A 107,373-nucleotide genomic window follows, 5' to 3' on the forward strand; every position below is an offset into this window, starting at 1 on the left:
GAAATCCAGAAGCAATTGGTCTTCTGCAGTCATTCACAGCACACACTGGAAATTCTGAGAAGGAATACACGGTAACAAAAAGAACACCAACAAGCTCAAATGCAAGTTTATATATGCTGAGTATTTTTAAAAGGGCTTCAAAAGCATGCTCAATTAGCATACATCATCTCACTTATGTAACAGATGCATTTCTTATCTGCTGTGTATAGCAAAGGGTTAGAACCTAAATCAACTTCTGACTTCAGAAATGTGCTATTTCAGAAATGTTTTCTATGGAATTTACTTCGCTGTTCCTACCACTGATTCTTCAAATAAGCAAAGTACAGAGGGTTTTAATCCCTTGAAACTGCCTTTAAACAATAGTTAATTTAAATTGAAAGATAGGTAGAAACCTAGCAATTCCTGGTACAGTGCCTGGACTTAGTTTTACTTTATAGAAGAACTGAACATATAACAGAAAATTTATTTTTTATCCTTGGAGGAGAGGGAAGGAGACAAAGGAGAGATGGGGATATGGCTGCAGTATTTAAGAGCTGAATGGAAGAATATTATCAACCTTTCATAATGCTGACAATCCCATAATGAAGAACCATACATTGCTTCAATTTTATAATTCATGCTGGATCAAGTAGGTAGTTTCCCCTCTATGTGTATCAATGAATTCAAACCTCATACTCTCTGAAATACAAAGATGAACTCTTAGCTGCAATAGGTATTTCTTAAGTAAAAGACCAAGCACCAAAGGGAAACCAAACCCTCTTTCCAACATCTTTTGATATGGTAAGATTTCACTGAAGTGGTAATTTAACAAATATGAAACCTCTTGGCCAAGTAACTAGAGCTGTTATTGGTATTGCCCTACACAGTCACTGTATGTTATTACATATTAAATTAAATAAACCCAGCATTAAATATCCTTGCACAATGAGGCTGTGAATGGTAGCAGTGATGATGCTAGTGAAAATGTACTATCTTTAGTACAGTGAGAGTAAGGGGAAAAAAATATGAAAACAAGTAGGAAACAGACAAAGAATTGGGCATTTTCTGACCAGGAAAGTTAATTTTAAACATAGAATACAAAAAAAAAAAAGAAAAAAGAAAAGTATTCTATTATTTCCTGCATGTGGAAATAACGTGAAACATTTATGTATCAGACAAGAACAGAGCTAGGTAATCCAACTCTACTGCAGCATTATAAAAATCATCCCTTCCCCACAAGGTGAGATTTAACTGCATCTGCACAAGGGTATGTGTTATTGCAACTAGTTAAGACTGATGCTGCCCTGCCAAGTACTTCCAGTCCCTACCCAGGTGCTACAGCAATACTGATGGTCCCAATACTTATTGAAATAAATCATTTAAAAAAAAATAAAGCATTAAAAAAAACAAATCAAAATGCCTCAGTAACCATATATCCAACTCTAACTATTTAAATGTTGTATTTGCTTCCCACTAACAAACCTTTATTTCACTCAAAAGGAACAATAAACCTTCATACTCAAGTATCTTCCTTGCCCAAATAATTCAAAGGAAGAAACCAAAATGATTAGTAAAGAAAAATGCAGGGATTAACAAACCCTTTTAATTTGTTTTATGTATTTTTAAGGTTTAGAAATTATTTAAAGTTCATAATTCCTAGTAGGAAAACGTTATCTGAATCAATACCCTAATGGCAAACTACTGTAAAATGTTTCAGCTGCATTTGGGGCAAAGGGTAAGGATTATCTTCAAAGCACCCCAGCTTTCTTCATGAGAAGGTCAGAGGTACACTGGTTTTGTATTATTGCGACATCCATTAGGCAATCTAGGTTGCTTTTCCTTCAGCAAAGGCTTTATTTGTCAGAAGGACATTATGCTTGACCTCCAAATTTGGCTGACAATTTACTGATGAGATTCATAACCTTTGGGTTGCTCTGATATTTTGACATATTTGCTGGGTTCTGGGCCACATCCTGGAAGGCCACCATAACTTCTGGATCCTGCAAAGAAAGATGGGTTTTTTTAATATTTAAAAAAGTGTCTATGGGCCACTAAGTTTATAATCCTAAATCCTATCTCTGTCTAGACCTATGATTTTGTCATGGCCAAATTAACTGGGGTATGAATAAGTCTTTAAGTATAAATATTATTAATGTGCACTTCAAAGTCAAAACTCAATTATGAGACTTTATAATGAGAAAAAGCATATATAATATTGATGCAAAGGACAATGAGATAATTACCAACAATTACAGAGTATTTCCTATAAACTACTTTTTAAAAACTTAAGCTACTCTTGAAAAAAAAAAGTGAATGTCACAACTTTATAATTACTATTGGGTAATTCAGATCAATAAAACATTGCTAACAAAGTAACCTTGGTCTCCACATAAGATTATGAAAGAAATGCCTTGTTAATACAAAGTTCAACTTTGTTCTTTCAAGCCTTACCTGCATGGCTGCAAGAACCTCTGGATCACTAAGAATTTCATTGAGTCCAGGCATTCCTGCCATTCCAGGCATGCCCCCTCCGGTTCCAGGAATTCCTCCAGGAAAATTACCAGGCATTCCCCCAGGAAAGCCACCTGTAAGAATCAATGAAAGAACTGTTAGACACTAACTATATTACTATGTAGTCTGATATATACTACTTCCTTCTGATTTAAAACAACACACACACAACTGCATGCACAAAGAATAAGGGTGCCACTAAACACACATTAATCTAAACATTCCTAATTGGCTGTAACAAGACAATGATTACCTTAAAATTTTCTCTTAAAATATATGGCTGTAAATCAGACTTTGCTTCCTTCTGGTTTCATTTTTTTCCTAATAATAAAACCGTTAAGAAAGAAAACTGGCCTTATCTTAAAGCAAAGAGAAAGTTACTAGTCCCTTGAAATTAATCACAAAATTGAATTTATTACAAAAATAAGGTCAAATAGGTTAAACTTGGTCTTCTTTTATCTTCTGTCTTTAAAGTTAATTCATAAGAGTTTAGTCGTTTTTTTAAGCTGTATTTTTCAGCAGTTATTCATTCAAGAACTACATTGAGTGCCTCTTATAAAAAAAGTGGTAGATTTTTATCTGTACCCCAGAATCACAATTTTTGACAGTGAAACTGAAAATCTGCATTTTTCACAAGCACTCTTGGTGTTTCTTCATTACACTGCAAGCAATGCTGTAGCAAAAAGGATTTAAGTCTCCCAGGTCTATTTTTAGATTATAAACCCAAATCATTTCCTATTCTGTCTTTCACTACAGTAAACCTTTATGTCCATTACAGAGATTCTGAAATCAGAATTATGCCAGTATAGAGAAATCCTAAAGCAAGATACAGACTAACATCTGTAACAGTCTATAGATCAAGGGTCACTACACCATCATTAGGGAGAAACATGGGTAACAAAGTCACTTCCACCTGGCTCAACAATTTAACTTGACTGTAAACAACTAACAATCACAGATAAGGAGTCCTAAGAAGGCCTGAAAACAACTCCTTTGAAAAACTAGATTCTACCTGCAAAAAAATTATTAGTCCAAGGCAACAAAAGCTAACCAGTTTGCTTGTTAAATCTTAGACAATAAAATCCACATACGAAAAAATTATCTGTAAGTACTAGTCCACATTAGAAGCCATTTTCTAAAACAAAGTTACCTAACGTAAGATTATTTATATTTTAGACAGGAAGGAAGCTATAAGCATAATTTATTTTCTTCAAAACAGCACATCATTTCATATATATGAAATATATATATATATATATGTAGGTTACCTGGCATATGACTCTTAAGAACAGAAGCTGTTATTTTCTAGCTCTGACCATGCAACAAGTTCTAGCCAGTTAGCACACTAAGTGTAAGTGGTGTGTAAATTGACTCTATAAGCCTTAAGAGAAAGCTGGCTACTATTAAGCAGTTGGAGGCCCTGTTAGAATTATTCCCCAATTAGAATTCTGAAGTTAATCTCTTCTTGATCTTTATGTAAATTTCACACTGCCTTATTTAGGAAGGATTCAAAAATTAGAAATTCTGAGTGCCTTTTTAATGGTTCTTCTGCTTGTATCACATAGGCCTCTGTTATCATTTAAGGCTTTGTCTCACTGGTCTTTTATAATCACTTGACAGATACAATAAAGGGAGGAGTGTGTATTATTTTCTCACTGGACTCAAAAACACTGCCAGTGCTGTTACCTAGTGTCTCATTTTAGAAACTTAGAAATTAGAAATTACTTTAGAAATGTTAAGACTACATCATTATCAATTCTTACAGTCTTTAAATAAAGTACAATGCTCAGGCCTCAATAAATGTTAGCTATTTTTAAAAAGTATACTGCTCAAAGTGTGAGGAAAACCATATACTGTATTTCCTCTAACATAAAACTTTTAAAGAGAATGAAAGTTTCCAGAGGCTAACATTCTAAAGAAACTTCAGTATTCCAGAGACTAATAGTACTAAATAAAATAGACATTTTCTGAGTCCCCAAATCAGATTATTCTCCAATTATTTACAATACTAATTGTTAAAATTTTTCTTTAAAAATACCTGGAAAAGAGCCATACTGAGCTCCCGATTGTCGTCTGGCTTCTTCCTCCTTTAATTAAAAAAAAAAAAAAAAAAAAAAAAGTAAATAGTAAGTAATGAATTGTATGATGGGATGGGGGAGGAATCCTTTTCTGTCTACCCATGCAAATGATGAAAAAGCTGTAAAATAAGCTTGTTAGAGGAGTTACAGGAAGTTTCAAGTGGCAGTTCTGAGGGAAGGATACACTCCCCACCCCCCAAACAAGTTCCAACTGGATTCTCAATGAGCACTACTTTTGGTAATGATTCCAAGTAGTGTTTTACTTTTACTTGGGGGATGAAAAAATTAAAACCCCGGAAAGCAATTTATATTATTGATTCATCTGTCCATGCTTATGAAAACTAAATTCTTAATGTCTTAAAAATTCCAGAATGAAAGCACACGGTTAGATTATTAAGACTGCTGTGATATTTGTTTCCCAGGTTCATTTTAGAAACTTATTCTCTGTACATAACTCAACCAGATTCAATTGGAGATTTAGTGATTTGTTTTTGCAGTTTTCTTAAAGAAAAAAAATGAAAGGAAATACACATAAACGTCCCTCATAATCAATTATGAAGTCATCAAAGCGATACATAAAAGTAAAAATCACTTTTGAAGATTAGAAACTATAATCCTATAAAATCAAGCATGATGCTTAAAAACATTAAATGACAAAAAGTTAGGATGTAATGTAATTACAATATAGCTTTACGTATCAATGTTGGGAATTAGATGAAATTGACAGCATCAATAAAAATGCTAACAGAAAAAACTAGGAAGAAACCTTAACAGTAGTTAACAACATTGTCAATGAATTATAGATAACCTTTCTAAGTTTTATATAATATGACTTTGTAGCTACAAATAAAAAAATTGCTGGTCAATTTTAAATAGCTATGAATCTACTGTTGGAACAGGAGGAGTCATAAAACAAATCAGGGCAAACATCTTCAGGAAAACAATACTGCAAAGTGTTACCTGAAAGGGGAAAAATTCCTGATTTCACGACAGAAACAAGAATATGAACTGGTGAAATATAAGGTCACTTAGGAATTTAAAGACTAAAAATATCCTCACAAATCGGAGACCATGAGAGAAGAAAAGCTACCTTTAAATAGTATCATCATCCTACAGGATGGCAAACAGCATTTACTAAGAGCCAGAAATTAGAATGATATCCTAAAAACTCCAATGTACTGCATGTCCCTTTCTTGATTTAGCCACAGAAACAACTTACCCTCTGGGCTCTCTCATGTTCTTCCCGAGCCTTCTTAACCCTTTCTATTCTCTCTTTGATCTCCCGCTCTTCTCGTTTTCGCTCATACTTTCTCCGATGTTCTGCAATTTTCTGAGCCTAGGAAAAAAAGAGCCACAAAAAAATGTTTTCTCTAAAAGCAGAGTAGAGTCAACATAAATCAAGTTTTGTTAAATAACTACCTTTTTTGGGAAGAGGTGTTTAATTCAACACATAGTTCAATGATGACAGATTTGCCTCATAGAGAAAATCCTGACAAAACTCAAGCTTTAACAAATCCTCTGTGCAATACAGCAAAGGGGCTGGAATTTGAAGTTAGAAGTATTACAAATCTCAAACAATTAACTAGTCAAGGGCGAACATTAGGTTTCAAATTGTGACAATTCTTGCTTGATAACCATGGAAAGACAGATTAGGAACACACATACCAGTTATTTGCCACATACTTAACCATACTTAAGTTTCCTCATGGATAAAATGAGGGAGCAGGAGGGGAGAAATTGAAGTTTTACAGAACTCCTATAAGGATTAAGAGAGAAAATACATGCACCAGGCAAGTAGTGCACAGACTGTGTCAAAATTTGGAACTTATTTATTTGGAGAAGTAAGTAGATGTAAGAGACTCATATTCAATTGTTACTTTAACTTGTTTATAATTATTTTTTAAGAAACTCATGTTCTAGAATATCTCAACAATAACCTTGCTGAGTTAGCACTGTAATGAGGAAAAAAAAGAAGAAATAAACTAGTCTGAGTGAGAGTAAGTAAGTTAAATTCATAAAATTCCCACTATCTTAAAACACTGTGGAATAAATTCTTGGCAGTATAACTCTTCCCATATACCTGAATTTACCATGTAAATACATCAAAATTATTCTAACAAGTTTAGATAGAAATTATCTTAAAAGAGAATAGTCTAGCTTTTAGATCCAGTGTTATCATTTTAAAAAGGCTGAAAGGGGCCCACATGTTTTATACACAGCGGGTGCATACACCTACAACAGATACAGAAAGCCCAGACTCAAATCTTAAGTCACAATTTATAAATTCTACTTTCTTTGCTGTAAACTTGATGGCTCCTCTTCTCTTTCTAACTTTCTGGTTAAATTCTACTGGAGGTTTGCAGACAAAGCAATAGAGCTTGCTATTATAGAGAATGAGAAATGGAAACAGAGCTCCTGAGTCAAGCACAAACTTCAGTGATTACAGATTATACCTTCCAAATCGTTTTCTTTGCAACTGTTTTGCAGGTTAAGTTACTGCCAGGGACTAAGTACTAGAGCCACAGAGTATCACAGTAATGACTTTCCCATACCCTCGGCTGAACTTCTTTCAGCATTGCACTAGCATCTTCATCATAATCCAGTTTACAGGCAAGGGCAAGATCATGGGCTGCTTCTTCCCAATGGCCCAAAAGTCTGAAACAGATTTAAACTCATTTTAGGAGCCTTTTATACACATTCACTTATGTGGCATGATGTCTTTCTTATTTAAAAAAAAAAAGGATTGTTATAGAAGAGGTTTAAGTTAAATAATAGAACTACAGATTTTCATGAACCAATTCAATTACTATGATCCCCTCTAAAAATTTGCAGCTTAAATTCCACTGCAGTAGTTCAATGATTAGGTTTCAATTAGTAGGTTTCTTCTACTGAAAAAAAAGTTAAAATCTTTAAAATTGCTGTCTTCAAAAATATCACAAAAAAATTTTTAATTATGTAGTCACAAAACTTTCAACTCATCAGAACCATAATTAAAATGATATGTTTTTAGCAGTCTACCTTCTATGTAAGAAAACAGTACATATGTGCACATTTTATTGGAAAAGGGAGAGAGAAGTATACACAAACAAGTTTGGTGGAGTAGGTAACAATGGAGAAGAGAGAGCAACGGAAATAACACTTCTCTGGGGGTACCCCTTAACTCAGTTTTGACTCTTTAAACATGGAGATGTTTTACATATGCAAAAGAAGAAAATTAAATCAGAAAGGACAGAAATTAAATAAACCCTAAAGCTGGACACAAACAGAAATAAAAAGAGGCTAATTGTTCATTACACTGAACATCGATCACATGAAAAAAATGAATTCAAGAAATTTAAAACAGTACGTTGACTGTAAATCTTAAGTGGGATATAGTTTAAGGAAAATAAAATCTGCAAAAAAACAATCTTTACACTTTACTTACAGGGCATATTATTTTTAAGGTATGATTCTGAAATAACTTCATATATGTTGTATGATAACACAAATAAGTAAAAATATCAGCTACAAAGATTTCTGACTTCCGGAGAAAAGTGTCAAAAGTAATAAAAGGGAAAATATTTAATGTTCAATTTTAATTGAAAATATCAGTATAAACTTCAAGTTTCATTAAGTTTTTTCCTTTAAAGTAACTGTTTTAAACATGTTCTTTCTAATTCTGTTGAAATGACAGAAGTAATGATATTCTGGAAGCAGTGAACACATCGAGTGGCAAAACTTTAGTTTAAATATAACTTCCATTAAAATGAACAATGGCCTCATGGAGAAATTATTCACTCCAAGTCCAGGACAAACAAACTACAAGGTAAGCTCATGCTGTCTCACAAAGAAGGTGAAGACATGCTCAAACACTACTGGACTGGAGTCTCACGAGGATCGACACAATGTGTGAGCTTCCTGACACCTACAGAGTAGTAATGCATTATCATTCTAACCTTTTACACCTTTATCTTTGACATGGGTCTTCATAAAAGAAATCCCTAGAGCTACTTTTCTACATCCCCCAATACAGCTGTCCCGAGCATTTCCATCTTCACCTCCACCCACTGTTGAAGGCGAGCACCTTTTCTATACACTAAGATGGAAATGTCATCGGACATTTCATCCCCGAGCTACCAAATTCATATAACACTGAGTATTGCTTCCAAGAAATGATTGCTAATTTGGGTTAAAGTCATCCATTTTCCCTTTTTTCTGATTTTCAGGCACCTAACAGTGAACTGAAGTAGTCTGAAACTGGTAAATTCCTTCTTCTGCAACAATGGTTGTTTAAAGTTAAATTACAAAGAGAAAATCTGAAGAGGAAATTTCTAAGGACATTGACATAAGGCCACTCTTTTTTCTTGGATTTTTGAGAAAAATCTTTTACCTTAAATTTTGCCCATATGTGGTCAAAAACTGTTAACAGTGGTTTTCTTTGTGTGGAAAGACTGAAATTTTCCTTTCTCATCTGCTCATGATATTCTCTAAATCCTTCACATTGAGCATGTATTACTTTGGCATTAAAATCCTTTAGCATTTCTAATTTTTTTTAGAAAGCATATTAAAGATTTAATCTTAAAGAGTTCTGAAAACAATTAATTCCATTATTTACCTGTGTGCTTTCCCTCTCCACTTGTAAGGCTGAGCTGAATCAGGATTTATTTCAATAGCTCTGTCACAGTCTCGGATGGCAGCATTTGGCTTCTGTAATTTGATGAAGACACTAAAAAATAAGTGTGATATTAGTAAGTTTTCTTTTCAAACAATAACACCTTTGAAATGACCACAGAAACAATTCTATCCAGATAAACAAACAGAAATTATTCACTAGGAGATATCTGAGCTCTCACCTGGCTCTCTTGGCATACAGAATGGCCAAGCGAGGGTTCAGCTTGATGGCATCTGTGAACAAGTCAATGGCTTTCTGTAGTTCACCTAAAGTGAAACAAGTAATCAAGAAATACAGGATAAGAAAACAGTAATAAAAATTATTGATCTCTTACCCAATTAGTCTTCCATATTCTTTTATTCAGTTAAAAAAAAACACACCCTATTTTTAAATTAATACAAACTGAGATTTCTGGCACCTACAGAGCATTAAAACTTAAGCAAACCTTTAAAGCAAACTCTACCACACCTTCACTGTAAATCACTCAAGACACAACAATTTTGGGATACATAACCCTCTAACAAATAGAATACCACATTCTTAGGACTCACTGATTTTTTTAAATTAAGAAAAAAATTAAAGGAAAAAAAATCAGTTTTACTCCATTAATTAAATTTTCTTTTAATAAGTTAAAAGGATAGGAAAAAATACCCATACTAAGTCCACAGAGCTGATGAAAAATATTTTACCACTGGCATTTACAGGAGCAGTATAAAATTTCAACAAAACTAAAACTCATGAAAAATCATAACCCACATTTTAAGTTAACTTATTATATCCTTATCTTATAGCTAGCTCCTTTGTTTATTAGTCCCTTTAATAAAGTCACTCAACAAGTAACACATACTGTAGAACTGGAATAGTTCTTTGCACAAAGTCTGATTTTTGGATACAGGAAACATGGGGGAAGAAAAACACAGAATTTTGAAATAAAAGACATAACTGAATTTGGAAAATGTATTTACTCAGAGTAAATGTGTAAAGGACTTTAACAAAACTCATGAAACAATATACAAAAATATTCAGCCTTATTGGCTACTATAGGGTATGTCTAATACAAGTCATTACACGTGGATGTCTAATAAGCAACTCACACCTACCATGTTCGAAGCTGAACTCTTTATTTCCTAGCCCACCCCCAAATCTATTCCCTATCATTGTATTCCCAACTAAGTAAATTGCTCCTCCATTCATTCAGTCTAGTTTAGAGGTTGGCAAGCTTTTCTGGAAAGGGTGATATATTATTTTAGGCTCTGCAGACCATAACAATCTTAACTATTCAACTCTGCTATCCTAGAGTTAAAGCAGCCACAGACAATACATTAATGAATGGGTATGGCTTTGTTCTATTAAATTTTTACAAAAACAGAAAGGTGTAGTCTGGCAACTCCTATTGTACCTTAAGCCCCAAACCTTGGAATCATTATTGACTCCCTAATCTAAAAACTAACTTCTCTTTCTCTATTTCCAAAACATACCCAGAATCACTGCTCCTCATCTTAATCACCCTAATCTTCCAAGGTCCACACTGTGCACCAAGGGGCCACAGGATAGTTTATTAGCACTGCACGAATTACTGGCTCAACAGTTTATGGTTTCAGCACTGGATCACTATATTGCTTTTGATGATGTCTTTGAAAACTTTTAGTAGTTGCTCTGATAAAAAGCAAAAACTGCAGGAACACAGATGTGGAACAGGAAATGAAGGGGGCAGTGTCCAATCTAATCCCAAGAGTTGAGAAGCTACTTAGTGCCCAACATACACACACAGCTTATTAGAACATACACATGATTACTTTAGAGTGAAATTAAATATATTTTCTTTGAATTCATGTGTATTATTTTTCAAACACTCGTTCAAAAACTAGTTCAAACCACTAACTTGTAAGGACATAGATACTTACTAAATTATTTGGACCTAACTACACTGCAAATGAAACCCATGCATTTCTTTTGGTCTTAGGAGTGCTGTGAAAAAGAGACAGTGTGGGAACTGTCAGCAGAGATAGTTTGGGAACTTTTGCCCTAATCAAACCACCATCATTAGCTACTGGACTACAAAATGAGTCTTGATTTCTTGCTTTCCCTCTGTGGGTCGCCCCCAAAATGCACCTGAGATCTGTCGCAGAGAGCTTAACTGACTGAGAGCCCCATCTTCTGTGCCCAAGGCTACACCTCACAATCTGCTCCCAGCTAATGACTGAATACAGCAAGGACACAGGGCAGGCCCATTCTTGGGAGATGGGCCACTCCTCTAACAGGCAACTTTGGCTAGCCAAGACATTTTTTTAGAAACACACCCATAGTTTAGGATTTTTCCTACACAACCTTCCTTCCATCTTTCTAACACAGGGGTAAGACCTACATGATGTCATCACTGCCTTCTCAGACTCTTCTGGCTCTCCCCGCTCCCCCATTTTCCCTCAGAGATGTTTTCCTAATGTATCTCTGGCACATCAACTCATGTTTTCGATTCTACTCCTCCAATGAACTAACTAAAACTATTTGCCCCTACAATCTATCTGATCTATATAAGGCAGCGAGAATAATCCTTTTCAAAAGCAGATGAACTTCCTATGAAACTCTCCTAGTCGAATACCTTCAAGGGCTTCCCATCACCCTTAAGGACAAAATCGCAAGTCCTCAGCAGGATCTGCAGGGTTCTTCTGTGATCTATGTATCTGACCTCCTCACCCATCTCCTACTCCCAGCCACTTCCCTGACCTCAACTCTACCACTTTTACCCCTTCGTTCACTGCACTCCAGCTATACTGGCCTTTCTGCTATTCCTTGAATAAGTAATCATCCCATGTGCTCTTCCAGTTATTCTCTGTACTTGTTCTTCCCTCTGTCTCAAAACCCCTTCTTCACTTGGCTTGCTCCCTTCAATTCATCAGATGCTTTTCTGATCACCCTGTGTAAAATATAGCTTCCATCACTGACTATCCCTTTACTTAGCTCTATTTTTCTTCATAATGCCATAGCCAGCTACCATAATAAATTAATTTTTTGTTTGAAATAATCAAAATTTAAGATAGACTGTTAGATAGTAAGAAAGCTATTCTTGAACCTTTGGTAACCACAAATCTAAAGCCTGCAATGGCAATAAGTATGTATCAATAAATTTATTTTTGTTCCGCAGTAATATATTGAGTTCGAGGAAATAAAGAACTTGGTTTGTTTTGTTTCCTACTATATATATATATATATCCAACACCTAAAACACTTTCTGGTACATGGTTAAGAAGCCTTCAATAAACATTTGTTGAATAAACAAATTGAATACGCTGATATTCTAACTAAACTGAACAAGCATAATAAAAATACTAATAATAATGTGAGAGCCAGAAACAGTTATTAAGGCTTTACTTATTAAGAATACCTTACTAATATGAATTGTGCTTGGTACTACTCACATATTTACTCATATATTCTTAGTGACTCTATTAGGTAGGTACTATAATCCCTATTTTATAAAGAAAGAAACAGAGGCAGAGGCAAAGAGAGTAACTTCTCTAAGTTTACCGAGCTGGTAAGTGCCAGAGCTGAGATTCAAACCTAAGCAACTTCGGCTCCGTAAGTTCAGTGTTTTAACTGTATTCCTCTCTCTCTAACCCCAGGTGGGGCCAGAGCCTACAATTTCTGGCTTAGAATATGAGTGTTTCATTCCTGTGGGATATTCTATAAACCTGTCCCTATTATAAAATCAAAACTATGTTAAATTTACACATGATCATAGCTTAGAGAGATATATGGAAAACAGAATGTGACTTATTAGGTGGTAGCAGATTCATTTTCATTTTGTTAAAGTATCTATTTGCTGAGGCAACAAGAAAATTAAAAATATACAAGATAATATGCTAAAATAATTGACAAAAATAAGTAAGTTGATAGTTGGTACAGCTAAATCCCAGGGAAGTCAAAATCCCTCTGAGCCCTCAGAATGTTCATTAATCTGTAAAATGGGAGTAGTTTGAAGTTTTAATGAAATAATGCACATTAAAACATAATAAAACTGCTAGGCACATAGCAGGCCCCACATAAATGTGGGATAAATAGGAGTCATAGGAGGTAGGGAAATTAAGAAAACATCAGTGTGAAAAAAGAATGGTCAGGAAAAGAAGTGGCTGGGATAAACTGATGGGTAAGATTAAAAACTGAAACAGGTAAAGAACAGCTGTACAAAGCACAGAGCACAAGTAAAAAACATTCTAGGACAGTGAGATCCGGCTGGAATGGAAGGTTCACCAGGCTGGGAGGCATAATATGCGGTCTGACTCTTAATAGGTTTAATGCTATGACAAAGACCTTCAAAATGCATGCAAAAAATTAGTCATAGGTTACAAGCCAGGGAGTGTATAATAATAAAAAACTGTTCTAAATAAGAATCTAGGGACAGTGAACATAAAGCAAAAAAAAAAAAAAAAAAGGACACCTCAAGTAGGTGAACTATTAAGGCAAACTGCAATAGAATTAACATAAATAAATCTGCAACTCCAACTGCTTATACTGCAACTATACTGGTAAACAAAAAGCCTGTTCCCTAAAGACAAGAACAGCCAAGTAGAGAGGTGAAAAATATCTCCCATGAATTCATAATCACAAGCCAGGCCTTTCCAGTGGAATTCACCATTACTTGTGTAATTAAACAAACCATGATGAGAATTTAAAGTGGTCCTTTGGAGAACTACACCTCCGCAGACCTCAAAAACTTTCCACACGTGAAGTTTCAAAGAACTCATGGTCAAAATATCAATACACACACAATATCCACAAGGAAACAAGGTACCTCAATGAGCATAATAAGTAACATAATAATAGAATTAAACTAAGAAGGTTGGTGGGATTACAAACAGGGAAGTGAATGTACTTGCCTAACTGGAACAGCAATCAACTCTGAACTCATTCTAAAATAAAATTTTAGTCATCATCTAAGTCTGTGGATAAAGCCAAATGCATATCATCATCATACAGCCATCTATTCAATGGTGGCACTGTGACACCCCTACCATACAGCTATGAAGGGTCTGCATAGTACTCAAGTGAATGATTTTCATCTTATAAATTGTAACTGATTAAACATATTTGATACCGTCATCACTCTTCCACTATGAATTTTTAAAAAATGATCTAACATGCAGAGACTAGAACAGGAGTGCTATGCCTATGGACATCAATTATTAAGGGTGTTACTATGTAAAAAGCTGAGGGCCACTGTTCCAGTACTACTTTTTTGGAAAGCCTTTCATCTTTTTAAAGCCTCTTCTCAGTAGGATAGTCAGAAAAGCAGTCTTCGAGTCACACATCAGGATCTGCCCACACCCTGAGGATCTTAATGACTGATGATCCCCAAATGATTCAGTTTATCAATGAGGAAAGGGTGTGTGAAGAATAGGAGACTTTCTTCTCTAGTATAAAATACTCAATAAATTTAACCTCTCTTCCACTTTCTCAGTATTTAACAGTTACTGCAATACAGAATATTCAGCCTACCACAGAAATGTAGCAAAGACAAAAAAAAACTACTCACCATCATTTAGGGCATCAATGGCAGCCACTTTTTTATCATTTGCCTGATCCATCATCTCCTCGGTTATCTAGGAGTAAATTGAAGGTCATCTTAGAAGTAGTAGAGAAAGCAAAGATAAGAAGGTAGCAATCTGGACTTTCTTAAGGATGGGGTAGTCACAACCCCCGTTTTTATTCTTTTCTAGTCTCCAGGGAACAAAAAGGATAAAATTAAAATTGATGAGTAAGCAGTTATACAGGATGAGCTTTAATCTTTCATATGAAACAATAAATTCCACTCGCTACGCTGCCTGAGATGGAACCTGTTTTCCTCTATCCCAACCTAAGCAGGTTGTTCTGTGCCTTGTCTTACCAACTCCTTTCTAGTTATTCACAAATAAATACTAAAACTCAATCTCCACATAAAAAAGTAACTAAAGTTAGTTCCTTTCAGGCTTGACTCTGTAAGAGAAACTTCTCATTCTTTTGTTCTAACACACATCTATACAGCCAGCAGTACAACAGTTATTAGTAACAAAAACTACAGCAAACATCCTACCAAAAATAGAAAGCAATTTCTTTGACGAAAGAAAAAAAAAATCCATTCTATCACCACCAGTGTGTAAAATATTATTGTGGGTGCTAATTCATTCAGAAAACAATTTGACTGGCTTAAAAATTAGGAAGTATCAACCTATCTTCATTTATACTGACCTAGAAAACCCAATGGAACTGACAAGATATTAGATCTAATAGGACAATTTCTGTTAAGTTCTCAGAAACAAGAACAACTTGTAAAACAAACCCAGATTTCCTCCACATAAGCAAAAATCAATTATAAAATAGAAAAAGATACCATTCCGAGGTTACCGAAGGCTTTCATGGGGGGAACAGTAAAACTCTAGCAAAGGACACAAGACGTATATACCACGTTCATGGAAAGATTATTTTGAATACATCAACCTATCCCCAAGTTACTCAAATTCAAAGCAATTCCAACAAAAATTTTGAGCAGTTGTAGACAAGCTTTAAAAAACCTTTTAAAAGAACAAAGGAAGACACACTTTACCAGATATTAAGACATTCCAAAAAACCAGACAACTTAAAAAAAAAAAGACGATGAAAACTTCAGTTTATGGCAATATGGTAGGTACATATGAAACCCTGAACAAGTGTAAAAACCACTTTTTTACCATCTTCGACCTAAGAATGCAGAAATCCTCAGAACAAGATTAAATGAAGGCTTATAATCCAGAAAGGAAAACAAGTACTACATCTATTTTCACCCTTGTGGCAGGTATCAAACATGGTTACTTTGCAATGTTTTTGAAAGTAGTACAGGACACACGAAACAAAGCCTCGATTCAGATGAGATTATATGTTGTCTAATCATATACCCTCCTAAATAAATCTGCAACTCCAACTGCTTATACTGCAACTATACTGGTAAACAAAAAGCCTGTTCCCTAAAGACAAGAACAGCCAAGTAGAGAGGTGAAAAATATCTCCCGTGAATTCATAATCACAAGCCAGGCCTTTCCAGTGGAATTCACCATTACTTGTGTAATTAAACAAACCATGATGAGAATTTAAAGTGGTCCTTTGGAGAACTACACCTCCGCAGACCTCAAAAACTTTCCACACGTGAAGTTTCAAAGAACTCATGGTCAAAATATCAATACACACACAATATCCACAAGGAAACAAGGTACCTCAATGAGCAAGAGTCAAGAAAAACAACAAGAATAAAATCAGCAAAAGAGTTAAAACAAAAATTTAATGCATTTAAGAGAGCAACAGCAAGTTCTGAAAATGAAAGAGGAGCAAGAGACATAATCAAGTGAACTTTAAAAGAAATCAAAGTATCAAAATTTAAAACATAAGCATTCAAATTCAAACATCAATGAAACAGCTGATTAGACTGAGAACAATACACATAATTCATGGAAGTGATAACAAAAAAGTCTGTAACTAGGTCTCCAGAAGGAGTAGAGAGAATGAGGAAGATGCAGCATTTGAAAGACACTAGTTGAGAATGTTCCAGAGCTAAAGAAAGTTAACAATCCTAGAATCTAAGATGCCCAATAAATCCCAAGTAGGACAGTGTTATGAACCTAGACACAGCCAAGTGACACAGCACTGTCAACAAACAAAACATAATTTTTAAAAATTTGCTTTTACAAAGAGAACAAAAACAAAAAGTACTTGTATTTGTTCTTAAAGATACACAAGATCTTTATGGAGAAAATGTTATTAAGCCATTGAAAGACATTAAAAAAGGCCTAAAAATTAGACAGATACCACATTCACAGGTAGCTCATTTTAAATAGATGTGTCTCCAAACTTGATTTAGATTTAATGCAATTTCAGTGAAGGGGAAAAAAATTTTTTTTTTTTTGTGGTGGTGGTGTATTTCTGTATGTGTGTGTGTGTGTGGGGGGGGCTTGTCACAATCCTGATTCTATAATTTAGAGAACAATGGGCCAAGAACAGCCAAAATACTCCAGAAATTAGGCAGCGTCGGGCGTGGCATGAGGGTGGAAGCCTTGCTCTATCAGATAACAAGTCTTAGTATAAAGCTATGTAAAAAATATGTCATTAATAAAGAGAAAAGAACTATAGACAAGTAGAACAAGTGAGCACCAAAACACATCCACACATCTATAGAAACAGTTTATTTGTCATGTGAGGAAAAGGTTTCTTCAATAATTGTGCTGACACAGGGCTGGGAAACAGTTACCAAGGGTGATCCACACTAACCATAACCATCAAATTCATGTCGGAGTCCTCACATTACTATACAGCATGCCTTTTTTTTTAAATTAAGGTATCACTGATATACAACCTTATGAAGGTTTCACATGAGCAACATTGTGGTTTCAACATTCGCCCATATTAAGTTCCACCCCCCACCCCACTGCAATCACTATCAGGCAGTGAGATGCTGTTGAGTGATTACTTGTCTTCTCCGTGCTGTACTACCTTCCCGTGACCCACCTGTATTGTGAGTGCTGATTATAATGCTGCTTAATCCTCTTCTCTCCCCCCCCACCGCCCACCCTCCCTAACCCCCCTTCCCTTTGGTAACCACTACTCCCTTCTTAGAGTCTGTGAGTCTGCTATACAGCATGCCTTTCATAACTCAAGACCTGCATACCAGCCTATTATCACAGTAACTAATGAGAAGTTTTAAATTATGATTAATGAACTAACTTTCAGAAGAAAACATCTGAAGACATCTTCAGTATATCAGGGTCCAGGAAGAATACTTAGATATCACACCATAAACACAAGCCATAAAAGAAAAATGAGTAAATTGGACCTCATCAAAACTAAAACTATTGTGTAGAAACAAATAACATTAGGAGGATGAAAAGACAAGCTACAAACTGGAGAAAATACCTGTAAGCCTCTTATCTGAAAAAGGCTTTATATCTGTAACATATGAAGAACTCTCAAAACTCAACATGAAAAAGAAATAAACAATGTGTTGACAGGTATATGAAAGGTGCAAAGCAAACAAAAATTTTCATCAGTAAAAAAAATCCACTATAGCAATTATAATCTGAGGTAATAGAGCACAGTATGTAAAATTATCATCAATTTAACTAAAGATTTTGTTTACATAAAGAAAATGAAGCCAAGCCACAAAGTAGTAGAAAATATGTGGAACCCATAGAGATAACAAACTGTTAGTGCCCATAATAGAAAATAAACTATAGGCAGTGAGAAAAAGACAAACAACACAGAAGAAAAATAAGACCAGGACTTCACAAACACCAGTGACTGATCAATAAACATTAGAATATGCTCTACTTTACTAGAAATCAGGAAAATCACAAAATTAAGATTTGAGATTTTTTAAAAGTATGATAAAAAATTATGGCAATTTTCACAAACATTTTAAGTAGTGAAATAAAATGTTCTCCCAAACGCCTTGAAGTCAGAGAAATATTTAGTATGCATTTTCCCTGGAAGAACTGTCATAAAATAATTGCAATAGGTGGGACCTTCACATTCTAAACAAGCAGAAAATAAGCCATTGAACTTACCTCTACACTTTCATCTCCCATTTCTTGAGGGGCGTCGGTGTCTGGTTCAATCACACCTTCGTTGTCAATTTCTGCCAAAGTTAAGAATATGACAGTATGACACAATAGCCACATGGGGCTATTAAAAACTAATGAACTATGGCTAGTGCTACCGAAACTGAATATTTTATTTTAACTCATTTTAAATATTTTACTTTGTTAACTGTTACTTAAATTGATGATCTCCATTCAACACTTTGTTTAAAGATTGCACTTCATTTTAATTGCTGCATCATGTAAGATTACTTATCATGTCTTCTAGTGGGAATGTTGGCAAATGCAGTTTTTAGTATTTATTTAACGATAGACACACCATTGATTTATTCACTGTCAACAAACTGATCCAGTTCAAGTATTTTGTTCTATACACCAATGTAATGTTTTAAAAAAATACTTTACGAAGGTAGCACAAACTAAGTGATGCTTTGATAGAATTCATGAAATATTCTATTTTAATGTAATCATTTTTGTTAAAAAAAAAAAAAAACACAGTATAAATTTTAAATTTAAAATAAATGCATACCACTGATGCAAAAATGAACCCCAAAGCTAGCACTATAACCAAAACAGTAGAGAGAGACTAGTAAGAAGTATGCTGCAAATTTTGTAACACACAACTGTAATTTGCTACAAAGCAAAACAAATATGTATACATATTCAAATATATAAAAAATTTATATAAATTTTAGATACACAATCTATATATAATTATATACTGATATACAAAACACATTATATAAAACTTTAAAATACAGGCAGTATTAGGAAACTATTTTAGCAATAGAGTGACTTTACTAAGAAGTTTCCTTGTAACAGTTGAAACTAGCTACCTGAAATCAGAATTGACGTCTAACAAAAACAATTCTAACCAATTTTTAACACAAACCGCTCATATAATTTTGTCTCATCATAAAACAGCTTCATTCATCCACACAAAAAAATGCTTTTAGATGAAGAATTGGTAAAAGAATTATAGTCAGGTAAATTGTTAGAAAATTATGAGACTAAAAAGGTATTCTACAAAATGTGAATGATCTTCAGTTAAGCCCAACAACAAGCCTTTTCTAACAATCCCAAAGATCAATTAATAAAATATAAAAAATTGCAAGGACTTTTCTTTAGCTTTTAGACAGATTCTGTGAATTAAGAGACTGCCCAGTTAATAACTGGGGTATACATATTTATAGTCTCAACAGACTTCCAAATTTACAAAGAGTTTTGTCAGTTTGCAACCTAAAAAAAAACAAAAAAAACTCATGGCCCTGGTACCAATACTTCTAAAATCAAATCAGCTTTGTCAACATGGATGCAAGTATTAAAGGAAAATAACTTTTTAGTACCCCACTCAGTTACTGGAAAATTTTTACGTATGTGTAGAACAACTTGGGTATGTGACTCAACTTTCTCAACTACAACTTTCATGAAGTCTGAACATGTATTTCCACCAAAAATGTAACATGTGCATTGAGACATGCTGTAAGTGTAAAATGCACTCCAGATTTTGAAGACTCAGTATGAAAAAGGCAATTACCTCAATTTTTCCACACTGATTACATGTTTAAAAGTTAGTATTTCAGATTTATCAGTATAAATGTATTATTTGTTAATGTCACTGGATTATTTTTAAGAATGTCTATGAGAAAATTTTGCTTCATATGTGGCTCATATTTCTATTAGATAGCGATGATTTAGTTAATTCAGTGAAAATCAACACAAGATCTTATCAAGAGGTTATCAAATACAAACTACCATCTCCTCACCTAGATCACTTTCCTCACTTGATGGTTCATCTGTCTTAATGTTTTCCTCCACCTTCTTACTATCTGTTTTTTCTTCCTAGCAAAGGGAAGGCAAACAATGCTATCAGTATTTCATAACACACCCCACATGTATATAAATCTATACAGATTTATGTATAAACTGTTCACATACATTATATTTCAGTTGTTATGCTCCCTCTCTTGTTTTGGTAAGCTAGTTTTGAGTTTTGTTTTCATTTCTCTTTTTAAATGAAGTGTAAGTCCAGTCCCTCCTCCCAGACTTTTAGATAGTTAAGTTTTAGAAAACGTTTGAAATTTAGGAAGCTAATACAATGTATATGTCATATACCATGTAACACTCTCAACAGTCACTACCATCCACAACTCTCCATAACAAAACACATCACCGTTTCTACAAAATAAAGTCTGAGCATTCATGCTAAGTGGAACAAAGACTATAAATAGCTTCACGTCTGTTCAGATCATGTTTTATTGCCAAACTTACTAAATCTTTACATTTTCAAAGGTTTGAGTTTGGCATTACAAGAAAAGGATGATTATGGAACCATAATAAACAAGTGATAAAAATTCACTAAGAATTTAAAAGTACACATAATGAAAACCCAATTTCATTCCTATCCTATAAGTAATCAGTATGGTTTCTTGTACATCCCATTCTTTTCCTGTATATCATATAGCATCTATGTAAGACAACTGCGCTTTGATTTTTCCATTTAACAACTCTATGTGTATCTTAGAGAATATATCATCACCCCACCTAGATCTATTCATTCAACTGTTAACATTTGAATTGAACTGTTAACTGTTATATAACCAGTTGTTTAAGTGGCTACTCTTCTATTTTTTTAAAATTGGAATCAAAGCCCACTGTATCAGAAAAATTTATCAACCACCTACAATGTGCAAAGTGCTAGGTGCTTCAGCATATAGTGAGAATAAGACCACTCATAATTCTAAATCAGAATGTAGTCACTACAAAATTCTTTTAGTAGAGATACAAGTTAAAAATAATGTTCTTCAGGAGCAGTCTTCACATGTTTATCACATTTCAAAATATCCTATCTAGGGGTCAGAGACCACCAAACTTTGATAAATGGTATCTAAAAAAAAGAGTAACTACACTGAGACTTTTGCTTAACTTCTCTTATTTCACTTGTTCAAAGATACAATTTCTAATTTCATATCCAAATAGATAAACCTTGTTTAGGGTTCTAAATAATAAAACAGCAAATTTTCTTGTCACTTTAAGGTAGCTCATAGGAAAACTTGGGGAAGAAATCTTTTAGACATTGAAGGCAGAAAATAGGAGAAGTAAGAATTCTGACAGAAGCATTCTTAAGAGCCTCCCCATTCCTACTTACAAGTGCACATGTAACATACATATAGCATACATTCAATCCCAAATTGTTTTAAATTAGATCCCAGAGAATCTGGATGTCCAAATAGAAATTTCACAAATATCTTCTTTCGAAGTGATACTGGAGAAATCAGGAGTGGTGACCTGAGAGCAGCATTTAAAAACCACTGCAAGGAAACACTATAGTACTTTATCACTAAACATAAAAATGAAATTTGTAACTTACCTTGGTATTTTCTTCTGATTTAGTTTTATGAGTAGCAGGTGGTATTTTACCCCCCATGCTTGAGGAAGATGAGAAAAAAAATACTTGTTTAGAAAACTAAAATTCACTAAGCCAAGCAACACCTACTTTTCCTGGAAAAAAAAAACAGACTTATGCTGGAAAAAAGTTACCTTATCAAACCTTAAGAATAAACTCAATTAATTTAAATACTTCAAGATGATTTTTTTCATTGTAAAGGTTTATTCACTTATTTTTTTAGCATACTGGTTAATGAAAATCTAACCTTTTCTTGCTTCAATGAGCTTATTTAATAAACATAATTACAGTTTATCCCTTGAACAATGCAGAAGTTAGGTGCCTCCCAAGTTCTGGGCAGTCAAAAACATGAGTATAACTTTCGACTCCCCAAAAACCTAACTACTAACAGCCTAATACCACTAGAAGCCTTACTAAAAATTCACCAACACGTATTTTGTATGTTATATATATTATAGATACCGTATTCTTACAATAAGGTTTTTTCAAATTATTGTGATTTCCAGAAAAACTTTCCATGTACTGAAAAAAACCGCATGTAAATGGATTCCCAGTTTAAACTGTGCTCTTCAAGCATCAAGTGCATTAGCTTCTCTGTGCCCATTCCCCCAAGAGAAATAGAAATGACAAAATCATTTGTACAAGTGGTTAGTTTAGAATTCACTAGGTATATCTGAATCCAAACGTGGAGTTTGGCGTTTGCTAAGAACAGCACAATTAAACTCAAATAAGCAACTGGTGAAAAAACTATGGAGTCATAGTATAATAACTCAAAATGTTCGTTTCTTCTGACTGGGACAGACAAGGATTCTTCTTACTTATATTCATACTCCTTACATTAGATTCATTCTCTCTTTACTCCCTTTAAACTTCACCCAGTAGTACTTCCTCTTGCTCTTGTGAGCACAAATATTCCAATACAACACCATGAATTACATACAAATAACTTACAATTTAAAAAAAGAAAAGAAAAGACCGTATAGAATGAGCACTCTATGCTCCACTTGGGGCGGACTCTGAAGCATATGGGCCACATGCAATAGTCCAGTGACTAAGATGTTCAATGAATTAAGGGCATTCCACAATACTGACAGCTGGAGATCACAAAGACTCTACTAAAATTTGCCTTAAAAAAAAAAAAAAAAAGCCCATTAACTTTTAAGTGAAGCAAGGAAATACATTACCTTGGAAAACAGAAAGGAACCTACTCCAAAACACCTTTAAAGTGTCTATTATTTATAATTAGTTATAACCACATTTACATTCATTTCTGGACACAGGCATGTTACCTTGGATTTAAATGGATTGGTTTTCCAAAGTTGTTCAACCAATTTTCTCTATTAGCAGCATATAAGATTTCCAGTTGTTCCACACCTTGGCCATCATGTAGCTATCATCCATCTTTATATTTTTCGCCATTTTGATAGTCATGTAGTGGTATTAAATTATAGCTAATTCATTTTCACATATTTATTGGCCATTACAATACTTTTTGTATGAAGTTCAACTCTCATCCAGCTTTCTATTAGGTTGTCTATCACATTTATTTGTAGGTGTTCTTTGTATGTTCTGCATTCAAGTCCCCTGTCAGTTTTATGTGTTTCAAGTACCTTCCCCCACCCTGTGACTTGCCTTTTTACATTCATGTTCTTTCAGTGAAGCAAAACTATAAATGTAAAATAGGAAATGAAATAAAATTTGGAATTTCTTATCAAGCACTATTCAATGAAGAAAAATGTGCATTTTTTCCCATTCTGTTTAATGTGATAGTTACAAAAAAAAGAGAAATCTTCAGTTACTCAGTATCTCAGTACCCTTAAGGAAAAATGGCTCCCTCCCACATGTCAATAAATAACTAACCACATGACCTAAAACTTCTTAGTTTGCAATTCAGCAAGGTAAAATGATTTAACAATAAGGAACAGGCAGGTAAACACAACAAAATTCTTTGAAATTCTGTTCTACAGAAAAACTATTTCTCAAAAAAGCATGGTCATCAAACAGTAGTTTTTTTATTTCAATTTTAATGAAGACACAGGGGTTCTTAAACTTTTTACCTAAGTTTCAAAATACAGCATCCAAGAATATATTTAGGATAACATCAAAACATAGTCTTAAACAGAACAACCTACGTTAAAACTATGGGAAGTGGTGTAGTCCTACTAAGAAATGTATGAAGCTAAATCTAATCCTAAGGGAGAGTCAAACACAAAACTAGAGGAAATTCTGAAAAATAATTGGCCTGTAATGTTCAAAATCACCAAGGTCATGAAAGTCAGGGAAAGACTGAAGAACTGTTTCAGACTGAGGGAGATTAAAAGACATGACAGTGAAATGCAGTATTAATTCTGAGGATTAGATAGTAACAATTCATCAGTATTAGTTCCCCGAGTTTTATGGTTGTGTTGTAGAGACTGACCTTGTTTGCTGAAAAAAACACAATTTTGGAAACTGCACAGGAGAAAAATTTCTTGTACTGTACTTTCAATTTTTCTGCAAGCTAGGAATTGTTCCCCCCAAAATTAAGAAGTTCAAAGCTTGGATGGGGGGCTTTTTTATGAATAAACAAGTGGGTTTATTCATAAACTAGATTTAGGGCTTCTCACATTCCAAATTCTGGTCAACTACTAGAAAGTAACACCAATTTTTAGGTACAGAAATTTCACTTAATGCCTCCAAGATTTAAAACCAGTTAATCACTGCCAGAAACTCCAAACTGGACTTCACCAGTATACGCTTTTGTTACTAAGTAAGACCAGTGCAGAAATTTTGTTACTAAGTAGGGCCAGTGCTGATTCCTCATATGGAATCACACAAGACTTCGTAATTTTCTTATTTTGATTACCATTCAATGTGCCTTGTGCTATATTTACTTACGCACATGAACAAAAAACTGGGTGCTACATTCTGAATTTGGAAGGTAGATATCAATCTTGCTCATTTCATTTACAATATTTACTCAAAAGCCATTTGCCATACATTACACTGTAAATTAGAACACAAAAATAACTCCCTTTGATCTTAAATTCCCATAAAATGAAATATGAACACATACAAGATACGAAGATAAAGTTGTTAAGTGGAAGAAAATAGTGGAAGAAAATAGTGGAAGAAAAACAAAAATATCACAAAACATTACTTGGGCCCCAAATTTTTTTCTTCATATTAACCCGTCCAATTTAAAAGGTTTTTAAACTAATAAATTAGCTTCAAATAGAATGTTAAGCTATAAATAATTGTGGAATTATGCCAAATAAGCAAATGGACTGTTCAACATCTCAACCTGGTATCTAGGACTAATTAGGATGGATAGAACTCTAAAATGGTTTCAACGTGAGGAAACCTATTAGAAGGATTAGATCTGAACAATATGCCGGGACCCAGATGATTCCACATTCAGCCCAATCTCCTATAATATAGGACTGCTTTAAGAAAGTTGACATTAAGGCAAAAAAAGAGAGGACTCAATACACCTCAAGACCTCAGAGGCTACAAAAATAAAAGGTGTAAATTCAGACTGAAATAGATTGCAAAGCTTCTAAACTAGTATTTCAGTTTAAATTTAGAGTAAGGCCCACACCTCTTCATCCCATACTTAAATCAACAAATTTAGATGCTCACAAGTAAAGTATAAATGGAGTCCAAAAGAAAAAACCACAATTGCCTATAGGTTAATAAGATAAATAGTTACTTTTTGGAAATGCCTGACATTTCCCACAAATTAACTTGCAGTTCTTTAAACAGTCCTCATCACTCCAGTGCAAATTACATTGTTCTTAGATACTTTTCAACTTTTTTTCAGTGTCACCTACTCTCTAGGAGTAGAACAGAATATTGTATCCACTCAGTTAAGAATTTACTCACTCCTTCCTGTGGTATATGTCTATTTTACCTGGAATTTTAGGAACAGCGCACTTGTAGGCTGTTTGCTCTAATAAGTAGATAGACACGAGACAAGCATTCAAATATCTTAACTGCAACATGTGGAGTATCAAGGTATTCCATAGAGAAAATGCTTAAAACCTAGGCCTCAATTCTTAGTCCTGAAAATTATCTAACAACATCTTGTGGTTTCTGTTGAAAAGCAAGGAATTTGCAAAAACGGTATTCTTTTCAACTATTGTTAACAATAGTTAACTACAGTAACTAATTTTAGGTGGTCTCAAAATTTTACATTTACACCACCAGCAAAAATCTTCAGAGTATGTAGAAAACTGGTTGGGGGTGGTGCAGGGAATGACTGAGAAACTTCTTAAGAAGAAACAATTATTATACCATTTACAATGTTGTTAGTTTAACTACCTTCCTTAGAACAAATTTATTTGAAGGAATTATTCTTTCAAATATTTGGCAATCATGGGTTCACGTTTCCTATAAAAATATTACTAAAATAAATTAGTGTTTAGGGTAGTACCTGTTGGGGAGACACATTGCGCTGTCGCTACCTGTCACCACGAGGCGCAGTTTGTCGTAACGTCACCTCTTTTAAAATCCCCACCAGTGGTACTGATTTTTAAAATATCTAGGGAAGAGTTCCCTTTCTCCCTAATGCTCTTCCCGAGGGATTGCACATCCACTCCGATATGCAGAATACTAATCTCTACAGTACGGTAAATACCGACACGTATTCACCTGTATCCCTAAACAGACTGTACTTAGACTGTTTCCTAGCATCTGGCGCAATGCCTGTTTGTTCAATTAACTACGTGCATATAACTAAGTACTCTAGATTTCAGGATAACAAGAATAGATCATAGTAACATGCCAGTCCGCAAAAAAATGTTTTAAGTGTTTGGAGTTATGACAGAGACTCTACCGAGGTATATGTAGTAAATGATTCCCCCAAATTCTACGCAGTTAGAATCGTTAAAACTTTAAGGGTAACCAAGTAGTTACTTTTATACTAACTCTTTAAATAATAAGTTACTACGGCACTATTTAAAGACAGTGCGTAAAGGAGCTGCCATGTGTCACTACGACCTAAGCAGGACACCAGAGATTTCAAGAAAAACTCCAAGCAAAAGCGAAGCTTTCACCCCTCCCCCTCACGTCTACAGGGCGCAAGTCCCCGCAATCGCCTATTTTAGCATTTCGCCCGAGACACACCCCTGGAGAGTTCACGGAGCAGGAAACGGAGCTCGCCGCCCTCCCTGCCTCTTTACTATCCAAGCTTTCCGATACTCCATTAGCCCTTGGAAATCGCCTCCCTTTCCTGGACAAGGGGCGATGCTCAAAGGGGCAGCGACTGCGCGGGCCTCCCCGCAGTGCTTCCCCGCTCCTCCGCCCCGCGCCAGCTCGGGCCCAGCTTCCCCTCCAGCCGTCCCTCTAACCGCCCCCAAGGTCCTCAGGCCCGGGCTCACCTCTCCACCCACTCCCTCAGGAAGCGCATTTCCTCCGTGTGCAGAACGCTCGGGTCCTGCTTACACATTTTCACGAAGGCCCGAAGCTCGCTCACTTTGCGGGGGTCCATGGTCCGGAGGCGGCGCGGGGCGGGGGATGCGGCTGAGGCAGCGGCCCAATTCCAGGCCTGGGTGCTGGCTCAGCGTGATCGTGTGGAAGGGGCGGCTGCCGCGGGGCAGAACAGACTAGAACCTCCCCGCCCGCTGGCCACGCCCACCCAGCCGTCTCGTGACCCTGGGTCCTTCGCCCGTTAATTCCTACTCTCGCTACCCCTGCCTCTGCGCACTGACTAGAATCTTCTAGAAATATGGCTGTTTGTGCCGTTGCCTGCCCCTCCCCGCACGCACTCATACATTCTAAGCCAGTTCTCATGATGGCTCAACCCCCTAAATGGTGCTTTCAGGGAGGCCTGAGCTATCAGCCCCTGCAAGAGGTCGTTCAGAGTCGGCCATTCTGCAAATGTGGGCATTAAGCGGAGCACTACGTCATGACTCCAACAGGGCCCTCCGGCGGAGAGACGGTCACATCTCTGGGCGTGACGTCATCATCCCGCGACGTCGAGAGAAGGCCCCTAGAGAGAGGGGAGGGGCTCTTGGCTGGGGTTCCTGGAGACGCCGCACTGCTCGCTGCAGCTTCTGCTGTTTTCCTACTTTTTATCCGGACGGGTGAGCTGGGACGTAATGCGTTGGTTACTCTCAGCAACTAAGCTGGTTCCCGCCGTAGCGACCGCCCGCAGCTTCTCAGGTTAGACTCACCTCCCACGTTGTGGCCTCTGGGTCTTGCTTTCTGAGAAGACTGAGGCACCCCAGAGGAATCCACGTTTCAGGCGATCCCTGGCTCTGCGGACCCTTGGCTTCCACTCCCAACCCCTCTGTGCGCTCCTCGGATTTCTTCCTGATTTGCTGCTCTTGGAGAAGGGTGGGCCCTGTGTTCTCCCTGCTGTTGAGGTATTCTGGGAAGCCGAAAAGACTGCAGAGAGAAGTGTGTCTTCCCGCAGAGGGGCTGCCTACAAAGTTACTCGGACTCAGAAGTTGTGTCAGTATAACACTTGCTTAGGTGACAAAGTGTCTCACATCAAGTAACTCTTGTTAGGTTAACCTAAAATTCTATTTTCGTGTTTTCAAAGAGTTGACTTGAGAGCTGGCCCCTGAATATACAAGAAACATGTTTAGTAACACAAATCCCTTGAGCAGTTCCTCTCAGAAGAGGTAATGTTTGGAAATGTTCCCGAGGCCTTTTATATCTGGAAGCCCTGTTTGTAAAAGAAAGATGAAGGAGCCCAGATAAGGGGGATCATTTTTTTAGGGTGTACTCCATCGTGACCAAGTAATCTGATAAACGTATAAAGCATGATCATCTATCTTGCAGATGGAACTGCCTTGGATATTTCAGTTGGGGGTCTGATATGTGAACAATATGTAAATCAGAGCATGTGCTATTTGACATCAAAGCTATGTTTTGGCATGTGCTTCTTATGTTGATATACTCGAATTTATTGAAAACGGTATAGTAATTATATCAAGACTTACTCCTTACTCTAAAAAAATGAAAATGTCCAATGCACAAAACTTGCTCTTTGGTTCTAATAGTTGAATTGCAGAAAGCTGTCCCACCCCATGGGAGTAGATGAATAGTTGTGCAATGAGTCTTAATCACAGAGGCCGCAACCTATGAATTAGAACTGGAACCATCCTTTGCTTGTTACTTTTGGATTTGTTGAGGCTTTGTGTAAAACCAGATTTAATCAGGTACTGATTATTATAGATACTGGATTACTACATGCAAGATTTTTGAAAAATACATTCATTATACTTCATTAGTCTAAATGGAATAAATAAGCTTAACCATCTCTTACATTAACAGTGATTATGTCTATATATATATAGGCCCTTTTTGAATGAGTGATCTCAGATCTTCACAAATCCAAGAAGTTAGGGCAGATATCTTCGTTTTACTGATGAGGAACTGAAACTAACAATGGATTACTAGTAGTAAGTCAGGAATTTTAGTTACATGATTGCCCTCTAATTCTTTTGCTGTTATACTGTCACTAGATCTTACTCTGGTTTAGTAGAGTCCTTCTGGAACTTTTATTGAGCCAGAAATAATGTATCTTCATTTAATAACTTTTGAATTAGTAGCCATTGTGGATGAATCTCCACTTCCTTGGAGTTACTCTCAGTCTCTAGTCAGGGTGATAGACAAGAAACAGATAAATGACAGTATAGCAAAAGATGATACTAGGGTCTTGACTCAAGTGACATGGGAGCTCAAGAAAGGCAGTAATAGATTGTATTATGTTATTCTGGGAATTTATACAAACTTTTAGAATTAGAAAATTCCACTGACTTGAGGTACTTTGAATGTCTGTGGTGCTTTTGGTTTCCTTCCTTTATAAGGGCTCTGGGGTACACAGTCTTGAGTTCCTAGGAAACTTGTGTCGTCTGAAAGTTATGGGTTCCTAAATTGAAAATGTTTTGAGTAGCTAAAGGTTAACCTAATTAAGGAAGTGATTTCACTAGTTTGAATATACATTAACACCATCTGGTCATCTGGGAAAAGCAAAGTAAAACACTAACAATGCATAAGTTGGATTTTAAAAGACTAAATCATTTAAAATAAATACAAAGTCTGAGATAGGGAAGGAAAACATTGAAAATATTCAAGAACAGTAGAGAATTGTTTTTTAAAGCCTATTTGCAGTTAATTCATTCAACAAACATTAATTGAGCACCACATATGAGTGTTGAGCATAGAAGGTTTCTGCCACCATGGAAGACAGGCAAAAAAGTAATTGTAATATAACATACTGAATTTGGTAGTAGAGGTCTGGTGGTGAGGAGAAGGAAAAAATGGTAAATATTTTCTGGGAGCAGTGAGGAACAAAGAGGAAATGTGGACATACCTTTAAAGATTAGGAGACAATTGATTTGAGACTTGAAAGAAGACCTTCAGCAAGCATACTAGAGTAACGGAGTCATCATGGCAGAGGGAACTTACCCGAGTGTGGAACGCCAAAACAGAATGGCTGGTGTAAAGCTTTGCAATCATTAGCTAGCCTGGAGGAGCTTTTTTGAAATATGTTCCTGGGAATATTAATAGGTATTACACCAAAATGGTTATGTGTGTAGGGGGAATGCTATATTTCATAGAGCCCATAGAACACTAATTCTAAGTCTCTAAGAAATATATTTGGCAGTAATTTGCAAAGTGTATTTGAATCCTGGAGCTCTTTTCCTGTGGTGAGTCTTTAGCTGGTAACCCTAGAACACATTTTAGAAAAGGTTGTGCTTGAGCATAAGATGTGTAGGAAGAAGTGATAGAAAATCAAGGTGGCTGGTAGCAGGCTCATAGAGGGCCATGTGTATTATGTTAAGAGTGGTTTTTCCCTCTAAGCAGTGGAAAAACCATTGAATAAGCTATGAAGTAAGATTAAATCTGAATTTATAGTTACCTGGTAGTAGAAAAATACTAGACTAGAATAGAAGGCATGTCACTGCATTCTTAAATTTTCTGAGACACTGGTTTTTGTTTTGTTGGAAAATTGTGTTTTTTCTCGACTCATTAGTCCCACATAGATGATGACAGATAAGCTCTAGTATCACAATTTATATAAGTAGCATTTAAAATACCCTAAGCTTTAATGATCTTATTTTCTGAAAATAAGGTTTAAATGCTAATTTTGTCCCCAGTTCCTCTTATAGCATAAAAGACCTTTTCTTCCCACTTACAAACTAAAAATCAAACAAAATGAAACAAAACCTCACTTTTACTATAGCAGTTATTTAAAAATAGTAGGTGTTATAATTTTTCTAGTTCCAAAATTTGTTGCATTGCTAAATACCACTGAATGATACTTCACCAACAGTGATTGGGTTCTAGTGCCGTTAGATTATTTGTTCCCATCTTTTAATTTATGCACATTAAATTTTTTTATATAGTTAATGTACAATTACTTGAACAACATTATAGTTATTAGACTCCCCCTATTAAGTCCCCCTCACATACCCCATTACAGTCACGGTTCATCAGCATAGTAAGATTATGCACATTAAATTTTATAGTAATTACATTTCTAACAGATAAGAGATTAAAATAATATAATCAGTAGATCTTCTTGCAAAAAAAAAAATTCAATGACAAGAAACATGCAGGGTGCAAGTCCAATGCAGGAAATACTTTTCAGTTGCTTCATAAGTTTAGGCATCTCAAATGTAGCACATCCAAAACTTAACACCTGCAGTCCTGTCTCAGATAATGGCAGTTCCCTTTTTCCACGTACTAAGGCCAAAATCCTTGACTTTTGTCATACCTAACATCTAGTCTGTCAACAGACTATTTGGTCCTACCTTTTAGAGTATATCCAGAATTTGATCACTCTTCACTATCCCCACCTTCACCACCCTGGACCAAACTACTGCAACCTCTTGCCTGGATTGTGCCTACATATCTGATTTCCCTGCTTCTGCCCCTGCTTACTTTGAATCTGTTCTCACTGACAGCAGCCAGAGTGGGGCTGTTGAAATATCAGATTATGTCACATTTTGCTCAAAACCTCCAGTGGCTTCCTATCCCACAAATAACAAAGTCCATACTGTGATCAGCAGTCCCTGCATAAACTGCGCTTGTTTACTTTACTTTGTCTACTTGCTCTCTTAATCAGCCCCACTGATCTGCTCCATGTTACTCGAGCACACCTTACACAGCCTGACTTCGACATTTAATTTCTATTTTTTTCTGCTTGGAATTCTCTTTCACCAGATAACCACATGGCTAACTCCTTCACTTCCTTTAGATCTTTTCTCAGATGTAACCATTGCTTTTTCGTAGCTACCTTAGCTAAAATTTCAATCCTTACACTCCAAAACTTCTATTCTCTTTCCCTACTTTTTGTTTTAGCACCTATGACTAAGTTTGTATTTTAATATTTGCTTTTTGTCTCTCTCCAGTTTGTAAGTTCTGTGACAGCTAAGATTTTTGCTGTTTGTTCATTACTGTATTCCAAGTACCTACAACACTACTTGACAAACAGTAGGTACTCAGAAAACACTGCTAAGTCAGTGAAAGAAGGAATAAAAATAATAGGCTGACAAGCAGTATATTTTGAAAATAGAGGAAGCTAAGAAGTAATCATGTTGAAATTAAACTAAGTTCATTTAAAAAAAAATGCATGCAGATATTTAGCTCAAATCACTTGTTCAATATCTGATGTATTTTTAACTCATCTGTTTTCTTCCATCATATCCTTAAATTATAATGGCTCAGGGTGGTATTTTAGAGTACCGCATTTGTAGATCCTGTGTACATAGTCAATAAAGAAATAGAAAGTTTCATACCTGGAGTGATTCACTGATGACCTACCCGACATGATATAGCCACATTGCTCTGAGGAATCCAGGGTAAGACTGGCTTTTTTTAAATTGAGGTAAAATGCATATAACATAAAATTCACCGTGTTAATAATTTTTAAATACACAGGTGTGAAACAGAGCTTCTGAACTTTTTCATCTTGCAAATCTGAAATTATATCCATTAACAGCTTTCCCATTCTACCTCCCCAACCCCAGCTGCTGGTAACCATGATTCTACTTGTTTTTGTAAGTTTCACTTTAGATACCTCATGTAAGTAGAATCGTAAAGTATTTGTCTTTTTATGACTGACTTATTTAATTTATAATGTCTTAAGTTCGTCCATGTTGTACAGCATGTAACAGGATTTCCTTTTGAAGACTGAATAATATTCCACTGTATGTATATACCTGTACATATAAATACTTTGTTTATCCATTTGGCATTTAGTTGGTTCCACCTCTGGGCTACTGTGAATTAGTGCTGCTGTGAACATGGGTATGGAAATATGAGCCTGGCTCGTACTTTAACTTAAAATACTTTATACTTTAATTTTTAGTTTATAGTATCTTTGTGTCAAATGCTCTGCCTTTATTGAAAAATGTTATGAATAATTATATAGTCTGTACCTGTCTATCTTAATACATATTTAGCTCCTAATACTGCACATATTTCAGAAGTTTGTATAGTATAGTTTAATGAGATCAGAAGAAAGAGATCACTTTTCTAAAGAAAAACCCTATGACATGTAAATATTTAGCTGAAAAACAATTATTTAGCTGTTTTCCAAATTCTTAACATCACTGTCATCACCAACTCATCTTTTTCTGACATAGCTAATCCAACTAACCACTGACCAAATGTCCGTGATCCTGCTAAACATGTTAAAAACATAAAACATGTTTAAATTAGTATAGCTTTAAACAGATGTTATCTACAAAACTCTCATTAACGAAAACACAAAGAGCCGTGTTCAAATGTTGTATGAACATAATGTGTCTAAAGAGCCAATTTAACAATTCCTTTTGGTTGACTTCTTCTGCACCTCTTTATGCTTCTTCTTTTTCCTCTTACCACCTTCTTTGAATCCTGAGGAGACAATAGAGGGATCCCTGCTGCTGGTAACCCAAGGCATACCTTACTCAATATTGTCCACAAAAGTATACTGAGATACGTGTTTGGAGCTGTAGGACTTTGGTGAATGACTGTTGAGTGACTGTCTACTCCAGCTGCATTCTTCTGCAAAACCCTCTTCCTCTACCACATCATTTATAATGAAGGACTTCAACTTTCCATCATCTTCAGCTTCTTCTCTTTCTTTTTTTTTTTTTTTTGAGAGAACATCTCTCATATTTATTGATCAGATGGTTGTTAACAACAATAAAATTCTGTATAGGGGACTCAATGCACAGTCATTAATCAACCCCAAGCCTAATTCTCAACAGTCTCCAATCTTCTAACGCATAACAAACAAGTTCTTACATGGTGAACAAAGCTTCTTCTCTTTCTTGATCATTCTCAGTAAGTCTCTGTGTATTGAGATTTCTGCTGTTAACAGTCTTACCTGAAGTTGTAACAGGTATGTATTTGCCCATCCCGCTATCATCAAATGCCAGGAAAGAGAATGAATCAGGGCCCTCGTGGCCCAGTGAACCATATGGTATATATTCTGTATCATCTGAAGGGAATCTCTCAAAAACTAGATATTCACTGGAGATAGAAAGGATCTTGCACCTCTGTTTCTACTTCCACAAGAGCTTTTTGGACTATTTAAAAGGTCCTCAAGTGAGTCTTCAAAGAAATGAAATGAAAATGGGTCCCTTTGACCATAAATTTCTTTGAAGACATCATCTGGCTTATGAAATGTGAAGCCATATTCAAAAGAATCATCAAAATGACTTCCACCTCCACCATTTAATCCTTCTTTGCCATATTTATCATAAATGTCCCATTGTTCATCATTTGATAATACCTCATATGCCTTAGCTGCTGCTTTGAACTTTCTCTCAGCTGCTGTTTTACTTTCTGGATTTTTATCAGGGTGCCATTTAAGTGCCACTTTATGATAAGCCCTTTAATGTCCTTAGGTGAAGCATGTCTCTGCACTCCTAGAACTTCATAGTAATCCACCATGTTAGAACAGATTGTTGGGGAGGGGTGCGCTGGTAGTTAGTACTGATTTCTTCTTGGCTCGGGCTCTGCTGTTAGTGGTGGTAGAGGCAGTGACTGCAAATAGGCACATTTTTACACTAAAGACAGTGTTATTGTAGACTGCTTCTAGGAGATGCCAGGATACTGATTATGTGGCAAGCAGAGTTACAAGCTTATGTCAGAGTGGGCTGCATTGTGCTGTCATTCTGGGGTTGGGGTAGGGACCAGACCTTCCAAATGGAGCTAGTGTGGGGACCTAGCTGACCATCCTGAACCCCTGGTCTTCTATCCCTATGTTTCCTTAGAAGCCTCAAAGAATGCCTCATCAAGCAGTAGGATCTGTTGTTGATGGCCACAGCGTGCCCTTTGCATAGTATGACCTCTAAGTTACTGAGCTTTAATAACCTCTTTCCTAGTTCTTCCATGATTTGGAAAAATGAAGAATTCATTAACTATGTGAAAAAGTGTTCAAGCAGTTGACATATTTGTTTATTTCGGTCAGGAGACCTACAGTTCAGTAGCTCATAACAAATAAGTAACTCAATTACGATATAACAGGGGCTATGATGGGGGAAAAACTGGATGCTAAGCAATCATATGAGGGAAACCTAGCCCAGACGTGGGGTGTCAAAGGCTTCTTGGAGGAAGTAGCCTAATTTATAAGATTTCTGTATGCCATTGCTGAGTCATTTGAGATGATATCTTTGCCCACTTAAAGTTTACTACTACAAAGCATGTAGTTAAAGATTTTGATAATTGTGCATTTATGTATTCCTTATATAATTATTGAATGCATATTTTGTGCAAAGCACTATTTTAGCCACTGGTGATAACTAACAAAAAAATACCGATTTTCATGGTATTTACATTAAAATGGAGTATAAATAATGAAACAATAATTTGAGATAATGTGATATGTGTTCAAAAAGAAAAAAAAAATAGTAGTGTGATGGGGCAGAGAGTAACCTTTGATTGGTTTTAGAATCCTCTGAGGAAGTGACATTAGAGCTGAGACCTAGATGACAGACAGCCATGGGATGATCCCATAGAGTCGCTGCTAACCATGGTGATAGACATTTTGAGCTATTACAAATAAGGCTAGCATTCATTTTAACTACAGTGAGGAGCCATGGGTAGTATACATCTGATTTACCTTTTAATGGATCAGGGGCTGCTATGTGGAGATTCAGTTGTATGTGGGAAAGTGAAATTTAAAAACCCAGTTAGAAGCAAACTAGACCAAAGTTGATTTTCTTTTGAGTCAATATAAATTGTCAGTAGACTAGACCTGAATTCCTATAAATTCCAGGAAATTCCCCATAATGATCTCTGTTTTTCCTCCATTATATTGTTTTTTTTTTCATTACATTTATAAGCCCCTCAGTTAAATGATATTCCAATGAGACAAACAGTAGTGTTTGCTTCTAGATAGTCTTTCAAGACCATTTGCCTTCTCACTATCTTTTGCTTTGTGTTTGTTTTGACATACCAGTTGACTAGAGGTAATGCAAAACTCTTAAATTCAAAATAGTTTCAATTCTCTACAGTATATACATGCTTTACATGTATGTATGTATGGTATACACATGATTATACTTACCTGCCATTGAAAATAATAGCAATAATTATAATATTGAATAGTATCATTGGGTAAGACACTGTACCAAGTGACTTACTCTCATATTATCACAGCATTTCAGTAAACTAAATATTTTGTGCCTATAAGAAGCCTGAGGCTCTGAAAGGTAAAGTAACGTGTCTAAGGCTGCCTAACTTGTTAGTGAAAAATCTGGTATTTAAACTTGAGTCTAATTCCAAATTCTGCTCCTGCCACTCCAGTGCATTTCTTGAACCAGGACTTAAGAGTTTAGGTTCTAGATATTGTACAAAATTTATTAAGAACCTATGACATGCAAAGAGGAGTTAGAAAATAGAAAATTCTGTTCTTAAGGAACTGATGTAATTGGAAAAAACTGAAAAACTAATTTCAACAGCATGTGAAAGTGTAATACAAGGATTTACTTCTGTAATTCTCCCTGCCTCGATCCCTCACCCCTTTCAACTGTTGTGCCATTTTCTCTGATCTTTTCACAATAAAACAATTTTTGTCTCTACTTGATGTCTCTGCTTTCTTTCCTCCCATTTTTCCTTTGGCACACTCCAGTCTGGCTTTTATCCCCCGTTTTATTGAGATATAGTTGACATACAACATTGTCTATGTTTAAGATGTACAACAAAATGATTTACATATGTATATATTAGAAATGATTACCAAAATAAGTTTCACTATCTTCCATTACCTCACGTAGGCAATATTTTCTTCTTGTTATAAGAACTTTTAAGGTCTACTCTCAGCAACTTTCAAATGTACAATACATAATTGTTAACTACAGTTACCATGTTGTGTGTTACATCCACACTTACTTATAACTGGAAGTATGTACCTTTTGTCTACCTTCACACATTTTGGCTTCTATATTTAATACTGTACTAAAACTGTTCTTGTCGAGATCTCTGGTGACTTCCATGTTGCCAAATCCAGTGGTTTGTCCTTTTGGCACTTAACACAGTTGAGCACTCCCTCCTCCTAAAACACTTGTTTCTTTAACTTCCTAAATACTTCATTCTTCTAGTTTTCTTCCTCTTTCTTGTGCTTTCCTTCTCAGAACTAAAATATAGTACCTGGACTTTATCTACATGATCTCCCTAAGTAATATCCAGTCCCAGGGCTTTAGATTCCATCTATGTGCTTATGACACTTAAACTTATATATCTAGCCTGTTCCTTTTCCCCTTGAATGTAAGATTGCCTGTATGATCTGTCTGTTGGAATATCCAGTAGGTATCTCAGTCTTTCTCGCTTATTTAATGGTTCAACCATCTACCCAATTTTCAGGCCCAAAACCTGAGAATCATCCTCAGTTTCTCTTTTTTCTTTATTCTCTGCATTTTGATCAGAAGCCAGTGGCTTATCAAACTCTCTTGCGTTTGACTTTCATAATTCATCCCAAATCTACTCACTGGAGAAATAAAGTCAAATAAACCATCCCTGCCTTCCAAAAGTTTATAGTAGACTAGCAAACTAGCAGTTATGTGCACTGTAGTAGGTATTAGAATAGAGGTAAGCAGAGGAGCATTGAGGAGAGCATTTGCATCAGAAGCAGTATGGGTGGGGAGTTATTTTTTAAAAAAGGCTTCCTAGATTAAGTGATATTTGAATTGATTTTTAAGAAGTTGGGTAGTCATAGAAGCAGACCATTTTAGACAAGAGAACTGCACTTTCAAAGGCAAATGCTGTTAAATACAAACTGACTAGCTGGGGCTCTACAAGCAGTTTAGTGTGACTGTGATGTTTTTTGAGGATTAGGTCAGACAAGTGAGCAGGGGCCAGATGAAGGCTGCTAACCTAGAGTTTGAAGTGTTCTGAAAGACAAAATTCTAAGTTTATAGTGTTAGTATGGGAAACTGGAAAGTTAAGGACAGATCGTGGTGTGGTTGACTATCTTTGAAGAGGTTGAGGCAAAGGATTAGAGATCACTTTGGAAATAGTATAGCCTATAGAGAATGAATGGAAGACCACAAGACCCACAACAGACCAGTTAGGAGACTACAGGCATACCTCAGATACTGCAGGTTCAGTTCCACACCACTGCAGTAAAGCAAAGATGGCAATTAAGCAAGTGAATTTTTTGGTTTCCCAATACATAGAGCAGTTACATTTATACTACAGTCTGTTAAGTGTACAATAGCATTATGTCTAAAAAAATGTACATACTTAATTTAAAAATACTTTATTGCTGCAAAATGATAACCATCATCTGAACTTTTAGCAGGCCCTAATCTTTTGGCTGGTCTTGCCTTGATGTTGATGGCTGCTTACTGATCAGGGTGGTGGTTGTTGAAGGTTGGGTGGCTATGGCAGTTTCATACTATAAGACAACAGTGAAGGTTGCCACATTGGTTGACTCTGTCTTTCATTAATGATTTCTCTGTAGCATGTGATGCTGTGTAGTAGCATTTGACCCACAGTAGAACTTCTTTCAAAACTAGAGTCAGTCCTCTCAAACTCTAACATTGCTTTGTCAATTTAGTTTATGTAATATTCTAAATCCTTGTCATTTCAACAATCCTCATAGCATATTCACCAGGAGTAGATTCCATCTTAAGAAACCACTTTCTCTGCTAACTCATAAAAAGCAGTTCTTCATCTGTAAAAGTTTATCATGAAGTTGCTGCAATGCAGTTACATCTTCAGGTTATGTTTCTAGTTCTCTTGATGTTTCCACCACATCTGCAGTTACTTCCTGTACAAAAGTCTTGAGTTCCTCATCTGTGACGGTTGGTTGTCACCTTCTTCCAGACTTTTGTGAATGTTGATATTTTGAAGTCTTACCGTGAATCATAAATATTCTTAATGGCATCTAGAACAGTAAATATTTTCCAGATGGTTTTTGATTTACTTTGCCCATATCCATCATAAGAATCACATCTATGGCAGCTATAGCCTTATGAAATGTATTTATTAAATAGTTAGGGCTTAAAAATTGAAATTACTCCTTAATCCATGGACTGCAGTTGTGTTATCAGGCATAAAAACAACATTAATCTGGTTGTACATCTCCAGTGGAGTGCTTAGGTGAACAGGCACATTGTCAAGAAGCAGTAATATTTTGAAAAGAATCTTTCCTGAGCAGTAAGCCTCAACAGTGGGCTTCAAATATTCAGTAAATCATGTTGTAAATAGATGTGCTGTCATCCAGTCTTAGTTGTGCCATTTATAGAGCACAGGCAGAGTACAGTTAGCACAATTCTGAAGAGCCCTAGGATTTTTGGAATGGTAAATGAACATTGGCTTCAACTTAGTCACAAGCTGCCTTAGCCCTTAACAAGAGAGTTAGCCTGTCCTTTGAAGCTTTGAAGCCAAGCATTGACTAGATGGCAGTTTCTTCCAATAGAAGGCTGTTTCTTCTATATTGAGAATCTGTTTAGTATGACCACCTTCATTAATTATCTTAGCTAGTTTTTCTGGATAATGTGCAGCTTCTCCATCAGCACTTGCTGCTCTACCTTGTACTTTTGTGTTAGGGAGATGGATGCTTTGTTTAACCTTATGAGCCAATGTCTGCTAGCGTCAGATTCTTTGGCAGCTTCCTCACCTCTCTCAGCCTTCGTAGAATTAAAGAGAGTTAGGGCCTTGCTCCGATTATGCTTTGGCTTAAGGGAATGTTCTATCCAGACCACTAAAACTTTCTGCGTATCAGCAATAAGGCTGTTTTACTTTCTTACCACTGTGTGTTCACTGCAGGAGCACTTGTAATTTCCTTCAAGAATTATTCCCTTGCATTCACACCTTGGCTAACTCTTTGGCATTAGAGGCCTAGCTTTTGGCTTGTCTCAGCTTTCAACATGCCCTCCTCACTAAGGTTAATCATACCTAGCTTTTGATTTAAAGTGAGACGTGTAACTCTTCCTTTTAGTTGAATGCTTAGAAGACATTGTGGGTTATTAATTGGCCTAATTTCAGTATTGTGTATCAGGGAATAGGGAGGCCCGAGGAGAGGGAAAGAGACTGGGGAATGGCTGGTCACTAGAGCAGTCAGAACACACACATGTATTAAGTTTGTCATGTTCTATGGGTGTGGTTCATGGTGGCTCAAAACAATTACAATAGTAATATCAAAGATCACTGATCACAGATCACCGTAACAAATATAATAATAATGAAAAAGTTTGAAATATTGTGGGAATTACCAAAATATGACAGGGATGTGTAGTGAGCAAATGCTGTTGGAAAAAGGCATTGATGGACTTGCTAGACACAGGGTTGCCACAAACTTTCAATTTGTGAAAAACACAGTACCTGTGAAGTGCAGTAAAACAAGGTATACCTGTATTGCAGTAGTCCAGGTGTATTGAGGTGGGTCTAAACTAAGGAAATGGCCTCCATTTGAATTAAACTGGATGTTTTAGAAGTAGGACTTGACATACCAGCTTTGGTACTAACTATGTGACCTTGGGCAAAATATCCTGTTTACTTCAATGTAGGTGAAGAGCTATCAAGACTTTATTTGTGAATTTACTGAGAATAAGCATCTCAATTTATGCCTCCGTGCAGTATTGTTTATTTGCTTTGCCTTTGAGCTAAGCTTCCTCTGCTTGTAAGTAGTCCAAAACAGAAGGATTGGATAGTCTAGCATTATTTCACCTGAACATAAAAAATGAGAGAAGTGGTTAACTTTTTACTTTCAGTTGTTTTACTACTAAAATGGTAGTGTAGACCGTGTAGTCTAATGGTTATAGGCTCTGTAATAGATTATTATTCAAATCCTCATTCTGTCTAGTATGGGAAAGTTTCATCTTCATCTTGGGAAAGTTCCTTAACTTTACTGTATATCTTTTTTCTCATCTTTATTCACGGGTGGAGAAAAAGGTGAAGAGGAATTATATAATATGCCAAGATTACATAGTAGAACTAAACTAGAACTAGCACTTACTTCTATTATACCATGCTGCGTTTAACTCTTTGTCTTAGATTATCTTCCGGACTCTGTACTTATTTTCTTTAGTTTTCTCTATGATTACTACATCCTTTTTTTAATGGGAAATTTCAAACATATGCACAAGTAGATAATGAGCTCCCATGTACTCATCACCCAGTTTCAATAATTATCAACATATGCCAATATGATATCTTGGATTTCACCCAAATCCACTTTCATCTTCTCCCCAAACCACCCCACCTCCATATTATTTTGAGACAAATCCCAGATCATATCACTTCATCTGTAAATCAGTTTATATTTCTAAAAGATAAGGTTCACCCAATACCATTATCACACTGTAAAAAATAAGCATTATTTTCATAACACCATCAAATATGTAATCACTGTCCAAATTTCCAATGATCTCATAAATATAATGACTAGTGTAAGTGGATATTTGTTTTATAATTTGTTGCTTGAATCAGGATCTATATAAAGTCCCCATATTGTAATTGGTTGATAATGTCTTTTAAGGTTTTCTTGATCTGTAGATTTCCTGCTTCCATCTCTTACCACCCCTTCCTGCCATGGAATCTATGTGAAAGAAACTGAGTTGTTTGTCCTGTAGTGTTTCCCAGTCTGGACTTTGTTAACTGCATCCCCATGGTGTCATTTAGCAAGTTCCTCTGTCCTCTGTAAATTGCCTGCCTCATCTTTGTTAAGCTTTCAATGTGTATAGACTAGGCATATTCCCAAATATGTGTTCTGTGTATTTTCTAAAGACAGATTCCAGGAAAATACTAATGTCCTTTTTCTCAGTTTTCACTATTTTTAACTGTATTTTCACACTGCCTTGCAGTCTACCATATTCTGTCTTTTAAATCATCTGAGAAGTTAATAATTTTTCTGAGTAATCCTCTGTAAATTTAATTCAGAGTTAACATTTAAGACTTCTCCAAATATGTACATCATCATTCATACCTCATAGTCCCTTCAAAAACCTTTAACTCTTGATCCAGACTTAATTGCATTCTGCTATTATAGTGATTATAAATTCACAAGAAGATTGTCTAGTACTGTTGTGTTGTTGGGATTCAACAGGGAATGCTTGCAGAGCAGCAGGGTAGAGGGAGAAGAGCACAGATTTTGAAGTTAAATAAGTCTGGGTTTGAATTTGAATTCATGCTTCCCCTGTACTAACTGTGTAACATTACACAAATAATTCTGAGTCTGATTCGTTCCTTGTAAAAAAGTAATGATAGTGTCTACCTCATATGGCAGTTAAAAATCTAATTATTTTGGTATAAAAATCTTTCAGTGGTCTGGTACTTATTTTTCTGATCTTTTCATCTCCCTCCAGCAACATTGACTCTTCCCCCTCCACACCCACACGCACACGCACACATGTACACGTAAACTCAGTGTCTTCTGTGCTTTCCTGTTCTTAATCTCATTCATGATGTCTTCCCTACCCCTAGTCTCTCTTCACTTGTCTGATTCCTATCCACCTAATAATTCCTATTCACCTGCTTCTGCAGTTCCACACGGACACGGTCGGTGTGCTGCTTTGTGCTCCCCGGAGCTCTGTGGGCCTATCTTTGTCATTGCACCCATCCCACAGCATTATATTTCCTTGTGCTCTCAAAAACCTTGTGGATTAATGTGTTCACCTTGTAGTATTAGAAATGCTCTGTTTTGTGTCACCTTGTGTCTTACTCTTGTGTCTTTCACAGCATGTGTTCCAATCCCATGCTAATCTTGAGTGAATGCTAGTAACAGTGTTTATCGTGTGCTATGATTAAGCATTCTTCATATTTTATCTAGTTCTAACAGTTCAAGATTAAATTACATAGTATGTGCATATTTTTTCACACTTCACATATTCTCAGTAAAAATGTTAATTCTCTTTTTCTGAATTTTAGGACACAGCTTCACACTAACTCTGTGAAATACATTCTAACCCTTTCTCTGCTTTTGTTCATTGCCTTCCTTCTGTTTGCATAGCTCCTTTTTCATACCTTAGTCATATTATATGTATATATTCCTCTATTATACTGCAGACGACTAAAGTCACTAAGGGTAAAATGATCTCATTTCTCTATTCCTAGGGCCCAGTACAGGCTCTGGCTGGCACAGAGGAAGGGCCATATAAATATTAAAGGAGATAGTAGTTTGCATTTTTCAAAAGCATCCAACTGCTAGAGATCATTAGATGTCTATATACTGTGTGGACTTCCTGGATTCATTGTTCCTTTTCATCCTCTTTATTATTCCTTCAGGATGCATGTCATGTTCACAGCGAAGGTACTCCCTCCAGCCCATCCCAGAGAAGAGGATTCCAAATCGATACTTAGGCCAGCCCAGCCCCTTTACACACCCACACCTCCTCAGACCAGGTAAGGCCTTTTACCTGTAATAACTGTCTCTTTAGTTGTTTCATCTGGAACTGTGCCACCCAACAGAATTTTTGTAGTGATGTAAATGTTCTAGGTCTGTGCTGTCCGATACAGGAGCCAGTGGCCACAAGTGGCTGTTGTACACTTACAATGTTGCTAGTGTAACTGAGAAACAAAATTTTTTATTTTATTTTAATTAAATTTAAACAGCAATGTGTGACTGCTGGTACTGATAGCACCATGTAGAGCAATAAATATAATAAACCTTATAATTCCAAATTATCAGTGGAAAGTATGTATTTCAGGATGTTTTTAAAGAAAAGTTCTATTTCTAAGACATAGTTTTTAGAACTGTTCTGTTGATTCCTTCTGAACTACTATGTTAAAGACATTTTAGAAACATGTTTTTCTTGAAAGCATTAAATGCTCATTTCAAAGTTTAAACAAAAATATTTCTATATACATCATGCAAGATTTCCAGATGTGATTGTCACAGCTTTGAGAGGTGATAACAATGATAAAGGTGATACAAAAAATTGATCAGAGTTTACCAAGTTTTATAACCTGATAAAGGTTGCATCACTAATTTTATTTTCTACAATTAGATTCTAGTGTTACTGCTAAAAAGTGTCATCGCTATTGTTCAAATACATACCTAAAGTTCTTTGTTTTGTTTTTCTAAAAAGGCAGTTAAGGGATCAACTATGGGGAACAAATATCCAAAAGAGGTGGGCGTGTTAAACTAAATGTTCTGTAGAGAAAGTGGTCAGGCTTTCAAGGGAAAGTAATCGTTGCTTCTGCCCTGGGAAGTTAAATCTGTATTTACTATGTAAATATGTATATGTAAATAATCTAAATTGCCTTTAGAAATATGTTACTCTTTCACTATTTCTACTCAGTGGATGATACCAGTGTGTCTCTCAGTGGGGCTTCCTTGTGCTGATCCTTCATCAGACTGGAATTCCTGCTGGGAAGTCGGCTGAGTCAGGAAATGCAGCTCACCACTGAAACACACAAGAAATCAGTTTTTCAAAGCTATCAGGTAAGCTTAATAGCAATTCAGTTGATATTAATTTAAGTATTTCTCTACCCTGTCAACCTACCTGTAGCTTCATTCTTTTTAAAAAACTAGAATTGATATTAAGTTTTACCAGCTTTGAATATTATTGATTTCTCATGGTGAGATACTTTTACATGGTGAGCTGCATTTTCTAGGCTTTGAAACCAGCAGTCATACTGTCGAGACTATCTCTATCTAGACTGTTTGCTGTGTATGTTAACTATATAAAAAGTGAATGTACATAAACATTGTATATTTACTATAAATATAAAATAAACTATATAAAAGTGTCTGTAAATACACACAGACATGTTCACACATATGCATATGTTCGTATCAGCTCTCGGGGAAAACAGAGGCTTGTCTTCATTTTAGGACAAAGGCTTTTGGACACTAATGTCAGTAAGAAGAGATAGAAATAGATGGAATTTTAAAACAGAATTATTACTATTAAAGAAAGTATCAGGTATACAGTTTGTGGACACAAACACTATAAAAGTAACCAAAGTATTAATCATTTGTTTTTCTCTGTGTAAAGATGCAAAACTTATGGAAGTGTTAGAATGATTGTGTGGTGGAGGAACAGTAAATTATTCTTAAAAGTTATAACGCATGTAATAATTTTTAAAATTTCTTTTATAGAGCCAAAGTCTGTTGGTTTGGGGTAGAAAATTATGTTGACTGTTACTTGGTTTGGCATAGTTTCCCAATATGTGCCAGTACTTAAAACTTAAAACTTTCAGAAAATATTTCAATCCTTTTCCTAATTATTATACAAGTTCCATATATATTATAGAAAAATTAGAGAATACACATAAGCATTTTTTAAAATTACTGATAATCCCACCTCTCAGAGGAAAACACTGTTGAGATTTAGTGTCTTTCTAGACTTATTTCTTATATAGAAGTGTGTGCATGTATGTGTGAACACACTGTATATTGGTCCATCATTTCCTTAAAATAAATTCCTAGAAGTGAAATCACTTGGCCAGCTCCCTCTGGGTTTCTGGGAGCTGTTTCCCTTGGATTTCCCTTGGCCATTCCTACCTAAGTTTCCTGAAGCAGTAGTATCTTGGAAAATGTCCAAAAGAATAAGATGGGAGGTAAATGCTGTTCTGGCTATGCTACTACTGCTTTAGATGGAAATAGAGAGGTTGACTCCCAAAGTCCTCCTGGTGATTTTTAAAATTTAACATTTCCTTAAAGAATCTGAGCATTGTAGACATTCCCTTCTTTTTATGATATGCCTACATCCCTGTGATAAGGACTACTTTTATAGAGACAGAAAACGTCAGTTCATTCTCCTTGATCATTAATATACCCTTGACTTATCACCCAGGGGAAAAAAGTGACTCCATGTAGGTAGGCAAGTGGCATTCTGGGCTATTATGAATTGTGTGTCTGCTTTTTATATCTGCAGAAAAAAGGCACATAGTTCCCCGATACTGTCACAGGAATAATGCAGTCAGCGGAACAGCAAGGTGTTCAGCTTACATAAACACTGAGACTTTTCAGAAAATAGGAAGAATTAGGGCCTAATGAAACATTATTTCCAAAAAATTATACTTGGAACATTTTTGCATTCTTAAGAAAAATTAATTTTGGATTATGGGATATAGTTTGGAGTGCTTTAAGAAAGAGCTGTTAGGAAAGTTGGGCTTGTCAGAACGATTGTCTGATACATCCAGAACTGCTTCCTGGTTTTCTTACAACTACAACAGTGAGCAGATTCATTGGGAAGTGATCAGAACACAAATGTGCGGCCCACAGTTTAAGAGAATGCTTTTACCATTTACCTTTTGTCCCTTATTATCAAATATAATGGCTGAGAATGTACAGTTCTTGTCAACTATAATATTTTAAATGCTGAAAAGATTTGTTCTAGAGTAGGTTATAGATAGTTCCCAAATCTTCCCTTATGAGTTTCACAACCAATTAGGTATATCCATCTTTCAGTGATAGTTTAGTTGCAGTTCTGCCTTGAGCATGGGGGTGTTTTTTGTTTCTGTTTTTTTTTTAATTTTGTCAAACACGGTTGACTACAATCTAAAGATCTCTAAAAGATAAAGATTTATTTTGGTGGGATGAGATTTTTATACTGTTTAAAAGATGTAAGTATGTGTCCAGAAATTGAAAATAGTTTGAACCTACCTAGACGATTGCATGAACTTTTTCAAAATACTACATACATTCTGTGAGTCCCAGGACTTGTTGAATCTGAGTCTCAAGAGAAGGGCTTAGAATGTGTTTTGAACCTGTGGTGCTCCTGATGACACCATCTGCCTGATGGGTGCTCCTTCAGCTGAGTGAATGAGATGCCTAATGTCCATGCTGTCAAGCCAGATCTTTGGCTACAGGCCATGTTTTGAAGCGCAGTGTCCCTTCCCCATGCCTCTCTGATGTCCTCATCCCCAAACACTCAGTTCTTTAATTCATTTATGTCTTTATCATCACCACATCAAACATTTTCTGAACGACAAGTTTACATTCATCTATCCATTCAAAACACTTTCTATAGCTTATACCTGACAGGTAGAGTAGTAGTCTAAAAACGATTTATATTCTAGAATTTATAAATTTAAGTTCAAGGCCTACTTTTTCGATATTTCACCATAAAGTTTACCTGTTTTTTTTTTTTTTAGTTCCCTCATTTATGTATTTATTTATTTATTTTTTATTTTGGTGTCATTAATGTACGATTACATGAGCAACATTATGGTTACTAGACTCCCCCCATTATCAAGTCCCCACCATGTACTCCATTACAGTCACTGTCCATCAGCGTACTAAGATGCTATAGAATCACTATTTGTATTCTCTGTGTTGTACAGCCCTCCCTGTGCCCCTCTACATTATGTATGCTAGTCGTAATACCCCTTTTTCCCCTTTATCCCTCCCTTCCCACCCATCCTCCCCAGTCCCTTTCCCTTTGGTAACTATTTGTCCATTCTTGGGTTCTGTGAGTCTCCTGCTGTTTTGTTCCTTCAGTTTTTTCTTTATTCTTATACTCCACAGATGAGTGAAATCATTTGATACTAGTCTTTTTCCGCCTGGCTTATTTCACTGAGCATAATACCCTCTAGCTCCAAAGTCTACCTGTTTTTATAAAGTAATGTATTTTCTTTTCTCACTCCCTGTGACCTATGGAATTACACATTTTCCTTTTGTCTTTGTCTTAACTATTTTTTTGGCTTTCTTTTTTTCTTTTTGGTTTCTAATTCTACTTTGCTTTTTATTGAAGTATATTTGATATACAATATTATATTGGTTTCAGGTGTACAACATAGTGATCTGACAATTGCATACATTACTGAATGTTCACCACAATAAGTATAGTTGCCATCTGTCAACATACAAAGATATTGCAATATTATTTTCCTTGCTGAATCAGATTTTAATGTGGAATAAAGACTGAAGTCTTTACATATGTATTTATAGGTGAGTAAATATATTTAATCTATATATATGATACATGTTGACTACTCATATGGTTCCATTTTACTGGTAGCTATCTAGAGCAGAATTATAGGGTATTTCTCTGTTTTTTTAATATTGGGACAAAAAGAAAATTTTGAAATATTATGCAGTTTAAATACTGGTACATTAAAAATAAATGACTCATCCATTTCCCCATTTAACCTTTGTGATGTTTATCAAGAAATTTTCTGGTACAGATTAGCAAAAATTCACCCCAGACAATAATCAGGAAATCTTCTAAAGAATTGAATGTTAAAAATTACTTGAATTACTGAATTACTTGAGACTCATTCTTGTTTTTGTGTTTGAAGGCCAAACACTTTCATGGCTTCTGTGTAAATAATTATTTTGATAGGGAAAGTGAATACTTAAATTTACTTCAAGTAATTATTTTAAATTAACTTACTTAACTTTACATAAATTTAAAATTTACATTAATTTTACTTTTCCAAAGTCCTACCTGACTTTGAATTGCCAGGATGAGCACGTCTTCAAGTGAAAATACTTTATTGTGGTAGTAATTATAACTAATACTTATATAGTGCTTACTGTTTGAAGTATTATATTATTTAATCCTGATAACTTTGTGAAGTGCATGCCATTTTTATCTCCATTTTATGCATGGGGAAACTGAGGCATGGAGCAGTTTAGTTCTCCCCAAGTCACTTAATAAGTTATTAAGCCAGGTTTCTAACTCACAAGAGTCTGTCTATGAGTCTGCACTTCACCACAAAACAGTACATAATACCCGTGCCAAAGAATACTACTACCTGGTAATTTTTTCAAGTCTCTTTTCATTATAATGTTTTTGATAAGAAGAAATTAAACTGAGAGAAGTCTTAGAATAAGAAGTAAAACTTATTTCAAATTTAGAGAACAGTATACTTTTTTTAATGTGATAAAATTTACATAGAGTGAATTGTACAGATCTTATATATACAATTCAGTGAGTTTTGACAAGTGTGTACACCAACATAACCCACAACCCATTCCAAATATAGAACATTGCCCTCAACCCAGAAAGTTCCCTTATTCCCCCTCCAGTCAGTCCCTACCTTCATCCTCAAACAATGCTCTGTTTTCTAGCAACATGAATTGTTTGCCTGTTCTCGAGTTTCATGTAAGTGGAATCATACAGTATATATACCCTTTCTGTCTGGCTTGTTTTGCTCAATATATGCAAATAAAATCTATTTAGAGTATTTTCTATTATTCAGTCATTTCATTTTTTTTTTCACAGAAGTCTCGTTTTTCTTTATTACCTTTTTCTTTACCCCATTCTTGAACTATGTAGTAGTAGATCAGTTAATGATCTACTTCCTCCTACACAGTAAAAAACATCCAACATTAAATGGGGTTATTTTCAAGGATGCTATTTCAAAATTAGACCATGTTAAAATCCTAATTTAGTTAGTTTCAGGAAATAATTAAAATACATACCTAGATTGTAGCAAAGACCTGTATCATTCCAACAATTTTCAGTCTTAATAAAACTTTCCTCTCTGGATTTTCTGCTTGGCTGATAAAATATGAAGAACATTTTTCTTGTTTTCTTGAGAGGCTCCATCCTAAATGCCCTAGGAGAGTTTTTCTTCTTGGCTGCAGAATCTCATTCTTGATTGTGAGACTTTGCTATTTGCAGAGTCCAGATTGTGACGTCCAGGCATTTGATTGGTAAATAAGCTTCTTAGAAAGAGGCCTTCTATCCTTAGCTGATTCCACATGATAAAATGCTGACTTGTTTCTTAATACGTTACAGTTTGACAAGGTTGCCAGAATGTCTATCCAGATACAGTTTTATCAGAGGAAATTCAAGCCAGATTGACTGTAATGGTTAGTTCTGTGATCAAAGACCATAACAACTGCCAGGTTTACCTCTAGGGTTGAAGTTCACTGCTTTATCATATCATATCTTTTTTTTCCTCCTTCAAATGATAAGAAAAGGTATCTTTTTCTTTGATAATTTTTCTGTCATGACCAAGAGTTCTTTGTCACTTTTGAGATTTCAGGAGTTCGGAAGCAGTTAATGATCACGCCATAGTATTGATAATTAGTAAGCTTGGGGAAATGTAGCCAGTGTTTTAAATATTTTAGTCATTTGTAAGCAAAAAGAGACCTTTAATATATTTGAAGGGTATTAAAGATGGTTTTCCAATCTTTGATTTCCAAATAATTCTCTTTTTTCAGAAGTTACTTCTTAACATGTCTCTTTGTTACTAATGAAAATGAGAGATAACGTAAAGATTAAAGTCGTTAAAATTGTGAATTTTCTTATCTTTCAAAATTAAAAAAGAAACAAAATGAATTGATTTTTTAAATTTAGTTTTATTGCATAAAACTAATAGTTGTGACTATAAGGACTGTAGTTGTGAAATAACCAAAAGAAAAGCACAGGAAAGGAAGAAAGATTGAATAATCCACCAATTATAAACAGTCTCTGCTTTTATAAAAGGACATTTAATACTTGGGTAAATTTGGAAGTTTCCAGTGTTGGGTAACAGTGGTAAACTTAACATGAGTAATTATCAGGGAGATAAATAGTTAAGCTGTTCTTGGCTCTGGTACAAAGTTCAGTATTCTTCCTAAGAGTCCTAAGGGACACTTAGCTAGCTCAACCCAAAAGCAACATGTGTGATGTGAGCTCTTCTGGGACTGACTCTGTTGCTCTGCCTGATTCAAACTGGCCCATAAAGCACCCTCTTGTTTATCTCTTTTATTTCTTACCAACTTCTTCAGTAAAAATGTAGCTTTTTTCTATTGTAAATAAGTAAAAGATAAATAATAAGTTAATATTTATTAATAGGATGCAAACTGTAGAATTTGTAATAAATAAGTTAATATTTATTAATAGGATGCAAACTGTAGAATTTGCTGGAGAGATCAACTATATATAGGTAAAACAACTAGATAGAGTTATGTTGTATTTCTATGAGATAGTCCTGGGAGAAAAATTACTGGGCCAAAGACCTTTGAATTTTCTCAGTGTTCCAGCAATTTCTCTTCTGGGACTTTCCCATAGAAAGAAAAACACCAGTACATAGGGCATAACAGTACCAGGATATAAGTGTAAAGATTTTTTTATTTTTATTTATTTATTTTATATTGGTATCATTAATCTACAATTACATGAGCAACATTATGGTTACTAGACTCCCCCCATCATCAAGTCCACACCACATACCCCATTACAGTCACTGTCCATCAGTGTAGTAAGATGCTGTAGAATCACTACTTGTCTTCTCTGTGTTGTACAGCCCTCCCCGTGCCCCCACACACATTATGTCTGCTAATAGTAATGCCCCTTTTCCCCCCTTTTCTGTCCCTTCCCACCCACCTTCCCCAGTCCCTTTCCCTTTGGTAACTGTTAGTCCATTCTTGGGTTCTGTGAGTCTGCTGCTGTTTTGTTCCTTCAGTTTTTTCTTTGTTCTTATACTCCACAGATGAGTGACATCATTTGATACTTTGTCTTTTTCCGCCTGGCTTATTTCATTGAGCATAATACTGGCTAGCTCCATCCATGTTGTTGGCAAATGGTAGGATTTGTTTCTTCTTATGGCTGAATAATATTCCATTGTGTATATGTACCACATCTGCTTTATCCATTCATCTACTGATGGACACTTAGGTTCCTTTCATTTCTTGGCTATTGTAAATAGTGCTGCGATAAACGTAGAGGTGCATATGTCTTTTTCAAACTGGGCTGCTGCATTCTTAGGGTAAATTCCTAGGAGTGGAATTCCTGGGTCAAATGGTATTTCTATTTTTAGTTTTTTGAGGAACCTCCATACTGCTTTCCACAGTGGTTGAACTAATTTACATTCCCACCAGTAGTGTAGGAGGGTTTCCCTTTCTCCACATCCTCGCCAACATTTATTGTTGTTTGTCTTTTGGATGGTGGCCATCCTTACTAGTGTGAGGTGATATCTCATTGTGGTTTTAATTTGCATTTCTCTGATGATTAGCAATGTGGAGCATCTTTTCATGTGCATGTTGGCCATCTGAATTTCTTCTTTGGAGAAGTGTCTGTTCAGGTCCTCTGCCCATTTTTTAATTGGATTATTTGCTTTTTGTTTGTTGAGATGTGTGAGCTCTTTATATATTTTGGATGTCAATCCTTTATCGTATATGTCATTTCTGAATATATTCTACATACTGTAGGATGCCTTTTTGTTCTGTTGGTGGTGTCTTTTGCTGTACAGAAGCTTTTCAGCTTGACGTAGTCCCACTTGTTCATCTTTGCTTTTGTTTCCCTTGCCTGGGGGGATAGGTTCATGAAGAAGTTGCTCATGTTTATGTCCAAGAGATTTTTGCCTATGTGTTTTTCTAAGAGTTTTATGGTTTCATGACTTACATTCAGGTCTTTGATCCATTTTGAATTTACTTTAGTATATGGGGTTAGACAATGATCCAGTTTCATTCTCTAACATGTAATTATCCAGTTTTGCCAACACCAGCTGTTGTAGAGGCTGTCATTTCCCCATTGTATATCCAGGGCTCCTTTATCATATATTAATTGACCGTATATGTTTGGGTTTATATTTGTACTCTCTATTCTGTTCCACTGGTCTGTGGGTCTGTTCTTTTGCCAGTACCAAATTGTCTTGATTACTGTGGCTTTGTAGTAGAGCTTGAAGTTGGGAAATGAGATCCCCCTGCTTTATTCTTCCTTCTCAGGATTGCTTTGGCTATTTGGGGTCTTTTGTGGTTCCATATGAATTTTAGAACTATTTGTTCCAGTTCGTTGAAGAATGCTGTTGGTGTTTTGATAGGGATTGCATTAAATCTATAGATTGCTTTAGGCAGGATGGCCATTTGACAATATTAATTCTTCCTAGGCAAGATCATGGGATGAATTTCTACCCGTTAGTGTCCTCTTTAATTTCTCTTAAGAGTGTCTTGTAGTTTTCAGGGTACAGGTCTTTCACTTCCTTGGTTAGATTTATTCCTAGGTATTTTATTCTTTTTGATGCAATTGTGAATGGAATTGTTTTAGATTTTTAATATTGCAGCAAAAAGCTGAAAACAATAGGAGTGTCTACCAGTATGGATATGAGTCAATAAGTTATGGTACATCATCCCTGTGAAGACATCTAGCAGAATAAATTGTAGCTATGCTAGATGATTTGGTGGGAAGGATTTCCATAAGATATTATTGTGTTGGAAAGGCATGATACAGGAAAGAGTTTGTAGTATCCCATTTTTGTAAAACACTAGTGACCCAGAAAACCCTAAATGCAGGTAAATGTGTGTATTATTATGATGAGTATTGAGAAAAATAGAAAAGGTTACATTCTAGACTGCAAACATGGGCGAGGTGCTAATGTGGATGGAAGGAGAGTGAGGGGTCAAACAACGAAGGAAAAGGGGGGAAATATTTAACTATTGAAAGTTCAGAATGGTATTACATCTATACAAACTATAGGATATACATATGTATTATGTATGGTAGTTAACCTAAAAAATAATTCAAAGGGACAAATCAACGTGATCCGAAGTAATCAAGAAAGCTTTCTTAGAAACACTGCTATGAAAATAATTTTAGGAAATTAAAAACTTTGCCAAGATCTTAGAGTGGAATTGCAGTGGAGGCAAAAGAAATTTCAGAAAAGGGGGACATTGTAAGCAAGGTAACAGAGAAAGAAAATGTTGGCTATATATAAAATGTAAGAAGAAATTAGTTTCAGAGTAATTGGGGAATGATAGGGAAAAAAAATTGGCCAAATCTCTAAAGACCACATATTGTCTGATTTCCCATATTACCATAGACAAATCTATAGAGACAGAAAATAGATCAGTGGTTATCAAGGGATGGGGTAGATAGGGAGGAAATGAGGAGTGGTATTAATGAGTGTGGGGTTTCTTTGAAATACTCTAAAATTGTAGTAATGGGTGCATAATTCTGTGAATATACCAAAGACCATTAAATTGTACAAATTAAGTGAGTGAACTATATATGGTATGTAAATTATATCTCAGTAAAGCTGTTAAAACAAAAAGTTGGCCAGATAAATTGGAATCATGTGGTAGAGAACATTAAAATCTAAGCTTAAGAATTTGAATTTGATCTAACAACTAAGAACCATTGTAGATTATGACTATGAGGTGTACTGTCCATAATTTCCCTTTTTTAGTCCTTTTCTCTTTATCTGGGATTTTAATTATAAAAGTGTATACCCCTTGAAACAAAATTCAAATAATAGAAAACATGTTAAATAGAAAATTTCAGTCTTATCTCATTCCCATAGAGTACCCCTGTAAAAATTGGGATTCTTTTCTAAACTCTTTTCTCTCTCTCTCTCTCTTTTTTTTAAACAGAAAGGGGCCATAGTATCCATCTTGTCCTATAACTTTTCATGCAGCAGTGTTTCATGGCTGTCTTCCATACCTGCAGATGGAGACTGGCTACCACAGGCACTAATAGTGACCCACATCATAGAGTCGTTGTAGAGATGAAATGAGTTGATACAGGTAGATAATCTGAGTTGTAAGAGACACGGAGTAGTCATTCAATAAACTTTAGATGCTGTTTTACTAATATTATTGCGAAGTGTAGGTTGAAAGATACAGCTTTTGTGAGTGATTGTTTTATTTACTTTTGCTTTGTAACCTAAAGTGAAAGCAGGCATAGTTTCTATTTCAGAGGGGAAGCATGCAGCCAGTTACCACTGGGCTAGCAGCCAGGCAGTCTGCTAGGTGCTGTTGTTAAGTACTAACACATAATACTTTATAACAGAAGTTCTTAATCTGGCCCTTCTTTCTTTTTTGGTGGGCTTAAAGGAATCACAGATTGTATGTCAGAAGTGTATATGTGCCTGTGTGCAGTTTAGTAAACAATGAATCCATAGCTTTGGAATCCATAGCTTTCAAAAGATTTTCTAGAGAATCTTCAATCCTTAAGAACAACCTACTTTATCAAATTTGATTCTCATGATAGCCCCAAGAGGTAGGTAATATTATTAGAATTTTGGGGGGATACAAAGATGGCCCTGATCCTCAAGGAGGTTATGCATGCCCAGCTTACTGTCAATGTCAGATAGAGTGTGAAGGCCTATCAGAAAGGCAGTATTATACCTTGGAAATTCAGAAGGAGAAATTGATTCCAGCTCTTGAAATTGAGGAAAGGGTTTTGACCTTAAACTGTAATATGTTAAAAACAATAGATCATGTAACAAATACTTAGCAAATGCCTACTCTGTTTCAGGTCTTATTCTGGACCTTGGGAATATAATATAACATTGAGCAAGCAGACAACCATCTGTGTCCTCATGGACCCTACATTCTTGTACCTTCTTCTCACCTTAAATATTGAAACCTAAGAGGAACTTCAATTACATGTTTAACAATGTCTTCCATATAAATACTTAATAAATATTTGAGTGAAAGTATGAAAAAGAGCTGGGCATCATCTTAATGGGGTCATAAGCCAAGTTTTCTGGCAGGACAATATTTAATTATCATTTCTTCCATATTTTTACAATGGAATAGATATGGGTTATCACCTTAACTCCCCATGTGCTGTGAGATTTGGTATAAATTGAAGAAAATTAACTCAGGTGTCTCCATCTAATGTCAAGCTACCTTAAGGACTTTGGCTCTATAGAAATGCAAAGCATCACTGTTATTTGTCATTTCTAGGGGAGGTGACACCAGGACTATCCCAGGTGGAATATGCACTTCGCAGACACAAACTAATGTCTTTGATCCACAATGAAACACAAGGGCTGAGTGGGACAGACCAGACAGTGGTTCTGCTGTCCAACCCTATATACTACATGAGCAATGATATCCCTTATACTTTCCACCAAGACAACAATTTCCTGTACCTGTGTGGATTCCAAGAGCCTGATAGTATTCTGGTCCTTCAAAGCCTTCCTGGCAAGCAGTTACCAGCACACAAGGCCATACTTTTTGTGCCTCGGAGAGATCCCAGTCGAGAACTCTGGGATGGCCCACGATCTGGCACTGATGGAGCAATAGCTCTAACTGGAGTGGATGAAGCTTATACACTGGAAGAATTTCAACATCTACTACCAAAGCTAAAAGGTAACAAATGGAAGCAGAAGTCAAGTCACAGGCCAGTTTGGGAAGATCTTCCTTGCCTATTTAGGCAAAGCTTTTAATTTCCTAAAATGATTATCAGAACAGTATTTCTCTGAGAACCCTGAAATAAACTGAAGTATTTTCCATAGGACTGGGCTACTTTAAAGATTTCATTTATTCACTTGCGAAATCTTCACTAACTTGTTCATTCACAGAGATTGTCAACTATCCAAGAAATCCCAGAGAGATTTTCCTTTTAAAATGGAGGATGGCCCTGGGCCACTCTTTAAGATTACTGACCAGTTTATTGATTTTTGACCACTGTTTCTTATCTCATTGCTTTTGCTAACTCTTCAAAAGGAGGCAGTATTCTCAAAGAATGATCAATGCATCACAGTATCATTATCGCCTGGTGATGCATATTAGAATTACAAATGCATAATAGATACTGGAAATGTAAAATCTCAGGCTCCCCACTCTATACTCTAAATCAAAATCTGCATTTTAACAGGATTATCAAGTGATGCATATACAGTTTAGTTTGTGCCCCTCAAAACAGTCACTTTCTACATTTATTCTGGTGAAATGATCACTCAGAATACTTCGGGATTTCTTTTTTTGAACTTTTCAAAAGCTCACTACATTATATACTATCCTTAGTGATTCTTATAAATCAATACTTCTGGGAAGCATTGCATTTTTTGAAGTACCCAAAAGTCATTAAGAGCCAAATTTGGTGTCTTTTACAGAGAGAATTACCCAGCTAAACTAGTGGGACTTTCTTCTATCTTCAAAGTCTTCATAAATGCAGGGTGCAGAATATTTTCTTTGTAGCTTTTTTGATTTCTTGAATTAGTTGCCTCTGTCATGCTTGACAGTCTAAGTTTTTTTAACCCAGTATTGTTAAAATCCTACATAAAGTGTATTTCTCAAAAGCACTTTTCACTCAGCATTCTTAATGTTGATAGTTTACTAGATAAAAGCAAAAGATTAATGAAAAGATTAATGAAAATCATATGAGAGCAGTTAGTAGAGGTTTTACTTTTAAAAAATTACAATTAAATTTCTATTAAAAATAAGGTTAGCATTTCACATGTAATATACATTTAAAAACCATTTTTCTTTTAAAATGAAAATATTTAGGAGATTGTATTCACTAATACATGTCCAATCAAAATTTTTAGTATTTTTTTCCCCTCTTCTATCCCAAAGCACTTTGTATAAAACATAACAACCCTTCAGACTTAGATGGTTGCTTGAATTAGTTATGCTGCTCTTAGGCTTCTGTCAGAAAAAGAAAAAAGGAACAAATGGAGACCTGGTGTAAGTGGAAAACATTTTCATAATGAGCCTTCTCATTTTATATTTCAGGCAAATACAGGCCATTTCCTTGGGTGTCTAAGGTTGTTAAAAGGCGCACTGTTGTCTGTAATGAGAATACTTGGCAGGTGGGAAAGGGAAGACTTCTGAATAAGTGTGAATTACCACGTATTATCAGTTGTAGTGTTTCTATAGCCACGAATACCGGCTCCTAATGAGAGAAGAATACCTGCTCCTCTCACTAATACTGTGATTAACTCTAAGATCATGACCTGAGTACTGTTTTCTATCCTTTTGTGTTTAATTATTCAACACTAGCTCAGTTGTGGTATGAAGAGCAATTGTTATAATTGTTCTTTAACAGTTAATAAAAAAGAACAACCCAAAACTTGAAAAATGCTTTTGTCTCATCTGTCATCTTTGTAAAGAATACTGAAGTTTTGGGGCAGAAAAGCTGTCTATTCAGTCTCAGAATATCTTGTCATTTTCAGAGAATGGCCTTCCAATGATTTCTGATCAAACCCTTCAATTACTAAAGTTCTGAGGGAGTTTGTGCTCAGCCCTTTACAGTTCCACAATACAGGTTTTATAGTTTTCACTCTTGTTCAAATCTGTTGATATTTCTTGTTGTTGCTGTTAGTTTTATTTTAAATTTATTTCTTGGCCTCTCATTTTAAGCCGAGACAAATATGGTTTGGTATGACTGGATAAGGCCCTCTCACACTCGGCTTCACTGTGACTACATGCAGCATCTGACTGAATTCAAAGCCAGGAGCAAGAACAAGGTTCGGGCTGTCCAGCAGCTGGTACAACACCTGCGGCTCATCAAATCTCCTGCAGAAATTGAGCGAATGCAGATCGCTGGGAAGCTGACATCACAGGTACAGTTCACACTAAAAACATTTTCCCAAATTAAAAAATCTTAGCTCTGAGGGTTCAGTGGGCACTTTTGAAGTCATGTACCCAATACAGTAATCTCACAGCAGATGTACATCTAGCTTCTACATCTGTGTTCAGTGAACATGTCTGCATACTTTCTCAGTGCCCTGAAAGGCAAAGTAAATCTGTCTTCATATATCTTTTACCCATGACCTCAGTTGTTTTTCCTTGGAACACTGTACATTAGTGAATTTTATTTCCTTTCCTTATGATAACTGCAATAATAGTGACAGTTAAAGAGTTTGGTTGTTAAAGGCGACTCACAGGACCCAAAATTACAATGCAGTTTATTATAGAAACATGGCACAGTAGAGCAACAGCATTAAAGTAAGAATGCCTGTTACAGTCAACGACTGTCTCACAGCAAGGGTCTAGAGAATCCAGGTGCAGGCTCTTATTGTCTTCCTTCAGTAGGGGCCGGGAGGATGCATTTCCTCTCATGGGTCAGGAACCACAGATACACACAATGCCTCAGAACCAGGGAGTCCCAAATGGAATCTCAGCTAGGAGGGATTTTTGTCTTTTGATCACATTGGCATATTCCTGCTATGTAACAGCAAAGCCCTCTGGGGCCTCAAGGAGACCAAGTACAAACCATTACTTATTCTCACTGTTACCAGAACTGACAAGCTAATACAAACTGCTCCAAAATTCCTTGCAAAGCTTTTTTTCAATTGTGGTAAAATATATATAACATAAAATTTGCCATTCTACCTATTTTTTTTTTGGCATCATTAATCTACAATTATATGAGGAACATTATGATTATTAAACTCCCCCCATCACCAGGTTCCTCCCACATACCCCATTGCAGTCACTGTCCACCAGTGTAGTAGGATGCTGTAGAATCACTACTTGTCTTCTCTGTATTGTACATCCCTCCTCATGCCCCCACATACATTATGCATGCTAATCATAATACCCCCTTTCTTCCCCCCCTTATCCCTCCCTTCCCACCCATCCTCCCCAGTCCCTCTCCCTTTGGTAACTATTAGTCCATTCTTGGGTTCTGTGTGTCTGCTGCTGTTTTACTCCTTTAGTTTTTTCTTTATTCTTATACTCCACAGATGAGTGAAATCATTTGATACTTGTCTTTCTCCACCTGGCTTATTTCACTGAGTATAATACCCTCTAGCTCCATCCATGTTGTTGCAAATGGTAGGATTTGTTTCTTCTTATGGCTGAATAATATTCCATTGTGTATATGTACCACATCTTCTTCATCCATTCATCCACCGATGGACACCCAGGCCACTTCCACCTCCTGGCCACTGCAAACAGTGCTGCGACAAACACAGGGTTCCATATGTCCCTTTCAAACTGGGCTACTGCATTCTTAGGGTAAATTTCTAGGAGTGGAATTCCTGGGTCAAATGGTATCTCCATTTCGAGGTTTTTGAGGAATCTCCATACTGCCCTCCACAATGGTTGAACTGATCCATATTCCCACCAGAAGTATAAGAGGGCTCCCCCCACACACACACACCTCTGCCAACACTCAGTGTTGTTTGTCTTTTGGATGGTGGCGTTCCCTACTGGTGTGAGGTGACATCTCACTGTGGCCCTAATCTGCATCTCTCTGACAACCATCTCCCCATGTGTCTGTTGGCCATCTGTATTTCTTCTTTGGAGAACTGTCTGTTCAGTTCCTCTGACCATTTTTTTATTGGATTATCTGCTTTTTGTTTGTTGAGGTGTATGAGCTCTTTATATATTTTGGATGTCAACCCTTTATCGGATCTGTCATTTATGAATATATTCTCCCATACTGTAGGATACTTTTTGTTCTGTTGGTGGTGTCCTTTACTGTACAGAAGCCCTTCAGCCTGATGCAGTCCCACCTGTTCACTTCTGCTCTTGTTTCCCTTGCCCAGTGAGATATGTTCATGAAGAAGTCACTCATGTTTATGTCCAAGAGATTTTTGCCATTCTACCTATTTTTGAGTGTAGAGTTCCTCCATGTTCACTCATTTCATAATCAGTTCAAGAGACTGAATTAAGCCATCAATTTGTTGATTCCAGTTGCCTTCAAACCCTGGCATAGGGTTTCTTTGGTGAGCATAGGCTGCTTTGATTTGTCCTTAATTTCCATACATATTTCCAAAGAGCACTGGCCCACATGTGGGGATCTTTTATTGTCCAGTTATTTATGATCCACTTGATAGACTAATTACAAGTCCATTGTCAATAGCCCAGGAGTCTGTATTTAGACAAATACTAAGACTTTTATTTGTGTCCAGCTCTTCTATCACAGGTAGGAAAACAACATGTAATTCAAGTCAGTGAAATCAACTTGTTCTTACCTTCTTCTGTAAGGATTTTACCGTTGCTGTTCTCAGAGCATCTGCTTTCCATACAGAATTATCTTTAATTCTGAAATTACCATGTGTGAGCCAGACCAATTGCCTGGCACCCTTGGGCGGTTTATCAAAGGATGGATCCAAGGTAAAGAAGCTCATAGAGATGATGAATCTGTTCCTTGGATCCCTTAGTAGCAGACCCCATATAATGCATTTTCATTTGAATATTGCCTACTTAATTGGAATGCTTTTCTGACATTACTAGTTATATAATATGTATAGCAGATCTTAATATACCCTTTTAAGTCTTTTATATTGGAGCTCTCTCTGTAAATGCCCAGAAACAACTCAGCAACTGTCTTTCAAAAGATACAGTGGGAAGCAGCATCCAAAAATGTCTTAGCCCGAAAGCCCAGAGGTCATCTTGGAGCAACAGTTATGGCTTTTGCTGGGAAACTCCAGTCAGTATGAGTACAGGTGGCTGGCACTTTCTAACATCATTTCAGCATTAGGATCATATGGTCCTATTAGGACACAGTCTTATGTAGTTCTAAGAAGTCATCTTCTTGTTGAGGCCTCTAATCAAATAATGCCTTTTTCATTGTGATTTTATGAATTGGGGCCAGTAGAATCCCTAAGTGAAGTACGGTTTCTCTAAAAGCAAAATAGGCATAGTAGGTGTTATTGGGTCTTTCTTCTGTTTAATATGAGGGATACAGAGTGGTAACAGTTTATTCCTAGTGGTCTGCGATATGTCACAGATTGCTCCAATTTGTGTACTCTCCCAAAATTTCATAGTCTGTGTAAGGCTGTGGATTTCTAGCAAGGATAGTTTGTCATCCTCAGTCAGTCATATGATTTGCAACCTTAGTAAAGCTGCTTTTAACTTGATTCACATTTTCAGATAATAATAATACCATCAATACAGTGTATTTTGTATTAGTTTTATTAGATCTAGTTTCTACCTCATTACATCATGACAGTACTCAGGAGAGTTTAAATATCCTTGAGGTAATAGAGTAAATATATATGAGAAACTATTCTACCCAAATGCAAATTGTTGTAGGCCCTCACTGGTGACTGATAATGACAAAAATGCTTTAGTTTATTGTATCAGCTGAATAGTCTGGACTCTACTGGGAACAGCTGAGGCTCTTAAGAGTATGGTTTTCCTGAGCCCCTTGTACTCTACTGTTAGTGACCTGATTGATCAGCCTTCCTCTTTGGCCACACTGGGCTATCACAGTGAGTTATGGACACAAACATGCCTGCATCTGACATTTCCTTATATACAGTAGTAATTTCTTACTGCCGTGCAGGTGTCCAACAGTATTTCCTGTACTTGTTGAGTTGATTTAGCTTACTTAATTCTAAAGCCTCCCGTGTCACATGTCTAATGAGGACTGCAGGGAGGGAGGAGCAAAAGTATGCCTTTTTTCTTACTACCCAGTAGGAGAAGGAACTTCTATTCAAGCATATTCATATTAATTGTATTTTCAGGTAAGGGAGACATCACAGTAGACTAAAAAAAAAAATCATACCTTCCAACATTTAGCCAGACTTTAATTTTTATCCTTCCCATGGTAGCATCTCCATGTCGCCCTGAATGAATTCTGTCATCCTTAAGGGGCTCATTTGCAGCCCTAGGCAGTACTGCACACTGTACCCCTGGAGTTTCTTCTCCACATCCAACTGTTCACTCACACATTTGAAAAGGTCTTGATCCCCTGCCAGAGATTAGGTTAAGAGATCCTGGCCTTCATAGCAATCTTCTTCCATTACCACCTTAATATTATTAAAGCCAGTATTTTGGCATCTAATGATAGAGGCTCAGTGGAATCTTTCTCTTTCTAAAATTCCATTAAACTCTGATAAATTGAGTGTATCTGCCTTGGGATTTTTATACCCTGAGGAGTTTGAAGAGACAGTTACTATTCTAATAAACTAGGGATTTCCCTGTGTACCAGAGTGAGCCCTAACATTGCTCTCCACTCAGCAGTGTTTAAAGCCATCTAAGATTCTCAGGAACCATTTTTAACAAGAACGCATCAAAACGTTGCATGTAAATCTACAAAATGGCTTGTTTCCTTCACTGAATAATCCCTTCCATGGCTTTTTGTCCTTCATTATCAGTTTGCCCTACTTGAATTATCTTAGTTGTTGTGTGTACACAGGCTTAAGCTGCCTTATTAAAAATTATAGTGGTCCAGGTTCCTTTAGTTGGAGCATCACCTGCCAGCCAAAAAGGGTGAAACTCATCTTACGGAGACTCTGAGCTTGTGTCAACCAACACTGAAAGCAGCAATCACACCAGAGTTTTTAGCAGAACTGCCATTGATTTGCAATCCCCTTCCAGTCTATTTTGCTAGCTGCTAATTCAGGTTCTATCATTTCCAGATTCCACTGATTTCAAAGCCATGCTATTTCAAGCCAGGAGTGGCTTGGTAGTCACGCAGGCTCAGAATTTCATTTTCATCCTCTTTATCAGAATCAATCTTCTTCTTTCAAAATAATGCCTTAATTATATATTTAATTAAGAATAGTTCAGATGTGATTAAAGATGGCTGCATGAGAGGTGAAACAGAGGCTTCCTCCTAAAACCTCATATAATATGAAAATATATTTTATACAACTAATCCTGAAAGAGCAACAGGGAAGAGGACTACGTCAGACTGCATACACCTGGAGAAAAGAGCAGACCTCACGGAACAGGGTAACGTACCAAAGCTGTGGCTTGGAGGGACCCAAGCCCCTCCCCCACCTCAGCTCACCAGTGGGAGGAAGAGAAACAGAGCTGGGAGAGAGTGAAGGCCTGGGACTGCTGGATACCTAACTCTGGAGATCTGCTCTGGGAGCACAAACCTACATTTCATGGTGCTTGCATGATACTCTCCTGATTAGGGGGTTGGAAAGCTAAGACAGGAAGAATTCCTGGAGAGACTGAGATTCCAGCCACTGTGGAAAGCAGGGATCCATATCTGGCTGCTCTGGGACAGTGGAGACAGTCATAACAGCCGGGAAGCAGGAAACAGCTCTTTCCTCCCCCAAGGCACCAATACCACTCCCCTGCAACCCCCGACATTGCTTCAGGGGCTGAGCAGCTCCGGAGACAAGAGCTTCTGGGCACTAGATGGTGCCATATATAAATACGAAATGCCAAAGGAACCTGGTTCTGAGTAAAATTAATACAACTCCTGAGAAAGATTTAAATGACACTGACCTCATAAATCTTCCTGAAAGGGAGTTCAAAATAAAAATCATTAACATGTTCTTGAAGGTACAGAAAGATATTCAAGAACTCAGAAATGAATTCCAGTCAGAGATCCAGTCATTGAAGAGCACAATGGAGGGTATTAAAAGCAGATTAGATACTGTGGAGGAGAAGATAAATGAAATAGAAACTAGAGAAGAGGAATACAAAGAAGCTGAGACACAGAGAAAAAAAAGGATCTCTAAGAATGAAAGAATATTGAGAGAACTGTGTGACCAATCCAAATGGAACAATATTCACATTATAGGGGTACCAGAAGAAGAGAGAGTGAAAGGGATAGAAAGTGTCTTTGAGGAGGTAATTGCTAAAAACTTCCCCAATCTGGGGAAGGAGATAGTCTCTCAGGCCATGGAGATGCACAGATCTCCCAACACAAGGGACCCAAGGAAGACAACACCAAGACATCTAATAATTAAAATGGCAAAGATCACGGATAAGGACAGACTATTAAAAGCAACCAGGGAGAGAACTAAGATCACATACAAAGGAAAGCCCATGAGGCTATCATCAGACTTCACAACAGAAACCTTAAAGGCCAGAAGGGAGTGGCATGATGTATTTAATACAATGAAGCAGAAGGGACTTGAACCAAGATTACTTTATCCAGCAAGATTATCATTTAAATTTAAAGGAGGGATTCAACAATTTCCAGATAAGCAAAAGCTGAGAGAATTTACCTCCCACAAACCATCTCTACAGTGTATTTTGGATGGACTGCTATAGATGGAAGTGTTCCTAAGGTTTAAAGCTGTCACCAGAGGTAATAAAACCACAGTAAAGAAAGTAGAACAGCTAAGTACTAAGCAGATGCAAAATTAAATTAACTATCCCAAAGTCAATCAAGGGGTAGACAAAGAGTACAGAATATGATACCTAATATATAAAGAATGGAGGAGGAAGAAAAATGAGGAGAAGAAAAAAAAACCTTTTGGATTGTGTTTGTAATAGCATATTAAGTGAGTTAAGTTAGACTCTTAGATATTAAGGAAGTTAACCTTGAACCTTTGGTAACCACAAATCTAAAGCCTGCAATAGCAATAAGTACATACCTATCAATAATCACCCTAAATGTAAATGGACTGAATGCACCAATAAAAAGACGTAGAGTCATTGAATGGATAAAAAAACAAGACCCATCTATATGCTGCCTACAAGAGATTCACTTTAAACCCAAAGACATACACAGACTAAAAGTGAACTCTACTACAAAGTCACAGTAATCAAGACAATTTGGTACTGGCACGAGAACAGACCCATAGACCAATGGAACAGACTAGAGAGCCCTGATATAAATCCAAGCATATATGGGCAATTAATATATGATAAAGGAGCCATGGACATACAATGGGGAAATGACAGCCTCTTCAACAGCTGGTGTTGGCAAAACTGGACAGCTACATGCAAGAGAATGAAACTGGATCATTGTCTAACCCCATACACAAAAGTAAACGTGAAATGGATCAAAGACCTGAATGTAAGTCATGAAACCATAAAACTCATAGATGACAACATAGGTAAACATCTCCTGAATATAAGCATGAGCAACTTCTTCCTGAAAGCATCTCCTTGAGCAAGGGGAACAAAAGCAAAAATGAACTCATGGGACTACATCAAACTAAAAAGTTTCTGTACAGCAAAGGACACCATCAACAGAACAAAAAGGCATCCTACAGTATGGGAGAATATATTTGTAAATGACATATTCAACAAGGGGTTAACATCCAAAATATATAAAGAACTTAATGCCTCAACACCCAAAAAGCAAATAACCCGATTAACAAATGGGCAGAGGATATGAAGAGACAGTTCTCCAAAGAAGAAATTCAAATGGCCAACAGACACATGAAAAGATGCTCCATATCACTAATCATCAGGGAAATGCAAATTAAAACCACAATGAGATATCACCTCACACCAGTAAGGATGGCCAACATCCAACAGACAAACAACAAATGTTGGCGAGCATGTGGAGAAAGGGGAGCCCTCCTACACTGCTGGTGGGAATGTAAGCTAGTTCAGTCATTGTGGAAAGCAGTATGGAAGTTCCTCAAAAAACTAAAATAGAAATACCATTTGACCCAGGAATTCCACTCCTTGGAATTTACCCAAAGAATACAACTTCTCAGATTCAAAAAGACATAGGCACCCCTATGTTTATCGTAGCACTTTTTACAATAGCCAAGATATGGAAGCAACCTAAGTGTCCATCAGTAGATGAATGAATAAAGAAGAGGTGGTACATATACACAATGGAATACTATTCAGCCATAAGAAAGAAAGAAATCCTACCATTTGCAACCACATGGATGAAGCTGGAGAATATTATGCTCAGTGAAATAAGCCTTGCAGAGAAAGACAAATGCCAAATGATTTCCCTCATTTGTGGAGTATAACAATGAAGCAAAACTGAAGGAACAAAATAGCAGACTCAGAGACTCCAAGAAGGGACTAGTGGTTACCAAAGGGGAGGGGTGTGGGAAGGCATGTGGGGAGGGAGGGAGAAGGGGATTAAAGGGTATTATGTTTAGTGCACATGGTGTGGGGGATCATGGGGAGAACAGTGTAGCACAGAGAAGGCAGATAGTGAATCTGTGGCATCTTACTACACTGATGGACAGTGACTGCTTTGGGGTATGGCTGGGGACTTGATAATATGGGTAAAGGTAGTAACCACATTGTTTTTTCATGTGAAAGCTTCATACGAGTATATATCAATAATACCTTAATAAAAAAAAAAAGAATAGTTCAGATGTGCTGGAACAACTGGATATCCACATGCAAAAGAATGATGTTGGACCCCTTACCTCACACCATATGTTTGTTACATATACACACCAAAGTTAACTCAAAATGGCTGAAAGACCTAAACAGAAGAACTAAAACTAAAACTCCTAGCGATAACATAGGGGTCAATCTCCATTACCTTGAATTTGGCAGTGGAGTCTTAACAAGCAACTGACATAAGCAATAAAAGCAAAATGGGTAGATTGGATGTTATCAAAATTAAAACTTGTACATCAAAGAACATAATCAAGGAAGTAAAGACAACCTACAGAATAGAAGAAAATATTTGCAAGATGTATATCTAATAAGGATCTAGTATCCAGAATATATAAAGAACTCCTGCAACTCAAAAACAGAAAGACAAATAACCCAGTTAAAAAAAGTGGACAGAGGACTTAAATGTCCATTTCTCCAAAAAAGATATACAAGTGACCAGTAAGTACATGAAGAGATGCTTAATATCATTGGTCATTACAGAAAAGCAAATCAAAACCAAAATGAGATACCACTTCACACCCAATTAGATGGCTATAAATTAAAACAACCAACCAGCAACCCCCCAAAAAAAACCCAAAACAAAATAGCAAGTTTTGGCAAGGATGTGGGAAAATTGGGACTGTTGTATATTACCAGTAGGAATGTAAATTGTTCAGCCACCATGGAAAATAGCTTGGAGGTTCCTGAAAAGTTAAACATAGAAGTACCATGTCCTCTGTTATTCTTTGGGTATAAGAATTTTGGGTAATTCTTATACCCAAAAGAATTAAAAACAGGTACTCAAACACTTGTACACAATTGTTCATAGAAGCACTACTCACAATAGCCAAAAGGTGCAAACAACCCACATGTCTACCAGTGGGTGAATGTGTAAACAAAAGGATGTGTGTGTGTATGTGTATACAGTGGAATACTATTCAGCCTTCATAAAGAGTGAAGTTCTGATACATGCTATAGCATGGATGAACCTTGAAAATATTAAGCTAAGTGAAACAAGGCAGACACAAAGGTCACGTATTGTATGAGTCCACTTATTTGAAATATCCAAAATAGATAAATGCATAGAGACTAAAAGCAGATTAGACTCGTGGTTGCCAGGGCTCAGGAGAAGGGGGAAGTGAGCAGTAACTGCTTCATGGGTACAGGGATTCTTTTTGGAGTGATGGAAATGTTTTTTCACTAGATAGAGGCGGTGGCTTACAGCATTGTGGATGTACTAAATGCCACTGAATTGTTCACTTCTATTGTAATTTTATGTAATATGGATTTTATCTCAAAATAAAATTATCTTCCAAGCATTCCCACTTCTGATGTCTACTGTAATAACAAAGACAGTTAAGCAAAGTTCAATTGTTAAAGAAGACTTGATTACAGTGCTTACAAACATACAATTCTTACAGAGAAATAATACAGTATAACAACTTACTGCCGTAAGAATGCCTGTTATAGCCAATGGATGGTCTACAGCAAGGGTCCAGAGAAGCGAGGTGCAGGTTCTTATCGTCTTCCCTCAGCAAGGCACGTTCTCTCCTGGATCAGGAACCACAGATGCATGACCTCAGAACCATGGAGCCCAAAATGAATCTCAAGAGATTTTTGTTTTTGGGTCACATTGGTATATTCCTGCTATGTAACAGCAAAGCCCTCTGGGTGTCTCAAGGGGACCAAGTACAAATTATTAATTTCACTGTTACCAGTACTGACAAGCTGGTAAAAACTGCTCTGAAACTTCTCTCAACACTATTAATCAGTATGTTTCAGGCCCTGCCCAGGATTGTTGCCAAGCAGGAATTGAGCAAAAGAGCTCAGGCTAATTCCAGGCCTGCTAGGACTAACCTCACAGCATGATAGCACACAGTAACATTTGAAGCAGGCTGCTTTTCTGTGTTCTACCTCGAGTTTTCCCAAAGTGAAACATTCTTGTTTTTGTTAACTATTCCGCATTTTACATTTTCCCTTATTTTGGCAACTCACCTGTGTATGTGCTCTAGTCTTGTCAGCGTCCTTCTTCAATTACAGTGTGCAACCCTTCAGCCATAGCTAGATCAGCAAAGACTACTTTTATAAGAGATTATACACATAAGTATATACCTTTTGTCATTCTTTAAATCATAGATTCTTAAAATAAGGAAGAGAAGAAGCTAAGGATAGACCTGTAGGATAATGTTAAGGGCTCCAGAGGAATTATTATTTGTCCAATAATCAGATGTCTTTGGATAAGGTATAAAATCAGCTATAGTCTACCCAGGAGTGTTCTGATCCACCTTCTGTCACTGGTCCACACTGTTATCCTGAGAGACTATTTTAAGTGTTGTGCAAAAATTTAGGAGTGGTAAGTCTTTGATATTCCCTTTATCTACTAACTCAATAATGATATGAAACAGGGAGGTGGCCTTCTTTTTCTTTTTCTTTTTTTTTTCTTATTTTCTTAATGAACAACTTCTAGGAACCAGGAATTCGTATTCCTTAAGTGTTACCAGTTCTAGTCTAGAATGTTTCTGTAAGATTTTTGGGTATTTGGACAAAATAGTTTCCTTAGAATAACTGTGCTATATCTGTGTTATTCAGCGCTAACATAAATTTCTCTTCTTTGCAGGGGGGGCAAGCCAAATGTAATTTGTGACCATATAATACTGATAAGTTGGATTTTTTGCACTCTCATCTGGTTTAAAATAAGTAAGGACCTTGCCATTAGAGTTAACTAACTCTTTACTGACTGATAGTTGGTAGCCTAAGTGGGCAGAAGGCAAAGTGGGGTGAGAGTCAGACTTGGTACAGGCCGCATGTCTCCTATGGCTGAATATAAACCTCACTCGAGCCCTGCCCCACATCTCTACCTGAATTCCCTGGAATTACCTAAACTTGTGCTTGTTAACCTTAAAAATAAAACTTTCAGTTATTATACCAACAAAAATGGGTTTATTCAGGAATAATAGCAGGGAATTACAATTCAGGACATGCAAACTAGGGGGAAACCATAGGCAAGTCCAACAAATCAAGGAAAGGAACATTATTTCATGGAGAAGATGGCGGTTGAAAGGGGTTGTTTTGAAGGGAAGTCCATGAGAAGAGCAAGAGCTCAGGGTGACGACAGTCTCCCCTTGGCTGAGTCAGTTTCTTGTAGGACATGCAATGTGCTTCTTTCCCTGCTGATGATTTTTCCTGCTCATGACGGTTCTGTAATGGACCTTGAAGTGGTAGGTGGGCCTCCCCCTCTGGCCTCCCTACTCTGCTTCACGGTGTTTCCCATTTTTGATTTTCACATGCTCTACCCTCTGCCAGACCTGACTCTCCTGTATTCTTTTCTGTGGTTCATAATATCAACATCCACCCAGCTACCTTAGACAGTATTACCTTAAAAATAAAACAGCTAATTTACCAGCAAAAACAAGTTTATTCTGGAATAGCAGAGAATTGCAATTCTGGACTAGCAAGCTACCGGCAAAACCACGGGCAAGTCTGGAGAACAAAGGGGAGGAATGCTCTTAGAGAGGAAAGGCCAAGTTGGGAAGACTGTTCTAAGCAAAAAATCCTTTGGTGTAAACTGCGAGCTTCATGTATTGTGGCTTCTCATTGGCCCATTTGTGACAGTCTCTCGTTTTCTGGGCCGTTGCTGGAGGGAAGGCAGAAATCTTCCTTCCTCTTACTGGGTAGTAAAGTAGATTTCTTCCTGCAATTAACAGGGAGTGGTGGGGCTCAGGAGCTCCCCTTGCTAGCCTCCTGAGGCCATGTCAGCAAGGTTTCCCTTTATTAATTTTCACAACAGAAATCTGGACATTATCTAGGTAATTGCTACTCTCCAATTATCTATCTATCTAGATATTGTCATATCCTTGTGCAGCTCATTGTTTTTATGCCACAAACTTTGGAAATTATATAGCTGACAGTTTCTCTTTTTACATTGGCTGCTAGAAGACTCAGAGACAAATTTGTGACCCATCCATAGTAGTCATAGTTCATTTGAAGGTTATCATGGTGTGCATTATTATTATTATTATTAACATTTTCAAGCTCCATTCCCCTCAAGCCTTGCTTTTGTTTAACCCTGCCATGGATTAATGCTATTTTGTGTTTTATGTATCTATGTAAACTAATTAAAATCCCTTTTGGGACAAGGTAGTGGTGAATTATAAACATGTACATTTATAAACATATACATGTAATGTGGCTATCACAGAATTAAAGTACCTAGAGGCCAGTGGTTCCCAACTGGAGGCAGTTTTGTTCCCCAGGGGACATTTGGCAATATCTGACCATCACAATGGGGAAATAGGACAATCCCCCACAACAAAGGATTATCAACCCCAAAATGTCAGTAGTGTTGAGTTTAGGGAACCCTACTATAGACTATACCATTCAATCAAAATTTTATACATTCCTGGGCTTTACACATATTTTGTTATATAAATGGCAAATGTGTTCTATGTAGGTTATTCTAGAATACAATGTATATATATTTTTTAATTGAAGTATCCTTGAAACACAATCTTCTATTTGTTTCAAGTATACAATGCAGTGGTTCAACAGTCACCCATATTAAATCCTCACCCCCACTAGTGCAGCTACTATCTGTCAACATGGAAATATGTTACAGAATCTTTGACCATATTCTCAATGCTATACTACTATCTTGTGATCAGTTTATATTATGATTGAGAATTTTTGTGCTCCTTTATCCCTCTCACCCTCTCCATTCATCTACTCGAACCTCTCAGTGTCTATAAATCTACTGCTGTTTTGCTCATTCTGTTTGCTTTGTTTTTATATTCCACAAATAAGAAAACCATACGGTATTTGTTTTTCTCCACCTGGCTTATTTCACTGAGCATAATATCCTGTAGATCCAACCATATTGTTGCAAATGGCAGGATTTCTTTTTTTTAATGGCTAAAGAATATTTCATTCTGTATATGTACATCATATTTATCCATTCATCTGTTTATGGACACTTAGTTGCTTCCCATATCCTGGCTATTGTAAATAATGCAGCGATAAACATTGGGGTGGATACAATGTACATTCTGAGTGGGAGAGTTGAGTTCCCTTCCATTCAATCTGTCATCAGTATTTCCCTCTTTGGAAGTCTATGTTATTGTGCCCACAAACTCACACCTTCAGGTCAACAAAACGGAGAAAGAGTGCTTTTTATTTGAGTTCCAGCATTTTGAATGTTTGAATAAGCAACATATTAAATTGAGATTGTATTCTTTTCATCCTCTGTTCTCTTTGCAGGCTTTCATAGAGACCATGTTTGCCAGTAAAGCCCCTGTGGAGGAAGGTTTTCTTTATGCTAAGGTGAGCTTTTAAATGGTTAGGAAGGTTTTGTTGGAGACAAATGTAATTTCGTTGATTTGCAGGTAGACTCCAGTTAGTTGGCTTTCATAGAAGGGACTGTGTTATCAGTGGGGAGTATTTGGTTCTTAAACAGCACTGGTAATTTATTAGATAAGTCTGAAATATGCCAAACTGCAATTAAATGAGGACAATTCCAAAGTAGAACAGATGAAAAAGGAAAGACACAAGTGTGAGAAGAGAAGAATAGTATTGTTTAAATGTAGAGAGTTGAAGGTAGTGCTGTAGATAGCAGCAGATACTCGCCAGTCTCTAGCTCTGTCTGAGGTCATAGTGAACTTAATAGAATTTATTTGCTTAGCATCTTTTTTCACTTTTCCAGAATATGTAGGTGGTAGCTATTTAAGGGGTTGCAATTAGTAATTTAGAGTTGTTGCTAAAAATGCGAACTGTATTCCAGTATTTATCTGAATAAGATTAAACAAACAGTAACTACATGACTGTATCTCTACTCAGCCTTAATCATGGGGTTTCTGTGCTGTCTTCTGGATTTAGCAGTTTGAAAATCATAGGAAATTTAGAGCACTTTAAAGTGCTCTAAAGAAGAGAACAGATTTAGCAATAGGGTTGAATTACAGGATTGGAGTGAGAGTAAAAGAAATAACGTAAGTGACTGAAGGAATGGGCTATTGAAGAGATCCTGGGGAGATCCTGTCTTAAGGCACACTTGTAGTCACACTTTGCTGTTGTTTTTCAGTTTGAATTTGAATGCCGGGCCCATGGCGCAGACATCTTAGCCTACCCACCTGTGGTTGCTGGAGGTAATCGGTCAAACACTTTGCACTATGTGAAGAATAATCAACTCATAAAGGTACACAAAATGCCCTTCTGTGCTGCTTCCTCTGGATCCAGATTCCATAGAAGAAAACTCACTCACCTCAGGGTCCCCTAACCTTCAACTTTCACAAAATAACTGCCATTTATAAAGCCCTTTTTATTTTTTACAGAATGTTTTTATAGATATTATCTCATTTGATCCTCACATTAGCACTCTGTGTAGCAGTTATTAACATGCCTATTTAAAGGTGAGGAAAATAAACTGAAGAAATTAAGCAACTCATTAGTGCAGAGCTGGGTATAATGTTCATTTTATTATATTTTATTATTATTATTTTTTGGTATCATTAATATACAATTACATGAGCAACTGTAGTAGTTACTAGATTCCCCCCATTATCAAGTCCCCACCACATACCCCATTACAGTCACTGTTCATCAACGTAGTAAGATGTTACAGAGTCACTGTCTTCTCTGTGCTATACTGCCCTCCCCGTGCCCCCCTGTTGCATTATGTGTGCTAATTGTAATGCCCCTTTTTCCCCTTATCCCTCCCTTCCCACCCATCCTCCCCAGTCCCTTTCCCTTTGGTAACTGTTAGTCCATTCTTGGGTTCTGTGAGTCTGCTGCTGTTTCGTTCCTTCAGTTTTTTCTTTGTTCTTATACTCCATGGATGAGTGAAATCATTTGATACTTGTCTTTCTTCACCTGGCTTATTTCACTGAGCATAATACTCTCTAGCGCCATCTATGTTGTTGCAAATGGTAGGATTTGTTTTCTTTTTATGGCTGAATAATATTCCATTGTGTATATGTACCACATCATCTTTATCCATTCATCTACTGATGGACGCTTAGGTTGCCTCCATTTCTTGGCTATTGTAAATAGTGCTGCAATAAACATAGGGGTGCATATGTCTTTTTGAAACTGGGCTCCTGCATTCTTAGGGTAAATTCCTAGGTCAAATGGTATTTCTATTTTTAGTTTTTTGAGGAACCTCCATACTGCTTTCCACAATGGTTGAACTAATTTACATTCCCACCAGCAGTGTAGGAGAGTTCCCCTTTCTCCACATCCTCGCCAACATTTGTTGTTGTTTGTCTTTTGGATGGTGGCCATCCTAACTGGTGTGAGGTGATTTCTCAATGTGGTTTTAATTTGCATTTCTCTGATGATTAGCGGTAGTTCATTTCATTTTATAACACTCCTCCTCTAAGTGTTGCAGGGCAATCCCATCTGGGGAGATCTCCCTGCCAGCTAGGTGAGACCTTAACCCAGGACAGGGTTCTTGACCCCTGTTGAGCAAGAATTCACAAGCAAGTCAAGTCAGGTGCAAGCAAAGGGTAGCTTATTAAAGCAAAAGTAAGCACTCAAGAAGGAAGCATGGGCATGCCCAAGAGATGAGCAGCGTGGTGAGTTTCTGATTGGGTAGTCTTGTAGCCAGAGCTTAAGCAAGAGATGGCATATTCATAGGGATAGGTGCGGTTTTCTTGGAATGGGGAGGGTTAGGGAATTTGTGCTCTTTTTGCCCAGATTTGGTCAGCCTGGAACTGTCAGGGCTCCAAGGGGTATGATTTTTAATGTGTTAATGAGCATATAATGAACTTTGGGGTAACTGTGGGTTACCTTTGCTCTCCATCTAGAATCTGGCTGGTTTGCTTCTGCTTAACCTGTTTTGCTGTCAGCTAATTTCCCTAGAATCTAGCTCATGTGTTCTGTTTTGCCATTAACTAATTTCCCTAGAATCTAGCTGGTGTTTTCATTTAACCTGTTTTACCAGCTAGCCACACAAACTGGCCTCAAGCTTCTGATATCTGTGGTTTCTTGACTTGCCCAGGGCATCTCTCTTCCTAAACTATACTGCCTATGTCATATGGACTGTGGCAGCAGTAGGCCAAGCATATTTTGGGAACAGACAGAGTATAAGAATAGCTTATTAACTGTAAGGGCACTTACCTTTTACAGCTTTCTCCCCAAATGACCATACAAGTAAAGAATTGTGTATTCCTTAATTAAGTCCACTTTTAACTACCTATTTTAATGTTCAGTAAATTCAAAGAATAAATATAGAAAACATGTAAACTATATACAGCCTAATTTTTTTAAGTGGATACCTATGAACCAACCACTCAAGAGTTAGAGCATTACCAAGACTGTGCACCTACTTAGTGCCCTTATGTTCTGCCATCCTGTCTCCTGTCAAAGGTAACTAACCGGTATCCTAAATTTTTGTCATTCCCTTGATTTTTCTAAATAGTTGTATCACATATATATGATTGCCTAAACTAGTATTAATTAGTTATCTTGTTTATGAACCATATATAAATTATGTACTCCTATATATAGTTTTTTGGGACTTAACTTGGTTTTTTTATTCATAATACAAATTTTTTCCCAAGTGTTTGTATCTGTTTACAGTCCTGCCAGCAGTGTTTAATTAACCAGCTCCTCTGTGTCCCCTGATATTGTTGGACTTCTTAATTCCTGCCATTCTAGTTGGTATAAAATAGTATCTCATTGTGGTCTTAATTTTCATTACTTTAATTATCAATGAAAGTAAGGATCTTTTCTTATCTTTAACACTACCAGTTTTAACTTGCCAGTACATTATTTAGGATATTCTGAACTGTGTTTGTGAGATTGACTTGCAGTTTTTTTCATACTCTTTTTCTGATGTTCCTATCAAAGTCAAACTAAGTTCATAAATGACTGGTTTTCTTTTTTAATATTGTGAAATGATTTGAATTAATGTTTCTTGAAAATTGGGTAGAACATACCTGTAGAACTATTTGGCCCTGATAAATTCCTTTGTGGACTTTTTAACTACTGATTCAGTTTCTTTAATATAGTGAGGCTTCTATGTCTTTTTTTAACCTTTCTTAATGCAAACTGTAACTATTGGAAAAGTACTTAAAACATAAAGGAACAGTTTAATGAGTAATTATAAAGTGAACACCCATGTACCCAGGTCAAGAAATAAAACAGGTGTTGGCGAGCTACAGCTCTCTGGCCTGTCTTCCACTTTGTTCTGTAAATAAAGTTTTATTGGAACAAGCCATTCCCACTTTACCCCAACAATGACAGAGTTGAGTAGCTGCCACAGAGACAGTGTGGTCCACAGAATAAAAAATACTTACTATCTATCCCTTTACAGAAAAAGCTTCACTCCTGAAATAGAACATTACTGTTCCTACCCCCAAGAAACGTTTCCACCACATGGCCCTTCCCAGCAACAACTCTTTATCTCCCTAATAGGATAACCATTCTCCTGACTTTGATAGTAATCATGTCTTTGCTTTGCTTTTTGTTTTACAATTAATAAATAATATAGTTCAATATAGTTTGGTTATGGTCAGGTTTGAACTTCATATTTTTGAAATTTTATTATGTCTGTGTCTCCATGCCACTGTAGTTTATTTTGTGCTACTTTAAAGTTTGGTCTATGAAGTTAAATATATTTTAATTACAAAAACAAGGTATTCTTTGCCTTTTTCACTCTCATTCTCTCTCAAGCGTACAGTGAAATATTCTACAGGCTTTATGAAATGTGCTGTCACACAAGATTGAATACAGAAGCAGATACTCTGGCTACCTTCTGTTATGCTAGACAAAGATTTGCAAAAATATAAAACAATGCCACTTTTCTAACTTTTTATTTAGAAAAATAATTGTTTTCACTTAAAATATTATTTATCTTAGCATGTAACAGTTTTACTGCTATTTTTAAATGAGTTAATAAATAGTATACAGTTTTCTCAGTTTCAATTTTTTTAAGCAATAAATACCCATAGATGGACATTTATATAGTTTCCAGGTTTTTAGCATCATGAACATTGTTCTGTAAGCATTTTTATATATTATTCCTGGTATATAAGTTACCAAATTTGCCTAACGGACACCTAGTAATGAAATTACTGGGTCATAGGATATGCATATTTGCAACATAAATAGAAAATACCAGACTTCCCCAAAGTGATCATATCACTTTGTCTTTAAGTTTTTTAAATTATTCACAGTATTTTCTTACCTTTTAATCTTTTATAATTGTAGTTGGTATGCTCTTGATGTATTTTGCCTTTTCCCTTTATTTCTAATCTTATGAGACAGTTTCTTTAAAAAGTAAACATACATACACTCTATGCATCAGCAGTTTAATTTATATGTATTTTTCCAAGAAAAAATTAAAACACATGTACACAAAATGCCTTGTACAAGAAAGTTGATAGCAAGTTTACTTATAATAGTCCAGGCATCCATCACTAGGGTATTAGATAAGAAAATTGTCATGTGGTATATGCTTAAAATAAAAAGGAGTAAACTACTGCACTACCAACAACATAAAGATCTCAAAAGAATTAGGCTTAATGAATAAGCAAGAATGCAAAAAATTATTAACTATATGATTCCATTTATATGAAATTCTAAAATAGGCAAAACTAGTCTCTGGTGGTAGAAATCAGATCAGCGCTTGCTTCTGATGGGGTGGGTTGACTGGGAAGAGGTGTGAGCGTGTGGTTACATGATATATGCATTTGACAAAACTTACTTAACTATATACTTCAATATGTACATTTCACTGTATGCAAATTGCCTAAAACACAGAGTTGGTCTTTTAAAACCAACTTCTCACATCATAATGCTATTTTGTCTTTGTTTATTATCTCATTACATCATGTCCTTGCCTTTATTAGTTTCACCCTTCTACTGTTTGTGTTCATTCTCTTGTTTTTTTCTGGTTTCTTAAATTAGATGCCAGACTCATTAATTTTCATCCCTTCTTATTTTCTAATTATAAGTATTTAAGGATAAATTTCTCATTTTCATTATATTCCACATTTTTAAAGTTGTGAAATGCGTCACATATTAAAGCAATAAATGTAATGTACTGTTTTAAAATAATAGTAATAATAGTAAAATGAATCACCATGAATACACCATCAAGGATAAGAGGAACATTGCTAGAACCTTAGGAGACTGCTGGGCAACCCCAGGCACACCCCGCTTTCTGTCCCCTACCATCTTGTCATTTTTTTTTTATTCATATCTTCACCAGTATGTCTATTCATAAACGATATAATGTTCATTCTTGAAAAACTGGAGAATAAGCACATCTAGCTTGATAGGGAGAGAGAAGTATTGTTATTAGATAAAGTGGCCCAAGAGAAACTAAGCTGGGAACTTCTAGGTCATCGTCTGATTGTCTGAAATTTTGTGAGTGCCCCTTCTGGTACAGTCAGTGTGCAAGGTCACCAACACGTTGAGAAATGCAAAGGACTCTTGGGGCATCTGGAAGGGCTAGTGGAGATCAGACTGGGCATGTGGCAGAACTGCAGTTAGAGAGGGCAGGCTGCCCTGTGGTTCTGCCACCGAGCTCACCACAGCTCCATCCAGCTTGCAGGAACAGGTCAAAGCAAGACCTTCTGACAGTTGGTTCACCTGCTCATGTTCACCTTTTCTTCTTACATCTCAGATGGCCTTCCTGGGATCGCCGTCCTTTGGCCTGAAGAACCTTCTTTAGGTGAAAGTCTGTTGCTGATAAACTTTTTCCATTTTTGTTTAGCTGAAATATCTCCATTTAATTCTCATTCTTGAAAGATGGATATGCCAAGAAAACCCTCTTAGGTTGACAGTTATTTTCAGTCTTCAGTTTGATACTATTATTCCCCTTTCTTCTGACTTTCAGAGTTTCTGATTTAAAAGGGAAAAAAACACTAATTATTCCTTATGGGAAACTCTTTTTGTTTAGGATTTCCTTTGGTATTCTTCAGTTTATATGTCTAAGTATAAATTTATTTTTATGTATCCTTAGGATACCTTCTTCCTGGATCTGTGGATTCATGTCTTCGTGTGTTCTAGAAAATTCTCAGACATTATTTCTTTATAGATATCATCTCTCTTACATTCTCTCTATTCACTCCTTCATGACTTCAATTAGATGTATGTTAAACCTTCTCATTCTGTTTTCCACAAGCTAACTTCTTTTTCCTGTTACCCTTGCCTTGTCTCTCTCTATCATGTTTCTAGAAAGGGGATTGGGTATGTCTGTCTTCTGGGAAACTAATTTTCTCTTCCATTTTCTAAACTGCTGTTCCATCTCCCTGAGTGTTTTATTTCAGCAGTTGTTTTTATTTTCATTTGTTTCCCTTCAAATCTGCATAGTTATTTTGGATTGTCTACTGTTATTTCTTCATCTTTGCGATTCCATTCTTTATCTCTTCAAACAGTTCATAATAGCTATTCTAAATCTGATAATTCCCTTATCTGAAGTCCTGAAAGACCTAAGTTTGGCATTTGTGGTTCCTGCTGACTCTCACACTGACCTACCCCCTTTGTGTGACTGACAGTCTTTTGGTTATGAGCTCATATTTGTTTGGTGTTATTTTTTGGATATCATGTAAGCCCAAATTGGGGGAAAATTTCCTCCAAGAGTTGTTTGCATATGCTTGCCAGAAGCCAGGTGGTCCTAATAATCTGGCACCATTTTATCCCCTGTGAGCATCCTGGATTCATGCAGGAATCTCCAATTCATTTTCCCTACTTTTTGCTATAGGACCTCAGGGCAACATCTCCTTTCCTACATATACTCTGTTGTAACACTTACCTCATCACCAGTCAAACCTCTAGTTTCACTTCTGGTCTGTCTTTTTTCAAGAGAGGAATAGTCTTCAAGATGTATCTTATATTATGTAAAGTCAACATTTTGTAAAGTTTATTTTTATCCAGGATTTAAGTTGTTTCCTAGCAGGAAATTCATCTGTCATTTTGCCAGAAAGAAAAACCACATCCATTCTTTGAAGTCATCATTCCATATGTGTACTCTTTTGACCATGTGCCAAGTTCTCTGCATATTTAGATAGGAATTTGGTATGCCCTGAATTTAAGGGCAGAAACAGTGCATTTCAATATTAATATGACAAGTAGCAAGATAGAGATACCCAAAGTTTTCTTTTTCCCCCACTTACTTTGATTAAAGTTAAATGGGTAAGGGTAATTGTATTTGAATAAGGCCCTGGATACCGATTTAAATAGTGGTATCCAATGATAATGGTAACATTTATAATGTGCTGTTGTTTGCACTTGGTAATTCAAACCCAAGCAGTCTGGTTCCAGAGCCTGTGCACTTAATCACTGTGCATGGCACCTTCCCTGAGCCAATATGAATTCATTTGAAAAATTTACATGCTATTTCTTGTGAAAAGGAACCAGAGAATATTAATCGCCTTTAAATTATATATATGTAAAATATATATAAATGACACATATAAAATAATATGTAATATACATACATATATATATTAAAATGAATGGCTCAATGAAGTTCAGTTAGGAGTAGAAATGACTGACAGTCATGGGGTCCCCTATCTGACCTGTCTCGCTTTCGTTCCAGGACGGGGAAATGGTGCTGCTGGATGGAGGCTGCGAGGCCTCTTGCTATGTGAGTGACATCACCCGCACCTGGCCTGTCAGTGGCAGGTGAGGCTTCTACAGATCACACTGCTTCTTAGGAGTATGAACTAGAAAATGCTTATATTTGGAATAAATAACTAGAGAAATACACAGGTCCCTTCTAGTTCAGGTTAACTGTCTTTGCAAAGTCTCCTGATTATTTTCTAAGAATGTTTTATTCATCATGTCACAGGATTAGGCACCTGGAAATACCTAGTTAACACATATACACACATTAAAAAAATTTTTTTTGAAGTTTTTATTTTCAGATTACGAAAATAATATTTAGGTAATGGTAGAATCGTGTGGTCAGATTAACCCTCCATAGATAATAATTAGAAAATGTGGACAAAAACAAGTATTTGAAGGTACCAAAGAGCTTCTAAACACTGGCAGAAACTGAATTAAATCTGTCCTTGTTAGAACTGTAATGGGTAGGACCTAAATGATTAGGGCTTTTTGCCTGAAGGCACTCCCCAATCCACACAGTTCCCCAGTCTACACAGTTTGGGTGGCAGAAAGCCACAGCCTTATTGGCTTAAGGTATCAGAGGACAGTGTTAGATCCATTCTTTGAAGTCATCATTGCTATATATGTACTCTTTTGACCATGTGCCAAGTTCTCTGCATATTTAGATAGGAATTTGATATGCCCTGTCTTTAAAGGCAGAAACAGTGCATTAAGTCTTGGAAGAGAGGTTGCCACAGAGGGTGAGCTCCAAAATGTCTTTATAAAATATTCTAAAATTATTGGCTGATCACTAAATTATATGTTGGGGAGGGACCCCAGGAGGCTCAGCAAAATACCAGCAGCTAGAAGTTGAGTGGACTGAGCAGAGATTTTAGTTACTTCCCACTGAGAGCAGAGTTTGTAGTTTGAATCCAGCCAAGTTAACAAGTATCACTCTTCAGAAGAACGTAATAAAATTCCAGGATCTCTACGTTGTAGCATTCATAATTTTCAGTGTTAAGTTCTAAAAAATCACTAAAGATGAGAAGAATCAGGAAAAATGTGACCCATAATCAAGAAAAATACAGTCCATAAAAACAGATCCTGAATAACCCTAGTATTACAGTTAGCAGGCAGGGACTTTACAGGAGCTATTATAGGTGTGTTCAAGGAGTTAAAGGACAATATTAGCTTAATGAGTGAACAGATGAAGAATCTCAGAAATAAGATAAGAAATGAGAACCATAGGTTCTAGGGAGATAGCAGCAAAAGCATAGTTTTTCAGTCTCTCCAAATTATGAAATAGATACAGAAACAGAGCCATTAGGTAGCAAAACCAAACACTAGGCGACAGGGTATTGCTACAAACCTCAAAACACAAACAATTATGAACGCACACACAGCCACAAGGCCTGCATGAGTATTTGTGTGGAAGGAAGGAACGGTGAAGGTGGGGGGCTATCGACAGACCTGAGAACAGAAGAACTCCCCAACAGCCAGCAGCCATTCACTGGAGGGAATGATGAGCCAGTTTGAGGACAGAAGCTGATACAGGAAGGATTTGCCACTCCAGTGGCCCAAGAAAGTTTGAAGGTCCTGGGCCCCCTTGTAGGACAGGGGCTCACACTGAGGAGAAACCACTGGAAGTGGAATCAAAACTGAGCAGGCTAGGGACAAGAGAGAGGATGGAGTGGGGTGATCCAAGCGGAAGTGGAGAGGAGGGCGATCAGAAAGCAAGCTGACACATTTTTTTACCGCTGCACCAGAGCGACAGAAGAGTGAACGGGCTCTGTGAGGTTGAAAAGATCTTTCCTGAATCCTGCCTCATTCTGAAAGTTCAGGAAGAGTGGTTTTGTCTAGGTTAAATCTCATACAAAGCCATTAAAAGCAAAAAAGACAAAGAGGAGCAGAATAACATCCCACAGATAATGAAAGCGCATCAGAAAGACATGGCTATAAAATACATCAAAAACAGTGGCCTGCTGTTTTAAAACAACCTAAAAGTTTTTAAGCAACCATTCAAGACATGAAAGAACATAAATCAAAATATAAGAGATGAAGCAATAATACTCAGGAAAGAATTGGAAATAAAAATCACTTAAGAAATAAAGGCTACACTGGAAGGTACCCCATAGCAATGAAGCACAATAAAGCCTTAATAAGAAATAGAAGATGAAAGGGAAAAATAGTATTAAAAGTCAAAACAAACTAAAAAGTTTATAGGCCAACTGGCAAATATTAAAGATAGGCAGAGAAGTTACAACATACACATAAAGGAAGCCCTGAAGAAGAAAACCAAAGCAAGGGAACAACAAATAATGAAAGTTCTAATTCAATAAAATTTTCCTGAAATAAAAAAATATATATATATCTGAAACTACCTTTGAAAAAGCACATCATCTATCAGAGAATATCAACCCAGGAAAGGCAACACCGAGACATTCTAGTAAAATTCTGAACCTGTAAGAAAAAGAAAAATTCCTTTGTTAATCTAAGGAAAAAGAACACAGGATTTATAAAGGAAGGAAATTAGATAATTGTCAGACTTTAAAAGCAGTGCTTTATACAAGAAGAAAATGGAGTAACATATTGAAGAAGCTCAGAGAACAAGTTCGAGCCAAATATTTTATCTGCCCCAAAAGCAACTTTATCTGTAAAGGAAGGGCACAAATTATTAGGTAGGAACTCAAGGACTGTTTCTCCCATGAAGGATCTACTAGAGCTGTGTGATCCAGTGTGGGGCCACCAGGCTTACGGGACTGTTTACATTTAAATTAATCGAGATTGAATCAAATGTACACTTTAGTTTGTCAGTGGAACTAGCTACATTTCAAGTGCTCAGTAGTCACACGTGGCTAGTGGGTTCCCAGGACCACACAACACCACAGAAAGGTTTAAAACATTTTTTTAGGATGGATTCTCAGAGCAGAATTACAAGCTGAAACTTTATGAACCTTTGATTTAAGGTCTTTGACTTAATGAGCAGTACTAATTTATACTCCCATCAACAGTGTATGAATACCACCCCAAATTAATTCTTTCTCATTTTGCCCCATGATTGCTAAAGAAATTACTACTATGACGACACCTAGTAGCTAGTAAGTTACTAGTAACCAAAGTATCGACCAGTTATCCTTGACATCTGCTTTGCCTGTGAGAAGTGGATTCCTAGGCTTTGTGGGGTTTTTTCTTTTTCTATTGTTTTCAGTTTTTTGGTGTTTTTGTTTTTTAATGGTGAAAAAAAGGGAAAGGATCAAGGATGAACTGGCCTGGCCCTCGGACTGCAATCATGGCTGGATGCATCTTCTAGCCTTACCTTATGCATGTTCTGCTGACCATCTGAAGGAGCCCCAGCCTGAAGGATTATTGTTCTTCCTGTTGAGCGTCCTGGGCATAGTTAGGGTCCTGCCAATAATGATATATATAGGTACTGACTGAATGCCAGTAATGCCCCATCACCATTGCCTTGCAATTTTTCTAAGCAAACTTAGAAGCAAACTTCCTGCAATATCAGATTTTTCCAAAATCAGATTTTTTGGTTTTCCTGTCCCCAGGTTCACAGCTCCTCAGGCAGAACTCTATGAAGCTGTTCTAGAGATCCAGCGAGAGTGTCTGACCCTCTGCTCCCCTGGGACAAGCTTAGAGACCATCTACAACATGATGCTGACACTGATAGGGCAGAAGCTTAAAGAATTGGGAATCGTGAAGAACATTAAGGAAAATAGTGGTTTCAAGGTACTCCATTCTTTTGACCCCAGTTCTCAACTTGGTTTTTGGCTTATATAAATCTAATTCGATTTAGAAATGGTCTTTGTGATTGTTCATCTGTCAGAAGGACTTAGATTGTAGATTAAAACAAAGGGAGTCAGTACTTACATTGGCCAGAAGATGGCAGCACCTTCTGGCTCATTGCATACTGTATGGCTCGCTCAATTGGCAGGAAACAGTCTGGTGCAGACAGGGTGGAAAAGGACACAGAAAGGAGGAGAGGTCACCAATTAATCCCTTTGTGGTGATTTTGAAAAGGTAGAGGTTGATGTCGAGTGGGAGAATGTTGCATCGGTGACATTTTTGAGACCCAACAGTATCCTCAAGGGCCACTTCTTTAGTGAATTTCATCTGCAGCTGAAATATAATGGTGTTCAGTAAAAATGTAAAACCTTGGCATTCAATTAAGATGCTGAGTGGTCAGGCTATTAAGGCATCTCCCATCTCCAAGTTTAGGTTGCCAAGGATTCTTTTCTCAATAGGAAAAAAGCTATAAATTTCTCCTGCTCAGGCCATAGATCTTTAACTAATGGATAAAAATATCCAAGATGGTAAATGCCTAAAAATTACAGTGTTATTTGATGTTTCAGGCCTACTGCCCCAGTTGCTACGAGATACTTAGGGTCTCTAGAGTAGGCTTCCTGAGAGGCGGGGTGTGACATTGAAAAGTGAACTATTCTAAATTAATAGTTATCTTCCATCCCCCAAGAAAAAAGATGTTCATTTGCCATGGGCATTACTAGGGTTACCCAAGTCAGGGTGTGTGAAGTATATTAAATTAGTGGGAATGGAAATGTGGATTAGTTAGAATGCCATTGGCAGATTTGCATACAAAAGGTGGTACTTGATCAGGTTTCTTAAGCATTAACCCAAGGATAGGTTAAACATAAGTGGCAGAACCATGGGAGAAGTATTAACACACATCTCACTGATTTATACATGCCCAGCTTTCCCTTAAAGGGTCATTGCTCTAACAACACTGGTAATTATCTTTCCCCAGGCTGCTCGAAAATACTGCCCTCATCATGTTGGCCATTACCTTGGGATGGATGTCCATGACACTCCAGACGTGCCCCGTTCCCTCCCCTTACAGCCCGGCATGGTAATCACGGTGGAGCCAGGTAAGGGGGGCTAGTAGCCTCTCACCCCTTGGGACACATAATAGTAGTATCAGATCGAAAGGTAAACATCATTTATTGTTACTTGACCAACATAATTAAATTAGGAGAGATGGGAAAACGGATCTCTCCAGTGTAGAAGGGAACTTTTAGATTTTTCTTGAGCTTTCTTATTTAACATCACACAGTTTGTTTAATTTGACTTCTCCAATAAACAACAGATGGAAAATACTTCTAAAGTAGATATTAAGAAATAGATCTTTGTTTTTAACCCTGCCTTTGCCAGGGCCAATTTGCACGAGTCTCCTATGTAGTAGTGGTGGGCTGGGCTCATGCTTCTGAAGCCCCCTGTGCTCTCCTGCAGAAAGACACTCCATCTAATGGTTCCTTAGCTTGAGTGCTACCAGGCATTGTGCAGAATTCAGCAGGAAGTCGTGGCCATGGCAGAGTGTGAAGACTGATGTTACAGGAGTTGCTTTTTAAACACTAATGCTGTTTTTATCACAAAAAATGGATCTCAAGCCTAGATTTCAAGTGTTTTCATCTCTAAATTCTACAAATTATAGGTGGGATGTATCTTTCCTACCACCTTTGAACCCAGCCATCTGTTGCTCTCTGGCCTTATGTACCATTCAGTCCAGTCTGGTTGGTACCTGGGTGCTTCCTTAGACCTTGACTGTATTTCCCTTGGCCTTTTTATCACAGGGCAGCATCATGACTGTAGTGGAGGAAGTCTACAGTTTCTTTAATATGAAAAGACCTGTTGACTGTCTGACTTCATGATTAGAGAGGGCTCCTTGGGCTCCTAGAACTTCACACCATGTCCATTGAAGTCTTCTTATTTCACTCATGTACGTCGGTTACATTTATGGCTTATTTGAGAGGGCCTGTTTGAGTGTTTGTACAGCTTCTGGTTGTTCAGGCTAGTGATCTCTAAATAGGTGTGTGTTTTTAATGCATTTTAAAATACCTTATAACTTTATTTTAGCAAAGTTATCTTTTTCCAGGGGAACTGTAAGGCAGAGAAAGAATGCATTTATATAATCTACTGGTTCCCAGCATATATTGACATACTCATAAGTTTAATGGCCTGCTTGAGTCTCTAGAATATGACAGTCATGATCAACAGTTGTATGGAGCCTGTAGTCTAGTATATAAAATAACTATAATAATTCTAGTAATGATAGTCAACATTTATTGACCATTATGTGCCAGACACTTTTATATGTATTATCTTATTTCAAAACGCCTCCGCAAGTCTAGGTAGGTTCTGTTAAGATCCCAGATTACAGATGAAGTGTCACATACAGAGGCTAATTTACCTTCTCCAAATCATCCAGTTACTGCCATTTATGAACACCACATTCTTTTTCTCACTCTTAGGCATTTATGTTCCGGAGGATGACAGAGATGCCCCAGAGAAGTTCCGTGGCCTTGGTGTACGAATTGAAGATGATGTAGTGGTGACTCAGGACTCACCTCTGATCCTTTCTGCAGATTGTCCCAAAGAGATGAGTGACATTGAGCAGATATGCAGCAGAGCTTCCTGAGCCTCCCCACAGCCCCCATGCGCCTCAGGCTCAAGAGGGGTGTCCACTGGCATCTGTGCACTCCTGCTTTCTGAGTGTCTCCATGTGAACATTTACACACATGTCTGTTTGGGAGGGTGGCAGCTGTGTGAGTGTATATAATTGTGGATGTGGTGTTTTTTTAAGTAGCTAGAAATATGGAAAACTGAATTGTTGAACTGTATGTCACTTCAAACTTTAGTTACACTAATTCTATGGAATTAATGACTCAGGTAAGTTTAATTTTTAAAGGTAAAGAAAGATTTTTGTTACATATGTCGATGTATTCCAGTTAACACATTTAAACATACAGAAAATTCTCTCTCTCTCCATGTCTTCCCTTTCTGCACTTTTGATGAGATCTACCCAATAATGTAAGATGTCTGTGTAATACTTGTATTTTGAGCTAACTGCCAAGGTCCCTGCTTACACTAAAAACTACCCATCAGTCATTGGGGGTGGCCAGTAGAGATCTTCTGTAATTCTTACCTACCTATTCCCCATCCTGTGTATCTACTGGAGCCATATGAGCCCTCATGGGCACTGGTGTCCTGCGGTCCCACCATTCAGCCACAGTGCAGATTCCAGCAACACTAGCTATTAAAAAAGTTTTGAGTCTTTCTTGCTCTTTGGTTGCCTAGAGTCTGGAAAGTGTTTAGAAACTTGATAAGGAAGGAAATGAAAGAGAAGAAAGTATATGTGTGTCTGCTACAGATCCAGACCTCCATCTGTCTGTTCTCAATCGGAAGATGATTCCTTCCCCAGACAGCCATGCTTCCTTTGTAGATTCTTAGTGCACTGACCCTCAGCACACCCTTGAAGCTGCTGTCCTGGCCTTACCTTTTAACCTCAGATAAATGGCATCCATGTTTCAGAGAGATACCCCTGTTATCATTCTGTGATTTTCTCAAGTGCCTAAAAAAAAATCAATGTGGACCCCAGCAAGTACCTGTAAACACCCAATGACCCTGTCTGTCGGATGTTAGCGTTGGAAGGGCAACAGTAAAGAGCCACGTTTCCCCGGTCATCCAGGAGCTCAGTTTGCAGAGTGAGCAGGGCCCAGTTACTGCAGGCGGTTTGGTCAGGACCTTCCATCATAGCGGGAAGCTTAAGAACTAGGGTGTTCACCTCCTTTCAACCTGGATGTGAGCCCAAGATGTACAAAGATGCTGATCGTTAGAACATAAATTCAAGGGTTTTAAGGATAGTATTTGTATTAGGGAAACAGAGGCCAGGGAATCAACACTCCCAGCAGTGGTACAGGTTTGCCCATCTTACCAGAAAACCCAAGGCACAGAGCCAAAAGCAGATAGGTGGCAACTTCATCAGGGCACAGAGGTAATGTCATAAACCGGAGTGACACAGACCGTGCCCTGACAGTGCTCACCCACTGGTGCCTGGCTTGCTGAGCAGCTGGAGGCGTCATTCCCATGCCTGCCCTCCCCACCTCCCTCCAACTCCTCAGTCCTGTGTTCCTTTCTAAACAGGGGACTGAAAATAAATCCACAAGTCTGGCTGCTCACTCCCTAGGCTTCTGTGGCCCCAACAACCCTTTCCTTGAATTGGGATTCTCCATTTACAATCCTGGAAAAGGAAATTTCCCTTTCTTCCTAGAAATCATTTTCTGTGGTCTTCAACTTTCTAGCTAAAAGCCTGGGTAGCAACATACTGGGACCTGAAACAGACTTCTGGTTAGATTCCAGTCAAGTTCTGCAGATGTTGCGAGTCGTACTTAAAATGGTTGTTGCAGAATTCTCGCGGTGACTTTTAGTCCCTGATGCAGGTATACTGTCCTAAGCACAGTAGCCAAGCATTTGTAACAGCCCATCAGAACCATTAAGAGATGGCACAGTGACTCTCAGAGCACAGCTGTAGGGGCATCTGATATATTCAGGGTTTGTTGAGCAGACTGTTGTGCACAGTGCAGGATCTCATATATTCTTAGCCATACCAGACAGGCCCCATGTTCCCTCCTTGTCCAAGTATAATAAGTGCTTCACATATCCACCCAGGCTCTCCTAATGAAAGACTTAGTTTTTAGAAATCCTTCAAAAGTTACACTGGAATTTTTCCCCCTGAGTTGAAGAGATGTGGTTGATCCATTAATGACACCATCTAAATGAAGGAAGGCCACCTAGGTAGCCTCTGCCACATACTTTAATGTTTATTTCAGGAATTGCTATTTTTCCCCATAATCAGGAGCCTGGGACTGTGTTTTTTACTCTGAAACACAGTAGTAAACACTGGAGTGAGTAAAAACTCTCCTCTTCCCATAGTCATAATATCCAGAGTTAGGAAGCTATTTATCATGGTGACAGAGTTCTCTTTGTGTGTCTTCTTTAAAACACTGTTATTTTTTTTCATTAATTTTCCATAAGGTCAGAAAGGCAAAACTCCTATCATAGACACTGTATCTTATTTGAGATTAAAATCCATAAAATAAACCCCCAGGTACATTGTAACTCATCAAAATAGAAAAATTGGGTTTTGTATTATTGTTCACAGCTTATGTAACCTACACCCTCTTCAGCTTTCTTAGTAATGGACAGATTGCAGATCTGCTGCCTGAGAGCTGCCTCTTCTCCTGTGTCCATCTCAGAGATGACGGGCAAAGCACAGTGCTGGCCCCACCAATCCACATGTGACCTCAGAGTCCTTATAACACGGCGTTCACAGTAACTGCTACCAATAAAATAAAGTCGAGATTTGAGTTAGGCTCTGCCATCCCTCAGCTGGCATGTGATCAGTGATAATGTAACTTGTTATGGGTGTGTGTTACAAACTAAGTAAGGGCCCAGGATGGTAACAACAAAGGACCCTGCTTGAAACAGGTTTTATGGTGGTTGATTTTTTTTTTTTTTAATTACCTGAGGTGGGATCCATAGCCCAAAACTTAAGTTGATAGGGTTATGTTTTAAGCCTGGGAAAATATACTTCAAACTGAAGTGTTTAATGCTCCTAATAAAATAAGACGGTGAAGTCATCATTCAACTCTAACAGTAGAGCAGAATTCCATTGTCCCAAAGCCCACGGGTCCTGGCTGCTCTTCCTTCCTCTGCCTGTGTGTCACTGGGAATGTGAGGGTGAGCATAAGGATCGTGCAGATCTGGGGTCCCCCTGAAACCACGGCTTCTCGGGGTGTGCTTCATGAGGATCTGAGAGAATGGCAATCTTTGGTAGCATTTCTTAATGCTTTTTATGATTTTTGTGCAATTATATAAGTTCAGTTTGGACAAAATGCTGTTACTTTTTAAGGCCCCATTAAAAATAGATATGACACTTCCCAATGAGGGAAAAGCATTTATTGTCATTAAGAGATAAATGATAAAACAGTATCAAAGTATGGTGTATGTGTTATTTTTTAATCTAAAATGTACAGCTTTAAACATAAGAACATTGTGTTTTATAAAATATTTTATTCTACAGAGTACTCATTAAGTATTGTCACAGTCTTGAAAGCAAACTTGAGATGGTCTTATCATAGAGGGAAAAACCAATGGATTAGAGCCAGCCCATTAAAAAACTTGAGCCAAAGATCTAAGGTATAATATGGTTGATATCAGTGTATTGGATAAGCGAATAGAACTTAAATGTTCTAACACATACAAATATGTGAGGTGATGGATGTGTTAATTAACTAGATGGGATAAATCCTTTCACAAGGTGTATGTTTATCAAATCATCACAATGTACACTTTAAATATCCTACAGTTTTGTTAGTTATGCCTCAAGAAAGCTGGGGGCAGGGCAGAGGTTGACTCCCCACAAAACTGACCCATGGACCTCCAGACAGCCTCTGTAGCACTCAAGACTATAAACTATAGCCATGAGCATTTTATGAAGGATGATTTTGTGGGTAAGTGGATCAATTTGCACAACTGTTAGTATGTGAGTGTTCTCAGTGAGCCATCTTACGAATCAAGTGTAGCTCGCTCTCCTATTAGGAATCCCTCTTAAAACCTGCGGCCCTAAGGTGTACTTTCCAACATTTTTCACATCCTGGCACACATGAAAAGATTTTTTGTAAGGCTCATGGAATTAACTTGAGGGGATTCAGGAATGTGTATTTACAACTTAGAGAAAAAAATTCATTATATACCCTTACATGATTTGATAAAGAATGAACAGACCCATAGATCAATACAACAGAATAGAGAGCCCAGCTATAAACACATACATGGTCAACTAATATATGATAAAGGAGCCATGAATATACAATGGAGAAAAGACAGCCTCTTTAATAACTGGTGTTGGGAAAATCAGACAGCTTCATGCAAGGGAATGAAACCAGATTACTGTCTAACTCCAGACACAAAAGTAAACTCAGAATGGATCAAAGACCTGAATGTAAGACATGAAACCATAAAACGCTTAGAAGAAAACATAGGCAAAAATCTCTTGAACATAAGCATGAGCCATTTTTTCCTGGACACATCTCAGGCAAGGGAAACAAAACATGAACAAGTGAGACTACATCAAATTAAAAAGCTTCTGTACAGCAAAGGACACCATCAGCAAAACAAAAAGGCAACCTATAGGTATGGGAGAACGTATTTGTAAATGACTCATCTGATAAGGGGTTAACATCCAAAACATACAAAGAACTCATGCACCTCAACACCAAAAGCAACCCAAATAAAAAATGGGCAGAGGACCTGAACAGACATTTCTCTACAGAAGAAATACAGATGGCCAACAGGCACGTGAAAAGGTGCTCCACATCGCTAATCATCAGGGAAATGCAAAGTAAAACGCCAATCAGGTATCACCTCACACCAGCAAGGATGGCCACTATCCAAAAGACCAGAAATAAAAAGTGTGGGGAAAGGGAACCCTCCTACACTGTTGGTGAGAATATGAATAGGTGCAGCCACTATGGAAAGCAGTATGGAGGCTCCTCAAAAAACTAAAAAAATGAAATACCATTAAACTCAGTAATTCTAGGAATTTACCCAAAGAAAACAAAATCCCTGATCTGAAAAGATACATGCACCCCTGTGTTCATCATCACATTATTATAATAGCCCAGCTATGGGAGCAACCTAAATATCAATAGATGAATGGATGAAGAAGATGTGGTGTCTATACACAATGAAATGTTATTCAGCCATAAAAAGAAAAGAAATCCTGCCATTTGCAACAACATGGATCTAGAGGGTATTATGCTCAGTGAAATAGGCCAGGCAGAGAAAGAGAAATACTGTATGATTTCACTTATTTGTGGAGTATAAAAACAGAGCAAAACAGAATGAACAAAATAGCAGTATACTCAGACACTGATAAGTGGTTACCTTGGGGGAGGCGGAGGGAGATGAAGCGGCACAAAAATTCTCAATCATAATATGAGTTAGTCATGGGGATAGTAGTACAGCATGTAGAATATAGTCAATGATTCTGTAACATCTTCCTGTGTTGACAGTAACACAGGAAGTAACTGCACTAGTGGGGATGAGGATTTAATAATACAGGTAACTGTTGGACCACTATGTTGTATACTTGAAACCAATATAAGATTGTGTATCAATGGTACTTCAATAAAAAGGAAAAGAGGAAACTGCAGGGGCATTTGCTGCAAGTAATTGTGTTCAGGGCTAGCTTGGAATAAATCTGTGAATCACAGAAAAAATATATATAAAAAGTTTTCTAGAAATGTTTTAATATGTATAACACTTCCAAAAAATAATTTCTGAAATGTTAATAAAAGTTTTAGTTTCTGGGAATGTGACTTTTTTGCTAACAGTTGGAAATACCCACACTCAACTCCTGATTCACACGTTTTAGTTCTCCACAACCGCCATTCTACAAACTTACTTGCACACATAGGCGACAAAAAATTTTAAACCATTTTTATGATCATTCAAAAATGTACTGAACTGCTGAATGGATACACAAAATGTGGTATATCCATACAATGAAATATTCAGCCATAAGAATGAATGAAATGTTGACATATTCTGTAAAATGGATGAACCTTGAAAACATTTTGCTAAGTGAAAGAAGCCAGACACACAAAGGGCACATATTATATGATTCCATTTATATAGAATGTCCGGAATAGGCAAACCCAATGAGACAAAGTAGATTGGTGGTTGTAAGGGGCTGGGGCAGAGGGAAATGGAGAGGGACTGCTAACAGGGATACTTTTCCAGGTGATGAAAATGTTCTGGAATTAGGTAGTAGTGGTAGCTGTATGACTCTGAATACACTAAAAAACACTGAATTGTGTACTTTTAAAGGGAATTTTGTGGTATATAAGTTAAATCAGTAATTTATGATTGAAATCAAATTTTAAAAACCAAATAATGCCTCCACTCATTGACAAATGTAAAATGAAAATTTCTTCCAAAGTGGATTTCTCATCAAATTGAAACCACTTACATCAAGTATTTCAAGATAAGGAAGCTGTAATTTGCAGGATGCACATGTATTTTTAGAGCAGTCACCCTGCCCCCAGCTTTGACCATAACAGCCAGAAGAATCCCGGGTTTGTGAAGTAGAAAGCTGGGCTGTCTGGAGCTGCGCTGGCAGGGTTATCTGCAGCCCGCACGACACCCATGGCCAGCAGCATGTAAGGCACCAAAACACCAACTGCTCCAGGTGCTCCATGGCTCCATTGTCTTTGATGAGCAACCGCGCGCTCAGAGCTGCTACTGAGCTGGACGACCAGGTGGTAGTGCTTCTCCTTGGCTGTATTTCAGTGAGTCCGGGACTCCTGGTGGTAAGGTGAGAGGGAAGGGGGCTCTGGCTGCTCCAAGCTCCATCCATCTGGCCACCCTGAGAACAGGGTGTCAGTATCTCCCAGCACACTGATTTCAAGGCATGTCACTCAGGGTATCTAATTTGGGATCATCAGTTCTAGAATCACACCGGCCAGAGCTTACCTTGGACATAAAAATTTGTGGCACCATGTAAATATTGATCCAGATTTCCACCAAATTTTAAAGCCTAGTGGTTCTGGATAGCTGCCCCTAAATGCTGTCTTTTTTTTCCCCTAGGTAAGTTCAAACTGTGAAGCCTACATTGGCTTCCAAAATGTCATTCAGTATGTCATTGCTCAGTGTTTGGTTACGCCTCTCTGCAGGTCACATAGATCAAAATCTAATGAACCACAGCCGCCCCCTGCACTCATTATAATCTGGCCAGTGGACTACACATTAAACATGAATGATTCTGCTTTACAATAGGGATCGCTATGTGTAATAAATAGTTTTCAATGTTGCATAAAGTTGATAGAGCTGACACAGAATCCACCTGCAAAAGCCTAAAAGAATATGCTCTGGTCAAAAATAATTACAATATGGTGGTTCCTCAAAAAACTAAACAGAATTGTCATTTGATCCAGCAATTTCACTTCACATATTACTCAAAAGAATTGAAAGCAGGGACCCCAACAGATACTTGCACACCCATGTTCACAGCAGTACTATGCACCATGGCCAAGAGATGGGAACAACCCACATATCCATCAATGGACAAATGGAATATTACTCAACTTCAAAAAGGAATGAAATTTAGATACATGCTACCACATGGATGAACTTTTAATACATTGTGTTAAGTGAAATAAGCTGGATAAATAAGACTCGTATGATTCCACTTACATGCAGTACCTAGAGGAGTCAAAATCATGGAGATGAGAGTGGAATGGTGGTCGCCAAGGGTTGGAGGAGGAAGGAATGGGGAGCGAGTGTCTAATGGGGACCGAGTTTCAGTTTGAGAAGATGATAAAGTTCTGGAGATGGATGGTGGTGATAGTTGCACAACAATGTGAATGTACTTAATGCCACTGAACTGGAGACATAAAAATGGTTAAAATGGTCGTTTATATACATTTTACCTTAACAAAAAAAATTTTAAGAAAACTGTAATTGCATATGTGCAAGGGGAAGAGGAGGGCTAAAGGCAGACTGAGGTGGGCAGTATTTAAATTATTAAAATAAGAATTCATAAACTGGGAAATCAGAATCACAAAATCACAGGAGTTGGTAATCTCATGGTCTCATAATCAGACCATGTCTGAAGTGATGTGTATTTTGGGCTACCTATTTCTAAGAAGATATGCCCTGGTGAGAGTTACCAGGAAACAGTGTCATAAGAAGTAGCTGACAGAGCAGAGCTATTTTGGGTGGAGAAGAGAAAGCTAAGGGGAAGCTGATGGCTGGCTCCAGGTATTTGAAAAGCTGTCATGTAGAACATTTTATTTTACGCTATTCCATTAAGCTGAACTGGAACTGGTGAGTGGAAGCTGGCACTCTCCTAGAGTCAGAATTTTGGAGGTAGGAGGAATGTGAGTGACTTTGTCCAACTTCTTTACAGATGAGCCTCAGAAGATGGAGGGAATTGCCGTGGATCACACAGATGTGAATGCAGTCAGGCTCACAGTCTTCCCAGCTCCAACACCCGGGCGCTCCTAACAGCATGCTCATCCCCACAGCCCATTCCAAACAAGTGCCACCCTCTTCAAGGTTTCAGTACCCTTACCTCCTAAAGTCTTGCTTAATACGTTCCCCTCCGTTTTCAAGGAAAATGTAAATTCACTGTGTACTCTAGATCTGTGGCTAAGAGGTGAAGAGGCAGGGTGCCCTGTCTTGGGCACCATTCTTCAGCCTGTGCCCTGATCCCCTCACTCCCCACCACCGTGATCTGCCCCTCAGTAAGGCTCCTTCTCCTCTTCCCAGAGACCGTTTCCTCAACCTACCAAGAAGTGGAATGTGTTCGAGTTCACTCAACCTCTCTAGAGTCGGTACTACTTTGTTGCTTTCTTTTGTAGTCACATTTCTTGACTGAATCAATGGATTCCCTACTAAGCTGGTAACCGCTACTCAGAAACCAATTTTAAACCATTTTTATGATCATTCAAAAATGTACTGAACTGCAGTGATAAAAGGCAGCCATCATCACACCACTGTAACCACTGGAGTCACAGGGACGTATGTATCGGTCGGAGTCCAGTCAGGAAAACAGAACTTACTCTGAATATTCAAAACAGAAAATGTAAAATCAGGAACTGGTCTCACAGGAACTGAACGATCCGACGGGCCGGTGAGGCATCCTAAAGACCAGCAAGAGCAGGAAGCCTCTACCAGCCCCAGGCTGGAGGACGACACAAGGAAGGGGAGTCTCTCCAGACCAGGAGCCAAGGTCAGCGGCAGGAGCCGGGCCACACACTCAGCTGCTGCTGGGAGGCGGCCTGATGCAAAAAGAGGGGCAGAAATAACTGACTCTCCCTTCGTGCCTTCCTCCCCTCTCCCACCAGAGCCTCCCACTGACCAAGCCAAAAGCCAGCGGACACTGACCTCTGGGTCAACCCTGCCCCCACCCCTTGGCAATGAACAGAGCAGGGAAAGGGCAACCAATATATTTGAAAGCAAAGGGGTTTTATGATTTTATGAATGTACAATAATTTCCTACAAAATCCATGAGTCTTTTTTTGAATGTGCAAGGCCAGAGTGTAAGTCTGAAGAGCTCCTGACATGGAAGAAAATAACAAGGTTTGATACCATCCTAACTAAAATTTAACTCCTCAAAATTAATGGTTTGTTCACCATTTTATTATTTTACGTCAATTTGCAAACTGTTGCCACACACTTTGGAAAGGTTAACTCATGCGAAATTACACTGAAAATGAAATGAGTTCTCAACTGAGTTTCTTCTCCAGTTTCTTCCCCCGTTTCGTCCTGGGACTATTTAGAATCCTGGTGAGTCCTTGGCAGCCAGTTTGACCAAACTCACCTAAATCATTTTTGGAACCAAAGCTGGGCCACAGACCCACCCGCCAGCAGGAGCTGGATATACTAATATACTAACGTACCACCAAATGGCATCTTCTGAGTGACTTCAGTTATGTTTAAAAATATACGTGGAGAGGAGTTGTGACATCTGTAATCCCAAAGAAAAAACAATCCCCAATTCACTGATTTTTACTTCAGAATTGCTTATGGGATGGTATCATTTTTATGTTATAAGATTTTTATATATACATAAGATACAAATATATTTATACACACATAACATAAAAAGTATTTTGTTTTATGGTATCAAGATTATATTCCAGGAAAATTCCAAATTATAGCAAAAAGGGGAACTATTTTCATAGGAATTAATATAAAAAGCTTAGCTGCATTTCCAGATAACTATCACCCAATATAGTATAAAAATTGCTCCCAAACTCTTTAAATGACACAATCATTCTTAATTTTAAAATGTTGATTCTGGGCTTGAGAGATAATTATGCAGATACCCTTGGTACTGCCCGAGAGATGACTGACCACACGCAGACCCCTGGCCACAGTGGGGCCAAGGGTGGGGACAGAACTGAAGGCAGAGCCGCCTGGGCAACCCCAGATTCATATCCAGGAGGTAATTCCAGGGGGTGTGGGAACAGGCAGTTGACTGAGGGCCTGAACATCCCCGCTCTTTTCCAGAGACTGAAAAGTGTCCATTTCTCTCTACAATAAATTTTAGACTGGGGAATCTCAAAGTAACAGACGTAAGCACAACATAACTACAAAGTGCACTAATTTATACCAAAATTATCCCAAATAAACAAACACCTCAGTGCAAAAGGGAACACCATAGAAAGGGTCACCATAGAATTACAGGTTTTTAAAATAATAATAATAAAGGTAGTTTTGTATTTTCTACAAAACGTGGCAGAAGAGAGAGGTAGCACGGATGCGTACTGCTGGGCCATGGGACGAAGTCTACCCACAGCTGAAATCTTGGTGTGGGTGCCACAGGCAGGAGCTCAGGGAGGACTGGGCAGAAAAGTGAAGTTGCCAAGGGAGGAGGCCCCCGAGCCCAGTGGGGGCCAGAGTCATTCAACTTGACTGAGCTGCATTCGAGGAGGGGGTGGGACCACTGGTCAGAGAAGATACCCCATGAGTTTCATAATGAAATTGACACATTTGGATAGCAGTTCCCCTTACCTCAGTATGTCCTTTATGCTTATGATGACCCCGGGAGGCACGTTGCCATCCTCATTTCACAGATGAGAAAAATCGACTCGCGGAGGATATGACTTTGCCCAACTTCATATCGGAAGTAGGTCCGGATGGAATTCAGTTCTTTGGACTTGAAACTACGACTTAGAAACCTAACAGATCAAGCACGGGCGAGGCGAAATGGGCCGGGCTGAGCGTTCTGTGTGTGTCATCTCAATCTCTGTAGCAACATTCTTATCATACCTCATTTTATTAATGAGAAAACCAAGACTTACAGAAGGTTAAGTAACTTGTCTAGGCCAGCATTCGAATTTAGCTACAATTCAGAACATGCGCCTTAATCTCTCTACTACACAATGCTGCGGTTCTATCCCTAAACAAATAAGTACTTAAACTTTCAATTATCCAAACTGGCACGTACAGCTACTGTCAGGGTGCACCGGGGCTAGAATCTCTTGGCCATTTACCAGCTCTCTGATATTAAGATAATTTACTTACTCTTACCTTCATTTTTCTCCTCTGTAGACTAGGAATTGTATATATCTGGCCACCCCAGTTATTTTTACTCAGAGCATCTCTACTTAAACTTTTATTTTGCATTTAACCCAATTTATAATTCATTGCTGTTGTCCGCCTCTACCTGTCGAATGTAAGCTACATGAGGTTAGGTTACACACATCTAGCTCACCACCCTATCTCCAACACGTAATGTAGCACGGGGCCTGGCATGGCAGCTGGTGGGAAGTCAATAAATATTGTTCAATGAATAACTCATCCCCGAGGGAAAAGAGGGTCCCTTCTCCTCCTGCTTCATTATTTATGACTTCCCAGGAAGGATTCTACTAGAAGTATGCAGGGCAATGAGGTATTAGGTCTGGCTACTTGTAGGTAATTTAGGACCCTCTCCTGCCAGGGAAAGTGAAATGGTAACTGGCAACCCTGCCGGAATCACAAGTGGGGTCAGTATCCCAAGAGTATGTCCTGTGCTCAGAAGGGCCCTGCACGGGGGTAAAGGCCCTGCTGCTGCCGTCTTGAAATTGTTAATTTTTTAACAAGGACCCTTCATTATCATTTCGCACAGGCTACTGCGATTTATGCAGCTAGCTGGTCCTGATCACATGGAATGCGTAATGAGGGAGGAGAAAGGGGAACAGGAGCCAACATTCCCACCAAAACAAGGTTGGGGGATGCTGGGAAGTCCAAAACTGTGAACAGTGTGTACACCCTGAGCAATGCAGCTATGTGCCCAGCCCCTCACAAGCTAGACTGTGAGCTCTTTGAAGGTGAAGAGAACACTTTACTCAGTGCCATCTGTAGCTTAAAACGGTGTCTACCAATTGTCTTTCAACTAAGCTTATTATTTTGAAATAATTGTAGATTCTACTTGCAGTCATAAGAAACAATACAGAGATCCTATGTATCCTTTACTCAGCTTTCACCAGTGCTAACATCTTGCAAAACTATGGTACAATATCACAACCAGGATATTGACCTAGATACGGTCAGATACCAGAGGTTTTCATCACTGTGAAGATCATTAGTGTTGCCCTTTTGTGGCTACACCCACTTCCCTCCCACCTCCATTCCCTCCTTAATTCCTGGCACTAATCTGTTCTCCAGTTCTCTAATTCTGTCATTTCAAGAATATTAAATGAATAGAACTAAACCTAATGTACCCAACCCTATAGGATTGGTTTTTTATCCTGTATAATTCTCTGGAAAAATTCAGCCAGTTCTTGCATATATCAAGAGTTCATTCCTCTTTATTACTGAGCAGAATAGATATGCCACAGGTGAACTATTCACTCACTGGAGGACATCTGGATGTTTCTAGCTTTTGGCTATTATAAATAAAGCTGCTAAAATACATGTATCGATTTTTATGTAAACATAAATCTTCATTTCTCTGGGATAAATGCCCAGGAATGCAATTGTTGGGTTGTATGGTAGTTGCATCTTTACCTTTTAAAGATACTTGCAAACTGTTTTCCAAGGGTGCCTATGCCGTTTTGCATTCTCACCTGCAATGCATGAGGTATCCAGTTTTTCTGCATTCTTGTGAACACTTGCTGCTGTCAGCTTTTATTTTAGCCATTCTGATAGTTGTATAGTGTTATCTCATTGAGGATTTAATTTGCATTTCTCTGATGATGAGTGATGTTGAATATCTCTCCGTGTGCTTGTTTGCCATGTGTATATCTTTAGAAGAAATATCTGTGTCTTTTGCCCATATTCTAAATTGAACTGTTTGGTTTTTGACTGTTGAGTTTTAAGAGTTCTTTTCTATATTCTAGATATTAATGCTTTGTCAGATATGTGCTTTGCAAATATTTTTCTTCCACTGTATAGCTTTTCTTTCTCTCGGTGGAGTCTTTCACAGAGCAAAAATTTTTCACTTTTTTATCCACTGTCCAATTTATCCAATTTTTTTAATTAAGGTATCATTGATATACAATCTTATGAAGGTTTCACATGAGCAACATTGTGGTTTCAACATTCACCCATATTATCAAGTCCCCCTCACCCACCCTACTGCAGTCACTGTTCATCAGCATAGTAAGATGCTGTGGAGTCACTACTTGTCTTCTCCGTGCTATACTGCTTTCCCCGTGACCCCCCTACATTATGTGTGCTAATCATAATGCCCCTTAATCCCCTTACACCTCCCTCCCCACCCACCCTCCTCACCCTATTCCCTTTGGTAAACTAGTCCCTTCTTCGAATCTGTGAGTCTGCTATTTTGTTCCTTCAGTTTTGCTTTGTTGTTTTACCCCACAAATGAGTGAAATCATTTTATCCACTGCTCTTTTTATGGATCATGATTTTGGTGTCGAATCTAAGAACTCTGTGTGGCCCTAAATCTTGCATGTTTTCTCCTATATCTTATTCTAAAAGTTTTTGAATTTTATGTTTTACATTTAAGTTCATGATACACGTTGATTTAATTTTTGCATAGGTGTGAGAATAGGTCAAAGGTTTTGTTTGTTTGTCTGTGGATGTCTAATTGCTCCAGCACTAATTTTTTGGAAATGTTATCTTTCCTCCAGAAGTGCTTTTGCCAAAATTTTGTTAGGCATATTGGGTGGGTCTCATCCTGGATTCTCTGCTCTGTTCCATTATCTCTGTTTCTCTTCCTCTGCCCATACCATGCAGTCTTGATTACTGTATACAGCTGTATAAGTCTCGAAAAGAGGTAATGTAATTCCTTCCATTTTATTTTTCCTTTTCAAAATTGTTTTAGCGATTCCAGTTCTTTGCTTTTCCATATAAATTTTAGAATAATTTTGTCTGTGACTATAAAATACTTGCTAGGATTTTTATAGGAATTGTGTTAACTGTATATCAGTTCAGGGAAAATTAACACCTTTACTATGTTGAATCTTCTAATCCGTGAACATAGTTTCTTTTCACTTATTAAAAAAATTTTTTTTAAATTTCTCTCATGAGTGTTGTATAGTTTTAAGCATACAAGTCCTATACATCTTTTGTTATATTTATTTAATTTTTTATGTTTATAAATAGCACATTATTTTAAATTTCTACAGCCACATGTTCATAGCTAGTATATACAGAACAATTTTTGTATGTTTATCTTGTATCCTGTGACTTTAGTGATCTTACCCATTAGTTCTAAGAGATTTTTTTTTTAAAGATTCCTGGGGATTTTTTGCATAAACTATATGTCACTTATAAATGGGACTGTTTTTGTTCTTCATTTCCAATCTATATGCCTTTTATTATCCCCCACCCCCAGTCTTTTTTTTCCCTCTTATTGCACTAGCTACAAGTTCCAGTGCTACATTGATTAAGAATGGTGAGAGGCCATCTTGGCCTCTTAATTTTAAGGAAAAAGCAGTCAGTATTTCACCATTAAGTATAATGTCAGCTGCAGGTTTCTTGTAAATGCTCTTTATCAAATTCAGGAAGCTATCCTGTATTCCTACTTTTCTGAGAGCTTTTCTCTTGAATGGATGTCAAATTCTGTCAAATGTTTTTTCGGTATCTAGTGATATAATCATCTGATTTTCCATCTTGAACCTGTTAAAGGGAGGACTCAATTGATTATTTTAAAAATATAGAACCAGCCTTGCATCCATGGAATAAATCCTAGTTGATCATGGTGAACAGTTCTTTTCATATATTGCTAGGATTCTATTTGCTAATATTTTGTTAAGGATTTTTGTTTCTGTATTCATGAAAGATACTGGTCTATAGTTTGCATTTAAATATTAGTTTTCTTTTTTCTGTACTGTCTTTGTCTGGTTTTGTTACCAGGGTAAAACTACCTTCATAAAGTGAATTGGTAAGTGACCTTCTATTTTCTGGAAGAGAGTGTATATTTGTTTTAATTCCTTAACCATTTGGTAGAATTCTCTGTTGAAAGCATCTGGTCCTGAAGATTTTTTTTGGAAGTTTTTAAATTACAAGTTCTTTTTCCTTAATAGTTATAGAGATATTCAAATCATCTGTTTCAGATTGGTTGAGTTGTGATAATTTGTGGTATTTGAAGAAGTGGTCTATTTTGTCTAAGTTCTTAAATGTATGTGTGTAGAGTCTGTGGTATTTCCTTACGATCCTTTTATGTCTGCAAGGTATGTATTGATATCTCCTGCTTCATTCATAATATTGGTAATTTGTGTTTTCTTTCTTTTTTTTTTTGTCAGTCTTGCCAGAAGCTCAATTTTACTGATTTTTTCAAAGAACCCATTTTTGTTTCATTGATTTTCTTTACTGTTTTTCTGCTTACAACTTCACTGATATCTGCTCTTTATTATTTCTTTCATTCTGCTTACATGGTTTATTTTGCTCTTTTTCTAGATTCTTGAAGTAGAAACTTAGATTATTCTTTTCCTCTTTTCTAATATGTACATTCAGTGCTAAAAATTTTCCTCTCAGCTTCAGAAGTATACAACAAATTTTGATCTGTTTTTTATTTTCATTTGGTTCAACATAAATTTTATTTCCTTTAAGACCCATGGATTATTTAGAAATCTGTTGTTTAGTTTCTAGGAGTTTGAAGAATTTCCTGTTATCTTTCTGTTACTGACTTCTAGTTTGATTTCATTGTGTTTGGAGAACACACAATATAATTTCAATTATTAGTATAACTTCAATTCTCTTAAATTTTTTAATATTTGATTTATGGTCTATCTTGGTATATGTTCCAGGGCATTTTTAAAGAATATGTATGTGTGCTACTGTTTTTGGATGCTGGAGTATTGAAATGTTGATTAGATCATGTTGGTTGATGGTATTATGAGTTCTTCTACATTCTTAATGATTTTCTGTCCAGCCATCCTCCATTGTTGAGAGGGAGGTGTTGAAGTCTCCAATTGTAACGATGGATTTATTTCTATTTTCACGTCCATCCATTTTTGCTTCACACATCTTACAGCACAGTTTTTTGGTGCATATACATTTAGAATTGCTATGTCTTCTTGGTGGACTGACATTTTTAGCATTATATAATACTCTCCTTTCTCTCTGGTAATTTCCTTTGCTCTAAAGTCTATTTAATCCAGTATGAATATAGGCACTCCTGCTTTCCTTTCATTAATGTTCATCTGATGTATCTTTTCCCATCTTTTTACTTGCACCCTGCTTGTATCACAATATTTGAAGTGAATTTCTAGTCAACAGCATATATTGGGTCTCTTTTTCCAATCTACTCTGCCAGTCAATCTCTGTTTCTTAATTGGTATATTTAGACCATTTACACTTAATGTAATTATGGGTATGTTAAGGATTGAGTCTATCATTGTTTTCTGTTTTCTTTGTTTTTCATTTGTTTTTGTTTTCCTGCCTTCCTGTGGATTAAACATTTTTTAGAATTCCATTTTCATTTATCTATGTATTTGAGTGTATCTCTTTGTATGTATTTTAAGCAGTTGCTCTAGGTATTACATTATGTATGCATAACTAATGACCATCTACTGGTGTTATCATTTTACCTGTGTGAGTTAAGTATACATAACTTACCTCCTCCTATATTCCTTTACCCTCCCTAGTTTATAATTTTCTTAAATATTTCCTCCACATATAGTTAGAACCACATACAACAGTGCTAAAATTTTTACTTCAATTCTCAAACATGATCTAGGAAACTCAAGAGAAGGAAATCCTGTTGTATTTACCCCTGTTTTTGCTGTGTTTTCTTTTTCCTGATATTCTGAGTCCTTGTTTTATTGTCTCCTTTCTGTTTAGAAACTTCCTTTATCCATTTTTTTAGTATGTCTGCTAGTAACAAATTCTTTTTGTTTTCTTCATCTGATAATGTTTTGATTGCCCCTTCACTGCTGAAGGATATTTTTACTGAGTATAGGATTCTGATTTAACAGTTTTTTGGGTTTTTTTTTAACTACACTGAAAAAATATTTTGCAATTCTTTCTGGTCTCCATGGTTTCTGATGAGAAATCCATTCAAAGTATTTTTCCTCAAAAGAACAAGTGTCATCTTCTCTGGCTTCTTTCAAGATTTTGTTTTTTGTCTTTGGTTTTCACAAGTTTTGTGATGGTTTTGGCATGCATTTCTTTGGGTTTATCCTTTTTAGGCTTTGCTCAGTTCCACGAATCTACAGGTTTCTGTTTCTTGCCAATTTTGGGAATCTTCAGCCATTATTCCATCAATTACATTCTCAGCCTGGCTCTAGCTTTTTCCTTCTAGGACTCTGATGACATAAGTATTAGATCTCTTATTAAAGTCCCACAGGTCCCTGAGACTCTGGAGGGTTTTTTCGTTTGCTTTTTCAGTCTATTTTTTCTCTCTTGTTCAGATTGGATCATTTCTATTATTCTCTCTTCCAGTTCAGTGATTTTCCCCTCCTCTGTTGCTTTCATTCGGCTGCTGAGCCCATCCTCTGATAGTTATTTCAGTATTGCATTTTTCTGTTCTAAAATTTCCACTTGGAAATATAAACAACAAACAAAATTTTTTTTAAGAAAAATTTTTTAAAATGAAATTTATACCTAAGTCTTCTTTAATCTCTTCTATTTCTTTGCTAAAACTTTCTATTTTCTCATTTGTGTCAAGCTTGTGTGTAACTGTTTATTGAAAAACTTTTGTCATTACTGGTCTAAGAAATCTGTCAGATAATTCTAACATCTCTGTCATCTTGGTATTGGCATCTACTGATGGTCTTTTTTTCATTTACTTTGAGATCTTACAGTTCTTGGTAAGATGAATGATTTTTCAACTGAAACTGCACATCTTTATGAGACTCTGGATCTTATTTAAATCTTGTTTTAATTGGCTTTCTTTGACACCACTCCATCAGGGGAGGGTGGAGGTAGAAGTCCAGGTTCCCCTCTTAAGTCCCCATTAACACTCAAGGGTAGGGGTGCTTCTCATTACTGCTGGATGGAATTGGGAGTTCTAGCTCCCCACATGGTCTCTATTGACACTGCGGAGGGGGTGGCCTCATTATTGATGGGTGATGGTGAGAAGTCCAACCTTCCACTAGGCCTCTTCCAACACCACCCCAGCAGGGAAGGGAAAGGGTGCCTCATTTTCATTATCACTGGGTAGGAGTAAGTGTCCAGACCCCCTTGTGGTCCCCTTTTACACCACAGGGGTAAGGGAGCTCATTATCAGGCAGAAGGGATGAAAGTTCCAACTCCCTAATTGGCCTATACAACCCTGGCACAGGTGTTGGGGCATCTGGTTAGACTTGCAGGCTGTACAGGCTAGGTTCTCTGTGCAGCTTTGCATTTATTTTTTGCTGTTTGGATGGAATAGAGCAGTTATTGTCTAAAAGTTTTCTGTTTGCTTGAGAAAGCAGTCTTTTGTTGTTTTTTGATTCTTGGTTGTTGTTTTTTTGTCTCATTGGCATTTCAGGTTGCCAGATTCCTCAGCTCCAAGTCTGAGATATATGAGGTTAAAAGGAAACTCAGGGAACTCACTTCCATGTCATTCCTCAAGTCCTGAGGTCCTTAACTGGTGCAACTTCTTCTCTCCATCTCTCTGTCTTGGGAAGAAATGCTACCAACTGACTCCTCCACATCACTGCAGACTCCTTTACATCACCTTCTTTCTCTTCATACTCCAGCTACCCCAAGCTTTTTTACTATGCAATCTCCAGCTTCCAAGCCTTCTGTATGCTGTTCCCTTTACCTGGAATGCCACCTTCTTCCATATCCCTCAATGTGTCTAAGTGCTGGAGCCAGCTTGCATCAGCTTACAAGAGCAAATGTTAAATTTTCAGGAATTTTGCAACCTAGCTGTTAAAACTACAAATCAGGACTTTTTGTTCTGAGCACTGATTTTAAACATTTATTGGCACTATCATTGCATCCACTCCTCTTTGTCTGGCTCAATCTCAAACCATTTCCTCTAAGAGGACTTCCCCCTCTCCCATCCCCCACTTGCTTTCTGCTTCAAAGCATCCTGCACTTCCCCTTCTCTAAAATTCACTGGAATCTTAATTAATTGACTTGCTTCTCTGTAAGTTCAATGATGAAATGGGCCTTTTGGAAATACTTAAAATATTAGATGCCTTTTTATCTAGATTATCATGGTGTAGTTGACACACAGCAGGTTCTATAGATATTTTATAAATATTTGTTGAATGATAAATGGATTGACAAGAAAGGAATAGAACTGAAAGTAAAATTACAACCTCTTGTGAACTGAATGAAATTTTGAAGGAGAGTAAATTGTATGAAATCTATAAAAAGTTTTCTCAGGTTTATGCAGCAGAATCTAACACACAGAATGCCACGGCCAATCACCACAGCAAGGCAAATCTCCAAAGGAGAGAGAAGCGCATGAGGTTTTCATAGCTTAATGGAACCACCCCTTAACATCATCCATCTCCCCACTATAGCTCTACACACAGCAAACAACTTGCAAATTGTTGCTGCTTCCTCTCGTATCCCTAGAATCCCTTCTTCACAAAGCTTAACTTTCAAAAAAGTAAAGATTATGTCACTGTTAGTCCACTCCTGTAATTTAAACCCTCCAGGACCTTCCCATAACATCTACAATAAAATCCCTTGCTGATCTGGCTCCTGCCTGACTGTCGACATCTTTTACCACACTCCACTGGCTCAGTAAATCTCAAATTTATTCATTCACACATTCTACCCAATCCGATGATGTACCAAGCACTGTTCCAGGAGTTTTGATTATCAGTAAACAAAATGATCAAAAATCTCCTCTCTTGACAAGGACACAAAAAGACAATAAATCTAAAACTAACAAATGAAAAAATACACTAGAAGGTGCTAGACCATTAAAAAAAAGAAGAAAAACACAGTTAAACAGATGTGTA

At 37.1% G+C, this 107,373-nt stretch overlaps 3 protein-coding genes and 1 long non-coding RNA gene across 9 annotated transcripts; 1 reads left to right on the forward strand and 3 right to left on the reverse strand.

Annotated features, from left to right (window-relative positions):
* Nucleotides 1-1,562: 1,562 nt before the first annotated feature.
* ST13 (ST13 Hsp70 interacting protein) lies at nt 1,563-27,812 on the reverse strand. Its single transcript, XM_037006897.2, has 12 exons — nt 27,579-27,812; nt 22,183-22,240; nt 20,579-20,654; nt 18,780-18,850; nt 14,750-14,816; nt 9,401-9,485; nt 9,163-9,273; nt 7,121-7,223; nt 5,788-5,904; nt 4,529-4,577; nt 2,431-2,564; nt 1,563-1,979 (listed from the first exon to the last, which is right to left on the reverse strand). The coding sequence occupies exons 1-12, from the start codon at nt 27,686-27,688 to the stop codon at nt 1,851-1,853; spliced, it is 1,110 nt and encodes a 369-aa protein (XP_036862792.1). The 5' UTR covers nt 27,689-27,812; the 3' UTR covers nt 1,563-1,850.
* A 360-nt stretch (nt 27,813-28,172) lies between these two features.
* Nucleotides 28,173-87,782, forward strand: XPNPEP3 (X-prolyl aminopeptidase 3). 6 transcript variants are annotated; one of them, XM_037006894.2, is made up of 11 exons: nt 28,200-28,362; nt 33,097-33,215; nt 43,879-43,995; nt 56,168-56,575; nt 58,571-58,773; nt 72,416-72,478; nt 73,233-73,346; nt 80,700-80,785; nt 84,262-84,442; nt 85,476-85,596; nt 86,977-87,782. In XM_037006894.2, the coding sequence occupies exons 3-11, from the start codon at nt 43,884-43,886 to the stop codon at nt 87,141-87,143; spliced, it is 1,455 nt and encodes a 484-aa protein (XP_036862789.1). In that variant the 5' UTR covers nt 28,200-28,362; nt 33,097-33,215; nt 43,879-43,883; the 3' UTR covers nt 87,144-87,782. The 6 variants fall into 6 exon arrangements, with proteins under 6 accessions (XP_036862787.1, XP_036862789.1, XP_036862788.1 ...); XM_037006893.2 differs by lacking the exon at nt 33,097-33,215 and adding an exon at nt 33,418-33,465; XM_037006892.2 differs by lacking the exon at nt 33,097-33,215 and having other exon boundaries at nt 28,173-28,362.
* Nucleotides 33,475-35,949, reverse strand: DNAJB7 (DnaJ heat shock protein family (Hsp40) member B7). Its single transcript, XM_037006900.2, is given in 4 exon segments — nt 33,475-34,280; nt 34,459-34,681; nt 34,684-35,040; nt 35,043-35,949. Coding segments are annotated over 4 exon segments (939 nt in total). The 5' UTR covers nt 35,101-35,949; the 3' UTR covers nt 33,475-33,979.
* On the reverse strand, nt 36,024-55,727 carry LOC118970294 (uncharacterized). The gene is made up of 4 exons (XR_005058172.2): nt 49,973-55,727; nt 44,905-44,999; nt 44,010-44,160; nt 36,024-39,538 (listed from the first exon to the last, which is right to left on the reverse strand). It is a non-coding gene; the product is annotated as an uncharacterized lncRNA (long non-coding RNA).
* Nucleotides 87,783-107,373: the final 19,591 nt, after the last annotated feature.

The sequence above is a fragment of the Manis javanica genome, chromosome 10 (assembly GCF_040802235.1).
Source record: "Manis javanica isolate MJ-LG chromosome 10, MJ_LKY, whole genome shotgun sequence".
Lineage (NCBI taxonomy): Eukaryota > Metazoa > Chordata > Mammalia > Pholidota > Manidae > Manis > Manis javanica.

Coding starts and splice junctions, on each gene's coding strand:
- ST13 (XM_037006897.2), bottom strand. CDS start 27,688: ATGGACCCCCGCAAAGTGAGCGAGCTTCGGGCCTTCGTGAAAATGTGT. Junction 20,655..22,182: donor AATCAGAAGAAAATACCAAG/GTAAGTTACAAA, acceptor TCCCTTTGCTAG/GAAGAAAAAACAGATAGTAA. Junction 7,224..9,162: donor TGGAGAGGGAAAGCACACAG/GTAAATAATGGA, acceptor AATCTGTTTCAG/ACTTTTGGGCCATTGGGAAG.
- XPNPEP3 (XM_037006892.2), top strand. CDS start 28,299: ATGCGTTGGTTACTCTCAGCAACTAAGCTGGTTCCCGCCGTAGCGACC. Junction 58,774..72,415: donor CTGGGAAGCTGACATCACAG/GTACAGTTCACA, acceptor TTCTCTTTGCAG/GCTTTCATAGAGACCATGTT. Junction 84,443..85,475: donor AGGAAAATAGTGGTTTCAAG/GTACTCCATTCT, acceptor ATCTTTCCCCAG/GCTGCTCGAAAATACTGCCC.